Source organism: Homarus americanus, unplaced genomic scaffold, assembly GCF_018991925.1.
Source record: "Homarus americanus isolate GMGI-L3 unplaced genomic scaffold, GMGI_Hamer_2.0 scaffold56241, whole genome shotgun sequence".
NCBI lineage: Eukaryota > Metazoa > Arthropoda > Malacostraca > Decapoda > Nephropidae > Homarus > Homarus americanus.
The window spans coordinates 2,093,525-2,218,631 of record NW_024740202.1 but is presented as its reverse complement, the minus strand read 5'-3'; the positions used below and the strand labels follow the sequence as shown (position 1 = coordinate 2,218,631).

Genomic DNA, 125,107 nt, shown 5'->3' with positions numbered 1-125,107 from the left:
TTACAGACATTGTATATATGTCCATCAATCTCTGTCTCTCTCTATCTCTCTCTCTATTCTCTCTCTGTCTCTCTCTCTCTCTCTCTCTCTCTCTCTCTCTCTGCTTGTCTCAAAATCATAACAATGAGTACAGAAATCCACACAATGATGACAATTTCTATTCTACGAAAAAATATAACACAAAAGTAATTCATATGAGTGAACAAAGAGCTAAAAGAACATCCTCTCTTGACAAATTAAACAGAATCCTTTTTAGATGAGAGAACTGTGTCCTAATTAGCTGTTGGATTACTCTTTATCATAAATCCGCTTTAATATGTTAAACAAAGAAAACTGTTTTAGTCTTTATAAGGGAGACTGTTTTTAAAAGTGGCTTTGTTGAGTTCATTATCTATCTATCTATCTATCTATCTATCTATCTATCTATCTATCTATCTATCTATCTATCTATCTATCTATCTATCTATTTTGTGTGTTTGTAGTTGTTGTTGTTGTTGAGGTAGTAGTAGTTGTACTTTTTTGTTATTGTTGTTGTAATGATAACAAGAAGATAAATAGATTGATTAGAGAAATGTTGATAATAATAACAATAAAAACATTAAGAATGCATTTATTTCAGGCTCAATTTATGGTATTAGACATGAGATACCATTGACGAGGTGTAGGGGGAGGCAGTTTATGGTGCAAGACGTATGGCACCATCGAGGCGTATGGTAGAACCGTTCATCATAGGGTTGGTGATAATCTCTTGCACCATCTTGGCGTATTCGTCTGGATCACCAAGACGCTGAGGAAACGGTGTCATTTTCTCCAGGAAGCTTAACACCTTCTGGGGCAGTGCTAGCATGAGGGGCGTCCTGAACAATCCTGGTGAAGAAGTGGAAGAAGATTAATTGATGAGCTTGGTGAGGAAGAGGAAGGAGGTGGTGGATAAACTTGGTAAAAATGTGTGAGTATATTTTGGGTTAAAAGGAAATAATTATTGTAAAATCTCTCTCTCTCTCTCTCTCTCTCTCTCTCTCTCTCTCTCTCTCTCTCTCTCTCTCTCTCTCTCTCACCTGGGGCGATGGTACACACACGTATACCCAGGGGGCTCAAATCCCTGGCAATAGGTAGGGTCATGCCTATTATGGCTCCCTTACTAGCCGCGTACGCCGCTTGTCCTATCCTACCATCGAAGGCAGCAATGCTGGCAGTGTTTATAATGACCCCACGCTCACCATCCACGTTAGGCTCGTTCTCAGCGATCAAAGCAGCGGAAAGGCGGATCATATTGAAAGCTCCTCCCAAATTAACCTGCGGAAATTGACGACGTATTATTATTATTATTATTATTATTATTAGTATTGTTGTTGTTGTTGTTGTTGTTGTTGTTGTTGTTATCATTGTTATCATCAACATTAACAGAGTAAAATCACCAACATCTACCTTCTGTACCCTCATGAAGTCATCTAAGGAGTGAGAGACCTTCTTGTTGTGGTTGTAGGTCTTGACAGCCAAGCCAATCCCGGCGCAGTTGACAGCCACATGAAGACCACCAAATTTGTCCTTACAGAGTGCCAGGGCAGCTTCCACGTCCCCCGCTGAGGACACCTGTCAAGTCCAATGTCTGAGAGTTATTATATGGAGGCGGGAAGATTTGAGTCAGGGATGAAGGTAGAAAGTTGTGAGTCAGGTTAGGAGTGGAAAGTTCTGAGTCAGCTTAAGAATGGAAAGTTTTGAGTCAGAGGTGAAGGTAGAAAGTTTTGAGTCAGAGATTTGGGGTGTGGAAAGTTTTGAGTCAGCTTAAGAATGGAAAGTTTTGAGTCAGCTTATAGGTGGAAAGTATTGAATCAGCTTAAAGGTGGAAAGTTTTGAGTCAGAGATGAGGCATATGGAGAAGTTTGAATCAGCAGAGATGTAGCATACAAAAAAATATCCCCCCCCCCCCTCAAAAAATGAGAGACAGGGAGACATACAACAGAGAGACAATAAGAACAAAGAGAGGTAGTCAAGATACTTACATCAGTTGGTACAAAGATAACAGAGTCCCCTATTTCTTCTGCCACCTTAGCACCCTGTGAGGTAGGCAGGTCACAGATCACAGCCCGGCCACCTTCACGGACGATCCTCTCCACAGTGGCTCGACCCAGACCTGAAGCACCGCCAGTCACGACCGACACGAGACCCTGATGATTAGGAAATGAAAATTAATTTAGACTGGTGAAAAAGTTCTCTCAGTTTGTAGGTTAGTTCGTGAACCCTGGCAGGAGGACCAGGACAATAACAACAATAACAACAATGACAACAACGGGACGAGGACAACAACAACAAGAACAACAACATCAGCAACAACAAAAACAACAACATCAATAATTACAACAAAAACAAAGGGACCAGAACAACAACGAAAACATCAACAACAACAACAACAAAAACAAGAGTACGATATTTTAACCACTTGAGTACGATGTCTTAACCACTTGAGTACGATGTCTTAACCACTTCGATGTCTTAACCACTTGAGTACGATGTCTTAACCACTTGAGTACGATGTCTTAACCACTTGAGTACGATGTCTTAACCACTTGAGTACGATGTCTTAACCACTTGAGTACGATGTCTTAACCACTTGAGTACGATGTCTTAACCCAATGTCTTAACCACTTGAGTACGATGTCTTAACCACTTGAGTACGATGTCTTAACCACTTGAGTACGATGTCTTAACCACTTGAGTACGATATTTTAACCACTTGAGTACGATGTCTTAACCACTTGAGTACGATGTCTTAACCACTTGAGTACGATGTCTTAACCACTTGAGTACAATGTCTTAACCACTTGAGTACGATGTCTTAACCACTTGAGTACGATGTCTTAACCACTTGAGTACGATGTCTTAACCACTTGAGTACGATAAACCACTTGAGTACGATGTCTTAACCACTTGAGTACGATGTCTTAACCACTTGAGTACGATGTCTTAACCACTTGAGTACAATGTCTTAACCACTTGAGTACGATGTCTTAACCACTTGAGTACGATGTCTTAACCACTTGAGTACGATATTTTAACCACTTGAGTACGATGTCTTAACCACTTGAGTACGATGTCTTAACCACTTGAGTACGATGTTTTAGGTTAAGTTAAGTTAGGTTAGGTTTATTTGGCGTGATCGTCAGAGGAATTTCCCCACCTTGAAAGACATTGGTTAGCAAGTCTCTCTCTCTCTCTCTCTCTCTCTCTCTCTCTCTCTCTCATTTGTAACAATATCATTAACACTGACCTTCAACATCTTAGTATCTCCAATATGCTAAGTCGACTGATGGGGAATAAGAATCAATAATATCTCCAGGTTTCTCTTGATCTTATCTCTTATCACTTCTCAGTCTCAGCATGTAGATCACGTGTGTGTGGGTGTGTGTGTGTGTGTGTGTGTGTGTGTGTGTGCCAACAACTAAGATGACTATCCACTGCATAATTTATCTTAAGCAATAAATTCGTATAATATATCCATCACACAGTCAGCAATTATATCTAATATGCTATAGGAATAGCCGTGTGTGTGTCTGTTCTGGGCAGCAGAAACGGCACAATCGTTTTTCATCAAACTTGGTGGAAAAATCGCAAAAAATTCGTAGAGTGGAACAAACCTGGTCCCATGTCGATGGTTTCTTTAGGAAGGCATTAATTAACCATTTTATTTACGATGGAAAAGGATGCAAGTCTACTGACTTGGTGCACCCTAATTAACCATGCAGGTCTACTTGGCGCACCCTCATTCGCTGTAGGCTGTCAGCCTTCAGGCTTTTACACCCTTAATATACGAGTCATAAAGGCAAGTATGAACTTTTCATACTTCCCTGTTGGGCTCTGTAAACGCTTCTGCGCTTCACCTTGCACAGGATGTAAGGAGGTGCCCAATAAACTAGCCCCCTCGGGGCAAATCTGAAATCTTCAACTAATCATGGTAAGGCATTCTATCAGGTGATACATCTACGCACACCTTGGTTTTCGTTACGAAAATCGGTGTCAGTATGTCTTCGTCTGGTCACGGGGTCGCGGGTGTTTTCCTTCTTGAGCGGGAAACCATTTTTTAAGTTGTTTTGGAACAATTACACCGCTGCTATTTCATTTACAATGTCCATGGAGTATTGTTTATTTCCTTAAAGTGCCCAAAGTGTGAGGTAGACTGTCATTATTGTGAAGTACTGTACACACATTTAATATTGTACGAAAAGACGCAAAATCGGGGGGGAAAGATTAAAACTATGTGGTTTAACTGTTTCCGTGTTTAAGGACACTTGGTTGGACAAATTACCCATATTGGCATGAAAGAATTTTTTTTTATTTTGTATTGCGTTCATAGGGAAACGCTTTACTCAACGAAACGCTGAAGAAAACTTGGATGTGTCTTTTGAAACTCGTGAACTGGATTTTTTTTTGCTCTGAGGTGTACGAACATTGGACGAAAGTAAATTTGGAACATGAAAATACCATAATGGTCGTGAAGTGACAGTAGTGTGGGTAGCCTATTGGGTGATAGAAATTGTGTCGAAAGGAAAATTTATCATACCCGTTTCTGACTGGATGTGCTGATAACTCTTTACCACTAATTCAACGTTTTGGGAAAGCTGGTTGTATTATTCACACGGACCTTTGAAGGGCTGAGTAGTTTCGGTTAAGTCGTTTATACTCGTGGAACTTTGTGGTCCACAAATTGTGGATCATACGCAAACTACTGAACGGTAGTAGAAGGATATCAGAAGTTGGATGCTTCGTGTCAACGTTACCAGCACTACTGCGTCACTTCCTGCTACAAGTATCATAACTTTACCCATCTCCATCTGTTCAATAAGGTAAGGTTATTGTTTTGGTTTAGTCTGTTGTTTGCAGGTTTTACTGGACATATTTCCCCTACTTCCAAGCCCTGCCCAGTCTGTGCAATCAAAATTAAATTCGATGGTAGGCTACTGGGTGGGTAGTATATCCATAACCATTTAATATCTGCCATAATTTAAGTTCATGTGGTTTAAAATAATATTTACCGTGGTGTAGGTTATCTCATTTTCAAGTTTACTGCAGCCTCGAGGCATCTTACTCACTGTACCGCGGGAACCAAATTTTACCAGAGGAGTGCTGAATTTTAATTCTGGCGCCCTAGATACTTTGTGGTGCAATTTATAGCACCTCCGTCTGAAACAGCATTCGTAAAGGATGATAATTATCATCCTTTACGAATAATTTACGTCAGGGAAGAAATATTACAACTTATGGATCACTAACAAGACAATATATATATAAACTGAGTTACATAATTAAGGATTCCGACAAACTGAATTGGCAGCTCCATGACTCCTGGTATAGAAGCTTTGTTCATGGGGTTCGAATCCATGGTATTTCGTGGCAAAGAATGTGACGTCCTGAGTGGGCGGACCTGAGAAGCAAGATAATACTTTTACGTTTAGCCTCTTCACCAAATGATCGGCTCGTTAGCCGCTTGGGCGATCTGTCACGTCTCTGTTACGCACTGTTGGCAAGTACTGGGCATGTACCGGCTCTTGAATGTACCTGAACCTGCTCCAGTGTTGGTCAAGTCTGGTCTTGAAAGAGCTCACACTCGGTGCCGTTACAACACTTTCTGGTAGATTGTTCCAAGAGTTCACAATTCTCACCCCTAAAAAGTTTACCCTTACAGTTTTCTGGACTTAAGGCTTCTTTAACCTTGAGCTGTGACCCCTTGTGGACACTCGACTGAGTATATAGTGCCCTTTGAGATGTTTATGCACCACAATTAGGTCACCCCTTGCCCATCTGCAGTATAAGCTAGGCAGTTGCAGGCGCTCTAATCTCTCTAGATTGCTGAAATCAGTGAGGTGCCGAAGTGCAGGCACCAGTCTGGTGGCCCTCCCTTGAACTTTTCAATCAACTGGCAGTCCCTTGCATATCTCGGGGACCAGACGGGGTGACAGTACTGTATGTACAGGTATACTGTATTATTTTGAGGTTACGTGTTGACATCTGCCGGATATTGTCAATTGTACAGGGGCTGATCCAGGAATATAAAAAGGGGGGTCCAAGAAGTTTTGGGTTGGGGACCATGGCGAGCAAAGCGAGCCCACCCAGGTTGGGGGGGGGTCGCTGTTTTGGCCCCCCCCCCCCCCTCATGATTTTTTTTCTTTTTAATCTGACCAATATCGTAGACATTTTGAGGCCATTTTGAAGCCATGTGCACTTGGTATTAGGAGATATTCTGAGGTCAATAGTAATTACTTTTTACAATACAAAAATGCCTTTGCTATAGTCTATTTTTCCTTGTTGATGTTGCTATGTAAATTTCCAATGCAACATCTGGTTCTAGTGAAAATAAGCAAGCCTTCAATACTCATGGATACCATTTCACATTACTTTATCTCATTGAATGCCTGTCGTGTGGGGGTCAGAAATTATAAGAAACTCACTACAACACCCAGCGGTTATGTTTATCACCATCATCCAGTTGTTATCTTCATCTTGCCAGGAATGGCCTCATCAGCTACGTTCATCCTTCTTTATTGCATCAAGTTCTTAGCTGCTCTGAAGATGTTGACATGACCTTCCAACTCCTTGAAAAAGCAGTGACTGGCTGCAAGATCCCTGTGTGTAATGTCTGCTCCACCCCCGCCAGGATAAACCTCTGCTCTCCCTGCTCCTGCCTTTCCTAGGGCGGATCCAGGAGGGGGTCCTGGTGCTCCAGATCCCCCTTTTCATCAGATAATTACAATACTTTTTCTTTAATGCAGTATTGTACTCAGGCATTTTTGTATAGTAAAAATTAATTACTGTTGACCTCAGAATATCCCCTAATATCAAGTGCACATGTCCTCAAAATGTCCAAGTTATTGGCCATATTTCAAAAAAATTTCGGGGGGCTTACAGCTGGGTGGGCTCACTTTGCTCACCATGTTCCCCCACCTTAAACTTCTTGGGCCCCCCTTTTGATATTCCTGGATCTGCTGGTATTATCTACACGGCAACAATCAGTGCTCATCCTCTTTACGTTGGGGGCTTATTGTATCTCCTAATCCATATCAAAATAGGAATCATCTTTACAAGTATATCCGACATTATCAGCTCATTCAGGTGTTGGGATACTGTACTGATTACTGGAGATGTAACTCATGCTCGTGGAGGCACCAGCGGTCACATCTTTACATCTCGACTGGTGGCATCTTAGGTGAAGGTCACATCCATTCCTACCCTCTTCTCCAACCATGCTACCCTCAGCCTTCACTACTCACTATATCTCCCCCTATACATAACCATACCCACCTCACCATTCTTCCCAAGTATTGTACTGCCCAACCTACATATCATACATGCCAACCTTCTCCCAATGTCCGACTTGGGAGTCACCTGATGATTTCTATTCCTCCCTGTTGAACTCCACACATGCAATTTCTACAATCTTGGTCATACATCAAACGCTGCTCTGAAGCTTATGCCAGGACCCTTTGTAAATACATTCTTCAGGCAGAAGAGAACACAGTGGAGGATGGTATGTCATTCAAAAGAGGATCCAACTCCTGACCCTCTCCACCAATACCAGTCCTCCAGAGATGATCTAGTTGCCTTTTAACAATGTGCTCAAAGTGAATTTTGACATTGATTCGTACAGTATTAACCATTAAATGAGCATGGGAACCATGGGGCACCTCAACAAGGTGGTCAGGAAAAGTCTTGCAACATTCTACCAGAGCCCAGTAGAATATGCAGAGGACCTTGTTCCCACATGGTCTGAACAATCCTAAGTCCTTATCTCCAGTGTACTGTATATTCAGGAGGCCCTCTCCTGCCAGTCAAATAAACATGCTCTCAGTCTAATGGCAGCCATGCTGGAGGCTGATGTGATAGCTCCACCTTCTCCTGAAAGTCCCCAGTAACCTGTCTTTTGCTCTACAACACATGGACATGGACGTCCAGTGTACTACCTATTCCTAAATCGAATACATGTACAAGAACTGACAAATCCAAACTATTTCAACAGTGATGGAATGTATTTACCTTGCCTGCCTCATGTACCAGCTACTATATCTAATAATATTTAAATGCTTTTTCTTCATTCAGAAACTTTACAATAATCTGTAATGATAGGATACTGTAATGATACAATGTGATGAAGGCACATTGATCTCTCCCTTCTCACAAGTGATGTCATTTAAGACCTGGTTCATTTTATGCGTTTTTAGTGGCAGTTTATATTTTGTTTACATAAAAAATTTTAAACATCACACTCAAAGGTATAAATAGTTAGACATGTACTCAGGGCCAGATTTACCTACTTGTGGGCCCCAGGCCAAACTCATCAGTGAGCCCCCAAAGGTTGGCCCACTGGGCCCAGTGGGCCCTATACTTATTGTACAGGGGCCCTTATGGTTGTGAATATATATAATGAAATACTCGGTGTACACTTGAAACAAGGTTATACGCTGGCACACTGCGCGACAAATTAGTTTCAGTGGGCCCCCAGATACTGGTGGGCCCTAGGCCAATGGCCTACTTGGCCTATCGGTAAATCCGGCCCTGCATGTACTGTATAGTTCATCTGTAATAACCCTAAACCTGTAATTATCCAATATTTATCTGGTAAACATTGATAATCTCTGATATAACCAAAGTTGTTTTCTGCAGACATTTGACATCGTTGTTAGTGCAGAATTTACGAGGATCATTTCCCACAAGAATGGTAGAGCAACTGAGCACTTTTCAGTTTGGGTAAATTTCAGATAAAACTTGATCTGCATTGTCCATCTCGAAATATTGGTTATAAATGATTTACAGGGAATAGTGTTGCTTCCTAAGATTTCAAATAAACATTATACCATAAAATTAATAAAGTATATACGGTAAATATAAAAATTTCTTTGTTGCCACTGGTCAGTTAAGACAACCCAAATAATACTGTACTGTATATGTATAGATGTTGAATTATCTGTGCTGATAATTTGAGGGTTTTTATTTACTGTATCATCAAGGGGCTGCCATGAGCTCAAAGTAGTTACTTTAGAAAATGTTCAGTGATTACCTGGTGCTATTATACCATTACTTGGGTAAGAAAGACTTAGTCTCTTGTGTAAATTTCACAAATTAATTTTTATTGAGAATAAATTTTGGAAAAAGATACCAAATATGTTTTGATGTTGGATTAATCGCTGAAAGTCCGATTTAAATTACAGTACCTGTAATGTCAAAGAATATAATACTACAAATTTATCACAAAATCCCCTGCTATACTGGCCATACAACAGATGTTATTTGTCAAAAGTAACTAAAATATTAAAGAAATGCTATTTTTTATTTCAAAATTTTTGGATCATTAGTATACACAGTACATACAATATGGTTGTAATATATTATAGCTCAGACAAAAAGATGGGTGGCTTAAAATCATTCCAACACAGCAAAATTAGAATGCAAGACCAACAGATGTACTGACAATCGAGATAACTTTGTACCTTAGTTAGTTTCTTCTTATTTAGGTTACTGAAAATCAAGTACAGTACTGTACATGTATGAGAAATGTAAAATATCATCTTACACTTTTTGTGTAAAGTAATATCAGAAGCAGGTTTTAGTCTACACTATATTTATATTTACAAAACCATCTAAAAATATTCCTATTAAAAAAATACTGAACATTTGTAAGTAGTGTAGTGACATTTTGCAGTACAGTAGTTGCCCATTGCTTATTACACACATTAGTTATGCCTTCACTTAGTGTCTTACAGTTAGTGTAAATAGAGATTAAATACAGAACACATGTAGAAAAAGTTCAAGGTAATATAGAACTGTATAAGAGAGCAAATGTTGATCCTACCACCTTGAGCAGCAGTGATAATGAACTTACAGGAAAACAAAACAAAAATAGTAATTATAGCTGTGTTCAGAACTGTAGGCCTCAACACATTTCCCACTAGAGTACATAAGACTACATAGTTGTTAATTCTGCCACAGTTTGATCAGAATATCAAAACACTCATGAGATATCCCATGTTTCATACAAGTTTTGACAGCCATAATAGTAATACGTTTTTGTAATAGGTGATGATAATTAACAACCAAACCTAAAACAACTTTCACCTTCACCATAGTTAACACAGTAAACATTGTTTGATTCCACACATTCCAACTGCAGTAATATTGCAATTCAGAAATGTAATAGCTTTATATAGTATGATTTACAATTACAATTTACGCTAAGCAAAATTCCGTGCTATTTAATTCTGTTGACACTTTGTACACCCAGTACTCATAAGCATAAATGTTAAAATTCAGAATGTTCACAAGCCATACAGGTTCTTGTGTTCAAACTTGGTCTAAACTTGAGGATATGTCCATTTTATGCCACCACCATCACCTGTAGGCTAAGTATATACATCCAGTTCCAAAATATTTCATCTAAGTAGAGGAAAGTGTTAATGTATAATATACAGTATAATTTTGGTTAATATTATTTCTTGCAGTTTAAATTTCCCAGTACATAATAGAGTCAAATAATAGTTTAAATCACACAAGAGACTTGGTTATGGAGTAACAATTGGTCTGTATCCCCTGCCATGAAAAAACTGCCTATACCTGTACTAAAAATTATAAAGCTATATATAAAGTTGTTGTCTGCTTGATGCCACTCTCTCTTATCAGGTCAGTCCTTTCATTATATCGTATATAAGGATACTTTTACTGCTACTATACAATTCTGGTGTGAAAAAAGCCAAAGATCATGTAATTTAAGGCTGCATCCGTATGGCTCCGTCCACACGTATTGTCTCGCCGTTCATCATGGGATTTGTGATGATAGCTTGAACCATCATTGCATACTCATCGGGGTCACCCAGACGCTGTGGGAATGGCACAGTTTTGGCCAAGAAGTTCTGTACTTTCTCTGGCAGACTCATCAACAGCGGTGTCTTGAACAAACCTAAAAATAAAATAAATAGTAATACATAATGAAAATTGAGATGATAATGTTGAAAAAAAATAATAAAGCCATTTTTGTTGTACAGTATAGTATAGCTAAATATGTAGAAAGGTTAAAAAAAATTCAATCAGCTTTTGGCATAAACAGATGTTGTATTGAAAGTGGCAGGAAAATAAGACACCACCATTCTCTTGAACACCATCCCAGTCACTTCTCATTTGTGTTTCCTTTCTCTCTTCTTCAATCCACCACTCAATTATATTCTTAACTGACCAATTTTTCACTTGATCTACTTTCTGCCCAACACTTTATTTTACTTTCAACTCTCCTCCTCCTCCTCCTTTCTGTGTAATTCTCTCCATTTATTCATCCCACTTACTCCTCTTATGCACAGAATGTCAGTTTTAATTTTGCTCCCATTTCTTGCACATCCAAATAATAATCAGTTCATCTTTGTCTTGTATGATACACTTCTCTCGACATATACTTCTCAATACACCCATTACATCTGTACTTGTTTCCTCTCTTTTACTCTGACTCGGTTCCTCACTTCTTATTCTATCCACTATCTAGGTTTCTGAAACATCTCAATTTAAGTAAACATTCTTCCTCCTTTACTTATTGTCATCAGTTTTGCTCACATTCATTTAACTTTCTCCAAGTACACACACTTCCAAGTTCACTCAAAACATCTGTAACAACTTTTCTTGTATAGCCCATTAAGAGTTGGATCATCTGCAAATAACAGCTGACCTCTCTTCCATTTGTATCTAATATCATGAGTGACCAAACCTTAGTATCATGAGTGACCAAACCTTAGTATCATGAGTGACCAAACTTTAAGCCCAATCCACTGCTCTTACCCTCATCTCTATTACTACCCTAATTTTAGATAAATATTGAACCATCAAAGCTACATTTCAAATCCTAATACCTGTATAATCCTCCTTCTACATTGGAAATCCTAATTAAGTCCTCTTTTCACTCTCTTTTAACTCCTTGTCCTCTCTGTGCTGAATAAAATCATCGTGCATTAGTCAAAATATCAAGAGACATCCTCACAGTTAAAGGGCTATATCCACCCCATCCCAGTTTTTCCTCAGCGCACTGTACATATTTTACCCATCTCCCTTTTAGTTCTTCTTTAACCACAATATATCCCACCCCTCCTCCTCCTCCATTCTTGTATGATCATTCTTCTGTCCATCCTTCATCTATTCTTAACCCCATCCTCCACCTACTCTTATATTGCTTTCTTTCCTAATTTTATTTTCCTCACTTCTAATCTCTCTCTATTCCTCCCTTCTCTTATCATTCCCTACTTGCAATTAGTGCTCATTAGCCCTTCTCTTCTCCTAATCAAATCACCCCATCCAAAAAGGAATATATATTTCTTAACTTTGACAACAATACATTAAACAAAAAATAACCTGAACAAATGTTACTTTAAATCAATGACGCAAGAACTTGTTCACTTACCAGGTGCAATGGTACAAATTCTGATGCCCACGGGTGCCAAGTCTCGAGCAATAGGTAGAGTCATACCCACAATGCCTCCTTTGCTGGCGGAGTACGCTGCCTGGCCAATCTGACCATCGAAGGCAGCAACACTTGCAGTATTTATTATAACTCCTCGCTGTCCATCAGTATTTGGTTCATTCTCAGCAATTAAAGCACTGGCCAACCGGATGACATTGAAAGTTCCTCCCAAATTAACCTGTAAAATGTATAGCATCATCATCATCATTTTACAGTCATTTTCCACACTTGTGAGGGTTTGACATATCTAACTTTAGTGACATTCTTTTGTCTACTAAATAATGCTATTTGATGCTTTATCAAGTAATAGTATAATACAGTACAGAACAGTTCCCTATGTACAGTATGTAATATTCCATGTTTGTGTTAATCTTTTAAAGTCCAACACCAAATATATCAAAACTAAAAGTACTGTACTTGTATCTGTGTTTAAATACAAAGCTCATGGACTCATCCCAATCCTCTTTTCTTGCTTTCACTCTTCTATTTTTTTCTTGAATTTTTTTTTTAACCTCTCAATCCATCCTACACATTAGTGACAATTAAGACTTGTAAGACACTGGAACATGTTCAGGCACAACGGGGAACCAATAAATACCTAGTACAGTATTTGCCAACAGTGTGTAACAGAACTGATCGACCACCTGACCTCCTAGTAATTTACACCAAGTGACAAAGAGGATTAAGTAAAATCTTGGAGTTTTAAGTAAATGTTCTCATATAGCTACCACAGAGTGCACTTCTTCCAACTAATCAAGTTTCCCTTCATCAATAATTTGTAGTCACTTTCCTCACTTGTGAATACCATTACAAATCTTGTTTTCTAATGTAACAAAATTTCATAAACCTAACAAGAATTTTAGAGAAAGGATAAAAAATTAAATAAAACTAATAAACATACCGTCTGAACCCTCATGAAATCTTCAAATGAATGTGATAATTTCTTGTTATGATTATATGTCTTCACAGCTATGCCTATCCCAGCACAATTGACGGCCACATCGAGTCGGCCAAACTTGTCCTTGCACGCTGCTAATGCATTCTCCACATCAGAGGCAGATGAAACCTGCAAAACAATAATTACTGCAATGTACAGTACCGTAGTAAGTGGGCAAGGTCTACTCAATCTGGACCAAAATGAAGTAAAATTAAATAAAAACCAAAAACCAAGACAGGAATATGTAAGAAAAAGATAAAACCTATACAGTAAAGTCCAACTGAACAAGACAACAATTAACGAAGTCTTGAAGACAAAACAGGACATGACTATACCAAAATGAGTACAGTATGGACAACACCGATTACCAAATTGATACGAGACCATGTTGGCTTACATCCCAAACCAAGTTACACTGGAAGCCATTTCTATCCATGTTATCACCTGGTTTTGCATGAGAGTCCAAAATGGCTAACACTGTGCCAAGAATATGATGATGGAATAAAATCTCTGTATTAATAGAGTCATTGATAATTGATATGGGTGCTGTACTGTCTGCCTACACTTTTGATCAATTACTTAATGCAATAAATGGGGGTAAATCAGAGCGCTGCAAAATAAAGAAAGCAAAGTATCAAACAGTGAAATAATGAGAATATTACACTGTACAGGCAGAGTTTTTTTTTTAATGGGGATTAGCCCACCCGGGCACAGGTCACTGACCCACATCAGGGCCTGGGGGGCGAAAATGTAATAATGATAATGACTATGATAATTATTATAATAATTAAAAAAACAATAAAATACCTGTACTAAAAATAAAAATAATATACTGAAAATAATAATAATAATAACCATAAATAAATACAAAAACGAGAAAAATAAATCAAGAAATAGAAAAGATATACATTACGTATGTTGTGTTGACAAAGTAAGAGTAACAATTGAGACCCTGCAATTGTGTGTTATTGAAAACAACAAAAAAGTTCTTCACTAAGTCATCTTTTTAATATCAGTTGAGTACTCTGCAACACATTAAACAAATCTTCCTTAAGCTACACACATGCAACAATGACCACAAATATGACCACAGAAAATATTTGTTATTCTACCATTTAACCAGAAATTTTGATGTTTTACGGGAAAAGCTAATAAGAGAAATTAAGCATGCAACTTTTGAGAGCTTATCCAGTGGAATGCATATGGGAAGAGAAAACCCTCATAGGCCTGGTTTGACCACACTGCATAATGATTACTTTACACGCCAAACTAAAGAACACTACTGAAATAACTCTGGACCCCTGAGCTGTGACCACTATGTCAGTGATGTACAATTATTTATCACAGCCAATTTCTCGAAGTAAACTTTAGGTTATGTGTCCTTAAACTCTCATGAATAAGCTAAAGATACTGTACTTACATCAGTTGGTACGAAGATAACAGAGTCCCCTATTTCTTCTGCCACCTTAGCACCCTGTGAGGTAGGCAGGTCACAGATCACAGCCCGGCCACCCTCACGGACGATCCTCTCCACAGTGGCTCGACCCAGACCTGAAGCACTGCCAGTCACGACCGACACGAGACCCTGATGATAAGAATTGGCATTGGAAACAGGAAACAAATTGTTGTTAGGTTAGGTCAGGTTAGGTTAGACTAGGTTTAGATTAAGTTAGGTTAGGTTAGACTGTAGACATCTTTGTAGACTGCACACTATAGTACCATAGCACCCTAAATTCTCCCCGCCCTCCTACTGACCTGGGGATTGCATAATATATTATTAAATAAGGTGTTTGCCTCCGGGAGTATGCAGCTAATGTATCTCACAACTGAACAGTATCTACTTTCCACAGAAGAGACTAGCTGTGAGGCACCCTGCATCATACATACTACACAAGCCAAGTAACTTAAGGAGTGAAAAGAATGTCATAGACTTATATAAAGGCCAATTTTTTCCGTGTCGTCTGCCACCCTTAACAGACATCCTGTACTGTACCACCTGAATGAACATCCTATTATGACATCGACATACCATGGGGTAGGTCCCATTCATGAAATTAATCATTTTTGCTTGTTGCATTAATCTCTACGTTATTCCTCCATCAAACAACTTAAAAAAAAACACAGTTAAAGCCGGTGTTTTTAAGTGTCAGGCATAAGATATTTACCTTCAACATTTTAATGGACGGTGGATCTTGCTAAGTCAGGGCTACTCAACACAGTTATCTTGGCCGCCTCCTGTACAGTAGTTATCTTAGTTAATACTGATGGAAGTACAGAAGGTCACCATCTATAAAATAACCACCAACGTTAGAACAGTACCACGATCAAAACACTTTTTACCCAAAACTTTATTAATTTTCAAATCAAATTATATGCATATCACTCAACCCAATGAGCTTTAAATCAAATTGATATATACCTGTATATGCTTTTAGGTTGGTTTACTTGTATTGAGAAGGGGAAACAATTAGTAGCTTTGGTCGTGAAGTTTTTTAACATTTTATTGACTAGACGCCTACTGTGTATGGGAACACGACAGTCAAATACTAGGGTAATTATGGCCGTAAGCGGTTAATGAGCCGTTAATTGCCGGAGTAAAGTATGTAATTTTAGAATAAGGTTTAACGGCCGTGGTGAGTCTCCAACATAGTACACCACCTCAGCACTCACAGACAGTGGGGGATTTAGAGTAATTCTGAAGGTATGAACTTTCTTGCAAATATTCTGTAATGGATATTAGAGAATGATAAATAGCTATATTTTAAGTCCAAATTACTTTAAAACTTTATTTATCTAGAAAAGTAAGAGGCAAAAAAATGCAATAATCTATTCAAGTTCATTTCCCCCTCCCCCCTGTGTCGACAAGGACGTTTAAACCGACAGGAGAGTTATGTGAGTTATCATTAGTGAAAGTGGTCAAAGATAGTGAACTGCCAACGAAATTCTGTGTGTTGGAGACGAGAAAGTTGTAATTCTTAGTTTATTGCCCCTGTTAGTTGTGTTATCTGGCTATATTGTGGACTGATCACGTCTAAACTCAGGTCCCCCACTCCGAGGCCTCAACCCCATATGTAGGAAATAATTATACTGGAGTAATGAAAGATGATTGGTAATGCTTCAGGTATTGTAGGAATGGTGACTGTGGACTAAACTTAACTACGAGAGCTATTATTACACTACTGTGGTTTGTTTATTTTGGTTGGGTCTTTAATTCCTTACCTTAGAGGGGTCCAACTAATTACCCAAATGTAGCCGGAATGAAGTCAAATAATGGTCCTAGATGAATAAATCGGACTGGCAATCACTTCTCGACTAGTATTTGGTGTCACAAAGTAAAAAAAAATTGGAAAACGTAATTTAATTTGAGTTAATAGATCGCGTGCATGTACCGAGGGAGCGAGTAATTATCCAAATGTAGCCGCAATGAAGTCAAATAATGGTCCTACATGAATAAATCGGACTGGCAATCACTTCTCAACTAGTATTTGGTGTCATGAAGTCACAAAAAATTGGTAAACTTAATTTAATCTGAGTTAATAGATCAAGTGCATGTACCTAACCTAACCTAACACAACACAACTCAGATTAAATTAAGTTTACCAATTTTTTGTGACCTTATGACACCAAATAATAATCAAGAAGTGATTCACAGCCTGATTTACGCTTGTACGACCATCATTTGACTTCATTGCGGCTACATTTGGGTACATTTGGGAAATTACTCGCTACAACATCAATTAAGTTTTCCAATTTTTTGTGACTGTGACACCAAATACTAGTCGAGAAGTGATTAGCAGTCCGATTTATTCATGTAGGACCATTATTTGACTTCATTGCGGCTACATTTTGCTACATTTGGGTAATTAGTCGGACCGCCTTAGAGAGTATTTACCAAAGGAAAAAATAGGCAGGTACGGCATGGTGGACAGCCTACCATTAACAACACAGTCCATCACAACGGCTGCCGTACCTATATCCACTATGAAAAAAAATATGGATTCGATAAAGATAAGCTCCCATTTCTAGCTTATTTCACCTGATTGGGGGGGGGGAGGATTAGGGAAAGTTAGGTTGGAGTAGACTATTTTTATTAGGTTAGATTAGATTAGATAAAGTTAAGTTAACATTAGGGTGGTTAATCTCAAGGTGAAATAAGCTAATGTTCAGGTGATCTAAAAATACATACAGTGCACAGCATATGGACAAATAAACATGGTATAGTTGAAATGCCCTGTAGTTTGAGCTTTTCCCCATCTAGTTATTATATATCTTATTTGTGTCACTTATGTTACTTGTATATTATTTGTAATTCGAAACCCATTCCCCAAATATGTAACTGTATGTTTTCAGCCTTATGGCTGCCAAGCTCTTTCAATAAACCGTTAATTATTATTATTATTATTATTATTATTATTATTATTATTATTATTATTATTATTATTATAATATCTTAGGCTGTGATCACCATATGGTTAAAAATACTCAGAATTGTGTTAAATATACATACAGATAACAGCACCCCACAGTTGTTTACATCGTCAGTTAATTTATTTATTTTTTATTATTTATATATATATCTATCTTAGTGCCATGTTCTACCTTACCCTGTTTACTTAATAGCGACTAAAAATATTTTGTGATGGCCCTAACTATTTTTTTTTTATTGCCAGACTCGGCCTCAGCCATGTGTGAACAACAGAAGCAAGTGAAGTGCAAGATTGGCCCCTCAATCTTGAATGCTGACCTCTCAAATTTAGAGGGGGCCTGTGTTAAGGTATAGCATATGTGAACACACTACAATGTACTGTACTGAGAAATCCTCTGTAAAAGTACCAACCATAAATCTTACTTAACAGAAGTTTTAAAGAATATTATTACTCATGGTTGATTATGAAGTGAAGTTTATGTTATGGATGACATAGGATGGTAGATGTAAAGTGTATCATTATGATTATTGATAAAAATCACTTGTTATTGCTTGATGACAGATGCTGGACTGTGGAGCTGATTACCTTCATCTGGATGTGATGGACGGCCACTTTGTTCCAAACCTCACCTTTGGTCATCCTCTTGTTAAATGCTTGCGACCAAAGGTTCCAAAAGCATTTTTTGACATGCATATGATGGTGGCAGATCCAGAGCAGGTAAATTATCTTATGGGTGATTCTTAGAATATTTACCTTAGCTTGTTTACCTAATGGCCACCCACTAGGGGTGGCCATGTCAAGGGAAGGAGGCCAGGGGCCTGTGTATGATCCCTCCATTGTTCTTGATAATTTTGTCAAGGGCTGTTTTGAAGCCCAGTACTGCTCATGACTTCACAGCTTGGGCTGGTAGACCCATTCCATATATCTATCAGCCTCTGTGTGAAGAAGTACTGTACTGTATTTCCTTATGTTCATTCTACATGATAACTTGGCAAGCTTGAAGTTATGTCCACTGGTGTTAGTTGTGTATGACATCACAAGGAAAGGTCTTTCAAGTTCAGACTTTTCTGTACTGTATTCTCACATCTTTCATCAGAGGTTTTTTGGATACATCCAGGAGGAGATCTGTTTGTGTGGACAGATGCCTCAGTATTGAGATAGCATTTTCATTCTTTAGAGGAAACAGGGAAATTGGGCTTCTATCTCTGAATTTCATCCATTTACTGTGAATCATAAGGAACTTCTGGTGTTGTCTCTGATAATTAAGCTCATGTCCATATTGATGCAACTTGGAAGATTATACAGTATATGTAAACTTTCATCTATATTACAAGTAGTTTACACTCTATTGCATTGGTTGTTGTTTTTTCCTTGATTTTTTTATATTTTGTATAATTGTACTCGTGCTGCAGCTTAACTATGATATCAAGTGCTATATTACAATGGATCCCTAAAGCCCACAGTTGTTAAATTTAGCTTTACCAGATAATGCTTTCATATACACTACATAATTTTGTTTTCTTTGGATCTTACTTGACAGACCGGAGAATTGTGTGTAAGTGTAGTAGATTTGATTTGGTTTATGTGATAACATTTTGAACATTTTCAGTGGATTGAGCCAATGGCCGATGCAGGGGCTGACCAGTACACGTTTCACATCGAGGCAACAAAGGACGCTCCCACCTTGGCCCGCAAAATAAAAGAAGCGGGAATGAAGGTATGACATGTTGTAACTGTCAGTAGCATGTAGGTAAATAATTAAGATATTTTTGTGTTTACATATTTTTCCAGTATATTTTTTTTTAATGATCAACTAAGCTAATGACTGAAAATTTAACCACCTTACCAATACATTATTTACCTAGGTTATTTTAATGTGATATAGGTAACAAGACTTGGTTAAAACTCCATAACAATGATATTATTTAAATGTAAACACTACAATTGCAGGCCTTCTTATGTATATGTCACAGCACTTGATGACTGCTACCAAAAGCAATAGTCACACTTTAAAAAATAAATAAATAACGAAGTGATAACCGCAGTAACATTCTGATATGTTCTTACTGTCACCATATTATGTATACTATTCCTTGAGATAAGTGTACAGATTATATCATGTGCCTTCAAGAGAGCTCAGGCTCTCAACTGGCTTAGCCATGTTAATATTGTTATTATTATCGACTCTGTATCTGTGTTCTTCTAGCTAAATAAACTGTTTCAATATCAATATTAACTCGCGTAACAGAGTTGTTTGATTGGTTAATGCATTTTGAATTTTCTCTTAGCCTTTAGACTTCAACATTCTGGAGCCAATGAAGGCATACGTTTTAATCATTGTCTTAGTTATGAGCATTTATTTGGCGTTTGGATTTGGGTTATTGATAATTAATATGTACAGTACAGTATATACTGTACTGTATATATTAATTATTCTTGGCCTTTTAACAGTATATATGCTTGTATGTACTGTACATATGTATATTCATCAGGTTGGCATAGGAATTAAACCAGGCACCCCAGTGGAGTCAGTCATGCCATATGCTGACTTGGCAGACATGATACTGGTGATGACAGTCGAACCAGGTTTTGGAGGTCAGAAATTCATGGCTGACATGATGCCAAAAGTCAAATATCTCCGTGAAAAGTTTCCCGACATGGACATAGAAGTTGACGGAGGAGTTGGACTCTCGACTATTGATGCATGTGCCAAGGTAAATTAGTTTGAGGAAGTTTGTACATGAGGTGTTATTAGGTTAAGGCTATGGAGTACCCACTGTCTAATACTTGAAATCAGGATAATGTGTAGCATATTTTGCTCATTGTTGTTGATTTATAATGTATTAATCCACCTTGAAACTTAGTTTTGCTCTGTTTTGTCATCCTGTTATATTTTGAGGCGTTTCTCTGTCATATCTCTGGATTATTTACATTCGTAGCTTCCTTATTCCATTTACTGTTCATGTATTTTTTCTGCTTTCTCCTCCTCTCTCACTTAAGTTACCTCCCCTGTCACTTAGATTACTGGTACCTCCTCTGCTAAGACCGGTTACAGGTGATGGGGTTCTCACACAATATCTGGCATTTCAACATCATACAGCAGGCATTCCCAGAGCCTCTTGACGATGATAATTGGTTGTATTAATTTTTGTGACGGGAAGTTCTTTGTAAGGGATGTGAATACCCCGGTACTTCCCTTAGTAATATGTAAAACAACAAGAGGTTTAATTTAAGCTAACCTGTACCTTCTTTACTGTATTGAGAGAAAATCTGTAGCAATATAGACATTTCTCGATATTGTGAACGGTATGCATTCCTGAAAACCAATTGTTTAATGAACGAGCACATACAGGTATTGAGGATGTTTTAGCATGATGACAATAGGAGTACATTCCAGGAGTCAGCCAAAGTGGGAGTTATCAACCCTAATAGGCCCCAAAAAATCACAATATTAAAGCAACTCAATGCCACCATGCAGTCCATACGCTGTAAATTTATCATGAAAATGGTAAAATATGTGCTACGTAAAAATAGTCTCCTGCACGTTTCCCAGTCATTTTAAAGTTGACAGCCACTGAATTCACTAGAAAATGACAACAAACTCACTATGGTTGTCAATTGCAGTCCATAAACACCGTAGTGTAATCTTTTACAGTATAACAGGTTGTCAGTTCAAGTGGCTTAATAGCTGCGAGTGAACAAAAACATTTCCAGTGCACATGGGTTCTGGTTCAAGAAGAAAGATTTAGGCAGCAGTGCATAGGTAGCCCTTCCCTGAACCGAGGACAATGAATGTGTTTCTCAGTGTGACGGCCATTATGAGATGACAAATGAAGAGGGGAATGTACACAGAGCCTCTAGGGAGTGATAATCTTTTGAGTCCCTGTCACAGCGTTGGTTAATCCATGAAAGTCCAATTGCATAGTGAAGTAGGTTGTTAAAAAAAATTTAATTGATGAACCAAAGAATCGTAAGTCATGAGATCATATGTCAAGGGATGCCAGTATAACTAATTAATACAGTACAGTATAGTATATACTGTATCAGACTATTTAATGGCCCATCTGCTTATTATAATTGAAAATTAATTTGCCATGGCTATTGAAATACAGTAATGAATAATTTTTTTAGCGATTTATGTGTTTAATTTTTATAAATGCTTGCATGTAAAATAGCATAACTCATAGATTTCTTAAAACTAATGTTACTGTATTTTACATTTTCCAGGCTGGTGCAAACATGATCGTGTCCGGCAGTGCTGTTGTAAAGGCTGAGGACCCACAATCAGTCATTTCCCAGTTACGAGAATCTGTTGTTAGAGCCCTGTGAACTATAAGTCTCCGCTAAAGTGTCGGTCAAACAGAAACTCACACAGTACAGTGGTTGTCATTGTCATGGTGACTTCATAACTCTGTGCTATCCTATTTTCTCCTCTTTTGAGTTAATACAGTACCGGTACATCAAAATAACAACAGTAATAACGACACCAGTACCGCTATTCTGTATTTCCTAATATGACGAAAGAGATTCTCACATGGTAGGCTGTTTGTTGACTTGAAGATGAATGGATTTTGATTACTTTTCAACAGATCCAGAGCAGCAAAATTTATCTCATGTAACTGGAAGTTGGTAGAAATGAAAATCATTAATATATAGAAGTGGGACTTGATTGACCGAAGTGGAATATTAAGAAATAATATATTATAGGTAGATAGTAGACTGGTTTAGGCATTGATGTAGTTTGTTATAAATGAACATAGTGTATTCTACCAAAGCTTAAGATTATATGTACAGTTTAGCTAGTGACAGGATGCATGCATTTCTTTAGACTGGTATTATGGAAATATTTATATCCTCTATATGACACTAGTTTCTTAATACAGTATATATATCAATGAGAATTCAGAATTATTGTGGAAAAAAATTTTAACTGATGATAACAGCAACATTATTTCCCATCACCAAGTTTTGACCTGTGTTGGTGTGAGCTCATAAGGTCAGCAAGTCTAGCAGGTAAAAGAAAAAGATGTACACGACCTGTAAGATATCTGTATTGTTAGATTTGTTTTAGTATATTTTCTGAAATTTATAGCTAAGTCGGGTCCTGTTTTAATATTGGTATAATTATGATTTATGTGGAGAATTTTGGGGGGAGGCAATAGATTTATATATTTATAAAAAACATGCATATGTAGGTTTATTTCAGATATGTATATGTATATATATTAGTAATCTTTATATTGTACTGTGCATTTTGCTCAGGTAAGACATTATTTAAGTGAGTATATATTGTAATAAGTTTCAAGTAACATGTTGATTGGTCAGATGGGCTCAAACTTAAACCATCCCTAACAAAACCATCCTGATTTAGACCCCAGAAATAATAGGCCTCAATCCTTATGAAAGCTAATCCAACGGCTTAGTGCGGTTGGACTTATTAAGACTGAAGCCTACCATAGGAACATAAAGATAGTCACAAGTTGTTAAATATTTTGAATTGTATATTGTTGATAACTTTCAACTTAAGTTGACTGTATTGAGTTATTGTTTGTTCTTCCTTGCTTAGCTGAATTTGAACTGCTGTACCTTGGTTGATATTAGTCAAATTTTATTTGGATGTTTCTTCTGACAAGTTATACTAAAATTGATTTATGAAAGAGAGGTGTAGAAACTTAAATGTATTAAAATTCTCTGCAGCCACCAAGCCACTTAAATTGAAAGTTGACAGAGGTAATCATTGGGTGGGCCAATTTAGGTTATTTCTGAAGGAATTTGTGTATTAGAAATGTGTTCTTATGGTGTTTCTATGTCACAAGAATATCCCTAATATGTTCAGCATCTTGTTTATCCTTCCCCTATTGGCAGCACATCCCCAAAACCACTTGATGCCATGCTCTCTGGTCATTCACGTACACTGTTTTCTCCACCCCTTCCTTCCATCTCCTTGATTATGGACAAACCTATTTTCCAGGAAGATTTGGTTGCATATAGAAACAATGCACTATGAACTATTGAACCATAGTGCATTGGTCTTAAAACATGAAGATTTAAGAGCTTTCATCTCTCATATCTTCTGATGGTTGGATGAGTCCATGTTGTTATGTATATATTTTACCTTCTATATAAACAAAAATTTCATCAACTGTAGTCGTGAATCTCAGTATCATGCGTGGTGGCTTCTTCTTGTAGCGCTCACCAGGCTATTATGTAAGCTGTGTAATAGTGGTGTCAGATAAGTACTGTAGTTTTGTATCACCAAACTTCATTTACTGCACAAATCAATTGAAAGTGAAGGTCAACAGTAGAAAATTTTAATGGTAATGTTGTTCTGCATGATTGGAGGATTTTACATATCTGTTCATTTCATTTCAACATTCCAAAACATTCCATGGGTTTTTTTTTTTAGATGGATTTATTCTAAAGGTTTTCCAGTAAATAGTTTTATATGGTATTAGATTATTTTATTTATGCCCATTAACATGTACTATATATCTAAGGTACTTTGTACTGCAAGTTGATGACAGTACTGTTTATCTTTCGACATATTACATCTTAATTTAATTAATTTATGAGCGGAGTGTTACTGCCTCAACTGTTTCTTTGTTTTGTAAGTTGGAAAATCAGGATAGTTGCCGGTCAGATACAAGTAGCTTATGTTTACGTCAGATGACAAATATATGAATAATTTTTGGATGAAGTTACAACCTTTCCCTGTTGTTCAGCTCTTTCAGAAATATGTACTTGCTTTCTTAAATAGATGATGAGTCTTGAGTAATCACAGATTTAAATTAGCACCAAGAGAGAAATTTCCTTGGCAACAAACTAGTGAGAAATATTGTATGTTGGCAACTATTTATTTATCGTTTCATCATTTCTCATCTTTCTCGCTATTCAAGCAGTTGGTGTATCAAGTGTTAGTACAGAAGGAAACCAGAGTCTGAGAAACCTGTGATGTTTGGTAGTGAGGGTCATACTGGATAACACCCTTCTATCATGTGTTTAGGTTGAGGAAGACTTGAACCCTTGATATAGTGGTGAGAGATTCACATGTTACCACTGTACCACCAACACCTATGTGAAGTTGTGTAGTGATCGTCAAGGTTTGTACTTGATTACGTCAAGGATCTGGCTGTCCTGCCCCACTCTGCTGGTATTATTTGTCAAATATACAGTACGTGGCAGAAGTGGTAATGTTATGTGGACGTCACCGTGGTCCTTATTGGTCCGTTTTCTGAAGATCTATGGAAGAAAACGGACCAGATTTTCAAGGGATAACTCTAATAATAGCTATCGTAAAGAAAAACGAATAATTGAGCCAGTTTAATTCGTCACATGTGCTCCTTTAATAAACTTCAGTGTTGATAAATATTCTCAAACAAAACGGATTTCATAAATAAGAATTGATAACTCCCTTTTTCATTGTGGTGTCGTGTTACAAGTTGCAGTTCCTGGTGAAGACACAATTTTTGAGCCAGTTAGTGCCGTCAGCCACCTGGGTGTAGACTGTGTGCTTTGGTCACATGACGGGTCACTGGAGAACCGAGAGAGGACGCCCATCAGGACCCACGTCTCCCGCACGTTGCTGCTTACCTCCACCAGGAAGGGACCTCCTGACGAACCCTCCTCCATTGATAACCCTGACGGAGGCGACACAAGACGTACAACTTTTTATTTAACGTTAAGTCTATATTAATTAGCGTGGAGACATAGTAGATAAGTGTGTGTGTGTGTGTGTGTGAGACAACTGAACATTTGCCTTAACACCGTGTTGTTGTTATTATTATTATTATTATTATTATTATTATTATTATTATTATTATTATTGCACAAATATAGAACAAATATATATTGTATATACTTAAAAATCATCAATTTCTCTTTAGTCTTTGAAATGTATTCCGTATTCCTCTAGTGTTCACGTTGGTATCTAATTTTGGTTGGGATTATATATGAGTTGCCTGCATGTCTGTCGGCCTCGGCTGTTGGTCATGGAAAACAGGATACTGTACACATTTCCATATTTAAGTATGTGTTGACATTATCGTCACTCATACACCGCCTACTTGTCTAGTAGAACCACCCATGTGTGGCAGGTAATCCATACCCGCATCATCCTATCCAGCGTCGCGCACTAAACAAACTGACGGAGGGGAGGAGTGTACGCACCACTGACTCCATCTGTTACTTCTGCTAGTTGCCAACGTAGAATATTCTTCACTCTCCTGTGTTCAGTTATCATCAATACGTTATGTCTTGTTTCTCTTTTACATCTTACTCAGAGTGTATTTTATAACAGTTGTATAGATGTGTGTAACGTTTGATAGCTGGTATAAGGCTGTGATCCCGCCAGTAAGTTATTCTTCGTTTGCTCCTTGATGTCTTCAGATCTAAGGATCTGAAGACAGGATCTAAGCTGGGGAGTGTGTCGGATATTTCTCGTTTTCTCAAGTTATGTGTCCTTGTATGTTTCTCTTCGTGTGAGTTATTTACGCAGGGTTTTTTCTGGGTGACGGTATTATCCCATCTTGAGTTATTCTCTCCATTTTTTTTTCAGAAAGTGTGGAAGTTTTCACAGTACTGTATGACCAACACGGAAAACTTTGTCCTCTTGGAATGTTAGGGATATTTACCAAGCGGTGTGCGCTGAGTTGAGCGTCGTCTGTTATGAAGTATAAAGATGTGTACTTAGTAACTAATGAACCATAAATTAATAGGTAGACGAATAAATATGTCCAGAAATGCCCCGGCTCGTGAAAATGTGGTTAAGTTTTTGTAAGTATATTGGTATCGTTCGAGTTATTTTTAGAAGATGTCACACCCGCACCTGTGAACAAACCATCACAACACCCGACCCAACCACAATTACTAAATGTCTCGACCCTCTCCTGCAGAAGGTACTGAGGCCGAGTAGTGACGCAGGAGTGGGGTTGTACGTGAGTGGTGACGGAGGCTCTGTATACTTCACCTGCCATGGAACAGCTAACCAGATCTTGCACTAAAACGGGTAAGAAATAGAGATAGTGGGGAAGAGAGGGAGTAGAAAGAGGTAGAGTGAGTGTGAGAGAGAGAAAAAAAGAAAGGAGGGAAGGGAAAGAGACATAAATGACCCATCAATCACCACCACCTACTAACCACCCACTACACCACCTACAGGTTGTGGCCGTGTGCCTCAGCCCAACAAGAACCTGCCCGCCCATCGCCTCACCCACGGCAGCCATCACCTCCGCCCACTGCTTTACCAGATATTATACTCCGTCTTAGTCCAGTTTTACAATATTCTTTCCTTCATTAGATAAAAATCTCCCTTAAAACAAACAAACACACACACGAAACAAACTCATCAGAAAATGTCCACCACAAATTGCCAACAATGTGTAACAGAAAACCAGTACATGTCCACAATGCCAACAGTTCCTAACATAGACGTCGCCGACCTCCCAAGCGGCTAAAAGGCCGATCAGTGACGAAGAAGATAAAGTAAAATATAGTACACTAAGGTAAAAATAACTGCTAGATAGCTTACAACCATATTAACAAAATAAAAAAGTCAGTCCATAAGAACGTATGTTTTCTTTAATAGCGGTGTTAGAGAAAACGGACGTAAACAGTTTCATGAATGAGTTTAAATGCGGGGCTTAAATAACTTTGAATAAGTTTAAAGGTGTCACCGTAGTATTAAAAAAACCAACCGAGTATCACTTTAATTAAATGGCCAAAAATAACAATAATAATAATAATAATAGCGGTCATTTGCGAGGGAAACGTCATAGAAGAAAAGTGTCTTTGTATTGTTTGAACTATTGAATGCAAAGATAAAATTATCGAGATTTTGTTAATAATAATAATAATAATAATAATAATATCGTTGTTAACTATGTATTGTATAGAATAATAGTAACAATAATATATGTAATTTGCGAGGGAAACGTAACAGAAGAAAGGTGTCTTAGAATTGTTTGAACTAATGAATGCAAAGATAAAATTCTCGAGGTTCTGTTAATAATAATAATAATAATAATAATAATAATAATAATAATAATAATAATAATAATAATAATAATAACTATGTATGGGATATTTATCATGTAGTTAATTCAGGGCGGAAATTAAGCTTAACAATAAAAAAATTTAATAAAAAAATCACATAATGGAACTTTAGTCAATTTTTGCTAAATTAAATTTACGTTACGTATTTTTAGCAACAAATTGATAAGAATAAATGGATTTCTGGATTATTAGGAAGCCTTGTAAGTTGGTTTGCTTAGATTGCTGTGTTAACTGTGGTGCTGTGTTAACTGTGGTGTTGTGTTAACTGTGGTGCTGTGTTAACTGTGGTGCTGTGTTAACTGTGGTGCTGTCACTGCTGTGTTAACTGTGGTGCTGTGTTAACTGTGGTGCTGTCACTGCTGTGTTAACTGTGGTGCTGTGTTAACTGTGGTGCTGTGTTAACTGTGGTGCTGTGTTAACTGTGGTGCTGTGTTAACTGTGGTGCTGTGTTAACTGTGGTGCTGTGTTATCTGTGGTGCTGTGTTAACTGTGGTGCTGTGTTATCTGTGGTGCTGTGTGCTGTGGTAGTTTAGTAAATGTGGTGTTGTGTTAACTGTGGTGTTGTGTTAACTGTGGTGTTGTGTTAACTGTGGTACTGTGTTAACTGTGGTGTTGTGTTAACTGTGGTGGTGTATTTGTGTGCTGTGGTGTTGTGTTAACTGTGGTGTTGTGTTAACTGTGGTGGTGTATTAACTGTGGTGGTGTGTTAACTGTGGTGCTGTCACTGCTGTGTTAAATGTGGTGCTGTGTTAACTGTGGTGCTGTGTTAACTATGGTTCTGTGTTAACTGTGGTGCTGTGTTAACTGTGGTGTTGTGTTAACTGTGGTGTTGTGTTAACTGTGGTGTTGTGTTAACTGTGGTGTTGTGTTAACTGTGGTGTTGTGTTAACTGTGGTACTGTGTTAACTGTGGTGTTGTGTTAACTGTGGTGTTGTGTTAACTGTGGTGTTGTGTTAACTGTGGTACTGTGTTAACTGTGGTGTTGTGTTAACTGTGGTGTTGTGTTAACTGTGGTGGTGTGTTAACTGTGGTGGTGTGTTAACTGTAGTACTGTGTTAACTGTGGTGTTGTGTTAACTGTGGTACTGTGTTAACTGTGGTGTTGTGTTAACTGTGGTGTTGTGTTAACTGTGGTGTTGTGTTAACTGTGGTACTGTGTTAACTGTGGTGTTGTGTTAACTATGGTGTTGTGTTAACTGTGGTGTTGTGTTTACTGTGGTGTTGTGTTAACTGTGGTGGTGTATTAACTGTGGTGGTGTGTTAACTGTGGTGTTGTGTTAACTGTGGTGTTGTGTTAACTGTGGTGTTGTGTTTACTGTGGTGTTGTGTTAACTGTGGTGGTGTGTTAACTGTGGTGGTTTGTTAACTGTGGTTTGTTAGCTGTGGTGCTGTGTTAACTGTGGTGGTGTGTTAACTGTGGTAGAACCTTTCTTCCATTACGTATTAATATTAAGTAAAATAATATTGATTAGCCATTTTTCTCATTTTCTGTAAACTTAACATCTGGTTCAGGTTCAAAGAAAATGTACCAAGAAGGGGATCAAAGAAAACGTACCAAGAAGGTAAACTTTGATTTTGTTTGTTTTTTATTTGCACATGAAGCATCGGTGGAGAAGGCCTAAAATAGTGGAGACGTGTTAACCCATCCCGGTGTAAAGAAAAACCAATCGTTCAATTCTTTAATAATACATTTGCCTGCCTTGATATTGTTTTTTCCTTCTTCCAGCTGTTATGATCTTGTCTTGACTAGGTGACTGTAGGGGAATTCTATATTCATATTTTCTTCTTTCGTGTGTAAAGTTGCCTTGAGCTTGTCTTGACCAGGTGACCGTTGGCGAATTTGATTTTTTTATTTTCTTCTCTTATGCGTATGATTGCTTTGATCTTGTCTTGACCAAGTAAATAAATTTACTTTCGCAGCAAGATCAAGGTTTTGTCTTGCGTCAGGGATCTCGTGAATAACTGACTCATACGAACAAAACAACATTGGTTTTTGTAAAGTTCTCTTGATGTGAACACCAACAAGAGCGATGAGGTGACAAGAGTAATATATTCCTGGACTCATGACTGTATACTTACCAAGTTATGATGACGTCAGCTCCATAATGTTGTTTAAATTCAATAACAAAAGGAACCGCCAAATTACGGTGACTCAATGAAGGGAATTAGTTTTTTCGCGTTATGTGTTGATGTTTTGTATTGTAATGTGTTGAAGATTTTCTCTAGGGGGAATTATTTGTGTACCAGTTATGAGGTGTTGGGGCACCAAGTGTGGGGTCCCCTCCTAGTGTAGATGTGGGGTCCCATCCAAGTGTAGGTGTTGGGTCCCTTCCTAGTGTAGGTGTAGGTGTGGGGTCCCATCCTAGGTGAATGTGTAGGTGTGGGGTCCCATCCTAGTGTTGGTGTAAATCTGGGGTCCCATCCTAGTGTATGCATAAGTGTGGGGTCCCATCCTAGTGTAAGTGTGGGGTCCCATCCTAGTGTAGGTGTAGTTGTGGGGTTCCCTCCTAGTGCAGGTATAGGTGTAGGGTCCCATCCCAGTCGTAGGTGTAGATCTGGAGTCCCATCCTAGTGTATGCATAAGTGTGGGGTCCTATCCTAGTTGTAGGTGTAGGTCTGGGGTCCCCATGCTAGGTCAGCAATTGTGGGGTTCCCTCTAGTGCAGGTATAGGTGTGGGGTCCCATCCCAGTCATCAAGTGTGGGTCTGGGGTCCCATACTGGAATGGCAGTTGTGGGTTTGGGGTCCCATACTAGGTGTAGGTGGGGGTCCCTCCTTGGTGTAGGTGGGGTCCCCTCCTTGGGGTGGGGGTCCCTCCTTGGTGAAGGTGGGGTCCTCCGTGGTGTAGGTGTGTCCCTCCTTGGTAGGTGTGGGGTCCCCCTTGGTGTAGGTGTGGGGTCCCCTGAGGCAGTGTGGGGTCCCTTGGTGTGTGTGTGGGGTCCCTCCTGGTAGGTGGGGTCCCTCCTGGTGTAGGGTATGGGGGCCCCTCCTAAGTGTACACATGAAGGTGTAGGGTGTGGGGCCCTCTCCCAGGTGAATGTGTAGGTGGGGGTCCTTGGTGAAGGCAAGGCCCCTCCTAGGGTGAATGTGTAGGTGTGGGGTCCCTCTGGTGAAGGGTATGGGGTCCCTCCTAAGTGTACATGAAGGTGTAGGGGTGGGGCCCTCTCCTAGGTGAATGTGTAGGTGTGGGGTCCCTCCTGGTGAAGGGTATGGGGTCCCCCCAGGTGAATGTGTAGGTGTGGGGTCCTCCTAATGTGCTGTAGGGTGATGGGGCCCTCTCCTAGGTGAATGTGAAGGTGTGGGGTCCCTCCTTGGTGAAGGGTATGGGGTCCCCTCCTAGGTGAATGTGTAGGTGTGGGGTCCCCTCCTTGGTGAAGGGTATGGGGTCCCCTCCTAAGTGTACATGAAGGTGTAGGGTCTTCTCCTAGGTACAGGTGTATCGGTCGTTAAGGGATGGTGTTGAGTGTGGTGAGGTGACGGGGGTGGGGACAGGACTCGCCTGCTGGGGTGGTAATATTAATCTACTGCCGCGGTGGGTAGACGTAGTAGCTGAACATGTTTTCGTAGTGTTCGTAGCGGCTGGACTGTGGCTGAGGCTCACCACACTTGCGGATGTATTCTTCGCACTCCTCGAAAGTGGCTGCGCCCTTCTCGATACGCTCACCGATGCCAGACTTGTAGGAAGAGTAGCGCTGTGGGAGAGACAAGGGTATACTCAACAAGCTGTCGCCAGGCTCACGTCTCATCATCGAACAATAATTATAGAGAGTTTTCGTGTGATTGGTGAAGAGTTGTCTCAGGAAAAAAAATTCACGAGAAAGAAGAAAATTGTCTTGGAAAAGGTTCTACAGAAAAATTGCACTGGACAGACTTCTGTAGGTTGTGAAAGACGGAAACCAGGAGTGAGGCTGTTAGAGTTGTTGACGAATGGGACAGATCTTTAGTGTTGAAGAGTAACATAGAACAGTGGTGATGGCGGCACCGAGCTTCTTCATATATAATACAACACAAATAAATGCAACAGACAATCTTAGATTTTGTTCAGATATTGATATATATTTTGTGAGTGGATGGTCGTAGCCGATACAAAGGCAAGGACTCACCTGCTGCACACTGCGGGCGAAGCAGCCGTCGGCGATCATGCGGGCAGCATTCCTGAGGGCGCGGGCGAAGGTGTCCATGGCCAGGACGTGACCGTGGAACAAGTCCCGAGGCTCCACGGACTCACGACGGACACGGCCACCCAGTGTGAACCCTCCTTGCTGCAGGCCACTCTGAAAGACATATTTACTGTCACACACCACCCTAGTCTGTCTCTCCTTCCTGTCTTCTGTCTGTCGAGTGATCTAGCTATCCCGTTGCCTATCTGTCTACCGATATCTATCTTTATTTATGTTAAATCCTTCTCATTCATAGCGTTGTTATGGTCTTGGTGAGAGACAAACTCTCCCAGTTCGATGAATGGCCTAAATAATTTCCCCGGCTCATGTACCGCAGTAAGTCACCTTCACCATGGGAGTATAGTAACCTTGATTATATTTTTAAGATAATAGTGAAGAATGGTGATCACAGTGATTATATTTAGCGGTTTCAGTTGTGTACTCAACTTATTTTTGTTGTAAAGAAATACATTAACATAGATATCAGTACTTTATAATTCTGCCTTCTAAGACTAACTACCGGTGTATGCTGGAGAGCTTCATATGCTTCACCAACACGTGTCTTACCTGCTCAAGAACGCACTTCATGACGTAGGTGGCGTCGCGCTGGTTCTTGGCGCAGATGTCAGACGTTCCTTGGAACTCCGAGAAGCTGTCAGAAGCGTCCACACTACCCAGCATGTTGTACGCGGCTGCCATGCCAACGTCGTGCTCGTAGGGGCGACCCATGAGGCGGGAGAAGGCTGGCTTGATGTATAGTTTGTATTGCTTGTCCAAACCAAAGTGACGCAACATTTGCATGGTGGCCATGGCGTCACTCTCGTACTGGTGACGGCGAGGGTCAGCAGGCTTGGCCGATCAGCAGCTGGCCCTTGAAGCCAATCTTATCCTTGTACTGCGAGGCCATGCGGTACAGCTGCGCCATGTGCGATTGATCGCGGAAGAACTGACGCTGCAATACGCTTTGGTAGCCATCGCGAGGGTTGAAGAAGACGAAGTTCTCGGCGCCTAGGCGCTTGGCCGCCTCCAAACTGCGCTTGACCTGCGCACAAGCATAGGCGAAGACGTGGGCATCAGGGTTGGCCCCGGCGCCATTCATATAGCGAGGGTGGGTGAAGAGGTCAGCGCTGTAGTAGAGGGGATGGACACCAGTCTGCTTCTGAAGGTCACAAGCCAGGGTCACCATCTCTTCCAGGTAGCTGTTGGTCTCCTCGAAGCTGTCACCCTCTGGAGCCATATCACGGTCGCTCACCTGAGGAAACATCTCTCAGTCAGTCTGGGAAATACAGGCTCTAAGTCTTACCAGCCGTCCTCAGCTGCATGAAGCGGACAGAGGCAGCATATATCACAACAAATTATACGAAAGTCATCTATAATCAGTCACTGAAATTCTTGGCAATCATTATTCCTATATTTTGACGCAGCTCATCAAACAAACATCACATACCGAGTAGAACTTGACGTTGAGCTTGTGGAAGAACTCGAAGGCGGCCATCATGCGACGCTTGTAGTTCTCGAGGGTGCGGGAGCCATCCCCACTGGTGCTGGTGAGCTCGCTGACCATAGTGGCCATCAGAGCCACAGTACCTGGCGGGCAACACACGTTAACTTCACCTCGCACCTTTTGCACCAACTCTCACCACACTCATCTATAATGTCGAAAACTTGTATTTTGTTTTTATTCGTTGCCTATACCAAAACTAAGCCGTTGTCTCCATATAATAAAATGAGTGAAAAATATCTAATGAATCGTAAATTTACATAATTATACAGCATACTAACATGAGGAAATCGCCACCCTGAAAACCTAACTTTTTGATAAAATATAAGGAAACCTTCACCCGGCTCAGTATATTATATACTATGACCACATTCCCACGTGTTGAAAACACAGACCTTACAAATATTTACATCTGATCATAGAACAGGTAAGAGGTGCAGCGGCTGATTAAGATACACCACTCACCTGAGGCGTTCGGGTACATTCTTGGCCACGTTGCCCCCTTGTGTCCCGAAGGCTTAATATACAATATGCACTGTGCCTCCCCTTGTCACTCATTCATGTAAAGGGCTGTCACTCACTCTTTCGCTTGAAGCTGCCGTCACTCACTCATGTACAGACGCCGCCACTCACCTGAAGGTGTTGAAGTAGCAGACGGAGAAGCGTAGCCACTCCTCCATGGTCCGGCCATGGACGGTCTCGCCGGCGTTGTAATGCCGGAAGACGAGGGTGTCCTCCGGGCCGGCGTCTGGCCGGTACTCCACGCGGCCGATTCCTGGGAAGTATTTGTTCATCCTGACGGCGGCGGCTGACGGCGGCGGCTGACGACGGCGACGAAGACGTCCAAGGTGCTGACGGAGAGCTGTGGCTGAGCAACTGTGCTGCTTCCTCACCCTGCACTTCGCCCTCACACCACCCGCTATATACCTCGCGCCTCGTCACCAGACCGTGTCCTCGCCGGTTCCGACACCCGACACCCGACACACCCCGCCGACCACACACCCGCCCCCGACAACACTCACACCTACCACCCGTCCCCTACGATTTGTGGTGGGTGTGTGAGGAGATGAAGGGTGAAGAGGAGGGGTGAGGGAGGAGGTGAGGTGATGGTGACTAGATTTGTCTTCCCTCACCCTCACCCCTCACTACACCTCACCCCTCACCATCACCCTCACCTCACCACACCTCACCCTCACCACACCTCACCCTCACCACACCTCACCCCTCACCACACCTCACCCCTCACCACACCTCACCCTCACCACACCTCACCCTCACCACCCCCCTCACCACACCTCACCCCTCACCTCACCTCACCCTCACCACACCTCACCCCTCACCATCACCTCACCCCTCACCACACCCCCCTCACCATCACCTCACCCTCACCATCACCTCACCTCACCACCCTCACCCTCACCACACCCCACCCCCACCACACCTCACCCCTCACCACACCTCACCCCTCACCATCACCCCACCCTCACCACACCTCACCCTCACCATCACCTCACCCTCACCACACCTCACCATCACCTCACCCCTCACCATCACCTCACCCTCACCATCACCCACCCCACCATCACCTCACCCCTCACCACACCTCACCCTCACCATCACCTCACCCCTCACCACACCTCACCCCCACACACCTCACCCTCACCACACCTCACCCCTCACCACACCTCACCCTCACCACACCTCACCCCTCACCACACCTCACCCCTCACCATCACCTCACCCCTCACCACCTCACCTCACCACACCTCACCCTCACCACACCTCACCCACCATCACCCACCACCCACACCTCACCTCACCACACCACCCTCACCCACCTCACCCCACACACCTCACCCCTCACCATCACCTCACCCCTCACCATCACCTCACCCTCACCACACCTCACCCCTCACCTCACTACCACCATCAATCCTTGGTCAAGTTGCCTTACTGTTTACCACTGTTGTTTAACCTACACTCTCTGGCCACACAGTTCGACCTACCTGCACCGTATACCTACATTATATATATTCACGCTGATTTGTATACCTGTATAGGAATAATGTCTATCCGATTATTAAGCTGGATGATAATTTTATTGAATACATATTATTATTATAGAAGAAATAGTTTAGTCATTATTAACTTATAGACTCTGTACCTTAGCATCAGTTGGATGACGAGAATAAGGCAGTGTACGGCCTCCCCTCACCTGTCTGGGTAACTGAACGGCCTCAGCAAGATAACAGCTGCCCGTACGTATTCCCAATTTCTACTAGGTAAATTAGGTCGACCAATCACAGATCAATTCCACATGGGTGACGTATCTCGTGACGGCAATATAAGCTGACAAAGTTGCCAACCTAACTTAACCTGAAGCTGTAGTACTTTGGAAGGTAGGTAAAGGCGCTTTACCTGTTTATTATACCTGTTTGTGCAGGTGTTACATCATTCCCCCAACCCCGTGATGGGGTTACGACACGAACATGGTCGTGACAAGTACTGTTTTATGTGACACACACACACACACACACACACACACACACACATACACATACACAGCCAGCTTTAAACCCCCTACTGTGACCTGACATTTTCCTGAGCTAGAGAGAGAGACAGGTGTCGTGGTGTGGCGGTACTGCTTGCTGACATTTTCCTGAGCTAGAGAGAGAGATAGGTGTCGTGGTGTGGCGGTACTGCTTGCTGACATTTTCCTGAGCTAGAGAGAGAGATAGGTGTCGTGGTGTGGCGGTACTGCTTGCTGACATTTTCTTGAGCTAGAGAGAGAGATAGGGTGTCGTGGTGTGGCGGTACTGCTTGCTGACATTTTCCTGAGCTAGAGAGAGAGATAGGTGTCGTGGTGGCGGTACTGCTTGCTGACATTTTCCTGAGCTAGAGAGAGAGATAGGTGTCGTGGTGTGGCGGTACTGCTTGCTGACATTTTCTTGAGCTAGAGAGAGATAGGTGTCGTGGTGTGGTGGGCAGCGAGGTGTGTCAAGAGACCAGGTTCGCATCCAGGCCCAAGTGTTGTGTATTACATTACTGTCACGGTGTAAACCCAGCTGTCCTGCACCTAACACCCCTTCCCTCCCTCCCTCCCTCCCTCCCTCCCCCTTCTTTCCTTCCTTCCCTCCTTCCCCCCCTCCCTCCCTCCCTCACTCCCTCCCTGTTACAGCACCTTCTCTGTTCCTACCACGCCCTCTCTGTTGCTACCACGCCCCTCTCTGTTGCTACCACGCCCTCTCTGTTGCTACCACGCCCTCTCTGATGTTACCACGCCTCTCTGTTGCTACCACGCCCCTCTCTGATGTTACCACCCTCTCTGTTGCTACCACGCCCTCTGTTGCTACCACGCCTCTCTGTTGCTACCACGCCCTCTCTGATGTTACCACGCCCTCTGTTGTTACCACGCCCTCTGTTGCTACCACGCCCTCTGTTGTTACCACGCCCTCTGTTGTTACCACGCCCTCTCTGTTGTTACCACGCCCTCTCTGTTGCTACCACGCCCTCAGTTACTACCACGCCCTCTCTGTTGCTACCACGCCCTCTGTTGCTACCACGCCCTCTTCCTACCACGCCCTCTTTGTTGTTACCCGCCCTCTCAGTTACTACCACGCCTCAGTTACTACCACGCCCTCTCTGTTGCTACCACGCCCTCTCTGTTGCTACCACGCCCCTCGTGCTACCACGCCCTCTCTGTTGCTACCACGCCCCCTCTGTTCCTACCCCACCCCTCTCAGTTACTACCACGCTCTTCTGTTACTACCACGCCCTCTCTCAGTTACTACCACGCCCCTCTCAGTTACTACCACGCCCTCTCTGTTGCTACCACGCCCCTCTGTTACTACCACGCCTCTCAGTTACTACCACGCCCTCTCTGTTGCTACCACGCCCTCTGTTGCTACCACGCCCTCTCTGTTGCTACCACGCCCTCTCTGTTCCTACCACGCCCTCTCTGTTCCTACCACGCCCTGTCTGTTCCTACCACGCCCTCTGTTCCTACCCCGCCCTCTCAGTTACTACCACGCCTCTGTTGCTACCACGCCCTCTCAGTTACTACCACCCCCTCTCTGTTCCTACCACGCCCTCTCTGTTCCTACCACGCCTCTGTTCCTACCACGCCCTCTCTGTTCCTACCACGCTCTGTTGCTACCACGCCCTATCTGTTCCTACCACGCCCTCTGTTCCAACCACGCCCTCTCTTCCTACCACGCCTCTTCCTACCACGCCCTCTCTTCCTACCACGCCCTCTCTGTTGCTACCACGCCCTCTCTGTTGCTACCACGCCTCTCAGTTACTACCACGCCTTTTCTGTTGCTACCACGCCCTCTGTTCCTACCACGCCCCTCTGTTGCTACCACGCCCTCTCTGTTGCTACCACGCCCTCCCTGTTACTACCACGCCTCTGCTACCACGCCCCTCTGTTGCTACCACGCCCCTCTGTTCCTACCACGCCCTCTCTGTTCCTACCACCCTCTGTTCCTACCACCCCTCTGTTCACACGCCCCTGGACCACGCCCTCCCTGTTACTACCACGCCTCTCTCTGTTGCTACCACGCCTCTCTGTTGCTACCACGCCCCTCTGTTCTACCACGCCCTCTCTGTTCCTACCATGCCCTCTGTTCCTACCATGCCTCTCTGTTCCTACCACGCCCTCTCTGTTCCTACCACGCCCTCTGTTCCACCCCCTTACACCACCCTTCTGTTGCTACCACCCCTCTGTTCCCCCTCTCTGCTACCCCCCCCTTCACCACGCTCTGTTGCTACCACGCCCTCTGTTGCTACCACGCCCTCTCTGTTGCTACCACGCCCACTCTGTTGCTACCACGCTCTCTGTTGCTGCCACCACGGCCTCTCTGTTGCTACCACGCCCTCTCTGTTGCTACCACGCCCCTCTGTTCCCACGCCCTCTCTGTTGCTACCGCCCTCTCTGTTGCTACCACGCCTCTCTGTTGCTACCACGCCCCTCTGTTGCTACCACGCTCTCTCTGTTGCTACCACGCCCTCTGTTGCTACCACGCCGTCTCTGTTGCTACCACGCCCACTCTGTTGCTACCACGCTCTTCTCTGCTGCCACCACGCCTCTGTGTTGCTACCACGCCCTCTCTGTTGCTACCACGCCCTCTGTTGCTATCCTGCCCCCTCCTCACTACCCCGCCCTCTCACTTACTACCCCGCCCTCTACTTACCACCCCGCCCTCTCAGTTACCACGCCCTCTCTTTGCTACCACGCCCCTCTGTTGCCACCCGCCCTCTCAGTTACTACCCCGCCCTCTCAGTTACTACCACGCCCTCTCTGTTGCTACCACGCCCTCTCTGTGCTACCTGCCCCTCTCAGTTACTACCCCTGCCCTCTCAGTTACTACCACGCCCTCTGTTGCTACCACGCCCTCTGTTGCTACCATGGAGGGAAGGAAGGGATCAGGAGGGGGTGGAGGAAGGTGATGGGTGGAGGTGGATGAAGGAAGGGAAGGATGGAGGAGGGATGGGTGGAGGGAGGGATGGAAGGAAGGAAGGGATGGGTGGAGGGTGGATGGAAGGAAAGAAAGGGAAGGATGGAGGAGGATGGGTGAGGGTGATTGAAGGAAAGGAAGGAAAGGAGGGATGATGGAGGGTGATGATGGAAGGAAGAAAGGAATGGATTGAAGGAGGTGATGGAAGGAAAAGGGAAAGGATGAGAGAGGTGATGGGTGAGTGGGATGGAAGAAGGGAAGGATGGAGGATGAGGGAGGTGATGAGGAGGGATGAAAGGAATAGATGGTGATGGGTGAGTGGAATGGAAGGAAAGGAAGGATGGAGGAGGATGGGTGATATGGGATGGAAGAAGGAAGGGAAGGATGGAGAGGAGGGATGGGTGAGGGAGGGATGGAAAGGAAGGAAGGATGGAGGAGGGATGGTGGAGGGTGGGATAGAAGGAAGGAAGGATGGAGGAGGGATGGTGATGGGATGAAGGAAGGAAGGAAGGATGGAGGGAGGGGATGGGTGAGGGAGGGATGAAGGAAGGAAGGGGATGGGTGGAGGGTGGGATGAAGGAAGGAAGGGAAGGATGAGGAGGGATGGGTGGAGGGTGGGATGGAAGGAAGGAAGGAAGGATGGAGGAGGGATGGTGAGGGAGGGATGGAAGGAAAAGGGATGGGTGGAGGGCGGGATGGAAGCAAGGAAGGGAAGGATGGAGGGAGGGATGGGTGGAGGGAGGGATGGAAGGAAGGAAGGGAAGGATTGAGGGAGGAGATTGGAGGGTGGATGGAAGGAAGGAAGGAAGGATGGAGGGAGGGATGGGTGGAGGGAGGATGGAAGGAAGGAAGGGATGGGTGGAGGAGGGATGGGTGGAGGGTGGGATGGAAGGATGGGAGGGGATGGGTGGGGTGGGATGGAAGGAAGGAAGGAAGGATTGAGGGAGGGATGGGTGGAGGGTGGGATGGAAGGAAGGGGGATGGGTGGAGAGGGATGGGTGGAGGGAGGGATGGGTGGAGGGAGGGATGGAAGGAAGAGGGGATGGGTGGAGGAGGGATGGAAGGAGAGGGAAGGATTGAGGGAGGGATGGGTGGAGGATGGGTGGAGGGAGGGATGGAAGGAAGGAGGAGGGATGGTGCTGGTTGTAATGTCATCAGAGGTACAACAGGTTATGTGTCGAGCCAGTTCGACACACACACACACACACGCACACACACACACACACACACACACACACACACACACACACACACACACACACACACACACACACACGCATATGGTCTCTCTCTCACCTTTTCAAGGGCCCGTGCCTTGCGGACCTGCACTTAGAGGCGCGACTTGGGAGCCCCTCATACTAAGAACCTGCTTCACGAGGCCCATATACTTGGGGGGTCCCTCTCTTGGGGGCCTGCATCCTTGGGGCTGCTTCCTTGGGGGCCTGCGTCTTTGAGGGCCTGCATCCTTGGGGACTGCGTCTTTGAGGGGTCTGCATCGTTGGGGCCTGCGCCGCTGGGGACCCGCGTCTTCAGGGCCCTGCGCCCTTGGGGGCTTGCGTCTTTGGGGCCTGCGTCCTTGGGTCCCGTGCCATGGGGGGGTTTAGTTTAAAAATTTATTGACAATGCTTGTAGTACAGTTTGCCTATTCTAGTAATTCAGTCAGGTCTTGACACTGAGGTGGTATCACTTCTCACTGCCAGGACAGAGTTCGTACACACAAAGATGGAGGCCGTGTATGGATTAGTTTGGTCTTACCTTGCTAAAAGCTGTTGACAGGATCATAAAGGACTGCAAGAAATATGAAATATGCTTAGAGCATAGAGTCATCCACCCACCCCACCCTTCTCATCCTCTCGTCAAGGTCAAGAATACAAGGGTGGGTCAAAGTCTCTCTCTCTCTCACAATACATAATACACATACACAGGATACATACACTACTATACATGATCATAAATAAAGTAGATAGGCCGGTCACAATACCACACAGCCATGTATGTATAGATGTATAGGAGACAAGTGAGAAAATACGCGACTATATTGTATACAAACAAATGTGCTTGTCACCCCTCACCAAATCCGTCATACAAGAGGGGGGAACATTTATACACAGTGTATGGGCGTGTGTATAATGGTTGTTGTGAGTTATAAAGGGAATAAAAAGTATACGTTAGGGTGAAATAGTCCTGCCCTCATTGTCTTATTTACCTAATGGCCACCCCAGCTAGAAGTGGCCATGGCGAGGGAAGGTTAGTGGCCTGTGTAGCATCCTTCTATTGTTCTCGATTCCACAGCATGAGGTGGTGGGGTACTCCAAAGGCCTTCCACCCTATGCGTCAGGAACTATTCTCTTATATTCCTCCAGCAGGATATCTTGACGAGCTTGGAGTTATGTCCCCTCGTGTTGGTGGCGCGTGACATTACTAAAAAAAAAATAGCTTGTGTTTACGTTTTCCATCCCTGTCAAGACTCTGAATGCTTCTATTATGAGATCCTTCCTATTGTGCCTTGTCTGAAGCGTTGTTAGACGTAAGGCCCTCAATCTACAGTACTTGGATAAACTAGGATTCTAGATGATAGAGTTCAAGAATCATCTTAGTCGCTCTGTGTTGCACCTTGTCTAGAGATGTTGAGTCCTTCTGATGGTAGGGTGTCCAAGCAGAAGGAATATTTTATTATATTTGTGTTTGAGGCTACGACTTATAATACCTACACCTCAGTTGGCTAGTATCACTGTTGCTGCCACTTGTTGGCCTGCCTGCAGTGATACACTATACATAGGAATCACACACAGTCATACACCATACATAGGAGTGACACACAGTCATACACCATACATAAGAGTGACACACAGTCATACACCATACATAACAGTGACACACAGTCATACACCATACATAAGAGTGACACACAGTCATACACCATACATAAGAGTGACACACAGTCATACACCATACATAAGAGTGACACACACTCATACACCATACATAAGAGTGACACACAGTCATGCACCATACATAAGAGTGACACACAGTCATACACCATACATAAGAGTGACACACAGTCATACACCATACATAAGAGTGACGCACCATACACCATACAAAAGTGAATGAAGGTGTTATGTACACAGTGGAGGATCCGGTCGACGGTCGGCAGGGTGTGTCGGTGGGGAGGGATCGGGTGTCGGGACGAGTCGGTCTAGTGATCCCGCCTGGAGTATATAATTCGGGGAAAGCCAAGAAACTCCCGTCAGCCGTCGTCAGCTCGTGGACGACGTCAGCCACTGTCAGTCGCCGTCAACCACGCCGTCAGGATGAACAAATACTTCCCAGGAATCGGCCGCGTGGAGTACCGGCCAGACGCCGGCCCGGAGGACACCCTCGTCTTCCGGCATTACAACGCCGGCGAGACCGTCCATGGCCGGACCATGGAGGAGTGGCTACGCTTCTCCGTCTGCTACTTCAACACCTTCAGGTGAGTGGCGGCGTCTGTACATGAGTGAGTGACGGCAGCTTCAGGCGAAAGAGTGAGTGACAACAGTATCAAGTGAGTGAGTGAGTTAGTGAGTGACACACCATCAGGCACGATAGGTTTATCTGGCGCCACAGGGTGAAGGTCTGACCGCCACCTTATTGTTAAAAGTAAATTTACTGTATAACCAAACTGTATAACAACATTATGTATAGTGTGTGTGTGTGTGTGTGTGTGTGTGTGTGTGTGTGTGTGTTTAAAATATCTATCTATAACTCTCCAAGTCAGAGGGTATAGTTTAGGTTAGGTTAGGATAGCGATGGGGAAATTACTCTGAAGGTGACGTAAGCTAGGGGGCGAGTCTTCGTGTTAACCGTGAAAACTATATGTAGACCAACTATGTAGTGTACATGTAGTGGGGTGAGTGTACAGGTGCACTTGGTGATGGCAGGTACCTGGGTGCTGACGACTACTACGGGGACCGAGCCCACCAGAGGTCGTGGGAGGACGCCTCACAGTCCCTCGACAACTATAAGCGTCGCATGATGGCCGCCTTTGAGTTCTTCCATAAGCTTTGCGTCAAGTACTACTCGGTAGGTGATTTGAGGACGACCTGTAGCATTGTTAGCTCACCTATGTATTTTGTGCATCATATATATACATATTTGGGGTCACAATATTTTGGATGTCAATGTGAACTGGCAATTAGCTCAGCATCGTCAAAACGGAGATCGCCATCAAAGCCGTTTACATCTGATATGTCTTGTATATTGACTAGGTGAGTGACCGCGACATGGCCCCAGAAGGAGAGAACTTCGAGGAGACCAACAACTACCTGGAGGAGATGGTGACGTTGGCGGCTGACCTGCAAAGGCAGACGGGGCTGAAACCCCTCTACTACAGTGCTGACCTCTTCTCCCACCCTCGCTATGCTAACGGTGCCGGGGCCAACCCTGACGCCCACGTCTTCGCCTATGCTTGTGCGCAGGTCAAGCGCAGTATGGAGGCGGCCAAGCGCCTAGGCGCCGAGAACTTCGTCTTCTTCAACCCTCGCGATGGCTACCAAAGCGTATTGCAGCGACAGTTCTTGCGCGACCAATCACACATGGCGCAGCTGTACCGCATGGCCTCGCAGTACAAGGATAAGATTGGCTTCAAGGGCCAGCTGCTGATCCAGCCCAAGCCTGCTGACCCTCGCCGTCACCAGTACGAGAGTGACGCCATGGCCACCATGCAAATGTTGAACCACTTTGGTTTGGACAAGCAATACAAACTATACATCAAGCCAGCCTTCTCCCGCCTCATGGGTCGCCCCTACGAGCACGACGTGTACATGGCAGCCGCGTACAACATGCTGGGTAGTGTGGACGCTTCTGACAGCTTCCCAGAGTTCCAAGGAACGTCTGACCTCTGCGCCAAGAACATGCGCGACGCCACCTATGTCATGAAGTGCGTTCTTGAGCAGGTAAACTAACCTTGAGCTGAGTATTGGCATCATATCTGTGCATTCACTGTAACTCTTGTCTTCTTCCTTATTTATCTGAGTCACTGAGTATGACACTTTAATTTGTGGTATTCCCAGGGAGGTCTCCAGCAAGGAGGGTTCACACTGGGTGGCCGAGTCCGTCGTGAGTCCGTGGAGCCTCGCGACTTGTTCCACGGTCACGTCCTGGCCATGGACACCTTCGCCCGCGCCCTCAGGAATGCTGCCCGCATGATCACCGACGGCAGCTTCGCCCGCAGTATGCAGCAGGTGAGTCCTCTCTGTGTTACTGCCATCAGATGTAGGTGTAAGATATGTGGCCTCTCTCTCTCTCTCTCTCTCTCTCTCTCTCAATTGCGTGTTGACTGTCATAAATCCTTGAGCAGTGTGTTTTCTCTTCACTGTATTCAACTTCCACTCAGATTTCTTTGTAAATAACTTTGTCAAGGTCTTCTTCACCTTTTCTCATTATAAAGCCTAAGTTTACAAGTCTAATTTTCTTTCACCAGCGCTATAACTCTTACAAATCCGGATTCGGTGAGCATGTGGAGAAGAACACCATCACCATGGAGGAGTGTGAGGACTACGTGCGGAAAAATGGCGAACCGCAGCATCGGTCCTCCCGCTACGAACACTTCCAGAATATGTTCAGCTACTATGTCTACCCTCCGCGCCAGTAGACGCTTCAATCTACTACAATTACCTACTCCGTCTCTTTTATACCCCCTTCTTCTATATTCATTGGTTCTACCATCTAATAACTGAATTTTCACGAAGACCCAGCGGCTTGTATTGTAAAATTTCGTTGTTGATTCCTCGCTTATACAGGTATCTGCAAGTGAGTGAAATGTATGAACGTGTCTTTTTTGTTCAGAGAATATTAAGACGTCTGGTTCTCGACAAGTTGGTTGTTCGTAGTGCTCGTACCTCCGGGTTCAATAGTTCAAGGAATATGAGCTCGTTATCCCTCAAGTGGGGCCACAGGTGTAAGGCCATCATTGTCTTTGTGTCTGCGTACCACGTTTTATATCTTGATCTTCGGATTCTTAATATTATTAATTATATTTTTGTGGTGTTTATTCCGCTACTGACTGGCAATCTGGTGTTAATTCACTTAACCAGCAGCTGTGTTGGTCCCAAGACGTATGAGTTGGATACATCTTTCTTTTTCTTTTTTTCTTTTTAGAAGTTGTCGATCAAAAACCTTATATAAATGTTTTTTTTAACCATTATTTATTACAACAAGTGTCTCTTGTATCCTCTATATCAGCCCAATACCATTAACAACTAACTGATTGATTGTCTTGCTTTTTACCTGTCTGGGGGGTCGGCCATAATGGTTGTCCCTTCCTAGCCAACAGGAATAGAATTACAAAGGCATGCAATTATGTTTCTCATTCTGGATCCAAACATACCGAAGATCGAGGGGAAATCGCGTGATTTTAACCTAATTGGATAAAATCACGGCCCAGTCTTGATGTAAAAACAAAGTAAGAAACGCTGGTGTGTGTAAAGATAACTTAATGATGTAAAATATAATTAAAACGTAGGAATATAAATCTGTTGTCGAAACATTTATGAACTGGTGGATACAATCGACGTCGTCTGGTACACAGGAACATAGACAACCCATGAACGTTGGTTTTGGACAGTACGAGACGTTGTGAAGTTGTCTCAGCCCTCAGGAGCCACAGCTACGATCACAGCTTGGGAAAGTTTGTGTTTCATAAGTAAATAAACATCACAAGTAACCAAATTATAACCAATTGTATTTTGTCAATAAATATCGGGAAATAAAAGAGTTATATTTATTTACATCACAGTTCTCCTGCAAATTGACTATACAGTATATCAATTATTATTATCAACTGGCTTCTGTAACATGGAATTAGAAGTTTCCCCTTCACTTATGACTCAACATTCTTTTAAATAAAAAGTAAAGCAAAGAGTTATTGATCTGCTCTTGTAGTTTAATTAATTTTCATTCAACACAAATACTGACTACCTTGAAAACATTCCCATTGATCTGAGAACACTTCCATTAATCTGAGAACATTACCATTGATCTGAGAACATTCCCACTAATCTGAGAACATTCCCATTAATCTGAGCACATTCCCATTGATATGAGAACATTCCCACTGATCTGAGAACATTCCCATTGATCTGAGAACATTACCATTAATCTGAGAACATTCCCATTGATCTGAGAACATTCCCACTGATCTGAGAACATTCCCATTGATCTGAGAACATTACCATTAATCTGAGAACATCCCCATTGATCTGATAGCATCCCCATTGATCTGGAAAGATTCATATTGGTCTGAGAACATTTATACTGAGCTGAGAACATTCCCATTCATCTGACAACATCCCCATTGATCTGAAAACATTCCCATTGATCTTAGAGGCCCTCCCAGGGGCGGCATCACCCCCAGGGGACCACCTTGGGGGTGGGAGTGCCCCCAGGAGACCTGCCAGGGGCCGGGGCGCCCCTAAAGGCACTACCAGGGTCGACAACCCAGGGGACCTCCCAGGCGCGGCGGCGCCGTTAGGGGTTCTCCCAACGGCGGATGTACCCCTAGGGGCCTTCACAAAGGCAGTGATTCCCCCAGGGGCCCTCACAGGGGCGGTGGCGTCCTCAGGGGACCTCTCAGGATCAGCGACGCCCCCAAGACTTAATCGTGGTGTCGTACATATTGCATACGTCCAGCAATCCCTTACTTAACAGTGATTGGTGGACTAAAATAAAAATCCACCAAATTACAGCCAATGGGAGAACAGAGCAGTCAGTCAGCACAACACCCCAACTTATGTTTTCCTGTTGGATATTTGTTCTCCTTTACAGTGTTCATGGTGCTATGATACTGGAAATGCGATGGGCGGTGTATTTATTTGACGTTATATCTCCCAGAGTTCTATATAGTGCAAAAGCAACTGCCGGCATGGGACCTCCAGGGGCGATGACGCCACCAGGGGCCTTACTTAGGGTTAGTGGCGCCCCCAGGGGCTCTCCCAGGAGTGGTGGCGCCACTAGGGGACCTCCCAGGATGACGTTAAATAAATACACTGTCCATCGCATTTCCAGTATCATAGCACCATGAACACTGTAAAGGAGAACAAATATCCAACAGGAAAACATAAGTTGGGGTGTTGTGCTGACTGACTTCTCTGTTCTCCTATTGGCTGATATTCGGTGGATTAACATTTTAATCCACCAATCACAGTTAAGTAAGGAATTGCTGAATATAAACAATATGTACGGCAATACTACCAAGCAAACTATAGGACTCCTGGGAGGGGGGCACCTCTGGTAGAGACCCTGGGGGCAGTTGTTTTTGCACTATTTAGGACAATGGGAACCCATCGCATTTCCACCATGAAAACTGTAAAAGAAAATAAATATCCAACAGGAAAACATAAGTTGGGGTGTTGAGCTGACCGACTGCTCTGTTCTCCTATTGGCTGTAATTTAGTGGATTTTTATCTTAGTCCACCAATCACTGTTAAGTAAGGGATTGCTGGACGTATGCAATATGTACTACACCACGTTCAAGCCCCTGATGGCTCAGCCGCCCTTGTGAAGGCCCCTAGCGGCGGCGCCATGCCTAGGAGGGACCCTGGGGGCACCACCGCCTCTGAGAGGGCATGTAAGGGCACTGCCGCCCCTGGGAGTGCCCCAAGGGTCAATAACCGCCCTTTGAAAAGTTTTGGGTGCTGCACTGCCCCTGGGAGGGCCCTAGGGGCGCTGCAGCCCCTGGGAGGTTCCCTGGAAGCACTGCCACCCCTAAAGAGAGCCCCTGGGGATGCTGCCACCTATGGGAGGGCCCCCTGGGTGTGCCGTCACCCATGAGGGCACCACCACCTCTGATGGGGCCCTTGAGGGCGCTGCAGACCCTGGGAGGGCCCCTAGGGGAGCCATGGCCCCTGGGAGGTCCCGCCACCCCTATGGTGATTCCCTGGGCACTACCGCTCCAGGGAGAACCCCTGGCGGGCCCTCCCAGGGGCATCCCAGGGTCCCTCCCAGAAAGGCAGCGCTCCCAGGGGCCATCCTTAAGGGTGGTAATTCCCCCGGGGGACCTTCAAGGAGCAGCAGCACCCTAGGTGCCCTTCAAAAGCCGGTGGTGCCTCCAGGGACCATTCCAGGTATGGCCGCGCTCCCAAGGGGCCTCCCAGAGCCAACAGGGGCCCTCCAAGAGGCAGTGGTGACCCTAGGGGCCCCCCCAAGGTCGGCGACGCTTCCAAGGGTCCTCACAGGGGCCCTCCCAGAGGCGACGGTGCACAACGAGCTCTCCCAGTGCCACCAAGGGCCCTCCGTATGGATGGCAATTTCTCCAGGGAGCAGCAGTGCCCCTATGGGACCCTCCGGGGACGGCGACGCTCCCAGAGGCGACGGCGCCCACCGGGTCCCTCCTAGGTACAGCTGCGTCCCCAGGCGCCCTCCCACGGGCAGTGATGCCCCTTGGGTCCCTCCCAGGGGCTGTTGTTCCTCCAGGGGCGTTGGTGTACCACGGGCCCTCCCAGGGTGGCTGTGCACCCAAGCATCCTCCTTATTGGTGGCAATTCCCCCAGGGAACCTACTAGGATGGGGCGCCCCCAGGGGCCACAGCGCTTCAGGGCCTACAAGGACAGGGTCGCCCTCAGGGGCAGAGCTTCAGTGCACTCCCAGGAGCGGTGGCACTTCCAGGGTCCCTACTGGGGGCAACAGCGCCCCCAGGGGCTAACCCAGAGGAGACAGCACATCTAGGGGCCCTCCCAAAGGCGGCAATGCACCCAGGGGGCTTCCTTTGGGGTGGTAAGTACCCCACGGGACCTCCCAGAAGCGGCAGCGCCCTACGGGCCCTCCAAGCAGCGCCGGTGCCCCCAGGATCCCTTCCAGAGGTGGCCGTGCCCCAGGAAGCCCAGCCATGGGCAGCGGCGCCCCCACATGCAATCCCAGGGGCGACGGGGGCTTTCCAAGAGGCGGTGGCGACTCCAGGGGCCCTATCAAGGTCGATGGCGTCCCCAAGGGACCTCCCAGGGGCGACAACGCATTAGGGGCTCTTTCAGGGGCAGCAGTGCCTCCAGGGGCCCTCCTTAGGATTGCCAGCGCCCCCAGTGTTCCTACCAGGGGCTTCAGTGCACCTAGGGGCCTTCCCACGATCGGCGGCGCCCTCAAGGGCCTTCCCAGGGGCGGTGGTGCCCCCAGGGATGAAGGCACACCCAGAGGCCCTCCCATGGGCAGCAGCGACCCCAGGGATCCTCTATAGGGATGTCAGTGCCCCCAACGATCCTTCCAGGGGCCGCCGAGCCCCTAGGGTACCTTCCAGGGAAGGCAGCACTCCCAGGGGCAGCAGTGCCCCCTGGGTCCTTGCCAGGGGCTGTGGTGCCTCCAGGTGTCCTTCCAGGGGCCCTCCCAGAAGCGATGGAGCCCCTGGGGCTCTCTTTAGGGGCAACAGCAGCCCCAGAGGCCCTCCCAAGGACAGTGTCGGCCTCAGGGGCCCTCCCAAGGGCGATGGCGGCCCCAGGGGCCCTCCCAGGGGCGGTGGCGACCCCAGGAGACTTCTCAGGGACAGGGGCACCCCCAAGGTACCTCCCTGGTGTGGCAGCTCCCCTAGGGGCCTTCCCAAAAGCAGCGAAGCCTCCAAAGGCCCTCGCAAGGGCGGAGGAGACCCCAGGGGCCCTGTCAGGTGCGGCGGCACTCCCAGGGTCTCTCCCTGGGTCGGGGCATCCTCAAGGGCCCTCCCATGGGCGTTGACGCCCCCATGGGCCCTCCCAGGGCGACAGCGCACCCAGGGGCAGCAGTATCCCCAGGGGCCCTCCTTAAGGGTGGTAGCAGCCCCAGGTGACCTCCCAAGGGCAGCAGCACTCCTAGGGTTCCTCCCAGAGGCAGCGGTGCCCCCAGGGGCTGTTGAACCCCCAAGGCTCCTTCCAGAGGCCCTGGGTAATACTTTCTTTGGGTCAATTTAGAGTACTATATAGGATATAATTCAATATTGATTTTTCTGTTGCCCTAATGATAAGTTAAGACAAAAGCGAGACGATTTTCATCCACGAGACTTAGGGTGCAAATGACCCAAAACCGAGATATTTAATATGCCTGGGGGGTCCACAATCCCCCCCCCCCTCCCCACCCCTAGGAAGTTGGGTTGGTAGTATCAGCCATGTGTTACTAATTAAGCTATCCTTACCAACTAAACTTACCTAATCTGGTATTATTTCAGCTTCACTCCCAACTGGGGTAGAGTAATTGGAGGGGGTGATAACTCAAAAATGACTTATTTTTGACAGAAATTAGGAAAAAATTCAAATGAAGCACACTAAATACCATGGGAAAAAGCAAGATTACTGGTCAAATACCATCTGGTAGTGAAACAGCAATTTTACCCCTAACCTTACCTAACTTCCTAACAGGGCGCATATAAATATCTCAATTCTAGTTCAGGTGAGCTGGTCTATCCAGTGTTAGTACAGGAGAAACTGGGGGACAGGAAACATGTGATGTTTGGTAGGGTAACGCCTTGTCATGGTTGTCCAGGCTCACATTTTTAACATCTTGGTGAGAGATACACATGCTACCACTGTACCACCAACAGTATGGCATCTTTTAACAAAAATAAAAAAATATATAGTAAATTATGATATACAGTATACAGTAAATGACATGCATAAATTCAAAACAAATTTATTCTTACTGTAAAGCATTCTATTCAAGACATGGTAGGTTTGGTCACCACCTCTCTTTACAGGTACAGTCCCCTTCACTAGTGTATGAAGGTGATTGTACGTTGAATTTCTATTAGGTGGCAATGTAGAAATCTTTACTGTATAACATTTATGTCTGTGTAATCCCCTTCCATATATAAATGGCAAGAGGAGAATAACATTGTCAACTCACTTCAATGTGCTGTGGAAATTGGTCTTAACTATTTCATGAGAAGATAATTATGGTCATTAACCAAAAAAAACGGCTGGACATCTGGTACAAATCTCAACCGCAGAACGGCCAAAAAATGCATACTTTTTCTTTGAATTAACTGTAGTGTTTCATTTACCATATACTGTACAGGTAATAATATGCACATTTTTTCTTCTTTTCTTTTATTGGGTTATATAGATAAACTGTCTAAGTGACAAAAAACCAAAATAGTTACATTGCATATAAATGATATGGGATGACAGAAAATAAATGTGGAAAGATAATACCGCATCTTAAATGCTTCCACCAGTCCGCACAGTGACGTAAATAGCATCATCGGCCAGCAAAGGGGTTAATAAGGGCTTTTAAATTTGACATGTCAACACACTGCCTTTCACGTCAACAGGCCACAAAGATCTCTGGAGAAGTTCCTTCGTGTGCAGTATTGCTGAACATTATTCTTAATTAATATTTGTACTTCTCAGGGTATTGCATGTACTGTACTGTATTTCCTACTATTCTCACAGAGGAAACCCATAGTCTGCTATCTCAAACAGTTGTATTTTGATAACCTTTATAAACCAATACTGTACTGTACCACACAGTAAGAGACGAGGCCTAACTGTTGTTCCAATAGTCACTCCTGAACTCCAAGAGACCACGATATAAGGAATTCGAGTAATTGATTAAAAGTAATGTATATTTTTCTGTTTCAGTTATTTGTAAAAAAAAATTTATTTTACATTAAACAAATTAAGAGAAATACTGTACTAAACTTTAGACACAACAATATGTACACAAGTGAATTTTCTATACAACATTTATTTTATCATCCTCCTCCTCTGGTTCCTGGGATTCATTGGTAGGTCAAATAAATTCTCATCGCCAGACTGTCTTCTGTTAAACGCATCCCTTTCATCAAGCATGCGTGTTACATCTTCATTCTCCATAAACCAGGCGTCACGCAGACGATTTCTCACCAGGTCATGTGCCACAAGATCTCTGCCACCTAAGATTTTTGGCAACGATGTGATGTCACCAGTGTTCTGTAAAATAAATTCAAAATACCTGTAATAACATTGCTTGTATTAGGTTGTAGGCCTCTAACCCTATGTGAGGCAGGGGCTTCTCTCAGTTGAATAAAATCATCTTGCATTAACCAGACTAAAATACCTAAGCGCACTACTACCTTACAAAAGTTTAAAAGAGACACACGGAAGACCAAAGCACTTGGGAACTTTGTGTTTCTTTTTCCTTTGTGGTTATCAGCATATATAGTACTGTATTGACATATGAGTATAACCGTTTTCTCTGCCAAATTATTGCATCGAATGACATCCCAACATATGCCCAAAGCTGAACGGTGATAATGGGTGGGATGTTTCCATAGCCTAATGGAAAGTGCATGAACCAAAACAATGGCGTTAGAAGGGACAAAGGTTTTACCCGCACAAACAATTAGTGTACTGCTTTTTCGCACACACCCCATCTCAACCAATCCACTCATGGCTGAACTGCAATGTAGTAGCGCTGCCTATCAGTATCATGCCTCTGTCAGTGAGCTGCAGATGTGGGTTACTGCACCCAGATTTTTATGTGATTCAGTGTAGTTATTTGAGAGTAAAACTCTCCAATTATAACTGATAATGCTTCTACACTTTCCTCACATAATTGCAAACAAAGGGTACAGCAGTGTATAAATATTACCATAGTATTAATATAATTACAGTATTACCTGTCTATACCAAACCACTCATAAGATTCCAGCAGTACATGTGTCTCTATTCTGAACAAGTTCACTATACAGGTAAACCGAGCCCTCTACTAAGCCCCTCCTAAATTATCTCAAATATAGCACTGTAAGACAATGCTCTAATGTGACTTAAAAATAAAGAAACTATATTATGAAACTATATAATACGAAAAATGAAGAGTGGGAAGTAAATTGTGTGTAGTAGAGAAGGTATGAAAGGTGTTGTTGGCTGGACTGAGTGAAAAATTACCCCTCTGGTCTTGTGACTCCCTTAAAACGATAGTATACAATTTCATCATAATTCTCACATTTTCTAGGTTCATTTGGTGTCAGGTTAATGAAATTTTTATTGTAAATTACTCACTTTTCCCCCAATAAAAAACACACACTCACCCCAGATGAGTTATTATGACATCAAATTCCTGATGCCTTATTGACAGATAAATGGCTGAGCAGGAACTGTTTGTCTTTTATTTTTTTATTATTGGTTAATATGACAGAATACATTCTATATCACTTAAACATGATCACACAATAAATAAATAATACCATATTAGTGCTTAAGTGGTGCGAGTGTGCATACAAAAACTGGCAAGGTGAATGTTTCTGGGTGTGGCAACTTTAATGCACAATATATCAAAAAGTTATTTTGCTAATCAAGCCCCTTCTTAAGGTAACTCCTCAATTACAAACACACACACACACACACACATCCTTGACCACCAAAGGGTCAAGATGTGTCTGGCGCTGCTCTGGCAACGGCCAGGTCAACTGTTATGTTGGCACACACCCCAACTCCCTCCCTGAACCCCTCCTTCCCACCGGAATATCACCAAGTTCTCACCAGAAGTTACTATTTAATTTCGTTAAGGAATGGAACCAGTGTTGAACAGTGCTTAAGTCAGTGAGAACAACACAACAGTAACAGCTGAGTCATACCCAAGTTAACCTTCACACAGTGAGGACCCAGGTACCCAATGATAACTGCCCACGAGACCCAACAACAAGCAGCGATGTGTTAATCCGTCCATGATAGGGAGGCCTGGGACCACACCTGACTGTGCACCACTTGAGTGTGTGAGGTCCTGTGACACCAGGCCACGTGATGCCCCCATGACACCACTGTGTCGCCATGTCTATGATATACAGTACAGTACGGTACAGTACTGCATTCTGTAGTCACCCACTCTTACTCCTATTGCTCTCTCCATAGACATAAATAACCAAGAAAAGGATATGACACACCCCAAGCCCGGCACACAGCCAAAGTTATTTCTAATTATTCACTTATACCACAATTATTTTTCACACAAAACATATTTCCATTTCTAAGCTACCGCCCAAAATTTCCATAAAAATAACTAATAAACAGTGTTATACAAACCTTTCTGAACCTTTTGTAGTTTACAAGGCCACCAAGACTTTGATTTTGAAGAGTTTGAGCATTAGTTGTGTTATTTACAGAAGGTCGTTTCACAAGGGAGGCAACCTCTACAATCACCAAAGATTTCTCCATCTTGATATCGAGTTCTGCAACATCTCCATGTGTGGCCTTCTCTTGAGGGGGCACACCAGTTTGGGCAGCTGCCTCTAATTCACTTGGACTTCTCTTTATGGAACACCCTTTCTGTAATGAATTAGGAGAGTGAAAATAATACACAAAGATCACCACTAAAATACAAAAATTAGGATATTCCATAAAAATGGAAATATTACTACAGTAAGACCCCACAATTCATATCCCTCAAACTGGAAATCACTCATAACTCGTAATGTTTTTCTGTCATGAAATATATAATACAAATTTCATAATACAGTATTGAGTAAAATTTTGAAATATGAGACATTTTAAAATATTACAATATATGTATACTAGTACGTATACAGAATTACAATTTTCATAATACTGTACAGTATACTGTATTTGGTAAAATTTTGGATTATGAGAGATATTTATGAATAGTTGTATGTATGACATATACATGTACTGTATCGCCATGGGATGCGACTGCCTGCCTAAGTGTCAACAAGTATATGCTTATCGGACCTGTTGGTTAGGGTTAGTTCACGTTGGTCAGTCATGGAGAGCACTTCTACGGTGTACTGTGCAAACTTTTTCCATCATTGCCCAGTGCTTGAACCATCATGTCTGATAAGTTATCCGAGTTATCAATGATAACCATGGACCTCAAAAGGAGTTTCTAACAAGAAAGATGTGAAGTCAAGAGGTAAATACAAGACCTTAAACATTCAAGATAGGGTTTAAAATTTGATTGGGGCAGATAATGTTAAAGTTCCGTTGTTTTGGGGGTTTTCCCCCTTGGGAGCAGGTGTCCCTCATATTTTGTAAAATCTTATAATTTGTAAGGGCTAGAGTCCCAATTATTTTGAATTCTGGGGGGTTTTATTGGACAGTTAACCTTAATAACTCAAAACCAACTAGGAGAAAAAGGGTCAGAAAAATTTAAGTTTCTGAGAAATTCAAATAGTGCCAGTTAAATATACAGCAAAGCCTTGAGATAATTAAATAATTAGGGGGATACCATGGTCGCTAAAGCAAAAAGTCTGTTAAAACTGAAGTCCAATAATCCCGAAATACATTCTGATAACCAGAAAGTCCGAGAAGCCACGCCAGCCCCTCAGTTCCAATACACGGTCCGCATTGTAAACAACAACTACATTGTGCTCCACTGTGTGTTCACAGACTGCTATAATATATAAGACAGATTAAATATAAATTTAAGTGTATTGTATACTTCAGTGTAGTATGTAAATGTAACAGTGAGTGTACACATGTACTGTGAAAATGTACAAATGTGTATTTTATGGTTTGAGTGTGTTTCTAAATTTAAAGTACTTCATATGGTACAGTTGCAGAAATGTGTTCATACACCCCTTATAGTAACCCCAGTCTCCAAGTGGCCAACCTATAGCAAACCTATCCACCAATCACGTCCATCGTTACACAACCAATCCCCATTCATTCATAGTGATGCTACAGGGTGTCTACTGGCCAGACAAAACAAAATTCCCTGGCTTTTCCAGGTGTAAATTTGAAAAATTCTAGGTACAATACATTAATTCGGTATTTATTACGACAGAATAACAAAATTAGAGGTTTTCAATTATATGTATACTGTACTATTGACAAATTTAAATGTAATATAAATGATATTAAACAAAAAATTGAAGACCCTCTCACGACCGACCCCATGCCTAATGATGAACATCGGCAAAGACCTTGACACCCCCTCCTCCATATTTTTCTCCTCAGATTTGTGCAATTCACGTGGGTCAACTTGGATGTTCCAAAAAAACGGAAATCCGGCAAAAAAAAAATCACACTCTTGATCCACCTATATGACTCATGAGTCATGATTAGTATGTGGGATAATCCACTTATATTAAATTATTTAATTATAAGAACAATTCATCTCCGACAATACTTATTACAGAATTAGTAGTTATAACCTGTAATATTTGGTTATTTGATCCCTAACATGAAATATGATACATACACAAACAATTTAGTTATTGGAGTGAACTATTTGCAAGAATTTGTTCCTAAAAGTTTAATTATTTACCAATTATACAGCACATCATTAATTTATGGTGAGATTGCTGTCAAAATAACAATATTTTGAAGCTGAACCTAATTCACATAAAATTCCAGGTTTATTTGTAAAATTCCCTGGCTTTTCCAGACTAGTAGACACCATAGTCTATATTTTTAAGAAAATGTTTATGAAGGTGATTTAAAACTTACGGGCACAGCGTAATTGACTTTTTAAATAGCATTAATTATTTCAAGTCATTAATTACCACTAATTACTCAAAAATTTTAATTGTGATCCCAGATCCTTACTCAGCAGGTAAAGTAAAACCTTTGTGTGAAATTTAAACAAAATTATTTTTTTTACCCCAAGTGCCAAAAACTAAGGTACTGTATTAGGTCAGGCATATTTTTTACATAAATTGATATTTTTGGGGAAAGTGAAAACTAACGTGTTTATATTGTAAAGATAGACACGGGTTAGCACAGGGGGTAAAAGGAACACATTTTCGCAACTGTGCTGTAGGTTAATATTTGTGTCTGTTTGTACACTTAAGGTGTTTGTATGGTACCTTAGGTTAAATTAATGTCAAGGAGTCCTTCTCTCTCTCTCTCACACTGGTTCTGCGATCATCTCCCAGGCATTCCCTTCTTTTGTTGGTTATATATTTTGCCACAAGACCATGGGTTATACGTATACAGTACATACATGGGGGACCTGAATATACCCAAATTCACATTTGCGTGGGGATCCCAGGAAAGTAACCTCTCTTACTTTGAGATCCTACAAAAATTCATAAACTGGTGAATACCTGCATGACAATTTTACAACAGCAAATTTAGACAAACTTACCTTTGATATAAAGTTTCCTTGACTTGTAACAATCCTGCTATTTTGACACTGATTCTCATCTGTTTCACGTGCATTATTACTTTGGGCTACAGGTGTTTGCTCTGGCTCTATCCTGCCACTTTCCCGAGGCACTCCTGCAAGTTCGACTTTCTGTTCGAGCATCCTTCTCCTGCGTTGAGACCGAGAGGATGTTGGAAGGGCAAATAAATCAGCATCTGAAGATGGTTTTTTCACAGTCATTCTGCTTGTTTTATCTCCTACTACAGCACTCTGGAAAATACATACAGTACTGTATTTCACCTTCTTTCTTTTAAGTCACTACAATGAAATATTTTTCCAGTCAATGGCCTATTCATTTTCCCCACTTTTAAGATCATCTCACACTAGGACACATCCATAATTATTAACCAACTGTTACAAAATGTTCAGACAAAGGGCCATATTTCGATTATTTAATTACTGTAATAATATCTTGCTATTCTAATACTTTACTGTACTTTAATTTGGCCCACTACCATATCTAATGTAATGTAAAAATAACACTGCTGTCTCTTCCCAAACTAGTGTACCAATGAAATCTAATCCATGACTGTCCCCCTTTTTTCTTCAGACCATTGAGACACTGGTTAATACTTATTATGCCACCCTTCCTCTGTGTAATTTTATTTTAATTATACTTCACCATCATTAAATTCCTTCATACCAGCACTTTTCAGTTAGTCTTTACACATTAAATTTCAATTCTGAGAAAAAGTGTTCTTTGGCCTATCTTGTAGTGTATGTAAGGATGGTCTGAATATGGGTCACTTTATCAGTAATATTAACCTTCAGAAAGCAGACTGTCGTGTGAACCTCTAAGTCTATCACAGTTTAAAAAATAAATCTGAAATTTGTAGCAGATTTTCAAGTGTTATAAACTCACATGCCATATCTAGAGTGAAACAAGTTACTGTGCACAGAAAACTATAATTTTAGATTAGTTTAAGTATAAAAGGTAACATAAAAGAGAATACAGACCAGGAAAACTACAGTAAGCAGAATAATAAACAAAAGAAATTAATGGAATGGCATGGTTGTCCAGATCTGATCTTTACTCGAAGAATGTTCACCCCCAAGATATCAAATGGGGGAGGAATGTGCATATGGTACAACACTGGTCACCTGAGCTAGAGGTATGACAAAAGATTTTATTGAAAAGGACTCTGAAATGGCACTGCCTGTATTCTTGAAAGTGTGGTCAAGGAAGAAGGCAGTAACCAGGATAAATTATTTAAAAGTGATTACCTAAATAACTCCTGCTGCTTTCAGACCAACTGAGCTAAAAATAGGAAATATGGGTGATGATTATTTCTTTGACAGAGAGCAACAGCCAACAATATGAGATGGCATTAAGTCTAAATAAAAATAAATCAATTAAAGAAAGAGAGAGACAAAGAGAGAGATAGAAACATAGACACAGAGAGACCGAGACACAGACACAAAGAGAGAGATAGAGAGACAGAGACAAAGAGAGAAATAGAGAGACAAGAGAAAAATCAAAACTTTTCTTTGCCCTTATCTGTGAAAAATCCAACTCACCACTCATACACAACAAAGATATGATACAAGTCTCACCTGACCACCTGATCTTCTTCTTGTATTAGATGTTGGCAAAGCAAATGGGTCTTTATCTGCTAGTTCCCATTTAACATTGCACACAGAATCTTGATTCCTCTGATTTAAGTGGCCAACTATACTAACATTTCCACTAATTCTCTCAGTCTTTATGGGGCCATCATTCACATTTTCTATTCTTTTCTTTTTTCCTCCCTTCCAAAGGGAAGTGTCACCATCATTCACTGCATTTCTCTTCCCTGCACGACAATCTGTCACATCCATGACACAATCATCAACCTTGCCACTGGGAGGTTCTTGTTTGTCATCAGAGAAGGACTGAGTTAATACTTCATCTGGATCTAATGTCTCAACCTTCAAGCTGGGCAGAGTGAAAGGGACAAATGGGACAGATTGTCTAATAGTATAATCAACAGAGGGGTCCAGATTATTGATGGTGGTAGTTGGTTTGCTAGTAATAGCTGCCCTGGTGTCTGAGCCGTTTAGCTGACCACGTCTTGCATCAGGGGTCGAAGTTACAGGGGCAAGAGTTTCATCTTTTTCGGTACTGAAGTGATGTGGTCTAAACTCTGAAGTTGGCAATACCGAATCTGGTTGGATTTCATCACCGTTAATCTGTGGGGAAGAATGGGCATTCATGACTACATCAAATTACAAACTGAGCAGGTCATGTTTATATAGTAACTTACTGGTTTTGATAATGAGGAGCTAAGTTCAAACATAAAGCATGAGGTGTGAGTATTAACATGTGAATGACATTTGTAGTTAAATCAATGTAAATGGTGGTGGGTGACAAACACAGATATCAATATGGCTGTCCAAGATGCTAAGTGAGGTAAAAGACTTAAGTATAGTTAAGGAATATGGAGAGAAATAATAAAGATCTGAAGAAAAGAGATGAGATGCCTTGAGAGGAATAAGAACAATAAGTACTGTACTCATTTAAAGTCCCAAACATTAACCAGATATCTTGCCTTCTCTCAACTACAGCTGCTTGTATTTAGAGTTAGGGAATTTCGCATTACAGGCAACTTTCCGGGTACATGACGCTTCCATAATTCGAGGGACGCCCGTATATGACTGCTGCAGAGGATCTCAGGAGGTAAAAACAGATAGGTTTATTGACCATGGAAAACTAAGGCAAAAATCAACTTGTAGGTTTCTCTCACTGATGTTACCATTCTTGGCCATAACCACTTCAATGTTATTTTTCCATCTTATTTTCTTGTTTTCATACGCAGTCTACACAAGGGAGGCTGAACTAGGCAGTTGCGACCATCGTATACATAAACACCGCAAATTTCCCAGTGGTTTTCAAGTGTGGGCATGGCCTTCTTGAACATCTGGGCTGAATTTAGCAGGAACCAGCCAACACTCTGCCCCCCAATCACAGTATAACACATCTGCAGTATGACACTACTGTACACTTTAAGCGATAAGGTCGAATGGAAACAACTTTTTTTTTCTTTTTTTTAAGGGGGGGAATGAATTGTTAGTAATCTGTGGTAATATCTGTAATTATAAGTTAGTAAGTAAAAAGTAATTAAGTGAGTAAGAAAGTAATTAAGTAGGTAAGTGAGTAAGTAAGTAAGCAAAGTCAGGATTTTATGATTACCGACACAATTTCAGTTTATCACTATGTACAAAAACATTTATCATCTTTATAAAATAATTATCCCCTCATGTATGCCCCCACCCCCCTTTGAGCTGAATAAAATCATCTGGCATTACCCAAATGAATGATCAAAATTGGTGTCCCCGCAGTGAAGGGGTTAAGATGTTATATACCAATGAATAAGAACATACTGCACTGACCAATACAGTATTTACTCTCAGAGATAGTGAGGAACAGAGCCCTGGGCTATATACACATGTGAAGAAGGTGCCCTGTATAGGTATCTGTATATACAGTATGTGCATATATATATATGTTAAGATGGAACAACTTTAAATAATACAATTTATGGTGTAGAATTATACATGGATCAACGAACGTCTAAAAGAATTCTAAGGTTAACATTTAATGTGCTTTTGAAAGTCACAAGATTGAGTGACCATGAATTAATGTCTGGAAATCAAACTATAAAATGTGCTCAGTTATTTAACATTATTATATTTGACCTTTTTTTTTTAATAATCAGATATACTTCAACAGAAAATTATAAATTAATTAACTCCAAACAGATTTTCAAGAAGATTGTAATTTTACCTGAGATTCGATTGGCTGTGTGGGGCTTGGGGGGTCTTGATGCTTCTGGGTGAGGCTGAGTTTGCTGGTGCGTTTGGTGAGAGGTCCTCCCGTCTGTTCACTCACTGGTCGTGCCCTAAAAGTTATTTCTACATTAGGTTTCATTGGAAAAATAGTATAATTGTGTCTTTTACAAACAAACTTATGTGAATTCAGGTATTTGTCTCAATTGGTCTATCTAATGTCTTCACTATGCTTAAAATAGATTTGCACACAAAAATTCTTTCCTTTTCCTAGAAGTATTATGAAGGTTTTCTTTGTCGTCATTGACAGTTTTAGCCGTGAGTGGCTGGTCAAGCATAGTTAACATGGATGCATTAGTCGATGTTGAGGAGCCGCTGAGGACAGGGGGAAGGGTGGAGGTGGGCAGTGTAGATTTTATTTGTCTGGAAGCAGGTGATTTGCCACTCTCAGCCACAACTCGTGTCCCCGTTAAGGATATGGAATTCTCATTTGCTTGTGTCTCTGTAGCATATATCTTCAAACCCTGGCAAGAGGCACAAGAAAATACAATATCAAGATGGTGGTTACATAAGATATTATGACATACAGGTGTCAACCAACTTCACAAGAAGAGAAAGACATGAAACACTATTTGAATAAATGTTCACTTGTCCATGTTTATAGTGTACTGTACCAGCAATATAAAGACCTCAATGTCACTTATTCTCCCTCTTATCACTATAATGATCTCTCAAATTATAATGAATAGCTACAGTGGCATTATATAGTCTGCATTGACTGAGAAAAAGACAGACACCTTAACAGTGCACCAACTAACCTCAGTAAATTGTGACGTGGATGAGGTTGTGCTTTGTAGGATGCTAGATACCTTGAAGGCTGGATTGCAATGACCTGTTGCAGTTACATACAGAATTGCTAAACCAATGTCTGACTCAGGTACAACACGCAACCCATTATCTTCTACCAATTCTGTAAAGGTTAGTTGAGATAAGCAGTACATCAATTCAGGGAAATTAATAAATCTTGAAAGATTTGACAAAGAATGCATGCATGGCATCAGAAAGGATGAAACAAAGTAACAAAGTGGTGTAAAGATTAATGAATGTAGACGTAGTGACTATAACTGAATACCAACAAGTGCTCTGTGATGTTCCCCAAATGGAAACAGTAGACTTTTATACCTTGTGTGATCTTGACATATTATCAGTAACTTAATACTCAACACATCACATTAAAATAAACAGCGGTGTAATGTCTCGTCTAAATTCCTCCATTGCTCAAGATGCTTTCCTCCCCATCTTACATTATTAGTCATCTCTTAAAAAATAAAAGGAATAAAGTTACTCTGCTATAAACTGCCATCTTCATACATACAGTACTACAACTTGTACATGCACATGATACAGTAAAGCCTCGAATAACAACGATAAAGTGTCCTCCAATATTGCAGTATAAGGCGAGTCATAGTATCGTGAATCATTAATTACCATTAAAATAAAGCTATAATGAGATGCGTTCCAAAGTCGGACCTTTTCATATCTTTTGTGTGGCTTTTTACCCTCCTTTCCCCCAAAACATTAAAATCAATGAAAAATGTAAACTATATTCTTTAAATAATGTTTATGAATTCACCTTATACAATATAAATCAATAATAATTTGGTCACACAAGAGGAAAGGGGACGCCATTGTTGTTGTCAGTGTTTACATCCATAATGTCAGTTATCCATCTGAAACTGAAGAAAATAAGACCCTGGTTGTTGCTGTAGTAATATGTAATAATGTAAAAAAATATGTATGTTTTAATTAATGTTTTTTAATGTACCGTACAATACAAGTAACCACCGATCTTAAAGAAAAAAGTGAGAGCCTGATAGTGGAATGCCAATGTATATGTGCGCACTCAAGGATACAGCGTCATTTATCTTATTATGAATATGTACAAAAGATTCATTATTATTTATTATTGAATATCTATTTGATTGAATTGATGTTTATATATGCAAAATGAACAATACAATTCATTAATAATACCTAGAATATTAAAACACACAAAAGGAGACGAGACGGCATTGTTTTCGTTAGTGTTTACACCTGTGACGATGGTTCTACTCAAGAAATTGAAGACAATAAGACCCTGGTTGTAGCTGTAATAAAATCCATGTAAAAAATTTTATACAGGGTATGTATGTTTAAAGTAACGTTATTGAATGTTAATAAATGGAACAATAGAAGTAGCTAACCACAAATGGTTAAAGAAAAATCGAGAAGAATTGAGAAGGCCAACGTATGTAAGTGGGTACATGTGAAATCATCGTCATTTCTCTACATAAGAATATGAAAGCAACACTTATTACTGTTCATATATGGTTTAAAAAATACTTACAAATGTAAAACAAAAATTCTAATCACCAATGGTGGTAAAGTCAAAAACATAAGGACAGCCTATGAATGTTGTGTGAGTTTTTACTCAGATGACGAAGTCATCAGGTTCAACTCTGGCTGAAGCTGTAGCTTTCCATAAAGATGTCATAGTTGTTGGTGAAACTTTTACTGAAACTGAAGTTGTTGTTGAAGATGCTTATGATGCTGAATTTGGTGGTGTAGCTGACGTCGGTGCAGCAAAGAATGACGAAAATGATTCAGGGACTTTCAAACCTTCCATATCAAGAAAGGTTAAAGAAACTAAACTTGCATTCCCTAGAAAGACAAAGAGTGCGGGGAGATATGATAGAAGTATTTAAGTGGGTGAAAGGAATCAATAAAGGGGATATAGATAAAGTTCTTATAATACCCGAGCAGGATAGGACTCGGAGCAACGGATTTAAGTTGGATAAGTTTAGGTTTAGGAGGGAGATAGGAAGAAACTGGTTCACAAATAGGGTGGTGGACGAGTGGAACAAACTTAGCAACTTTGTAGTAAGTGCTGGAACGCTGGAGAGTTTCAAAAGGAGGCTAGATAGATTCATGGATGATAGAGAGTGGTAGTAACTCTCGACAAGAGCTGCCATGCACAGGCCAACTGGCCTATTGCAGACTCCTTATTTTCTTATGTTCTTATGTTATATAATTTAGACATTTTTAATTGTATCTTTAATATACCACTTTAATAAGAGAAGGAAGCCATGGCTTGTTATTCCCACCATAGTTTCATTCGAGTTTGCCCTTCATCACTCACAGGTGTAGTGTTAGTACAGGAAGAAACCAGATGACCAGGAGAAACCCTCGCATGTTTACCTGGGTCACACTGGATTACACCCTGGATGCAGTGGTGAGAGGCAAGTGTGCTACCACTGTACAGTAACACTGGTGAGAGCCTGTGATCATCAACAAGTATATCTCTCGAGTTCCTAACATTTTCTCAAAATAGTGAGTACAGTATAAAAAATTAAGATACTACAATAATCATCCCAGCGTAGTATGAGTAACAAATGTCTCCAAGGTATTGTATGTAGAGAATGTATAAGAGTACATGCATACCTGTACTGGTGTTATTCATTTAGTAAAATAAGGTAAGCCTTGTTACCCTTACTTACTACGTGCAGTGGTGTAGGTAGTAATGTTCTGAGAGCTTCCTGGGGTTTTCATAGGTGGCTCCACCAAGACATAACTACTAGAGGTCACCATTTTGTAATTTACTTCATTTAACTCTTCTGCACTGCCACCTGCAACAACAAATTAACCCCAATGACGTGATTAATTATACCGTAAATTAGGTATATAATATATATTTAGTCAATACAGAAAATCAGACAATTTATACAATGGATGGCTATTGCTCAGCTGATATATATAAACATATAGTCACTGGAAACAAAGAAAGCATCTTGGTATTCAAGTTACATCTTCAATAATTTGTCAAATATGTAAGTATTAAAAATATCTACTACATGTCAATATCTAGAGCAGTCTTAAAAAAATATGAATATACCCACCTGAAAGAACTATGACTTGTCTCATTCTTTCAAGCTGTCTTGTAGAATAAAATAGAAATGTACGCCCTCTCAACAATGACTTCCTCTCATTATTAGGAGCTAAAGAAACCTTTGCACTTCTGATGCTCCTCTCCTGAAAAAGAACCAACACAGTACAGGCATGTTATACAGTAAGAGATGCACTGAATTGGAAGGGGATGGACACCAAGGAGGAAGAGATATACAAGAATGAGTAAAAGCAAGGCACCAAATGCTATAAGGAATGGAATGTGCTGTCTCCAAGAAAGGTGTTGGCAGCAACTCAATAGCGTACAATGAGTGTGGAAAGTGGATGCAGAAAATGTGCTGTGGAGCAAATGGCAGACGATGGGGTTTTGCTGACTTTAAGTTTTCTCTATGTGCAGTTAATCATGTGCCCACAGCAAGACTGGAGAAACTCAATATTGGGGATATGTCCCTGGACTATGTCAATGAGTTCTGTTACATAGGTGACATTATCAGTGCCAGTGGGGGTGCTGAAGCCTGCTCATTTGCAAGAGTCAGAAAAGGGTGAAAGTTTAGGGAGCTGCTGCCTTTATTGACGGAAAGAGAACCTTCCCTCCGAGTGAAAGGAAGAATGTACGTGGCTGTGAGAAGTGTGATGTTCTATGGCAGTTAAAGATGATGATATAAGGTGACTGAAATGAAAAGATAGTGAAGTGGATATGTACCAGTAATGTGACACTGAGGCCCTGTTCAGAGCTGAGAGGGTGGCTGGGTATGAAGAGCATTGGCAAAGTCCTGTGTAGAGACAGGCTGAGATGGTTTGGGTAATGTGGAGAGAACGAATGAGACCATTTGGATCAAGAGGTGCATGAGACTAAATGTGGATAGAGGGAGGGCCAGGGGTAGGCCAAGAATGACATGGGGAGAGGCTGTATGAAATTACATTAGTTATGAACCTAATAAGAGAGACTGATATAGACCATGCAGCATGGAGAGCTGCCATTGGGTAACCGAGGCTAACCCATGCAAATGAGGAAAATGGCAGCTAAACGATGATGATGATGACGGGCAATGCTAGTTTGTATGAAGTGACAAGAATACACAGGGATATCTTGAGGCCTTTCTGCTGATGAAAAACACTAACCATATATACATGTTACAGCAGACACAGATAACAAACATTATTACAAGCTGTTTCATGCAAAACCATTCTCATTTCGCACTTCTACATATACCGCTACAGTAGCTCCTCGATATAAAAGTCCCAAGAATAGGACTCGGAAGCAAATTGCAATATTGCTCTATGATTTTCAAAAGGAAATATAGGATGCAGGACTGCAGCCAAACAAAATCCTTCAAGACATCACTTTTTCTCACATTAACATTTATACCATCATTTCAGAACACTTTTTAACAAATTTTACAGTAGCTCATATTGAATCTGAACAATTGCTTCCAGGACTACAATTGTTTAGACTCAAGGTGACTGATGGAACAAATGAAATTAAGAGCATCATGACTTGTGAGTGAACTGTGTAGGTGCTGGCCAGTCCTTACTAGTCCTGCCATCTACCAGGAGCAGAGGAAACTTTCGGTTTTTGTTAGCCGATCAGTCTTCAGGTGATATTAAACCTTATAAAAAGTTATTCAATTAAAATTTTAAAAGAGTTTAATGCTTCCCTAAGAGACAAAACAATAAAAACATATTTCACGATCTTCTTACAATGAACATCACAGCCTCAAGTTAAAGAACCCACAAATATAAAAAAACTGCCAGAGCTAACTTCTTTGGAATAAGGATTGGGAACTATTGTACAAATCTGCCAGAAAATGTTGTGATAGCACCAAGTGTGAGCTCCTTAAGACCAGACTTGACCAACACTGGCACATGTTCAGGTACATTCTAGATCAGGGGTATCAAACTCAATAGCTATAGCATGCCACATTTAATATTAATACAGTACTGAATCTGCTGTTCTATGTACTGTATTTTTATAGGAAATATAGGATACAGAACTGCAGCCTAAAAATATACATCAATTAATTCTTTAAGATATCTATTTCACCCAAACAGACCCACCACAAGAACACCTCAATACAAGGACAACTCTACACCATGCCAAGAATCTATACAGCTTACTCACACACCTTAATGACAGGATATGTGAAATATGAGAACAGAAACTTTAAACAGAACACACATAAACAATAGGAAGTTTCCATGTGCAGAAGAGACAGAGGAAGTGTTAGTTTTGATGTGAAATGTGTTTGGCACTTTGAAAAGGGTAAACAAGCTGTGGATATCACTTATGTATAATAATTGTTCTGACATTTTCACCTGTTTCTGTCTGATTTTTTATCCCTTATTTTTGTTTTCAAAACCTTCATTTGAAGTAAACCTCAACATTTCCATAAGTTTTACACCATTTTTGACATTTACATATGTGTATTTTGTTTGATTTTTATAGTTTTATTACCGATCTGAGCTAACACCACATAATATCACACTTGACCGCACTTAAATTTAAAAAATTAGAGTAATTTAGGGTGTCACACTGAATCAAAATTGTTGTATCAATTTGAGTTAAATCAGAGATCTAATGTACCTTACACTTACATTACTATACTTCTAAGACAACACAAACCTGTAGTGGAGGCTGAAAATCACCAGGATTTGGATGAGGAGCTTTTTTCACCACAGCCTCCAGCCACTCGGTAAAAAACTCAGGTGTTACTATGTGACCTCCGGCAGCTAGACAACACACAACCTGTAATAAACTATTGGACTTAAAATTAGGTAATGATTACATTTCTTATATCAATAATATCATCAAGGCTACCTGTCATGCTAACTGTTTTTCTGGTGATTATCAGATACCTCAACCTATTTTGACACATCATCTAAAATTCAATTTATTTTAATGCTACATTTCTATGACATTAACTTCATTTGATTCTGACACACTGATTCATCCAAATATTTTTATACTGGTCATCTTGACACATTTATTATACTCTAACACTGATCATCTGATACATTAGTGCTGAACATCAAGTAATCACTAAAAACTACTGATAACTTACAGAGATCTTTTGTGTCAGTTATTTTGAGAGACCCTTTGTGTTAGATACATGTAGGTCATGTAGTGAGTTGGTGTGAGGGGCAGCAATGCTTTGTGAACAGAGTGGATTTTAGGTAAATTGGAAATTGTGTTCATAGTTTAGGAAAGGATATGACCACAGCAAAGTCAATCAAGATGTAGTTTCTCTTCTCTAGGAAATGTGGTTTTTGGTGTGAGGATAGATGATACATAGAGGTGCATTCAGTTTGTCTCTAGATCAGGGGTCGGCAACCTTTATACACTAGTCGGCCACTTAATGGTGCAAGTAATCAGCGATCGGCCGCAGGTACTCAGACAACATAAGTCAGCACTGCATTCCACAGAACTGAATGCAAAATCAGAAATGCAGGACTATATTATTTATTGTCAGAATTTTTTTTAAAACAACACTGATATTCAAGACAAAACATAGTTTTCACTTTCAGCATATACATACAGTATTCTGCACTGATATAATAACACTAGTCACAAGCGAAGTTAAATATTCTGTAAAGAAATTAGTGAACATAATGTTTAGCAATACAAAATATGAAAATATGAACTGCTTTCAAGCAGCACAAAATATAAACATCACTCAGCTCCAGAAGAAGGAGGTTGCTAAGTGGAATAATGTTTAGAAAATGGGGGTATAATTGTGCTATGTTATGTTTCTTGAGTCTTTGTGGGGTAGTCCAATATAAAGTTGCAGGGAAGATTGAGGTGTTGTATGCAGTTGACAAACTTTGTGTCCCTGATGTCAAGATGTTCTTGTAGGGGAGAATATATTTATTCACACGTTGGCGGCTAATATTTGTGGTTTTATTGTTCTGGGAGTTTTGTTTTTATCATTTTAGTATTTATGGATGTTGGAAGCTAATGTTGATGAGACCCAGCTTGTGTTAGAATAGTTTATAACTTAAATACTATTGGGAAATATGATTAAGCCCTAAAATAGGCAAAAAATATATATATATATATATTTTTTTTTAATTTTTGGTGTTATGAATTTGTAGGGAATAGTTTATGGAGTGTGGAAATGCAAGACAAAGTCCTATATGGGCCACCTACGTAGTGGACCGTCAGAGATGGATGACATCACTCTTTCTCATAACCCCCAAAATAACAAAAATATTAGAAAAAAATATTAGGTAATTTTTGGACTTATCCTTTAATATAAAATGGTGCATGTAAAATGGTTTCTAGAGTTTGTAAGTATAATAAAAATTCCTGTACATGCCAGCAGCAGTGGACCAGTTCACCCCAGTATCACCCCAATGGTAAAAAATATGACGTGTAGATGGATGGAAAACACAAAAATAACATAAAAATGTATAGTATAATTCTGGTGAAAGAGGAGACGAGATGGAGAGATGTGAGAAGAGGTCAGGGGAGATGGGGGGACAAGTGGCAGGTAGTGAGGAGGGGTCAGGGGAGGCAGGAGGTGGAGCAATGTCTACACAGCATTCCAGTCAAGAAATTACTGAGGGAGAATGTGGGAGAGAGGTACCCCAGGAAGACAGTGGAGAGGCCTAAAGTTACCACAAATCATCTATTCCCAGCAAAATAAAGGTGCACAATTTGAAAGCAAAACCTGGACACGCCATACATCGACCGATGGGGTCAGTACTTCAGGGGTTAAGAGTGTGACGTGCCTTGACTGTGAGTGTGACGGCATTCATGACCAGGTATGAACATGCATCTTTCCATTCACCGATCAAGTGACCTCCCAGCTTAAGCAGAGCTTCAGCTAATGCTGGTTTGCTTTCTGGACGAAGAGTTGATGTCGTCACTACCAGAGGCCGATACACTAACCTAGAATACAAAAAGTTTGTTACAGTCAAACACTGAAAAAGTTGTACAGCACGAACCTAACTTAACTATTAACAAAAATTACTTATCATAAATGGACATAAATATCTGAGTAACACATTCATTGTGGAAAATTAAACACATGTACAGTGTTGACCTTCATTTGGCCAACATTCCATCGACCAGCAACTCCCAATTAATGGCTTGTTATGGAAAAAGCATTACCCAGCAAACCTACCTATCAATGTTAATAACACTTTCCTAGATATGTTAATAAGAAGAAAGATCTAGGCATTGTGATAGATCACTCACAGAAGGCAACAGTGAGAAAAGCAATTCAAGATTTCGGAATTATAACGCGTACCTTCCAATACAAAGATAAGAAAATGGTCCTTCAACTGTACAAATCTCACATATGGAATGTCCCAGTCTGGATTATTGTACCTGTATACAAGCATGGAAACCCTACTTCCAGAAAGACCAAACATTCCTAAAAATGATGCAACACAGTGACTAAGATGATACCGGAACTATGTCACCTCGATTGACGACAAGCAGCAAGAGCCTCTCACCCAAAGCCAGCCACACCTCTTCACTCGTATCAGCTGAACCGTAGTGCTGTGTGGACACTCGCTCTGCTTCTCCATAACTTTCAACCCAGTGCAACAATTGCCAGTTCCCTCATCACCTCAAGATGCCTAAGTGTCCCTCAAGTGTTACTTCTATCCCTCAAAGCACCGAGAAGTCATGCAATACTTTCTCCATGCGGGTAGAGTACAAGATGTTTGGCATGATGTGACAGGTCAACCTGGTGTTCAGGTAATCTGGTAGTGAGTCTGGCTGCATGAAATAAATAACTTAAAGGAATCGTCTGATGTGTTTTTGGGGGCTCCAATCCTGTCCACTATATTTCCAACTGCATCGCGAATTGCTATTTCATGACAATTCTAACTCTCATGATATAACGAAAATCTACTGTACACGACAAAAAAAATTGATTAATGGGTATTTATTAGTCTACATAATTAGTCAATAGCCTTACCTCCACGAGCTATTAAACATGCCGAATCTGACCGTGTCACCATTTACAAGCTCAGTTGTCGCCCTATCTGGTAGCTTTTCATCTCTCTGGATACCGTCATTCACAAAGCTGCCATACTTGGCTCCCAAATCGTTTAGCATAACCTTAGGCAAGGCCTGCATGTTTTTCTAAAAGATAAAATACATGAAAATTATGCTAACATAATCCTTATAAATCTTCTTTTTATAGTTAACTTACATACTGTATGTTAGTAGAATATAATAAATCACTCAGTGACAGGGCATTTAATTAAAGATGAACTGTGTAAACTTTACCTATACAGTACATGAAGTTATCTGGTAAATCTAACACTTACAAGAACCTTAAACAACAGAGGGGTTATTCAATGAGTAATACTGTACTCAGCCCTGGGAAAACCGGTGTTATATCAGTACAGTACTGTAGTTTATGGAAAAGAGGAATACAGTATTAACTCATAGCATTGTTATTCTATGACAGTTATACTACAGTAGCTCAGAATTCACTATTTTTTTAAGAGATGTGAAGGAATGATCCTGAAAATCCATACCTTTGGTTCTGTTGATTTAGAACCAAGTGTCAAGAAAGATTAATCCTATTCCATTTCAAATTTTCCTGTACCACCTTGGAAGCAAATGGCCCCCCTCAGGACAGTTTGTCTCCACCTGTTTCTCCTCTGCATAGTGTGAGGAAGAAACAGTGGAGGTTGTATGGAATCTTTTCAGAGAACTTGACATAATACAAATCAGAAAGGATATGGAGAAAAAAAATCCAACCTGCAAGGTGAGGAGGAAATGAATCACGAGTCTTCACTGTGTTTCACCAGATCAGCAAATATTACAGGTATACACTAATGAACCCTGAGAGCTGAAGAAGAAGCAAAGAAATGAGTGTGACCAAGAAGATCCATCAAAATGTTGACATCAAACACAACAACTGCCATCCACTACTGTATTGGCTATTAACATCCAGAAAAGTTATCGATGTTTGTGAACAAGAAAAGTGGATGGGGAGAGTATTGTATTAATCCACAGGCTTGTAAGAACTCCTCACTTTTCATCATTCACTCTCCTACTTACCCCACACATTGTTCTCCAGCCCATCATTCTAATCTGCCCCTTCCTCTTGTATCAAGTGTCCATACTTCACATATACGTATATAATTATGTCACCTCAACACTTCCCCTGTACTGTAAATCCCTCTTTGCCTACTACAACTATTCAAATTACAACTACTAATACAATCAGCTATACTGTACTACTTGTACAATATTGTACTCAAGTTAACTGAGGTAATACAGAGTACTAATATTATTTTTACTAATAATGTAATATGATGCCAGTACCATAAGCTTTTCAGACAATAAAACTAAAGCCAGTGCTACTAAAGTTGTTACAGTACTAGCTGCTCCATTATTAACATCATTATTAATACTGTCCCAACCAGTGCTAACTATTAACAACAACAATTGGGGTGCACCGAATAAGGCATCTGCCAAGATATTGGTATACAATTAGTAACCAGTACAGTGCAGTACTGTATTGAGCCAGACACAGTGTTGACTATAGGAAACTGAATCACATTTTAATTATAAAACCTATCAAACGAAAATATTCTCTAGATTTACACAAATTTCTATCCTTATGGTGAATGAACAGCACCATTTAACCTTGCTGCAGCAACATGAGACCATTTTTCTGAATACATATTCCAATATTCTGAGTACAGGTGTTCCTCTACTTAAGAACGTTCAACTTACAAACTTTCAGAGATACAAACATCATCACTGAGGGGGGTTACCTGCCAGAACAGGTGTTTAATATGGATGAGAATGGATTATTTTGAAGAAAATTACAGATAGAACAAACATTACCTAGGAGGAGAAGTGTGAGCCAGGTTTTAAGGCTGTATTAAAGGGTATAGCTGTACTAAATATCCATAATCCTTTCATTTTTTAAATATGTTTGGTATCTACAAGAGTAAAGTTGGACTTACAAACAAACCTCAGGAACTTAACTCGTTCGTATGTAGAGGAGCACCTGTACAAGCCATCCCCGACTTACGACAGAGATACGTTCCTGGACTGATCATAAGCCGATTTGTTGGTAAGTCAGAACAGTGTTAATTCCATAATTTAGGTTGGGTTAAAGAACAGCATTGCCCATACAAAAATATTATTACATCCCATTCATAACAAATAATGTAAATAAAGTGATGTTAAACAATAAAGAATAATGAAAACAATGTAAAAATGGGATTTTATTAAAAAAAAAAGAATTATAAATGTATTGGGATCCTGTTTGTAGGTATGGATGATCTTAAGTTGGACGGCCGTAACTCGTGGCCTGCCTGCTGTACAGTACATAAGTTTCTCTTGGACGATCACATGTGCATTAGAGTAATCATCTCAGATTGGTATTGTTCAGTTTGTGTTGATCCTCCGGACTTGTGGTTCTCATTTGGCATTTAATAAAGTTTACATAAAACACTTGAGATTTAAAATAATAAATAAAATTATATAAGTACAATAGCGTACTAATAAGTGTTACAAGACTTATGTAACATTTTGATGATTGAATTTTACCGACCAGAATGAAAATAAACAAAGGAGGATAACTCTACACTACTGTATAATTATCTAATATAAACAGTAAACAATGCAATATAAAGTTATTTACTTCAATGTTAATTTAGTATAACTGTTTACATTATGTTAGGTTTAGTCATTTTTTGTATTAAATATACATAATGTTCAACAGTCAATATGAAAAATCTTGTATTTTAATGTAAAACAGAGCTAACAGTTTGCTGCTATGTCCCACCACAGGCATATTAAGAGAGGAAAGGCACAGTATACAGTGTCTCCGTTTTGGCCTGAATATTTGAGCCAGTTGGGTATTTATAAACAATTAGTATAGTACAGGTAGTGATGTGGCTACTCTACTACTGTAGTACTGGCTGAGGCTCCCACAAAATATCAATCATGTATTGCCTCCCTAATGAGGAACTGAATCTAGGTGCAATGACCTACTAACTCAGAACAATAAACATCTTGCCACGATGTCCAAATAAAATGACAACAGATATCTGTGCTTCTTGGTCAGTACACATCACAGCATTTAATTGGAAATGGGATAAGATGAAAATTAAACAGATACAAACAATTAATAGAAATCATCAACTTACCAAGTTGGTGGGTGGATGCATTATAAAGATGGAGGCATGTTGGCGGCTGATGGAAATGTCCCCCTGGAGATAAATGTGACCTTCCTTCCGGCTCACCAACAGTGTTGACCCACAATGTAGGTAGTGAACTTTATCTGAAATAATAAATACAGTACAAGTATTTGATGTTATTGGGTTACAGGGTATATCAATACTGTACTGTAGAATTAACTCTTCTATAAAAACTGATGATAATGTACAGTAATATACTGCGCCTGTAATTAAGCTGCTACTGGTTCTATGACATTTCACCTTTAAAACAATGTACAGTACACTACAGTACTGTACTACATTGTACATTAATAATTTTATCACATGTCTTACACAAAGTTCAAATCTGAAATTAAGCATTGGTCATAATAAAAAAAATAATGCTTTTACTTTCACGGTCTGGTGTCGTAGCCTCATATGTTATTTTCCTTATACTCTACCTAATTTAACCTAATCACCATAGAGTGATTACCGTATACAGTAAGCCCTCGATAACTCGGCATTTGATAACTCAGAATTTCACATAATTCGGCATGGACATGGTCTCGGAATGTATTCAGGAAATGCCGAGATGTATAAAATTATCTGGGAAAATCTCGGCATATCCGGCCCACCTGCATCACCTGCCATGCCTCTGTGTCACTGTCACCTACCATACCTCTGCGTTACCTACCATGCCTCTCTCTCACCTACCATGCCTCTCACCTACCATGCCTCTCACCTACCATGCCTCTCTGTCACCTACCATACCTCTGTTACCTACCATACCTCTGTGTTACCTACCATGCCTCTCTGTCACCTACCATACCTCTGTGTCACCTACCATGCCTCTCTCTCACCTACCATACCTCTGTGTCACCTACCATGCATCTGTGTCACCTACTATGATGCTTCATTCTTCGCCTGTAGTGCTGATAAGTGTTACTTTTTTTACATTTAGTAATTACATGTACACATATATGGGTCGATAATTTGTTATTGTTGTACAGTATTTCTGTGGGGGGGGGGGAGTGCCTCAATAAGTCGGAATTTGGGATAACTTGGTAAGGCCAGAGCCTCATATGTGCCGAGTTATTGAGGGTTTACTGTAGTCTCAAACCCAAAGTACTGTAATGAACCTACCGTACAATGTTGTGAAAATGGCACTCAATACTATAACCAGCTTATGGTGAAAAAAACATTTCTGGCACTGTACAATGGATCTAGTCATTCATATTTTTTTCTTTCTGTTATATACATAAATATTGAGCACAGTAACAGATGAATAAATGCTCTAATCACTTTATACAGCATTGATTAGACCTCATTTGGAGTATGCTAATCAAATATGGTCCCCATATAAGATCAAAGATATAGAGATCTTGGAAAATGTCCAAAGGAGAGCAACTAAATTGGCTCCATCTTAGAAGGGCTTAACCTACCAGGAGAGGCTAAAAACGGCTGAAGCTACCGATGTTTGCATATAGACGTTCCCGAGGGGTTATGATAGAAGTAATTAAAGTTATGAGTAGATTATATGATCAGCAAATTTGTAAAGATATATTTAAAATCCAATAAGAATCAACAAAGAGAAGAAACAGAAAGAAAATATACAAATAGAGATCAGGATTAAATCTGAGAAAATATACTTTTTGCAACAACTGTACCTCACTTTGCAAGCTAACGTAATCTTTTTTGGTATTATTGAGTTTAAACATTCCCACTTCCTACCACTAATCTTTTATCATATTCTAATAAGACATCTAGTTATAAGATCATTTTCATCTATTACATTACTGCCGGAAATGTATATTAACGGAGAAGCAAATCCAAAATTTTCTCTATTTTCTTCCATTAATCTTCCTCCATTATCACCTGTCTCTCCTCCAACACTGTGTGTCTCCTTCATAAGCCATCATGCACATGCATTCCCATACACGTCACACGACCAATCAAAAGCGTTTTTTTTTCCACCAATTAAAATGATTTTGGGTTTAATTCGTAGTATTTTTGGACCAATCAAAATCGATTTTTATTTTGGGTCTCTCATATTTCAAAATTCAAGTTCAGTTCCGACCATGGAAGTCTGCGATGAGTGTCACTTAAATTATATGGAACTGATTGCGAGTTTTTGGGAAAAAACGAAGAAACTGTAGCATTTTTTCGATCGCATGGTGTTCTCCCGACCTCAGTAAAGTGTCATAAGTGCAAGACTGAATGTAAATATCGCAAAGACCAGCATATGTGGGCCACATATGTTGGCGTTGTGTAAGAATCTCAGAATCCAACGACGAACAAGAACCTGGTCTCCAGGCCAACTAAGGTAAGAAATAGGTGATTCCATCATATGGTGAGAGTCAGTTCGGTCAGGTTAGGTTAGGTTTTTCTAGTGTGTTTTGGTGTATTTTTTATTCGCTTAGCGATTAATTTTTTGCGAAAAAGTCTCACGAAAAAAATTCGAAAAACCCGGCCAATTTCCGACGAAAATGAAGGTCACATTCGGTTGAGACACAAACACTAGAACAATACAGTTTTAACTTTCTAACAGATGGGGAGGTGGAAGTGCAAATTGACCCTTTTTTTTAATCTGGTTTTGTTGGTTGACTTAAACTGTCATACTTGGAGTCCAGGAACAATACTTCAAGAGGCTCCACAGCACCTGCCAGGACCATCACTAACTCCTGTGTATATACTTTATTACCTTGTGTTAACTTACTTCACACTTTCACAACATACTATAAGACAGTGACAACAACTTAACACTTACTAGGGAGAGCTGCATTTCCTTCCAACGTCCACATGTTGGGATTTACTTCACAAACACTGGACCGTGATGAAGGTCTTTAACAGCCATAACAAGGCGGTCATATATCGGGGTTATGGTTCAGAGTAATACTTCTTTTAATACAGAAATATTAACTCATTAGTGATATTATAACTATTCCACCTTTTAAAATTGGATTAAACTTCGATATTTTATGTTATTTTTAATTTTGTTTGTGAACTCTGCTTAAAACTTTTGGGAATTTGATTTCGTGTAAGTCGTACATAACATTAATCATGACTACTCTAAAGACCCCTCAAGCAATTAGGGGATGAGGTCAAGAGAGTAGTTCACTTATATCTAATTAATAATCTTTTTTTTTTAACCTCTTCGACACTTATAGCTCACTAGCCTGCTGTCAGACAATTGGTCACATGTTGCACACTGTTGGGGAGTACAGTACTTCCATGTTATATATGGGAGCGTGTCACAGAGATGTTAACAATGGCTTCATCAATTTGAGAACCAAGCATAACAAGTGTAGTGTCATTTGTATTGTATGATTACTTGATCACTGTTGGATTGAAGTAATAATTATTTTAAACGGCGGGTCACGGTGCCAGCTTTAGTCAGGTTGATCGGCCACACTTTTTTAGATGTAAAATTGTCAATGTTTATCTCCTTGTTTGGTGTTCAAAAACAAACTAATCGCTGCCCTCAGTTCTCACACTCTTTTTTTTTATACTTTTTCCAAACTAGACCATCTTACATTCATTTGAAATAAAGCATTTGGGCGCTGGGATTCGTATTCCTCAAGCAGGGTTACAAATTGCATGTGGTTGAATCCCAGTCTTCATGGAATGATGTTGACCACTTTTGCAACAGGACATTGTTTAGATGCAGAACACTTACACAGGACCTCTTGATGGATGATGAAATGTAGAAAAGCAATATTATGTTTAGAATTTGTTTCTTTGGCTTGATCTTTAATTTCTGGCAGCAACCCAGTTTATGCTGCCCTGTTTACTGAAACTTCTGTAAGAGTGCGAGCTTAAAATGGTTGGTGATACCCCAAGTAAAAATGATTAAGAAAGCTGTCTTTGACATCACAACTCTCATCGAGTGCCAGTGAGAACTATTCAAAATGATATATTATATTTGTTAACTGCAAAAAATGGGTTCTTATGGACATTCTCAACGTCTCAATAGTTCACTTTTACAAATTAATTTTCCCAAAGTGGTTCTTCTCCTTTGGACTTAAAACAGAAGCAGTCAACCATGTGATCAATAATCAACATCCTTCAGAGAACGATTTCTTGTTTCTGGGAATTTCCTGTCATTACATTGTAATACAAATTGTTTTGAGAAAAATGCTCTTCTCTTTTTTGCACTTGGAGTTCCATCTCATTAGCCTTGTAGTGGATTCCTCCCCTACAAACGCCGTTTGTCGCTGACTAACCGACCCTCGAATTCCCCAGTGTATGCCTCTGGTCTAGGTCAGCAACCAGCGCCGCCTTACATGACTGAGGTCAACTATTAAGCCACGCCTAGCGTATGGACTAGTGCTTTTTCTGTATGACCCCCTGCTCCAACAGCTGGTTGATATGGTCCCTAACCATTTGGATTTGAGTGGGGGGGAACCCGTCTGAAGGGCTGCCTAATGGGAGTTTCATCTACGAGACGGATGGTATGCTTGATTATTCCAGCGCATCCTAACTTTACCTTGCTGTCCAGAAAAACATCGCGGTACTTCCGCAACACACTCCAAAGTCTCTCTTGTGTGCTACAGTCAACATATTGGGGACCAAAATCCTACACTAGAAGTTCTCCTTGTGATTTTATCTCTCTTGTGTGCTACAGTCAACATATTGGGGACCAAAATCCTACACTAGAAGTTCTCCTTGTGATTTTATCAATATATATATATATATATATATATATATATATATATATATATATATATATATATATATATATATATATATATATATATATATATATATATATATATATATATATATATATACTGACTGGAAGATATATTGATACACCTAGAACAAACCACACTTCCGTATTTTAAAGGAAAGGATACAGTGACTCGCTCACGTATATTTAACAAATTCATTTATTTATTTATTCGTTAACATGTAATACAGTTTTGTCCTACAGAGACAAAACAGGTGTCAACCTGCAACTTATCTGTGGCAAGTTACACTACTGGCCGGTGTCCCATGTTGAAGTACCGTGATTTTCATCCATGCAAACATAAGGATTAGTAGAAACACTTATTTAATCAATTGCCTGAAGGAACGAAAATTAACCTGTTAGTGATCTTATTTAACAAATTTTCCGATAACAAGAACTTAAATAGTACTATTGTATCTTATAAAGACAATCAATAGGGTTAAATTTTAATACTAGATTTCAAAAACTCATTATTTTCTAATATATAAGATGTTTATGTTGTTGTTAATGTGATTGTTGTGATTATTAAACTTATTTACATCAGTTTTATCGTGTCAGGTGTAGTTTAAAATTATTATAGATGGACTAGAGAAATTATTCACTAGTATTTAATTATATTATATTAAAATATTCAATTAATTAGATACCAAAAATGTCTTGATATATATTTTATATTCAAATACCATTCCTAAACGGTTCATTTTCCTTGTTTACTAAAATCGCATGTAAAGTGCATCTCCTCCCATAATGCAACAAAATAAACACATGTAAAGGGTCTGTACCAGGCTTCCTTTACGATATGAACAGTTCCTTAAATATGTATGATAACCTACAAGGCCATTTTACCTGATGGGAAGTATCTCAAATTTAATTAAAGTCTACAAACTCTACAAGAACGTTAATTAACACTTTAGATTTTCCTATAAAAAAAACAAAGTATCAAATATCTATACTGAGCATCATAAATACCTCAACGGGTTCCAGTGCATTGGAGGAGGAGTGCCGTCATTTACACACGTTCTGGCTGTAAAATTGGGACCCTGGCAAACATTAGGTATACATTTTGCTTATAGGGTGAGGTGTGGATATAGCACTCGTCTCCTAGCCTAGGGGTAGTTGGTTCGATCCTGGTGCATTATCTCTCCACCCAGCTGTAAATGGGTACCTGACTTCAAGGCTGGGAAGTGATATCTGTTGCCTGCAGTGTCGACCATGCTGCCTCCCTGCATATCAAAGACTTTGCCGTCAATATGCTGTATTCACACTGTCCCTAATGAGCCGTCGTGACTATGACACTTATTTTAACTTCCACTGTGCTATAAGGAGTCCCAGGATGCAGATAAGACTATTATACAACACTAAGTGGTATGGTGACTGCTGTTAACACAACCTCTCAATATCATTATTAATTCCAGTTATACAAAGAAGTTCAATAATTTTTGGGGGGTGATTTTGACACAAACATGAGATACAGTACACTGGGCACATTATAGCACATTAATGGTGTAGTTAAAACAGATGTGAGTGAAACTTGGACAGAATTTTAGTAGATGTAAACATATTTTATATGTTTATATTCTCTGCACACATTTATACATTGCTAAGTCTTCATAAAAAAGAAACTAAAAAATATTCGTACAATAAATACAAGTAATAATTTACATAAATACACATTGTATGCTACATAAAACATACTGGCCTGTAACAATAAAATATGTTGAGATAACAATACAGTGACTATACTGTACTGATAACAGATGATAACTAGCTAGTCTCCACACGGCTACTGCTCTCCTAAATACTGTATAACTTACAAACAAATGAATCATTTATGTCTTCCATTTCGAAGATAATGAGGACAGACAGTGTTAATACATCATTAGGATGACTGTGTACGTGCAAAGTTAATATCCATTATAAATGTAATCATAAATATTTATATCATCAACCATCAATATATAAAGTAAGACTCACGCGGTGATAGTGAAGTATCAGTGTGGTGGATGACGCTGGAAAACACCAAATAATATCCTGCCAATAAGTCCAGGATGACTTTTCACAATGTTGGATGCTAGAGTAGGAGATTTCTCTCAACCGTTGACTTAACATAGTAAAGTCATTTTGTATTTACTACATTGAATCAGGGGTGCTTGAGGACATTCTTGCTGTTTATCCCAAATTTGCTGCTGGCCCACACTGATTAGTCTTCAATTAGAATATGACTCCAATGTATGTGAACCACTGACCTACAGTATATATACTGCTAATGAATATGATGTGTTTCTTTCTTTGTGTACGAACCTCTGTCCTGCGTGGCAGTGAACAGTGACATTACCCACATGAATCTGACCTATATATAGTGTCAATGAATATGATGCATTTCTTTGTGTACGAACCTCTGTCCTGCATGGCAGTGAACAGTGACATTACCCACATGAATCTGACCTCTATACATATATAGCTGTTAATGAATATGATGTATTTCTTTGTGTATGAACCTCTGTCCTGCGTGGCAGTGAGAAGTGATACCACCCTCAGTGTCAAGACCTGACTGAATTACTCAGAATAGGCAAACTGTACTACAAGCTTTGCCAATAAATTTGTTAAACTAAACTAAAAATCTTTCATTTGTGTCAAAAATTTCATAGCAATCAGTTAATAATTATGGATACATTATAAGGTGGGTTAACCTTCACTGATGACCTGTGATCTTGACAGTTGCCCAATATAAAAAAACAAGTGTATGATGCTTACTTTAGGTCGACAGTGTATGAAACAGTATGATATCCTGGTAATGATTAGATCGAAATTGTAGACGTCAGAGAGACGCATCCAGATAAGTCGAACTGCCCGGTAATATACTGTCCAGTACTTTACTTGACAAATCATCTATTTCACTAAGTAATAAAGTGAACTTTGTATAAAAGAAACAGTTTGAGTAATTAAATAACTTACGATTAGAAAATTACAACACATCCTTTCCACTACCACGATGTTTACTATCTAACATAAATAAATAATAAAATTAACAGTCAAACATAACAATTCATAAATATTTGTGGAGATCACGGGATGAATGTTGGGGGCGTGAGGGCGAGCAGGGATGTGTGGATGAGCAAATGTTTAGCTGATGTAAATGAAGTAAGTCACTGCACACGAGGATACCTCTGCCAGACGACGATGCTGCCACACAACAACGCTGCCAGATAGCATTACTGGCAACATTGCCAGACAACAACGTTCTCAGCGAATAATGCCGCCAGCCAACAACGCCACCAGACAACAACGCTGCCAGCCAACAACGCTAACAGACGCCGCTGCCTCATACGTTAACAAGGATCTAGAGGACGGTGTGGACAGCGTACGGGAGGAGGTCGAAGGGCGAGGTCTTGCACTTGTTGTACCGCTCTTGACACTTCCCGTTCAGTTTGCCGTGGAGTTCAGCCTCAACGAAGCTGTCGTATTCTTTTTCCTCTCCGCTGACTGGGCGACCTGCCAGCGACGCTCTGTATGGAACAAGAAACTTTTAACATTAACCAAGCTATGCTTCCAACCACGTCCCCGTACACCCCAGCCACGTCCCCGTACACCCCAGCCACGTCCCCGTACACCCCAGCCACGTCCCCGTACACCCCAGCCACGTCCCCACACCCCAACCACGTCCCCACACCCCAGCCACGTCCCCTGTACACCCCAGCCACGTCCCCTGTACACCCCAGCCACGTCCCTGTACACCCCAGCCACGTCCCTGTACACCCCAACCACGTCCCCTGCACACCCCAGCCACGTCCCCATACACCCCAACCACTTCCCGGTACACCCCAGCCACGTCCCTGTACACCCCAGCCACGTCCCCTGCACACCCCAGCCACGTCCCTGCACACCCCAACCACGTCCCCTGCACACCCCAGCCACGTCCCCTGTACACCCCAGCCACGTCCCCTGTACACCCCAACCACGTCCCCCACCCCACGTCCCCATACACCCCAACCACTTCCCCGGTACACCCCAGCCACGTCCCCTGCACACCCCAGCCACGTGCACACCCCAGCCACGTCCCTGCACACCCCAACCACGTCCCCGTACACCCCAGCCACGTCCCCATACACCCCAACCACTTCCCCACACCCCAGCCACGTCCCCTGCACACCCCAGCCACGTCCCTGCACACCCCAGCCACGTCCCCTGCACACCCCAGCCACGTCCCCTGTACACCCCAGCCACGTCCCCTGCACACCCCAGCCACGTCCCCATACACCCCAACCACTTCCTGGTACACCCCAGCCACGTCCCCTGCACACCCCAGCCACGTCCCTGTACACCCCAGCCACGTCCCGGTACACCCCAGCCACGCCACGTCCCTGTACACCCCAGCCACGTCCCCTGCACACCCCAGCCACGTCCACACCCCAGCCACGTCCCTGCACACCCCAGCCACGTCCCTGCACACCCCAACCCACGTCCCCGCACACCCCAGCCACGTCCCCGTACACCCCAACCACTTCCCGGTACACCCCAGCCACGTCCCGGTACACCCCAGCCACGTCCCGGTACACCCCAACCACGTCCCGGTACACCCCGGCCAGTACTCACGTGAGAAGGGTGTTGAGCATCTCCCCTAGTAGTCCCTGGTCGAAGGGAGCCTCGGCCACGTCACAGATGGTTCTCAACAGACAGCTCCGACCATCCTCACCAGCCCTGTGGGGGAGGACAACACATACTAGTATCAGAGGCTCCAAAGTTGTATGTTCCTCGTAAGGGAAGCTGTAAGAAATATTCCAATTAGTTGACGTAAGCTAAGACATATTACTCAACTCTAAAAATTGCATCAAAACTACACTGACTTTAACTTTAACCTTAACCCTTTGATGACGATGATTTAACCCTTTGAGGACGATGATTTAACCCTTTGAGGACGATGATTTAACCCTTTAAGAACAATGATTTAACCCTTTGAGGACGATGATTTAACCCTTTGAGGACGATGATTTAACCCTTTGAAAACAATGATTTAACCCTTTGAGAACAATGATTTAACCCTTTGAGGACGATGATTTAACCCTTTGAGAACAATGGTTTAACCCTTTGAGGACGATGATCTAACCCCCCAAGATTCAACGGATTAAATAGATATGTTCACTTAACACAATTTAAACATACATAAGGTAGAGAATCTTTTCCAAAACATAATCTACATTAATTATCTTGATGACGAGTTTTAAAACAAGACTAATATCATTCTATTCATCAACTATGTCCTAGCTTAAACGGGTTAGTTAAAAGGCATGTCGCATCATCAGTCTGCTGGGTAAACTCAATATGTGTGTGTGTATAAAAGTAAAAGACAATGGTTGAGTTCCTACGTGATAATCTACAACTCATTATCCACCAGTAAAAATATATTCATCTTGTAGACAGGAAAGGTTTGACTTTTATCGGGGTATCTGACAAGAGTTAAATATCACTATTGACATGTGGACATCAACAGGTAGTGGAGGAAGATGAGTCATTAGCTGCATAACACTTCTCATATACCATAAAAACTCCTCTCTTGAATTCCAGTGTCCAGTTGATGTCACGTAAATCAACATTGGTTTCCTATTACGATAATGTTCATATTCTGTGAACATCATCAACACAGCTGACAACATGAGGAGAACACACAGCTGACAACATGAGGAGAACACACAGCTGACAACATGAGGAGAACACACAGCTGACAACATGGACGTGAACATAACACTACTTACTTGTCGAACAGAGCCTCCAAATAGGTATAAACAGATGCTCTCTCCTGACGGGCCGCACGTTTGGTTCGGGAGTGCCATTCTTGTTGGCTTACCTCCTCGGGTTGGTACCACTGAGGCGCCCCCTGTTGCTCCTCCACAAACTCAATGTTGTTATAGTCGAGAGTGTCGGAACGCCTGCCTTCTTTGCCCCCTACAATGAGAGCAGCTGGGAAGGGGATCTTGATAGGTAAGGCGAATTGGAGCTTGGCTTTATAGAAGGTAAATGTGTCGAAGGGGAAGCTAATCGACCATTTTACCTGTGGAAAAAAGACCATATTTTACTGCCTGTTGGTGACTAAACTACATTACGACTGTCCTATTCCTTCTATATACACCATAAAAACAGCAGTAGTTGGGATGTAGATAGACTACACTCTACTTACTTTTCCTATTAGCACTACAACACAGATTAAGTCAACCTTCAAAATCACTACACAATGCTTGGGTCACCTTGCTTGTCCTTAACCAATTCCCACTCACACCACCAAAACATAACCTAAAGCCATGCTCCCACTCAGCCCACTCATATCCCCGTACACCTCTGACGTCACTTCTCAACATCACGGAAACTAATAAAAAAATAATATAATGTTTAATTCTCTTGATGGTCGACCAGAAGCCAGCCATCACAAATCTCTCTAAACACCACTGTAAGCTTACCTGTGCACCTGGGGCTCACCTGTTCATTAAGCACCATAATGTTACCTGGGGAAAGAGGGTTAGGTAACTCAGACCAGGTTAGGGTAGGTAATCTTCAGGTGAATTAGCTGGGGGTGTCTAATCTTCAGGTGATCCCTAATTCCTGTCGCATCACACACACATAAACCACATACAACAATTTTACTTATTTACTTTATCCTAAAAACACCAATACACTTATGTACATATAAAAACATGAACATACACACACATACATGTACATTACAATAACATACAAACACACATCAGCTCACAGACACACAAACAAACAACAAGGAAATTAGACGCTACTCAGGCTGCTTCTGGTGAGACGACTGGACAAGCATTGGGCAGACCCTAAAATGACCCGCACTTAGGCTGCATTTACACCAAGCCAATCAAGTCAAGTCAAGTCAATCAAGTCATTTGACTTGACTTGACTTGACTCATTGCCGTTCACACCGACTGAGTCAACCTGAGTCAATCAGGACTCAGTACCCAGACTGATTTCGAGGAGGATGGACTCATATTTTCTCACTGAATTAGCTGTTTTGTTGTGGATTCGGCGTCGTAAACGCAAGAGGAGGACCCGAATCTGGATGCATGAACTCAACACCAAAAGACCCAATTTTGGAAGCTTCAGTCATTTATTCCCAAACTTGGTGAACCATACCAAGACAAATTCTACAATTTCTTTAGGATGACAGTTGAAAACTTCATAAAGCTGGTAGACTTGACTGGGTCTTTACATCACGATCCCGGTGGCTACGATCAGTGGCATCATATATAGAAGGACGCTCTCGAACTAAATTTATCAGGACGTCAACCTGCATGATGTACACACCACTGCGGACTCGGCGTGACTGATGAAGAAAATGGGCCCAACCCCTTCTGTGACTTGACGTGACACGATACGACGTGACTTGACTTGACTTGACTCATCTGGTGGGAATGGTTTCTGAGAATATACATTGGAGTAAATGTGCATTAGAGTGGCGATTCACGATGAGTCATGACTTGACGTGACTTGACTTGACTTGACTGGCTTGGTGTAAATGCAGCCTTAAAATAATCGTTAATGAAATCCACTTCAAGCTGTGTTTTACCATTTACTTCGCAAGGTAAAATTATAAACACAAGAAAAAAACAAAACAAACATAAAAATAAACAAAACTAATACAAACACACTACCCTGGACAGCTTAGGTAACGCGAGGATCAAGCAGCAGCAGCAGTAGCATGATAGTCACAGCTCTACCACAAAACCTGCATCTCTCTCTCTCTCTTTCTCTCTCACTTTACATAACTAAATCTAGTTTTTTCTTATTATTTTCTACCCGTGAACGGTGGTTATAAACAAAACGATGACAGAAACGCATGAAACAATTTTATAATGGAAGAGGAAATTTGTTTACGTCACTGTAGTAAACAGGACAACTGCCTCCTTGTTCATGTGAAAGTTATCAGTATTGTAGAGTTGCTGTGAGCTGTCCGTTATGTGGGCATCAGCATGTAAGATGGTGGCCTTTCGTGCAGTCCCGTTATGGTGAATATCTAATGTAAGAGCGGTCATTGGCGGCAGTATAAATACGTCTAATTATCTAGGAAGTAGGCTATATAAGATCTTATTATCTAATAAATAGACAAAAGGTCCATATTTGGTATATATAAAATCACTTTGTGCATCCCCTCGACCTGCTATATTAAGGTCATTTCTATAAAGTAGTCGATGAAACACGAATTACTGACCCCCCCCCCACGGAATGCTGCCTAATTATTGATATTATTCCACCCCGGACGGTTATCGCCTTGACACTGCCCTCTGACGACAGGTTTAGGAACTAGTTTATTTTGTTTACGATGGATCTTTTAGCTGTCTCCTATGGAACACTGGGGAATGAACTAATAACTTTTGTTCAAATTTGTTGATGTAAGAAGGTTCAGTTAGAGAGAAGCCTCGTAACAGTTCAATTACGTACGTATAAAAGTTTATTTACCATGGTGTTCAAGGACAGTTCAATAACCCACAGTATTGAGCTCACGTACAAGTCTTTACGTTTATATTGCCCTCGCCCACAAGAGGGCACAGGTCACCACACAACTCTATCGTTAATTTGATCTTCTTGTTATTTTGATGTTTTGTCATACTCGTTGGCCTCTTACACCTCTCCGTATGTGTGTATGTATGTATGGAGTAAAACTTGTCCTGGGTAACTGATGTACGCCACAAGAAAATTTACCCTCGGACAAAATCTTACAGTACTCGGCATCACGTCATGTACAGCTTAAAATAATATCTGAGATGCTAGTTGAGTGACGATAATATCTCAGTGGGAATTGGTGGTTTTATATATCTTTATGGTAGAGTACACCTTAAGATAAGATACTCTGGCTATATGAGACGATGGGTAATGATAGATACCATGTGTAAAGTTGAGGGTAGTTAAAATAGGGAGGTGATAAGTCAACACAGTCCCATAAATATTTAGAGTGGTGGGCCATGGTCGCCATCCCTCAGACACCTTAAAACAAGTTATCAGTTATAGAGTAACAGTATCACACCAGTTTACGTTCTCAGGGATTGTTACCAGCACTCAGTTTACACCGCTAAACTTCCTGATGATGTGTAGAGTAAAATATGTTAAGTCATGCACTGCAAAGAAACGACTGTCGTTTACCTCAACGTTGGATCCTGGGGGAAGACCGATGGCGCGCTTCTTGCGTGAGTGAGCGTGACTGCCATCTGAAGTAAGTTCCTTCAACCAGCTCATACCAGTATTGGTGTTAAAGGAGAAGCCATTTTCTTCTTGCACCGCCTCCGTCATGTACAGGAGACAAGCTAAGGCTGTCATCAATATCACGTGTGGCCTCATCACACTTATAGTGTTCTTCGAAGTCTTTACGGATACGTTGTCCTTGAGACTCTTGGGCAGTGTGGTCGCTGTAGGTGTTGACAGCGCTGGGGAAGACAGAGAACTGTTAACGGTACAAACACAAGCTGAACAGTACACCGGTTGCCTCGTCACCACAGTGTGGAGATTTAAGTCTGTCGGTGGTCCAGTTCTGTCCAAATTGTTACCTCAAGCTCCGCCTACCGCCGCCCCAACGCTCCGCCCTCCCAGCAACACACTCCACCCATATATTACTTGACTCCTCCCACTTTTCCCGCCAAAACAAACGAGCCTTCTCCCGCCAAAACAAACGAGCCTTCTCCCGCCAGATCAACTTTGCCGGCTGGTTTTTTGTTGTAGTGTTTACAGGTGGTCGTTGAAATCTAAGCGTGACCTTCAGTAGTTTATCTTCTCAGTTTCGCTTTTACTTGAGATGCCAATGGGGAACTACGATTTTTAACTTGGTTGTTGTGGGGGAGTTGAAATAATCATGAAATCGACATAATGATCAGATTAATTAAATTGAAGAGGGATACTTTTCTAGTTTTATACTTTGTTTACACTGGATGGTCATGTTTCCAAGGTCTGTGGAGCTATAGTTACACCATTATCTTGTTACCAATGTCCCTCCCTGTCTCTCTTAATACATAAAACCAATTTTAAGGCCATTTTCATTTATCCTACTATTAAACTGACGTCACTCACCCAACACTTACACCCAAGGGATGAACTCACAGGAAAACCAAAAAGACAGTGAAATGCTGGGAGGCCGCTAGAGTACATTAGCCAACAGGACACGGTGATGAAAACAAGAGATAGGAGGTAATGAGCCAAAGTTATACCTAAGTACAGTATTCCAGTTAAAAGACGATGGCTATCCCTGTTAGACGATGACTGTCACAAGACGATGACTGTCACAAGACGATGACTGTCACAGGACGATGTCACAAAACGGTAACTGTCACAAGAGTATTTGCAGGAAGACGGTAACTGTCACAAGTGTGTTTGCAGGAAGACGGTAACTGTCACAAGATTGTTTGCAGGAAGACGGTAACTGTCACAATGTACTCGTAAACATAATCACCAACTTTAAACACATAATAAAAAGCCAAGTATTTGAGAACGAAGCCGCTGCTGTTGACGTCTTCAGGGCTGACGGTGCTCTCCCTTCAGTCAAGTGTCCAAGGTGTGACTCAGACTGTCTGTATTGCGAATAGCGGTACACTTAGTACTGCAGTAAGAGACAGACACTTACCAAGGGGAAGAGATCTTGTATGGGTGTACAGTGTCCAAACACCATACTGCACCACTTCCTTATTCAAGTGGCATCACTGTATCCTCCTGCGTCTCTTAGTTAAGAAAAGTGTTTTATACATCGGAGGGGAGCTCCCCCCCCCCTCCCCCAGGAGGTTAGGTTAGGTTAGGTCAAGTTAGGTTTCTCTGGTTAGGAGGTTTGATTAGGTTTCGTTTCGTCAGTTTTTTGCGTGTTTTTACCCCACAATTTCCCTCTCTTTAAAGCCCTACACCACTTTGCCTGCAGTGGATCATATCTCCATAACGGCTCATTTGCGACGGAAATTAAGGTTAATTTCTTATAAAACACGATGAGATACACTATAAAAACCTATTTTCCATTGTAATATCCGTGCATGACAACTTCAAAATATTTACCAGGTATTCGCTGGCAGCTTTCTTATGTCATCGTTTTTTTAACCCCCAAATTCTATTACTTTTGACAACCATTAGTCAATTTTGACGATATTTGCATCAAATTTAACACAAGGTCTTTGTCGCATCAAGTCCACCAAGTTTGGTAAACAATCGCTAAACCATTCTCGAGTTATTCTGGGGACTTAGACACGCAAACAGGACTTAAAACAATGCCGTGCTTCGTAGTCGCGGGCTGGGTACTAATACTGTAATGCCATAGAGTGTGAGGGCGGGCCAGCGAACTGCCCTGGTGACCAATTTCTCTGATAACGGATACATCCTCTATAGCGGCGGGCAGACGCCAATACCCTCAGCATAACAACAAACTCACCCGGGATTCACAAACATTCTTACAGTGAATATCTCTGTGATCTTGTTACGGATTAGACTACCTGGTTGATTTATACATTAAAACAGAAAATTATCAATGAAATTATTAAAAGACTCTGCATTAGGTACAGTACACACAGTTAGACAGCAGAAAGTTGGCAGTGAACACCTGGAGAGTCTGCTGGAAATGAGTGTCGTCGTCATCAGGTAACCCGGCATGAATGACCAAGCGAGGGCCGTGTTAGCTGTGCCTCAATTTATAAGTCGAACTTGAAGGGAGGATGACCTGTGCGACACGATCTTGTGACAAACGACCACCACACCCACCACGTATGGTCGTGTCTGGTCACAGGAGCCCAGTTTGGAGTGGGTTACATACTGTACCTGATGAGGCCTGACCCACAATACAAAATTCCCAATAGAACTAGTGGCCATAGGCAGGATAAATAGGCCTCGACCCCATTCCTCCGTCGCCCTTCCTAAAAGTAATGACAGATAGACACGTAATCACTATTCTCTCATGGTATAATAATAATAATAATAATAATAATAATAATAATAATAATAACTGGTCTGTTGTTTCATAGAACACTAACTGAAATATATAGTTAATGTTAATGATAAATAAAGAGGAGATCATTAGGTGTTATTAACGTGAGGTGGCTCTATAGTTAACACAGACCACCTGAAGATTAGGCCCCCGAGCTTAATTCAATTGATATTTAAATACCCTTTTGCTACCTCGGGGTGTTAGGTTAGGTTAGGTTAGGTTAGGTTAGGTTAGGTTAGGTTAGTCTAGTTAATGATCATGCAGTTGAAATAAGCTTGGGTGACTAATCTTTACGTTTCCTGTTTCCTTGTCTTAAAACATTAGTGAGTTTCAACACCTGAGTGTGGATTACAGGTTATTAACTACAATTGTTACCAGATTTTATCCCACTTGTAGATGGTGACGTCGCGTTTTAAAGTGTGTAAAAGTAATTGTTTGCGTCATACATTTAGTGGAGCGAGAACGACATATAAAGTAACTTCCACCCGCCATTAACAGTGTTTTATAAGCGCTGCTAGATAAACAGCTACACTGTCAGGGTAAGACCAGTCTCACTCTCACCACAAACAACTAACATTACAGTAAATACCATCCAGGTGGTGTGGAGACGGATGACAGGAAGTATACTGATTATTATCCATAATTGTGGCGGGCGTGTCTTGTGGTCCACTTGAGCCAATAAAACTCTCTTTTGGCCATTTGTCAATACATTTACACAACTTTCCTGGGGAAGGTGTTGGTGACTCACACTAGTGTGCTGGGGAAGGTGTTGGTGACTCACACTAGTGTGCTGGGGAAGGTGTTGGTGGCCGGGAGCTTCACTCTGCTGCGGCCTGCACGGGTCCCCCTCTGTGTGGCGTGAGGTAGTGATGGTCCGTGTAGGATATCCTCACCACTCAGTCCCCCCCCCGGCAACTGTAGACGAACCTTATCTTATAAATTAGAGCCAGTTTATTTTTCTTATATATTTAATAATATTTCGTGTATTTTAAAGTGAACCAGTTACATGCGGCCTTACATGCAGGTATAGGCGTAACATCCCTGGCAGGATCCTTGGTGACTATCTCGTACATCTGTCCCAACTGGTGAAGTGATGAGCTAGGCGTCTCCACTGTCACATCACATTCTTTACCGTCATTCTCTCCCCCATAAATCAAGACAGGAGAGTTAATATACACTCAATAAAATTAAACCCCGTTCCCGAGAGCCTAGAAGCCTAAGATAACACATTAACGAGGCAGCCTGAGAGGATGGGATAAATGAAGGGTCACTATCTAAGGTGTGTCTGTGTGTGGTGGGTAATGTTTATCGAGGCGTCTCATCTGTATACAACAACATCGTCTCCTCTTATACAGTATTCACGTGAATTTCTGGAATTTTCACCTCCACCCCCCACGCGTCATCTGGCGTTGCTGTCTAACGGAACAATAGCGGAGGATAAATAACTGGTTCAAGTTATTCCTCCACAATCACGGAAATGTCCCTCTCTCTCTCTCTCTCCCTCTCTCTCCCTCTCTCTCTCTCTCTACTATTACATCAAAGAGAAATCAAAGTCATTCAGGTGAAAGAGTGTTTCTAGAGCAAGGTCTCTGACGGTGATTCTTCCTGTTCCTGCTTCTGCTCCTGTTCCTGTTCCTGCTTCTGTTCCTGTTCCTGCTTCTGTTCCTGTTCCTGCTTCTGTTCCTGCTTCTGTTCCTGTTCCTGCTTCTGTTCCTGCTTCAATTCCTGTTCCCGTTTCTGTTCCTGTTCCTGTTTGCCCTGTTCCTGCTTCTGTTCCTGTTCCTTGCTTGTTCCTGTTCCTGCTTCTTGTTCCTGTTCCTGCTTCTTGTTCCTGTTCCTGTTCCTGTTCCTGCTCCTGTTCCTGTTCCTGTTCCTGCTTCTGTTCCTGTTCCTGCTTCTGTTCCTGTTCCTGCTTCTGTTCCTGTTCCTGTTCCTGCTTCTGTTCCTGTTTCTGCTCCTCCCAGTTTATTGTTGTCATTATACGTCATGCGGCTCATCTCTCCGTGTCTGGGCGGCCGGTATGCATAACAACACAAATGCCACAGCCAGTTATTCAGTACAAGTCAAGCGAGAGCCAGCAGTTAAAAAACATCTAAATGTAGATCTTGTCCATAATTGGTGAGAGGGGAGGGTGAGAGGGTAGGGTGAGAGGGGAGGATGAGAGGGGAGGGTGAGAGGGTAGAGTGAGAGGGGAGGGTGAGAGGGTAGGGTGAGAGGGGAGGATGAGAGGGGAGGGTGAGAGGGTAGAGTGAGAGGGGAGGGTGAGAGGGTAGGGTGAGAGGGGAGGATGAGAGGGCTGCACTTCCCAATTTGTGTAGTGTTTCGGGTTGAAGAAAGACAGAAATATTGACAATCGTATGACCCGAGACAATATTTGTTCTCATGCTGTATGTAAATCTTGTCTTATTGATTCTCTGGACTGAATAAGAATTGTTGATACACTTTATAATGTAACTCTGAGGCGGATGTTGTGTTACTGCCCTCAATAAATCTTAACCTAACCTAACATGCCCTAACCTAGCCCTAACACAGCATAACTTAAGCTAGGATAAGCTAACCTAACGTATCACAGGCTAACTTAACCTAACACAGGCAAACTTAACCTAACACAGGCTAACTTAACCTAAGACAGGCTAACTTAACGTATCACAGGCAAACTTAACCTAACACAGCCTAACTTAACGTAACACAGCCTGACTTAACCAAACACGCTAACTTAACCTAACACAGCCTAATTTAACTTAACACAGGCTAACTTAACCTAAAACAGCCTAACTTAACCTAACAGCCTAATTTAACGTAACACAGCCTAACTTAACCTAACCAAATATACACCAGACAAAATTAATAGAATAATAACTATGTACAGCACACACACACACACACACACACACACACACACACACACACACACACACACACACACACACACACAAAGTAAATATTTTTAGAAGGAAAAAGAGCTCAAGGAAGGAAGGAAGGAAGGAAGGAAGGAAGGAAGAAGGTGCTGCCTAAGAAATGATTTACGGAAAGGTCGTGCACTATTGTCTTAAACGAAACTGTAGAAGATGAAATTGAAATCTTAAAAATGTGTTGTTGTGGAGGAAGAGACGATAACCACACACACATCTGTTACAGTAGTGATAGACTAACTGAATAACAGACCGAGTGATGCTTCAAGTGCGTAGTCCTCCACGGTAACCAAGATTTCGAGAGGGAAAACTCAGCTAAATACATCATCTTCAAATTACTAATTATTTTACTTTTATCCTCTTCGCCGCTGATCGGCTTGTTAGCCGCTTGGGCGATCGGTCACGACTCTTTTCCTTTATATTCTTCACCAAAAGGTCGGCTCGCTAGCCGCCCGGGCGATCGGTCACGTCTCTGTCACGCACTGTTGGCAAATACTGGGCATGCACTGGCTCCTGAATGTACCTGAACCCGCTCCAGTGTTGGTCAAGTCTTGAAGAAAATTTTTAACCAACAGAATATTAAGGAATCCGAGACCAGATTTCTCTTAATGCGAGGTGGGGGGATGCTGGTCACACATGGTAATAGAAGGATGTGAAACTCAGTCATGTGATCCTCTCTGTAGACGAGACGCGATCAGTTACCAAGTATCACCAGGAAACACAACTCTCTCACCTGTACGCTAAAGTATTAAGACGCGACTAACCCTTGCATACAAACGTTATTGCCTTGCCCTCGATAGAAAAGGGGATATTTAGTGTATGTGAGGAGAATGGAGAAAGTATTGACGTGTTGAGTTAAACTGGGATAATAACGAGTGTTGCTTGTGTTGCTGATGACCTACATTATCATTGGTAACTGTTACTGCCACATCTTTCCTGTCCTCTCCATCCTTACCTGTCCACTTACCAGAATCCCAAAGGTTCTTAGGTAATATTTTTTTATTCTCTTTCCAGACTGATTTAGAAGGATGAGTGAGATCAGGTCATGATGGGTCACTGGTAATCAAACACAACTCATTAAGGAAGTTATAATTTCAACTTAATTTTGTCCACATCTTTCCGTCTACCTTAAATCAGTAAAAAATACGACATATATATTTTTTCACATTACTTTTATGAACAAAACTTTGAAAATCCAAGCTCAGGTTACCATAGAAATAAGATAATCAAAGGTTGAATACAATGTAATAGTTTCAAGTATGTGAGTGACATAACACACACACACACACCCGGCCCAGCCACCCTACTGGCGAACATCTCTTACATAACTACAAACACTAAACCCTCCACTCGTATCTTCCTCTCCCTCACCAACAGACGCATAGTACAATGATAATACTCTATGCTTAAGGTTTGTTTAATACCCTCATGTGTTTGACCTTCATTGTCCAGTGTTGGGACCCGGAAGAAATCTGCAATGTTTGGTAAGGGTCACACTGGATAACACCCTTCTCACTCCTTGACCCGAGATGGGGACTGAACCCTGGACATGGTCGTGAAAGATACCTGTGTTACACCTCTACCTACAGTAATTATCCAGCGATTATTATAATTTTGTTGTCAAAATTGAAATATTTCTAGTCCTTTGAACACGATAATGATACTACTACTACTACTACTACTACTACTACTACTACTACTAATAATAATAATAATAATAATAATAATAATAATAATAATAATAATAATAATAATAATAATAATAATAATAATAATAATAATAATAATAATAATAATAATAATAATAATAATAATAATAATAATAATAATAATAATAATAACTTACTTAATTTTAACACGAAACTCATACACGATTTGACACAAATGAAAAACAAGAATCCTACTTAAGAGATATGAATGAATTACTTATATTTACATTCATAAAAGACTCTCTCTCTCTCTCTCTCTCTCTCTCTCTCTCTCTCTCTCTCTCTCTCTCTCTCTCTCTCTTTCTCGTAATCTGTGTATTTACAGTTTCTCGTTCGTTCGTATGTAATTATTTCCTATTATTGTTAGGCATGTATCCCCTTCTTTACAATCATGTACGCCTGATAGAGAGAGAGATAGACAGATAGAGAAAGGGAGACAGAGAGAAAGAGAGAGCGAGATACAGGGGATGAAGCAGGGAATGTAGGTGGGCAGTAGCGGTTACGGGCAAGAGGGCAGGGTAGGGTAAGGGAAGAAGGTAGGGTAGGGCAGCAAGATAGGGCAGGGGGGGTAAGACAAGACGGTAAGGAAGGTAGGGTATAGGCAGGGTAGGGTGTGGGTAGACTAAGATAGGGTAGGGGAGGGTAGGGGAGGGTAAGGTAAGGTAAGGTAAGGTAAGGTAAGGTAAGGTAAGGTAAGGTAAGGCTGATTAGACATAAACAGGGATATGTCAGGTAGATATCAGACGTACATAATGGAGCCGGATTATGACTTAGTGTGTGGTGGTCAAGTCTCCAGGTGGAAGTTTTATCTGATGTGAGAGAGAGAGACAGAGTTTTGTATTATTGTATTTTAAATAACTTGTAGATGCCTAGTTTTCTAATCTTACATCAAATGCAAAAATAATGAATAGCAAGAAACTGTTAGATGTTTATTACACACACACACACACACACACACACACACACACACACACACACACACACACACACACACACACACACACTCCCTTAACCAAGACAATTTTATCACCAAGATCACACAGGTATTGCATTACGTGAATTGTATGGTGAATGAGGCTAGGTGATGGTGACTAAGAACGAGCCCCGATGGTGACTATGAACGAGCCCCTGATCCCTGGCTACCCTTGGCTTGGGATTCCTTGATACTCAAAGGTTAGTTAATTGCTGATAAAAAAAGCCATTTAACTTTTTTTCTTCATTCAAATACAATACATAAATTACACTTCGACTCTAGAATAGATTTTCAAAGGTAAATTTTGTTTCTTAATTGATATTAGATAAAGGTATACATAGTTATGATAATTTGGGTATTAACTTTCATACTAACAATACAAACACATACACACACACAATACTAAACATTCTGAACGTATTGGGGAAATACATATTTATCGTATGTAAATTTCTCCCATAGGTTACACGATTATATAACTACTTTACTCTCTCTCTCTCTCTCTCTCTCTCTCTCTCTCTCTCTCTCGTACAAATTAACTGCCTTTAAATTACTTATTTCCACCAACAATGGAAAATAAAACAGCTCTCTTATTTCTTACGCATGTGTGAGGATAGTGAGGATAGTAGGGTAGTGAGGATAGTAGGGTAGTGAGGATAGTGGGTAGTGAGGTAGACTGGTAGGAGGTACAAGAGATCCGAAAGGAGGAGGGAGGAGGTGTGTGTGTGTGTGTTTAATAACCCAAACAGGTAGTATTTGGCAACAATCACCTTGACCTGCCTCCCCGACCGTCCTGTCTCCTGCCGTCCTGTCCCCCCACCGTCATGTCTCCCCACCGTCCTGTTCCCCCACCGTCATGTCTCCCCCACGTCCTGTTCCCCCCCGTCCTGTCTCCCCACCGTCCTGTCCCCACCGTCTGTCCCCCCACCGTCTGTCCCCCACCGTCCTGTCTCCCCCACTATCCTGTCTCCCCCCCCGTCCTGTCTCCCCCACCGTCCTGCCCTGTCCCCCCACGTCCTGTCTCCCCCACCGTCCTGTCTCCCCACCGTCCTGTCTCCCCCACCGTCCTGTCTCCCCCACCGTCCTGTCTCCCCACCGTCCTGTCCGTCCTGTCTCCCCCACCGTCTCCCCACCGTGTCTCCCCCACCGTCCTGTCCCCCCACCGTCCTGTCTCCCCACCGTCCTGTCTCCCCACCGTCCTGTCTCCCCCACCGTCCTGTCTCCCCCCCACCGTCCTGGTCCTGTCTCCCCACCGTCCTGTCTCCCCCCACCGTCCTGTCCTGTCTCCCCCCCGTCCTGTCTCCCCCACCGTCCTGTCTCCCCCACCGTCCTGTCTCCCCACCGTCCTGTCTCCCCACCGTCCTGTCTCCCCCACCGTCCTGTCTCCCCACCGTCCTGTCTCCCCCACCGTCCTGTCTCCCCCACCGTCCTGTCTCCCCACCGTCATGTCTCCCCCCCCTGTCTCCCCACTGTCCTGTCTCCCCACCGTCATGTCTCCCCACCGCCCTGTCTCTGTCCTGTCTCCCCACCGCCCTATCCCCCCCCCACCGTCCTGTCTCCCCACCGTCCTGTCTCCCCACTCCTGTCTCCCCCCACCGCCCCTGTCCCCCCACCGTCCTGTCTCCCCACCGTCCCCCCACAGTCCTGTCTACTCACCGTCCCCTCCTCCCCACCGTCCTGTCTCCCCCACCGTCCTGTCTCCCCACCGTCATGTCTCCCCATGTCTGTCTCCCCCACCGTTCTGTCTCCCCCACCGTCATGTCTCCACCACCGTCCTGTCTCCCCACCGTCCTGTCTCCCCCACCGTCATGTCTCCCACCGCCCTGTCCCCCACCGTCCTGTCTACCCCACCGTCCTGTCTCCCCACCGTCCTGTCCTCCCACCGTCCTGTCTCCCCACCGTCCTGTCTCCCCCACCGCCCTGTCCCCCACCCTGTCTGTCCTGTCTCCTGTCTCCCCCCCCGTCACCGTCTGTCTCCCCACCGTCCTGGTACCGTCCTGTCTCCCCACCGTCCTGTCCTGCCCCCCACCGTCCTGTCCCCCACCGTCCTGTCTCCCCACCGTGCTGTCTCCCCCACCGTCCTGCCCCCCACCGTCCTGTCCCCCACCGTCCTGTCCCCCGTCCTGTCTCCCCACCGTCCTGTCCCCTGTCACCGTCCTCCCCACCGTCCTGTCTCCCCACCGCCTGTCCCCACCGTCCTGTCTCCCCACAGGTCCTGTCTCCCCCACCGGCTCCTGTCCCCTACCGTCCCACGTCCTGTCCCCACCGTCCTGTCCCCCACCGTCCTGTCTCCCACCGTCCTGTCTCCCCGTCCTGTCTCCCCACCACCGTCCTGTCTCCCCTCCCCACCGTCCTGTCCCCCCCTGTCTCCCCCACCGTCCTGTCCCCCCCCTCCCCACCGTCCTGTCCCCACCGTCCTGTCCCCCACCCTGTCTCCCCACCGCCCTGTCCCCCCGTCCTGTCTACCCCACCGTCCTGTCTCCCCACCGTCCTGTCCCCCACCGTCCTGCCCCCCACCGCCATCCTGTCTCCCCACCGTCTGCTGTCCCCCCCCACCGTCCCCCCCCACCGCTGTCTCCCCCACTGTCTGTCCTGTCCCCCACCGTCCTGTCTCCCCCACCGTCCTGTCTCCCCCACCGTCCTGTCTCCCACCGTCCTGCCCCCCACCGTCCTGTCTCCCCACCGTCCTGTCCCCCCACCGTCCTGTCTCCCCCACCGTCCTGTCCCCTCACCGTCCTGTCTACCCACCGTCCTGTCTCTCCCCACCGTCCTGTCTCCCCCCACCGTCCTGTCCCCCTCCTGTCATGAGTCCTGTCTCCCCCCACCGTCCTGTCTCCCCCCCACCGTCCTGTCTCCCCACCGTCTGTCTCCCCCACCGTCCTGTCCCCTCCCCCCCCCACCGTCCTGTCTCCCCACCGTCCCCCCACCGTCCTGTCTCCCCCACCGTCCTGTCATGTCTCCCCACCGTCCTGTCTCCCCACCGTCTCACCATCCTGCCCTGCGCCACGTTATGTTAGGTTGTATAAGTTTTCTGTCTATTTATTCTTCTCGTCTCTGTCTCTCTCTCTCTCTCTCTCTCTCTCTCTCTCTCTCTCTCTCGATAGGATTTTGCTTTGGGGTGTGGAGAAACAGAGAGCATGTATTAGCTATAAACAACAACTCGCTCCTATAAGCACACACACACACACACACACACACACACACACACACACACACACACACACACACACACACACACACACACACACACACACGTCTTTATATACGCGTCTACAGAATCTGAAGCCAAGACGCTTTCTATACTACTGAGGAGAATAAACACGTTATGGGGAAATTTGTTCATAATAACATCTGCCTGAGCTGTTACTTCTGGCATAACACACACACACACACACACACACACACACACACACACACACACACACACACACACACACACACACACACACACACACAACACACACAAAACACACACACATACACACACACATACACACACACACACGTTCGCAGTACAAGATTTAGGTCGATAGAACATGGAAGTTGTTATACATTCAGTCCTTGTCCTCTCTGATGACCCAGGGAGGAGGAAGAAGAGGAGGAGGAGGAGAGGGAGGAGGAGGAGGAAGACAGGGAGGAGGAGGAGGAAGAGAGGGAGGAGGAGGAGGAAGAATGGGTGAGGGCATAAAATAAGAGAACATATGGGCACGGGGGTGGAGGAGACTGCAGTGGGAGTGGGTAAACAAAGTGAAAGACTACAGGGAAATAGTGTTAGGAATGATGACAAAACTAAATTAGACAGGGAGTTTAAAACTAAACACGGTAAGGGGAGGACTCAGAACACGACTAACTTAAATGTATACTACACGAACAGTAGAAGTATGAGAAACAAAATGGATGATATTAGGGCCTTGGTATGTACCGAAAAAATCGATATAATTGCATTCACTGAAACATGGATCAACCTAGACACACGTGAGTTACCAGTCGAATACCAAATTGCGGGTTACAAACTGTTCCATACCGATAGGCAGACCAGGAAAGGAGGCGGAGTAGCAATCTATGTTAGGGATAATCTGAAGTGTGAAATAAATAAGGAAATAAAAACTGAGAGGAATACAGAAACAATTTGGATAGAATTAAGCGACGGTCGGGAAAAATTAATCACAGGAGTAATATATAGACCCCCCAATCTTGATAGCGTCAATGAGCGACTTATCTGGGATGAAATGCGCAGGGCTTCCATACACAACAAAGTCTGTATAGTAGGCGACTTTAACCTTGGCCAAATAGATTGGACTGACTTATAATTTTCTCCGATCCAGGACTGTTTCCTAAGTCAACATATAACCGAACCCACACGGGGTAATAATATACTGGACTTAGTTCTGTCGAACAGAGAAAACCTAATTAGCAATGTCGAGGTAGGGAACGAACTTGCAAACAGCGATCACAAAGAAATTCGATTCCAGTTAGATTTTCAGGGCAGACGTAAGGAAAATTCCACTAAAGTACCAGATTTCAGAAGGGCAAACTTTGACAGTTTAAAGAGGCAGCTGAGAGAGGGGGTGTCGCTTGGGTGAACCTGACAGATGACACCGACCTGATAACGAGATCTGAGATTGCCGAGTTCCACGACAATTTAAATAGTGAGTTACTTAATGCACAAAGGCAGAACATACCATACAAAAAACTCAGATCAGACAACAATGACCCTAAATGGATAAATAATTATTTAAAGAACATCATTGGCCAAAGGAAGGCTATAGGTAGAAGGATAAATCGTGGCGAAATTCACCTACCCCAAAGAGAGTAATAATGAAGGATAGCAAGGGAGGCGAAGACAAACCCCAAAGGATTCTACCAAATGTATCAAACTAAACGTGAAAAGATTGGACCAATACGGTCAGACTCCGGAGAGCTCACTGATAACGACGGAGAAATGAGCAATAATTTGAATAAATATTTTTCAACAGTTTTCACCACCGAAAATTTAAACATGATACCCGAGGCACCGACTCTATTCAGAGATAGTGAAGAAAACAAATTAAGTGAGATAGTAGTGACTAGTAACGATGTTAGTAAGCAAATAGACAAACTAAAGCCTAATAAGTCACCTGGTCCCGATGAGATATTTGCCAGAGTATTAAAGGAATGTAAGGAAGAGCTTAGTATGCCCTTAGCAAAGTTGTTTAACATGTCCTTAAAAACAGGTGTAGTACCAGAATCCTGGAGGATAGCAAATGTAATACCGATTTTCAAGAAGGGGGATAGATCACTATCCTCTAACTACCGCCCAATCAGTCTTACATCAATAGTAGGCAAATTACTGGAAGCAATCATTTCAAACTCTATTCGAAATCACCTGGAGAAGCACCAATTGATCAATGATTCCCAGCATGGCTTCACAAGCGGACGTTCTTGCCTAACGAATCGATTAACATTCTTTTCATCAGTTTTCGAATCGGTGGACGAGGGGCACAATTATGATGTGGTATATCTCGACTTTAGCAAAGCCTTCGACAGAGTCCCCACGAAAGACTAATTAGAAAGGTAGAAGCTCATGGCATCAAAGGTAACATCCTTAAATGGATTAGGGCGTGGTTACAGGACAGGAAACAGCGAGTGAGCATTAACGGCACTAAGTCCCATTGGAGCAACGTCACAAGTGGAGTTCCCCAAGGCTCAGTACTTGGACCATTATTATTTATTATATACATAAACGACATAGATATCGGCATAGACAGCAACATAAGTAAATTTGCTGATGACACTAAAATAGGACGTGTTATCAAATCTGACGAGGACTCGGCAAAACTACAGGAAGATCTAAACAAATTTTTCGAATGGTCTGAAAAATGGCAGATGAAATTCAACGTCGACAAATGTAAAGTACTCAGTATAGGAGATGTAAACAGGGAAACCAGATACCAGATGAACAACGATGCCATAGAGAAATCCGACTGCGAGAGAGATTTAGGAGTAATGATAAGTAGGAACCTTAAGCCAAGTAAACAATGTGTTTTTGCTCGTAACAAGGCTAATAAAGTACTTGGGTTCATACAAAGGAGTGTTAGTTACAAGACTAGCGAGGTCATCCTAAAACTGTATCTTGCTCTTGTGAGACCACACCTGGATTACGCAGTTCAGTTCTGGTCACCGTATTACAGAATGGATATAGAATCCTTGGAAAGAATTCAGAGGAGAATGACAAGACTAATCCCGGGCATTAGGAACCTTGAGTATAGAGACAGGTTAAAGCATCTTAATTTGCACTCCCTTGAGAGACGTAGAGCGAGGGCGACCTGATAGAGGTGTATAAGTGGAAGGCAGGGCTAAACAAAGGGGACATTACAAAGGTACTCAAACTATCCAACCAGGAGCGAACTCGTAACAATGGTTTTAAATTAGATAAATTTAGATTTAGGCGTGAAATAGGTAAACACTGGTTTGGAAACAGAGTAGTGGATGAATGGAACAAGTTACCAAATATCATCATTAACTCGAATACGCTGAACTGCTTCAAACATAGGTTGGATGCTTATATGAGCAATAAGGGTTGGGTGTAAACGGGACTGCCCAGTATGGGCCAATAGGCCCGCTGCAGTTTCTTCCATTCTTATGTTCTTATGTTCTTATGAGCATTCGTTTCTCTCAACCTTATTTCTTCTCCTGTCCAAATGTGTGATGGCGCAGAGATGGGGGGGGGTTTGGGAGAGGGGGGGGAAGGGAAGGGGGACAGGAGATAGAACGAGGTGACAAGTAAAGATTGATAGGTGGAGGGAGAGAGCATGCATCGCCATATCTTGGAATAGGTTAGGATAAGTTAGGTTAGGTTAGGTTAGGTGCGTGGTCATGCCCGGGTGTGTCTTGGCTAGGTTTTGCTTGGTCAAGTCACCCACTAACTCAAGTAATTAGTGGACGTGGTCAGGTCCCTTGGGTCCTGACCCAGGGTGTGTCAACCTGGTATATTGGGGTACCACGAGGTCTGTACTGTACTCGCTGTTATATGTGTTGTAATACTCTGGGCTGTAAGCTGTGGTCTGATAAACAATCATTACAGTAAGGTTAGGTTAGGTACTGTCATATTTCCAAGACAAAGGTGTTTGATGGGTTGAGGAAGGCTGAAACATTGGGAAAAGATAAAAGCAAAAAACAGATGCACTGATTTAAGGAACGAGGAGGCAAGGCATCATCAGGTCCTGTGATGTGTATGTGTGTGTGTGTGTGTGTGTGTGTGTGTGTGTGTGTGTGTGTGTGTGTGTGTGTGTGTGTGTGTGTTAGTTGCCAAAAACACCTTACACTAGATGTTTAATTAATGTCTGTGTCGTTGTCATGTACGTCGTGTAGATTGGTCCATCTCAACAACAAGACACCTAGATACCTGATTTACCTTTATTACCAGCACCCATCTTTAGCACCCATCAGTAGCACCCATCACAGCACCCATCACAGCACCCATTTTTACACCTCCAGTACCTCCCCTCACATCACCTTTAGAGAGAGAGACAGAGGGAGGGAGGTGAGGTGAGGTGAGGTGTCTACGGGATTGGTTTGACAGGGAAGTGAGGTAAATGATCACGGGTGTATGAATGAATCTCATGAATAGAGTTCCTGTTACACCAGCTGACGAGGATTACTATATACACACGCACCAGCACTACCGAATTAGCTATCGTAGTCTTATTTTGGGCTAAGATATAGAAAAGAATATCAACTACGTCTTTTAGAAGTATGATAGTGTGAGAGGATATATTTATAGCCTGGTACAGTGACCTTGACACTCACTTGCACCTTGATCATAATATTTAGTAAGTAGTTATAACTCTCTTATAATACTGCATTATACAACACGTGGCCTTAGTGTCAGTCAGGTCTTGGGGCCGAATAAAAGCTAGCGGCATGAAGCCAAGTGCAGTAATGGTTATAACAATATATGACTGTAATGGCCCGTGTCTGTCACTGTCAAGCACCAACAGTAAGTAATATTAGTGGTGAGTGGGTGAATGAAGTTTGTTCCTCAGAAGTGTAAGTGTTGTCAACTGGAGAGCAGTCATGTCTTATATAAACAGTTATTGTGACGTCACTGTTGTAAGCACGGAAGTTATCCATTCTTACATCATGTGGTAAGTGACCAGTGGGGTGGCTGGACTGTCACCGAAACTTCTACTTATAGTGTGGCTTTTGTACTTATAAATAGGCTTAAATATGTGCGCTACATATAGGACTATGTTATATAAGCAAGTCTGGAGTGAAGAGGTATTTCTATATCCAAGGTTTCTACTTATGGTGTGTTTGTACATAGGTATTACTATGTGTACACTTATATAATAGTAAGTGGAGGAGGAGGATGGGCTGTGTATGTAAGCAACTGGTGGTCCCCCGAGGAGACCTGTAGTGTGTTGCCTTGACTACTGTATATGTCTGTCACTACCGATCTCTCTCTCTCTCTCTCGCGTATCATGGTAGAGATAGGTCACACTCGAGCTACGGCGGGTTAATAGGGACGCGCGCTTAACCGGGTCGACAAGTTAGTATACCGATATAGCTTAATGCGAGTTTATGGGAAGGTCCTACACACAATCGGCACAGCTTAAATACAACCCCACGTTTTTAAAGAGACACTCCAGAGTATACAACTACTAAACGACTGTTGTGACGTGACGTAAGCCTTCGTTTGTTTTTTCCACTAAATGGAAATATAAGGCTCGCACCTCCCCCCACCCAGATGGTTCACTCCAGCAGCAGGGTCACCAAGAGTCAGATGGTTACTCCACCACCTGGGGAGTTTTTCATTGAAGAACATGAGTGAAAAGCGTCTGAAGGAATGAAAGAAAAGGTTTGGTATTATTGTATCCAGAGAAAGCATATGAGAAAGTAAATAGAAAAGTATCGAAAGTATTTGAGGTAAATGAGAAACTGTTGATAGATGGTTTGGTATGTGTTGTAGTTTGGTATGTGTTAGTGAAAGCAGGTCTGGATCAAGGAAGCATAATGTCGCCATAGTGTTTAATATTGCCATGTGGTGATACGAGATGAAAGCAGAGAGACATGTTAGTGTTAATGGTGAATAATACGACGGGGTGTAGACGAGATAGGAGACAGCTACTGTTTACAGATGCTGCTACACCACTGGGCCCTCCAGGAAAGAAAAAAAAAAGAGTTACTAATAATTGCGAATGACCTTGAGAGAAAATAGATGATGGATTTAGATAAAAGTGATGGAGGTAAATAGAGAATAAATGATACCTTGAATAGAGACAAAATACAGGTATCATGTTTCAAATACGTGGGAGGGAATGTAATGGTGAATGGTAAACAGGATGAAGCTACGAACCACAGAGCAGGAGAAGGGAGAATGTAAATAGATGAGGAACCATATCAAATGAAGCTAAGATGAGGAGGTACTGCATAGGGGGAATAATTGAGTGTGTGGAACAATGACCCAAGCTGCAAGAGGAAGGAACACAGGAAAAGTAATAGATATAAAATATTTGAGCGTAATGTGTGTGGACAGTGGGTGGTAGAGATGAAAGAAGACGCGTGGGTGTTGGAAGAACCTGCGGGCAGAGAAGAGATCAGTGTGTGTGTGTGTGTGTGTGACAGGACAACATGACATCAAATGATTTTTAGGGAAAGACGTGCTACTGAAGGGTGCTATTGAAGGGAGCTACTGAAGGGAGCTACTGAAGGGTGCTACTGAAGAGAGCTACTGAAGGGTGTTACTGAAGAGAGCTACTGAAGGGAGCTACTGAAGGGTGCTACTGAAGGGAGCTACTGAAGGGAATTACTAAAGGGAACTACTGAAGGGTGCTAATGAAGGGTACTACTGGCTTGTGAAAAGTAACAAATGTAACATATGTAGGTCTTATTGTATACAGCGAATATCGACTACAGAACGACTCACATTCTACATCAATAAGAATAACAAACTGATAACGAAAGACGGGAGAATACTTATCTTTATCATACATCAAATAACAGGAGCTACTCACTTCATCAACAGATAAACAGATAAAGATCAACAGGAGATAGATTAACAGATGTACAGAATCTTAATATCTTAAAAGGTATTATTCTCTATTAACTCTGAGATCATCTATAACTAGAGAGAGAGAGAGAGAGAGAGAGAGAGAGAGAGAGAGAGAGAGAGAGAGAGAGAGAGAATAAATATGTAGTCTTCAAATATTTCTCATTCCTAGACGACATTTACGAGTACATTTCTCATTCAGTGATAAACATATCCTCATCTTACCTTACCCTTATTCTCTATCACTATTCCTTGCTACCTTGCTGCTACCTACCTCACCTAGAAGTTTCATTCCCTCTCTCTCTCACCTTTCCTTGCCACCTTCGTCCTATATACTGTACCTCACCTAGAAGTCTCTCTCTCTCTCTCTCTCTCTCTCGCTCTCTCTCTCTCTCTCTCTCTCTCTCTCTCTCTCTCTAGAAGTGTAAGTAATAAGAGTGCAGAGGTCTTATTGCAACTATATCTTGGGCTAGTCAGGCCGCACCTCGATTATGCGGTTCAGTTCTGGTGCCCTTATTATAGAATGGATATCAATTCACTAGAATCAGTGCAGCGAAGAATGACGAAAATGATTCCGGGACTTAGAAACCTTCCATATCAAGATAGGTTAAAGAAACTAAACTTGCATTCACTAGAAAGACGAAGAGTGCGGGGAGATATGATAGAAGTATTCAAGTGGGTGAAATGAATCAATAAAGGGGATATAGATAAAGTTCTTATAATATCCGAGCAAGATAGGTCTCGTAGCAACTGATTTAGGTTGGATAAGTTTAGGTTTAGGAGGGAGATAGGAAGGAACTGGTTCACAAATAGGGTGGTGGACGAGTGGAACAAGATTAGCAACTTTGTAGTAAGAGCTGGAACGCTGGAAAGTTTTAAAATGAGGCTAGATAGATTCATGGATGATAGAGAGTGGTAGTAACTCTCGACAGGAGCTGCCATGCACAGGCCAACCGGCCTATTGCAGATTCCTTATTTTCTTATGTTCTTATGTTCTTATATGCGAAAGTTGGTGTGTGTGTGTGTGTGTGTGTGTGTGTAGTATAGGACGACAGGTAGGAGGACAGGTATAGGAGGCTAGGTAGGAGGACAAGTAGGAGGACAGTGTAGTAACATTCATGCACTGAGCAACATATTTTTGTGTGTTTCTCTTGAAGATGCTCCTATATGTACAGTAAAGCCTAGTTAATGGTGATTCCCTGGTGTTATGAGAGAGCTAGCTAGATAGATAGATAGGCAGAGACAGACAGATAGACAGGTAAATAAACACAACCTACTTCCTCCACCTAATACAACCTACACCAGCCTCCTTCGCCCCTTGCCCTCCCCACACTACGACACAGGACAAGTCAGAAGGTCCACCGCTTTACCACACGGTATGGTAGCACATCCTCTACCCCTCCCTCCTTCTCTCCCTCTACCCTCACCTTTATCTTCCCTACCACCCTTGCCCCCCCCCTCCCCTCCCCATCACCCCCCTCTACTCCGTCTCTCAGGTAGGAGTGGAAGAGGAAGGGTTAGGTAGACCCGTGGTGAATGACAATGACCATTTTCCTTACGTCGACCCCATCAAAGCACCGTCCCCTATCGTTCTCTACGTCCTTCTGGCGCCCATTGCAACGCATTTATTAATAACCTCAACTCTTGGGCGTCTCCTGGAGGCCATGACGGAGGTTGTGTGGAGGCAGGAGGCCGCATGGGAAGTATAAAGGCCATGGATTAACCCAATGAGGTCACATAACACAGGATGGGTCAATGAACCATCTCTCTCTCTCTCTCTCTCTCTCTCTCTCTCAACAGTAGGCCACTTATCCATGCCTGTTGCTTCTCTACTAACCCTTGTTGTTGTTGTTAGTAGGATGAGAGGAAGTGAAAGAAGGTCAGAGGGGGTAATGTAGGATTAGAGCAGATAATATAGTGCTAGAGGAGGAAGGATAAAGACAAAAGGGGATTTTAATTAACTCAGGTTTATTCTTATCTCCAGCACACCCCCGACACTACCATCTCTCTCTCTCTCTCTCTCTCTCTCTCTCTCTCTCTCTCATATTTACTTCACTCCTCGACCACCTCCTCCGATTTGCTTTATTATTCCCTCCACTCCTTCCCGTTCCTCTTCACTTCTTCTCTTTTATTGTAGCCTTCCCTCATTCCTCTTATCTATCCTCCTCCTCTCGTAATTACCCCATGTCATTACCTCCTCCCCCCCCACAACCTCCCTAGAAAGGCCATGGTCAGGTGGTGTGTGTGTGTGTGTGTGTGTGTGTGTGTGTGTGTGTGTGGTGCTGTAATAAGATATATCTTTTTCTAATTCTTGATGACTTTATATCACACACACACAACCTTGACCACCTCCGGGTCAAGACGCAACTGGCGCTGTTCTAGCAGCAGCCACGTCAACTGTTATGTTGGCCCATACCAACTCCCTCCCCTGAACCCTCCTCCCCACCGGAATATAAAGAACATAAGAACATAAGAAAATAAGGAGTCTGCAATAGGCCGGTTGACCTGTGCATGGCAGCTCCTGTCGAGAGTTACTACCACTCTCTATCATCCATGAATCTATCAAGCCTCCTTTTAAAACTTTCCAGCGTTCCAGCACTTACTGCAAAGTTGCTAATCTTGTTCCACTCGTCCACCACCCTATTTGTGAACCAGTTCCTTCCTATCTCCCTCCTAAACCTAAACTTATCCAACCTAAATCCGTTGTTCCGAGTCCTATCCTGCTCGCATTTTATAAGAACTTTATCTATATCCCCTTTATTGATTCCTTTCACCCACTTAAATACTTCTATCATATCTCCCCACACTCTTCGTCTTTCTAGGGAATGCAAGTTTAGTTTCTTTAACCTATCCTGATATGGAAGGTTTCTAAGTCCCGGAATCATTTTCGCCATTCTTCGCTGCACCGACTCCAGTGAATTGATATCCATTCTATAATAAGGGCACCAGAACAGAACGAGGTGACTTCCACGTCAGCACAGGGCTTAATGGTCGGTCAAACGCGATATGAATAATTAGGATTCGTATCACCCTGTACTCATATCTTCCTGTACTCGTATCCTCCTGTATTCATGATTCGCATTCTGTACTCAAGACTAATATCCTTCTGTATTTAAAGACTTGTATCCTCCTGTACTCAAGATTCGTATTCTGTACTCAAGACTCCTCATGTACTCAAGACTCCTCCTGTACTCAACACTCGTATCCAGGGTGGAGAGTAGTTTCCGGGTGATTTCAATGCCAGAAAGTACCTATCAAACTGGCTGACTACATAACAGACTAACAAACAGAATCCCTAACAGACTAACAAACAGAATCCCTAACAGACTAACAAACAGAATACCCAACAGACTAACAAACAGAATCCCTAACAGACTACCAAACAGAATCCCTAACAGAATCCCTAACAGACTAACAAACAGAATACCTAACAGACTAGCAAACAGAATCCCTAACAGACTAACAAACAGAATCCCTAACAGACTAACAAACAGAATACCCAACAGACTAACAAACAGAATCCCTAACAGACTAGCAAACAGAATCCCTAACAGACTAACAAACAGAATCCCTAACAGACTAACAAACAGAATCCCTAACTGACTAACAAACAGAATACCCAACAGACTAACAAACAGAATCCCTAACAGACTAACAAACAGAATACCTAACAGACTAACAAACAGAATACCTAACAGACTAACAAACAGAATCCCTAACAGACTAACAAACAGAATCCCTAACAGACTAACAAACAGAATACCTAACAGACTAACAAACAGAATCCCTAACAGACTAACAAACAGAATACCTAACAGACTAACAAACAGAATACCTAACAGACTAACAAACAGAATCCCTAACAGACTAACAAACAGAATCCCTAACAGACTAACAAACAGAATACCCAACAGACTAACAAACAGAACTAACAGACTAACAAACAGAATACCTAACAGACTAACAAACAGAATACCTAACAGACTAACAAACAGAATCCTAACAGACTAACAAACAGAATCCTAACAGACTAACAAATAGTATACCTAACAGACTAACAAACAGAATCCCTAACAGACTAACAAACAGAATACCTAACAGACTAACAAACAGAATCCCTAACAGACTAACAAACAGAATCCCTAACAGACTAACAAACAGAATCCCTAACAGACTAACAAACAGAATCCCTAACAGACTAACAAACAGAATACCTAACAGACTGGCAAACAGAATCCCTAACAGACTAACAAACAGAATCCCTAACAGACTAACAAATATAATACCTAACAGACTAGCAAACAGAATCCCTAACAGACTAGCAAACAGAATCCCTAACAGACTAACAAACAGAATCCCTAACAGACTAACAAACAGAATCCCTAACAGACTAGCAAACAGAATCCCTAACAGACTAGCAAACAGAATCCCTAACAGACTAACAAACAGAATCCCTAACAGACTAACAAACAGAATTCCTCACAAATTACCTAACAGACTAACAGAATCCCGAACAGACAAACATAATTCCTAACAGAAAAACATAATTCCTAACAGACTAACTAACAGAATCCCTAACAGACAAACAGATTACCTGACAGACTAACAGAATCCCGAACAGACAAACAGAATTCCTAACAGAAAAACATAATCTCTAACAGAGTAATAAACGTAACAGACTCCCTACATTAACAAACTGACTGACCACCATAACAGGAGACACGACACACGGTAGACAGCCCTATATACACAGCGCTGTCCTGCATATTAGATGGCAGTCATGAGGAAAGTTTCTATATACCAGCGGCCATATGATGATGATGATGATGGTGGTGGTGATGATGATGATGGTGGTGGTGGTGATGATGATGATGGTGGTGGTGATGATGGTGATGATGATGGTGATGATGACGATGATGATGATGATGATGATGGTGATGATGATGGTGATGATGATGGTGATGATGATGATGATGATAATGATGGCTCTTGTAATGAATTCTGTCTCTAGTTACATATTTAACCTAACCTAATTTAACTTTGCGCTAACCTAAATTAATCTAGCGTAGCCTAAATTATTCTAGAGTAACCTAACCTAACCTAGTCTAACTTAACCTAACCCAACCTTATTTAACTTTGTCCTATTCTAGCTTAATCTAGCCTATCTTAGCCTAACTTAACCTAGCATAACCTAACATAACCTAGCTTGACCTGGCCTAACTTAACCTGACCTAACTTAACGTAGCCTAACCTAGCTTGAAATGGCATAAGTTAACCTAGCTTGACCTGGCCTAATTAAAGTTAACCTAACTTAACTTAACCAAGCTTAATTTAACCTACCTTAACCTAACCTAACCTCATAGCCCCAAATAGTTTATAGTTGTTTAATCTTTAGGCGAAATAACCTGGGTTGGTGATTGTTCAGGTGATCCCTATATTACGACACCAACCTCACTGTAATACTGGGTTCCTTATCATCACTACTTACTGTACCCGAGAAAAAAAAGTTGTAGTAACTGAAACTAACATAAGCAGATGACAGACCAAGACGAAGATTATAATAGTGACGACACAAGACAAGACAGGGTAAAAAAATGTTACATGACATAAATTCTGGTACTGAAAGCGTCAATAATTAATTCATCGGTTTACATTTACATTACAGTGTTTGCTTCTCACACACGGAATATCAAGCATCACCTACATCAAGCTAACTTTCTTTAATTAATCCTCTAGACACAGCAGCCAGGATGATCATAACAATGAGGATGTTTCTCTTAAGCTGGGATATGTGCCCGTTATCCCTTGGCTCCGCCCCCATACCAACCATGCTCCGCCTTCCCTCAATAGACGCCGCCCTCTCCTGTTATGCTCCGCCCACTGCTCCGCCCACTACTCATACAAATAAAATCCAGGTCACTAGGACTCACGTGAGCCGCTATGACGTCAAGCAGCAATAAGGTGCCTGATGTTGTTATTTCATGGAATTTTCCCACTGTTTCTGTAATTTATATTCTATTAGAAAGTTAAAATTTATCTAATACATCTATAATATACAGGAGTATTCAATCAAAAACATCAACCTGTAAATGTAAAAGAGGGTGTTGTTCAGTGTTATACCGGCGTCGCGCTGCCAGACGTCAGAACAAAAGCTTTGGCTCCTAGCTGTGCGAGTGTATCATTGAAAGACTGCGACTCACGAGGGAGGTGGTCAGCCGGGATGCATTCTATGATAGGTAAGCTTTGACTACTTTTTTTTTGTATGTACAATCGGCTAATCGATAGAGGACAACAGTGTGTAGCAATAAAGGGTTTGATGCGCTAGGGTTAAAATGTGTTTCTAACATTACTGTGTCTTGATTAACTAATAGGGGTGAATATCAACTGTTTCTCTTGTCATTTATTTATATTATAAATTGTTCTCAGTGTTTGCTAAGGTGTTATAGTGATATATACAGTAGGTAGTAGGCAGCTATCAAACAGGGAGGTACTACCAACCGGGAAGATATTGGAAACATAATGTGTTGTCTAATGGTAGACCCTGCTGCCATATGGCATCACCAAGTCCCAGTTTGCTGGTCTGACATTCCGCCTCATTTACACACAATTGCAGGGCCGTTTCTCACTTTCGATTTGTTTCATTTGTTTCCATCTCTGTATTTATTTTTGTTTGTTTTTGTTATTGTTTTGCCCCAGGCCCCGACGTGGGTGAGTGACCTGTGTCTCGGTGGACTAATCCCCGTAAAAATACATGGTCCTACCTTGGTAACACTGAGGCGGTGTATGGCTATGTTTACTGTACTATCGTGGACAAAAGTTCGCTCCCTGTAGTGAAACTGAGACCCGGGAATGAGTCTCCCAACTGACTTACCTTGATTGTTATCTGGTGCGGGTCGATACTGCTTCAGTTTGGGAAGGAGCAAACTTTAGTCCACGATAGTACACCACAAACTGAGGTACACAGCAGTACAGTACCAAGCACCCGCAAACACAACACGCCACCATACCTGGATATGTGTAATAGTCCCGCTATTACATATTGAGGGCTAGTGGGACTACATATTGAGAGCTAGTGGCACTATATATGGAGGGCTAGTGGCACTCTTACTCAGGATTAGTGGCACTACTACTCTTACTCAGGATTAGTGGCACTACTACTCTTACTCAGGATTAGTGGCACTACTACTCTTACTCAGGATTAGTGGCACTACTACTCTTACTCAGGATTAGTGGCACTACTACTCTTACTCAGGATTAGTGGTACTACTACTCTTACTCAGGATCAGTGGCACTACTACTCTTACTCAGGATTAGTGGCACTACTACTCTTACTCAGGATTAGTGGCACTACTACTCTTACTCAGGATTAGTGGCACTACTACTCTTACTCAGGATTACTACTCTTACTCAGGATTAGTGGCACTACTACTCTTACTCAGGATTAGTGGCACTACTACTCTTACTCAGGATTAGTGGCAGGATTAGTGGCTCTTACTCGGGATTAGTGGCACTACTACTTACTCAGGATTAGTGGCACTACTACTCTTACTCAGGAATAGTGGCACTACTACTCTTACTCAGGATTAGTGGCACTACTACTCTTACTCAGGATTAGTGGTACTACTACTCTTACTCAGGATTAGTGGTACTACTACTCTTACTCAGGAATAGTGGCACTACTACTCTTACTCAGGATTAGTGGCACTACTACTCTTACTCGGGATTAGTGGCACTATTACTCTTACTCAGGATTAGTGGCACTACTACTCTTACTCAGGATTAGTGGCACTATTACTCTTACTCAGGATTAGTGGCACTACTACGTATTTTGGGCTTTATAATTTTGACGTGTGCGTGGTTGAGTGTCTGTATTTGTGTGTACGGGTTAAGCACGTGTGTAATTACGAGAGAGCATGTTTTCTTGTGTGTACTGGTGTACGTGTTTGTGACTGCATGTGTACTTTTGTTTGTGTCTGTATCGAAATATGGTCAACGCTGAACACATGTACACTATTTGTATAGGTATGTAAACAATCAAGTCCTTTTAACCTTACTTCCCTGCCATAGGTAAGTCACCCTTTGATCTGTACTGACATCCCCCTCGCCCATAGGATATCCATACACGTTTAATAACCTGGATACGACTTGGCAGATAGAAATAACATTAGGTTTTACTTTATTTTTTTTACTGGGATTAGCCCACCCGGGCACAGGTCACTGACCCACATCGGGGCCTGGGGCCGAAAATGTAATAATAATAATAATTCATAGTAAATAAAAATTTTAATAAAAAGTAAAATAAAATATTAATAATAATAATAACACTGATAATAATAATAAATACACTGTACAAGAAAGAAAGAATCAATACTGTAGTGAGAAAAGCTGTATGTATGTTGTGTTGTCATGTAAGAGAAACAATTGAGACCCTGCAATTGTGTGTAAAAGAGGCAGAAAGAGATCAACAACCTGAGACTTGGTCACATATGGCAGCAGGGTCTACCATAGACAACACATTATGCTTCCAATATCTCCCCAGGCGGTAGTACCTCCCTGTTTGATAGATGCCTACTACCTACTCCTGGGTTAGGTTAGGTTGGGTTCATGTCAGTAATAACAAGACACTGTTTAATTAATGGTCAATTTGGAGAAGAAAAACGTTCAGCTATATTGATTATGTTATTTTGATTGTAATAAAAATATGATAATGAGAAAGACGAACAGACAATAGATAGGAGATAAAGATATATACACAGACAAAGAGAAACACAAGTAACGGAATAGATAGACACAAAGAGACGAAACGGATCAGACAAGAAAAAACTGACAATATGACAAAGAGGCAGGCGTACAACGTGAAGAGAACGATGGGGAGGAGAGACAGGGAGGAACCCATGTATAGTGTCCCTCGACCACCACAGGTAATACAGTTAGACGGCCAGGGGGTACCAGAGGAAGAGGAAGAAGAGCTTATTGTGAGATAAAAAAATAACAGCGAGAGAGAGAGAGAGAGAGATCAGGACTCAGTCTAACGCCACTTGCTCACCACAGGTATCACGTTGTTGGTGTGTGTGGCAGGGGGCATCACCCTGGCGGAGGTGCACTCTGTCTCCGACAATGACCTCCTCTCAGCTATCACCTGGGCCACCCTCGATCTCCACAACCTACCCCAACCTGGGCTCCTGACCTCCCTCGAGCGCCTGAACATGACCTCCGTCGACCTAGACGAAAGTCTTGGCTCTTTGGCCTCCCTAGAGGGCCTTGATTTGAATTGGAATGACCTCGAGGCTAGGAATGTGACCCCACGTCACTCCCGACGCAAGAGAAACTTAGAAATGATCTTCCATGAACCTGGAGATATTGAGGTAAATATATATTTATATGACTATTTAATTCAATATTTACCTTTAAATGTTTGCAGTATGTAATATCTACAAATAATGTTTTCATTACACTTTATAATATCCCTTATGTATGTTTATATTATTCTATTAATTTAGTCCATATACAGTATCACTAATACTTTATGAAAAGGAATATTATTTAATATTTTTATTAATTTAAACATGGTATTAATCAACAATATTTTCATATGACTTTTGCTATAATTATAATTCTTATACAAACAGATGTATTTTTTTAATCATTTGATTTTTTATACATCATATTATCCATTAATTTTACACCTGACATAATAACACCCGTTGTCCGGCCACTAAAACCTTCGCTAATGACAAAAGTTTACGCTTACTTTAAAAATTATGTTTGGTACAAAGAGGAGGTTGACTTGTGGGAATCAGTATTTTAACCCATGTAATAGCTAATATTTATGGCCATTAATAAATAAATAAATACTAGGCCAGCTCTAACTCGAGTCGTTAAAGACTTTCTACTAAAGATGTTGCAGCCAGAGTTCTGATCATTTTATCCAGGACCATCACACGTCTTGTAGTGTTGTGTGTTATGGAACGTATCTTAACATACCCCATGTCCACTTCAGCAGTTTTACACGTCTCAACACACTCCACTATATCTACTTCAGTAGTCGCAACACACACTACCATGTCCACTTCAGCAGTTATACACGTCACAACACACTCCACTATATCTACTTCAGGAGTCGCAACACACTCTACCATGTCCACTTCATCATGTAGTCGTGAAGAACAGCTCTAACCCACTCTTTATTAAACAGGTGGAGCTCAAGTTTATCATTCCAATGTTCAACGTATATGAATCCACCAACCTCAACTTAGAGTTGCCATTCGTGTTCTCGATGGAATTGCCAGAGGAGAAAAATAACCCTTTCATCGTAGGGAAGAAGAACGACAGGAGGTGGGACGATACGGTGGGCACCATGATGGCCGACCTGGAAACCCTTGTGTCTATGTGAGTATCCATGTCGCCCTCTGTAGTACCGTGACCTCTCTGTCGGCACCCGCAAGGTCATTCAGCGAGCTCATTTAAGCCTATACCCTAATCTTCTGAGTCCCTTTGATCTACTGGGATATTGCCTACAGTATGTAAACTCCTCTTTTTCACGTGGGCACCTTGAAGTCACTCCTAATTTCTCCTCTATGCAATCTAACTTCAGCCTATTTTGGACATTAATCCCAGCATATTCTCAACACAGACCCATTGCAAGACCTATGTGTGACATGGTCCAGTGAACATGTGTAGGAAGGTGTCTTGTTCATGTTTGTGTTACAATCTGAACACGCCGAGAAGAATACCTAACAAAAGTACTGTACTGAAATGACTCCTCGTATGTTTAGGTTGGGTGTAGACGGCGGCGGCTGTGTGAGGAAGGCACTGTGTGAGCTGGCTGCCATGCCCCCCATCACGCCACAGGGCCTCACCGGGGAGATGATGCAGCTTCTAGTCAGGTGGGTTCCCTTATTTATTTATTTTATTTTTTTGGTGAAGAAGTTCCAATACGTCAATAAATATTTTTATAAACACAATTAACATCATCAACACGTAGTAATCATTTTTAGTCAGCTTTATAGTGATTTCAAGTTCGGTTATCACGACTCACTTGTTTCGTTGCAGATACATGATGAACCAGGTCGAGGGGGAAGTAAATGCGATAAACCTGGAGGAAAGAGTGACTGAGAAAGAAAGAGAGAACAACAAGAAAGAAAAACTAGAAGAGATAAGTGTATCAGAGAAGCCGAATGGAGAAGAGGAGAAAGAGGACAGCCAGACAAAGAAACAAAAGGAGAAACACAAAGATGATGAGATAAGAGAGAGGAAGTGGAAGCAGAGTAAGGACTATGTGGATGCCACTATTCACGGCAAGAAGAATGGCGACTGTTGGAGCGCTTATCCAGAGTGTCCCCTCTCCCTCATGCACCTGCTGTCCTCTTATTAACACCTCTTCCTCCTCCTCCTCCTCCTCCCTCTTCCTGAACATCTCTTCCTCGACACCTCCCGGCACATAACTACCAAGACATTCTCTGCAACATAAGACGTTCTCTACAACACAAGACTTTCTCTACAACATAAGACGTTCTCTACAACACAAGACGTTTTCTACAACACAAGACGTTTTCTACAACACAAGACGTTCTCTACAACACAAGACGTTCTCTACAACACAAGACGTTTTCTACAACACCCACGACGTTCTCTACGACTCAAGACTTTCTCTACAACATAAGACGTTCTCTACAACACAAGGACGTTCTCTACGACTCAAGACATTCTATACAATGCAAGACGTTCTCTACAACACAAGATGTTCCCTATAACTCAAGACGTTCTCGATAACTCAAGATGTTCTCTACAACACAAAACATTATCTACGACTCAAGACGTTCTCTACAACACAAGATGTTCCCTATAACTCAAGACGTTCTCGATAACTCAAGACGTTCTCTACAACACAAGACGTTCTCTACAACACAAGACGTTCTCTACAACACAAGATGTTCCCTATAACTCAAGACGTTCTCGATAACTCAAGACGTTCTCTACAACACAAAACATTATCTACGACTCAAGACGTTCTCTACAACACAAGACGTTCTCTGCAACACAAGACGATCTCTACAACACTCAAGACGTTTTCTACAACACTCAAAAAGTTCTCTACAACACTCAAGACGCTCTCTACAACACCCAAGACGCTCTCTACAACACACAAGACGTTCTCTACAACACAATACGTTCTCTATAACAACACAAGACGTTCTCTACAACACTCAAGACGTTCTCAACAACACTCATGACGTTCTCTACAACACCCAAGACGTTCTCTACAACACCCAAGACATTCTCTACAAAAAATCAAGACGTTCTCTACAAAAAATCAAGACGTTCTCTACAACACTCATGACATTCTCTACTACACAGGACGTTCTCTACAACACTCAAGACATTCTCTACAGCACAAGACGTTATCTACAACACAAGATGTTCTCTACAACAACCAAGACGTTCTCTACAACAGCCAAGATGTTCTCTACAACAGCCAAGACGTTCTCTACAGCACAAGATGTTCTCTACAACAGCCAAGACGTTCTCTACCACTTTCAAAATTTCTGAACAGCAGCCTTCATTCTTGAGAAACTAATGCATGCTGATGAATGCACCTTAATAATCCTGATGATGAAGCCGCTAAAACTAAGATAAAAAAATATTTCTTCATCGAGACATTTCAACAGTCAAGGTAACACAACGTGATCTTCAATGTGCAACTGAAAGGACGAACAACTCATGGGGTCAAAGGTCAGGTCACAACGGAGATTTTGCATTGGTATATTCAAACTCTCACAATATATTTCATCAGTCAGATGGGGACTTACTATAAATATATATTTTTTCCTTTATAAATGGTTGATAATTAGTGTGGTGTGGTAAGTTGTATGAACTAACCTAGAATACACGCTTATTGACCTTCGTTGTTCATCCCTTAACTACGGGGACCCCACTTTTAGTATTTTATTCGACTACCGCCAAACAATTTTATTCACCTCAGTGGGGACCCCATACACAAGGGCTTAAGGCACACAGTAATCCAGTCATACTTTTGATCACCTGGGTCACGGTACATCTCTTGAAGGTTGACTCTTCCTCTCTAACGATCTGACACGTTGCATTAAAGACCTATTACATACTTATGTGTCCTTTGTTTGTGCACTTAGCCTCCTCTGCTTGTGTCCATATAACTCAGGATTACTTTGGTTGTGGGCAAGTCTGCTTTACTGAATGTGTCTTAATATCTGTGTATGTTTTTGTGTGTGATTGAGAGTGTTGCATGCATGTCACTATGTATCTATGTTTTTGTGTGCTTTTAAGGGAAAATAACACCTATAGTAGTATGGAAACAACACAAAATCAAGTGCTGCTGTGTTTTCTCTTATACATATTCAGGGAAACTAAAAACAAACAATTAAATTTAGTGAAATACAATGATAAGGGTTTCTCAGGGTGCAGAAGATACTGTACTGTACTTCTAAACAGGATTTAACACTTCAGAAAAGATCTAGTATACTTATTTATTAGTTACTTTACAAAACCCTTATTTATTATGCAATTAACCTGTAAGTGTTAATGGTTTTAGTCTTGCAAGCAAGTGGTTCAAAAACAGTGTAAAACTGTCATGTATACAATAAAAAACTCCACAGAGTATTTTGTTTTAATCTTTTGACATTATTGGTCACACCAGCACTGCATGATGGGGGCCTCTGACACCCCCACCTCCTAACACAGGACACCAGAAGCAGAAATGACCTGATAATGTCAACACACAATTGGAAAGCCTAGAAATGTATCTTCTGGAGAACTTTCTTAAAACCATCAATTAAGGAGACAAGAAAAAGAAGGATGGCATACTTTAAAAAAATCCATTTAAGAACAACATTCAGGAGCTCTGGAACCCTTAGGAACTTTCCCAGGATCATATCTGAACAATTTAATACTGTATCATTAATGACGTCTTCAAGAAATTCATAAACAAATTTCCAAGCAAAAGACAACAGCGGATGACCAAACAAAAATAGTTTACAAAGCTCGATTACAAAGGAGTTACAATGACATTATAATTACTGTAGTGTGTAACTTTAGCACACCAGTCACTCCTCCATTCTGTCACTAGGAGCTGCACAAAGCTCAAGGACCAATCATTGGGTACTATCATGGGTCTTAGTTGCTTGTTTTTTGCTAGCAATACCCCCATGCAATTTTTTGAGCTAAGAAGCTGTATCTTGGACACAAGAGTCACCAAAAGCTTCCACCAAATTGTTTTTCCTGAAAAACCTTTAATAAATTGATTTTTCATAAATTGGATCATATTTTCCATATACTGGTACACCCATTATAAAAGCTGAGATACATTCCTACACACAAAAAAAAGCTTCCCCAAACGTCTTCAAGTGCCAAAATAAAAACTTTTGGTGTACACATTAATTATAAACCATTATTATACATAAGTGAAATAAAATCAGTGCAGTACTGCAGTAATAAATTTATACCTGTACAGTACTTACAAGAAACTGAATTAGATTTACCTTACCTTATTTACCTAATGGCCACCCACTGTGTAGGATCCCTCCAATGTTCTTGATAGTCTTGTCTAGGGATACTGTGAAGCCCAGTACTACTGTTTTCGATTCCACAGCTTGGACTGGTCAACTAAGCCAACATCTATAATAAATATATTACTGTAGTAATACATTTATTTCCATTTTATAATTGAAGATACTGTACTATGTTCTCTACGAAAAGAAATTCCCACACTCAATCCTTGGCGAGCTATTGCATTATCCTAAATTCCAGCCGCTTTGTTTACATGGCGTAAATGCTGCCATCAGTCACTACACTCAATCTTTTGTGCTTTGCTATTAATATCCACACCTCCAAACATTTGTTCACTTGCAAATTCCACACTTTCTCTTATAACTCTACACCTTTATTGTACATAGTTGGCATATGAAATTTAAGAATATAATAACTTTCTTTTACTGAATTTTTTTTCCCCATACAGTATTACATGAAAATTCATGAGAAGAAATTGGACAATCGGGCAACTGGAGACTTGTCTATTTGTCCCCCGGGTATAAAGGAAATGCTTTGGGTAACTATGACAGGTGTAATGAAACAGACACACCCTAAGGATACTGTACACTTCTAATGGGTCACTCTACCCTGCCCCTAGCCAATTAATTATTGTTGCAAGTGTACATATAAAGGCAAACATACTGTACTTCCACTATGATAACAACGTAAAGATATAAATGTGTGTGGGAATGGTAGTGAGTGTGTGTGTGTGTGTGCAAGATACATTTTGGTGCTGGCACAATTGTCACTCACAATTGAATGAACACTGTGCAATACTGTATATAATTCAGTTTCTTTTGGAACAGGACATTTACAGGGAAATTAATAATAAGAGTGAAAAATAGGTTATGGCCAAACAGCAAATGATACCTAGAACTTCATTATTATTACCTGTACTATTATTATTATCAATAATAATTATAATAATAAAAAGAATATTAGATGAGAAGTAAAGTAACTATAGGGCTTAAAAACTACTACTCAGCAATGGCCACCCTAGAAATTCCTAGTTTCTAGACAATAACAACGGTTAACTTTAGAAACCACTGTGGCAAATATTAATGGTAATAATGGGAGATTAAAGAGGAGTGCAGTCATTCAGGTAGATGTGTTTACAATTGTTAAGAGGAAATTAAACACTCTTGTAATCTTTATCAATTTTTCAGTCTATGGTTTAAAAGCTTTTTCTCAAAATATACACATTCAAATATCTTCTTCCTATTCCGGATATCATTACAGTAGAGAGCATTTTTCTTCAGATTCGCTGTCTAGTACATATATCTTTCACCCATATTGATGGAACCATCAACAATATTGTACAGTATAGTCTGGATTTACACAGTTTTTGTTTACGCGTTTGGTCATTTACTCGGTGCCTTGCCAGAATGAAATGTTTTAATTACGCGGTAAATTTCATCATTTGCGCGGCGAGCGGCTGGAGAGGTCCAGACGCGCCGCGCCATTTTTTACTCACTCGGTCCATTCTTGACCATACACGGGAAGCGGCGCGGTGAGGGGTGCGCATTAGGTCGCTCTTACGTTATCGCTGACGTCATATGACGTATCGTACTGTGATTGGGCCACGCATCCTTACCACCCACGCATTCCCTCCGCCGCTAGCTGTGATTGGTCTAATGTAACATTACGTGCCCTGCCACCAGAAGTCGCTGGCCTAGCCGGGCCAGTCCGCGTATACAGTTCTCTCTTGTGCCCGCTATTCCCCTCACAATGGCTTCTGCTGGACCCCCACCACCCCAGATAAACCTTGAATTACCTGGACCAGGCCATGATTATGTGAAGGAAATCATCAAGTTGGGGGAGAAAATTAAGCTCATCCTTGACAACGACCCAGACAAGCATCGGTATGAAGTGTCTAATAACCATCTGTCAAAAGTTATGGAGCCGTATATCCAGATCTATCTCGACAACATCAATGCTAGTCGTCAACGTAGTATTAAGGACTTCTTCACCCGCAACCCACCACAACCACAGCCAGCCCAAGTCAGTGATAGTGAGGATATGGACTTTGAGGGGTTTGTCTGGGAGGCCCTGCAAACCTCTGCGAGTAGTGAAAGAGATTCACCGGACGGCAACTAATCTGCCCTCTGCCTCGGAACCAGCCGCCATCCACGTGTGACGACCCATCGCTTCTACTAAGGTAAGTTTTAAACACCTTTAAATTTGTAGTTTTTTATTTAGATATTATGTGTGTAGCAATACCATCATAAAATTATCATGTTATTTTTACTACAAGGTAAGTATTGTGTCGGAAAAAGTGGAGTTTGGGAGTCGGCCCAGTCTCTATTTCAATTAATCCCATATGTTCTGTTATTTCGTTTCCGCGTTTCTCGTTTTACGTGGACCTCCATGGGTTCAATTGATCGCGTAAATGCAGACTATACTGTATTGCCAAGCTGGTGGCACAAAATGGACATTATGACAAGGTGCACTACAGGTATATCAAAATTGCAAACTTGGAGAATACAGAAAGGATTTTTTTGTTTTCAGACAACAGGTGAATAGATAGGGTAAACTATGAATTATCCATATAAAACCTTCTTTAACATGATACAATATGTGATGATAATTGACAGCATTATAATAAAATAAAACACTTACGTCATGTGCCAAGTATGTAGTAGCATAAAGCAAATCTTATCAATAAAAAAGAAAGATAAAATAAAACAATTTTTTTTCATTATTTAATACTGTACCTAAAGCTTCAGAAGACAGGAGAATAGTTTGAAAGTTACACGTATTGGTGAAATATCTTCAGAGGACAAATAAATCTCGTGTGCCTGAGTTTCTGAAGAGTTCCGATCTAAACAAAATTACTGGAAGGTAATTCTAGTGCATACAGATTCCCAGATGAACTGTTGTGTCATTCAAGTGAGACTCAGGCAGAGAGTGAAACAACAGATGACAATTTACCAACCTATGTAGTAAAGTGACACAGGAGAGTGAATTTGTTTTTTTATCTACACTTCTATTGCTAACATACACGTCTGTTATCAAACATTCCCCTATCCACTAGGATATTTCTGATGATTGCCCACATAAAAATACAAAACACACTATTTACTATGATAACTGGTATTAAAGTGTATTTTGGCATGCAACACTCAACACAAGCAACTACAATATAATATTTATTTAGACGGTATAGTTGATTAACCCTATAGAAATGTGCCACCATACCTTTGTTACTCAAGACATCAAATTATAAATAACAAGTTATGAAGTTGTATGGTATATCATATTTTATTCCAGAATAACTGTTTGTGGGAAAAGATTTGAACCAAATTTATCAATGGTAAAGCATTACTCCACTTACATAAATGTTAAAGTTCAATACCAGAGTTATTCATGATTACATTATGCTCAATATTAAATTTAATCTGGATCTTAAGGCAAAGGAATCACTGAATGTTCAATAAGTGTGAGTGACCAACATCAAGGCTACTAAAGTACCACTAGGCGGTCCTCACTAACAAAAGTATTGGTACACATTCACATCATAGTATGTACTGTACTCTTACAACAGCATTTTATAGCAGAAGGTATATAGACTATAGATACTTTTTGTAACACTAAAAACATATTGAATATATTAAGTCTTCCATATTAATGACAGTGTGAATGAATAATACAAGTGACAATATTCTGAATGTAATTCAACATTTACTAGCTTATGTAGTACCAAGTACACTTTAGCTGTTATACATTCAACAAAAGTTGTTTTAAGCAACTTTGTTGCCTGTAGAAAAAAATGACATGGATCAAAGAATCTCATCCCACTCTACAATAATTTCCTTCAATGTGACCATTAATTCTGGATTATAAAAAGTTTGATGAAATTATTAATTCTCAGAAGCTAAATGACAGCAAAAATTTGTTGAGGTAGTTGAAGATGGGTTACATGGCATATACCCCCGACCTCAGGTTGGCTCTTGCTTTCATCAATATACTCTGAACTACTGTACTCAGTAGTATGTCACTTCTCTTGTGTCTCAATAATTAAGTAAATTTAATAAATGCAACAAACTGAAAAATTATCATATAAAACAAGGCTACCAGAATGTGTTTCAGCTGTATATAGCAAACATGACTGAGTTTCAAGTCCTGGATATCATGCAAGACAGTTTCCACTATTTTATTAAGAAAAGTATCATAAATGGGCTTTGATCAAGTTTCATTCAGGGATTTCTCATTTAACATTAACATATAAAGGCAAGAGTTTGTGATTACCATGCTGAAACAACAAACTCGCTTTATGTACAGTATAAATGTTACTGTTTAAAGAAGTATGTTTGAG

General features: G+C 41.8%; 10 protein-coding genes across 13 annotated transcripts; 5 read left to right on the top strand and 5 right to left on the bottom strand.

Annotated features, from left to right (window-relative positions):
• Nucleotides 1-594: 594 nt before the first annotated feature.
• Nucleotides 595-3,354, bottom strand: LOC121875227 (3-hydroxyacyl-CoA dehydrogenase type-2-like). The gene is made up of 5 exons (XM_042379685.1): nucleotides 3,269-3,354; nucleotides 2,004-2,168; nucleotides 1,429-1,593; nucleotides 1,059-1,296; nucleotides 595-867 (listed from the first exon to the last, which is right to left on the bottom strand). The coding sequence occupies exons 1-5, from the start codon at nucleotides 3,275-3,277 to the stop codon at nucleotides 677-679; spliced, it is 768 nt and encodes a 255-aa protein (XP_042235619.1). The 5' UTR covers nucleotides 3,278-3,354; the 3' UTR covers nucleotides 595-676.
• Nucleotides 3,355-9,302: 5,948 nt separating this feature from the next.
• Nucleotides 9,303-15,733, bottom strand: LOC121875315 (3-hydroxyacyl-CoA dehydrogenase type-2-like). Its single transcript, XM_042379808.1, has 5 exons — nucleotides 15,581-15,733; nucleotides 14,836-15,000; nucleotides 13,380-13,544; nucleotides 12,419-12,656; nucleotides 9,303-10,939 (listed from the first exon to the last, which is right to left on the bottom strand). The coding sequence occupies exons 1-5, from the start codon at nucleotides 15,587-15,589 to the stop codon at nucleotides 10,749-10,751; spliced, it is 768 nt and encodes a 255-aa protein (XP_042235742.1). The 5' UTR covers nucleotides 15,590-15,733; the 3' UTR covers nucleotides 9,303-10,748.
• A 233-nt stretch (nucleotides 15,734-15,966) lies between these two features.
• Nucleotides 15,967-24,293, top strand: LOC121875314 (ribulose-phosphate 3-epimerase-like). Of its 4 annotated transcripts, none has more exons than XM_042379803.1 (6): nucleotides 15,967-16,116; nucleotides 18,086-18,189; nucleotides 18,404-18,559; nucleotides 19,452-19,559; nucleotides 20,335-20,556; nucleotides 22,070-24,293. In XM_042379803.1, exons 2-6 carry the CDS (start codon nucleotides 18,100-18,102, stop codon nucleotides 22,169-22,171), a joined length of 678 nt encoding a protein of 225 aa, XP_042235737.1. In that variant the 5' UTR covers nucleotides 15,967-16,116; nucleotides 18,086-18,099; the 3' UTR covers nucleotides 22,172-24,293. The 4 variants fall into 4 exon arrangements, with proteins under 4 accessions (XP_042235737.1, XP_042235738.1, XP_042235741.1 ...); XM_042379804.1 differs by lacking the exon at nucleotides 15,967-16,116 and adding an exon at nucleotides 16,208-16,307; XM_042379807.1 differs by lacking the exon at nucleotides 15,967-16,116 and adding an exon at nucleotides 16,360-16,380.
• A 6,858-nt stretch (nucleotides 24,294-31,151) lies between these two features.
• LOC121875313 (xylose isomerase-like) lies at nucleotides 31,152-34,453 on the bottom strand. Its single transcript, XM_042379802.1, is given in 7 exon segments — nucleotides 31,152-31,579; nucleotides 31,991-32,161; nucleotides 32,615-32,903; nucleotides 32,905-33,299; nucleotides 33,495-33,582; nucleotides 33,584-33,634; nucleotides 34,182-34,453. Coding segments are annotated over 7 exon segments (1,326 nt in total). The 5' UTR covers nucleotides 34,343-34,453; the 3' UTR covers nucleotides 31,152-31,408.
• A 7,790-nt stretch (nucleotides 34,454-42,243) lies between these two features.
• Nucleotides 42,244-45,758, top strand: LOC121875312 (xylose isomerase-like). Its single transcript, XM_042379801.1, has 5 exons — nucleotides 42,244-42,479; nucleotides 42,928-43,069; nucleotides 43,255-43,941; nucleotides 44,059-44,229; nucleotides 44,469-45,758. The coding sequence occupies exons 1-5, from the start codon at nucleotides 42,319-42,321 to the stop codon at nucleotides 44,637-44,639; spliced, it is 1,332 nt and encodes a 443-aa protein (XP_042235735.1). The 5' UTR covers nucleotides 42,244-42,318; the 3' UTR covers nucleotides 44,640-45,758.
• Nucleotides 45,759-47,768: 2,010 nt separating this feature from the next.
• On the top strand, nucleotides 47,769-48,709 carry LOC121875240 (U1 small nuclear ribonucleoprotein C-2-like). Its single transcript, XM_042379700.1, has 2 exons — nucleotides 47,769-48,379; nucleotides 48,535-48,709. Exons 1-2 carry the CDS (start codon nucleotides 47,769-47,771, stop codon nucleotides 48,707-48,709), a joined length of 786 nt encoding a protein of 261 aa, XP_042235634.1.
• A 504-nt stretch (nucleotides 48,710-49,213) lies between these two features.
• Nucleotides 49,214-49,911, top strand: LOC121875239 (basic proline-rich protein-like). The gene is made up of 2 exons (XM_042379698.1): nucleotides 49,214-49,428; nucleotides 49,551-49,911. Exons 1-2 carry the CDS (start codon nucleotides 49,214-49,216, stop codon nucleotides 49,909-49,911), a joined length of 576 nt encoding a protein of 191 aa, XP_042235632.1.
• Nucleotides 49,912-51,560: 1,649 nt separating this feature from the next.
• LOC121875310 (nibrin-like) lies at nucleotides 51,561-76,790 on the bottom strand. Its single transcript, XM_042379800.1, has 14 exons — nucleotides 76,698-76,790; nucleotides 73,922-74,055; nucleotides 70,717-70,883; nucleotides 69,518-69,677; nucleotides 67,410-67,532; nucleotides 64,780-64,912; nucleotides 64,381-64,509; nucleotides 61,663-61,814; nucleotides 61,109-61,368; nucleotides 60,843-60,957; nucleotides 58,634-59,248; nucleotides 57,020-57,289; nucleotides 53,998-54,240; nucleotides 51,561-51,906 (listed from the first exon to the last, which is right to left on the bottom strand). The coding sequence occupies exons 1-14, from the start codon at nucleotides 76,729-76,731 to the stop codon at nucleotides 51,682-51,684; spliced, it is 2,760 nt and encodes a 919-aa protein (XP_042235734.1). The 5' UTR covers nucleotides 76,732-76,790; the 3' UTR covers nucleotides 51,561-51,681.
• Nucleotides 76,791-81,598: 4,808 nt separating this feature from the next.
• Nucleotides 81,599-88,171, bottom strand: LOC121875385. The gene is made up of 4 exons (XM_042379936.1): nucleotides 87,804-88,171; nucleotides 84,410-84,705; nucleotides 83,253-83,357; nucleotides 81,599-82,165 (listed from the first exon to the last, which is right to left on the bottom strand). Exons 1-4 carry the CDS (start codon nucleotides 87,996-87,998, stop codon nucleotides 82,000-82,002), a joined length of 762 nt encoding a protein of 253 aa, XP_042235870.1. The 5' UTR covers nucleotides 87,999-88,171; the 3' UTR covers nucleotides 81,599-81,999.
• A 24,169-nt stretch (nucleotides 88,172-112,340) lies between these two features.
• LOC121875309 lies at nucleotides 112,341-119,863 on the top strand. Its single transcript, XM_042379799.1, has 5 exons — nucleotides 112,341-112,466; nucleotides 115,282-115,595; nucleotides 116,426-116,619; nucleotides 117,006-117,116; nucleotides 117,283-119,863. The coding sequence occupies exons 1-5, from the start codon at nucleotides 112,451-112,453 to the stop codon at nucleotides 117,602-117,604; spliced, it is 957 nt and encodes a 318-aa protein (XP_042235733.1). The 5' UTR covers nucleotides 112,341-112,450; the 3' UTR covers nucleotides 117,605-119,863.
• The last annotated feature ends 5,244 nt before the right edge of the window (nucleotides 119,864-125,107 follow it).

Excerpts from the sequence above, each read along its gene's own strand:
- LOC121875314 (XM_042379803.1), top strand. The coding sequence starts at position 18,100 with ATGTGTGAACAACAGAAGCAAGTGAAGTGCAAGATTGGCCCCTCAATC. Across the intron at positions 18,190-18,403 it reads TAGAGGGGGCCTGTGTTAAG|ATGCTGGACTGTGGAGCTGA; the intron begins GTATAGCATATG and ends GCTTGATGACAG. Across the intron at positions 20,557-22,069 it reads CTATTGATGCATGTGCCAAG|GCTGGTGCAAACATGATCGT; the intron begins GTAAATTAGTTT and ends TACATTTTCCAG.
- LOC121875309 (XM_042379799.1), top strand. Across the intron at positions 115,596-116,425 it reads ATGAACCTGGAGATATTGAG|GTGGAGCTCAAGTTTATCAT; the intron begins GTAAATATATAT and ends TTTATTAAACAG. Across the intron at positions 117,117-117,282 it reads ATGATGCAGCTTCTAGTCAG|ATACATGATGAACCAGGTCG; the intron begins GTGGGTTCCCTT and ends GTTTCGTTGCAG.
- LOC121875227 (XM_042379685.1), bottom strand. Across the intron at positions 1,297-1,428 it reads ACTTCATGAGGGTACAGAAG|GTTAATTTGGGAGGAGCTTT; the intron begins GTAGATGTTGGT and ends CAATTTCCGCAG. Across the intron at positions 868-1,058 it reads TGTGTGTACCATCGCCCCAG|GATTGTTCAGGACGCCCCTC; the intron begins GTGAGAGAGAGA and ends CTTCTTCACCAG.
- LOC121875385 (XM_042379936.1), bottom strand. The coding sequence starts at position 87,998 with ATGAGGCCACACGTGATATTGATGACAGCCTTAGCTTGTCTCCTGTAC. Across the intron at positions 83,358-84,409 it reads TTGGAGGCTCTGTTCGACAA|GGCTGGTGAGGATGGTCGGA; the intron begins GTAAGTAGTGTT and ends CCTCCCCCACAG. Across the intron at positions 82,166-83,252 it reads ATGCTCAACACCCTTCTCAC|AGCGTCGCTGGCAGGTCGCC; the intron begins GTGAGTACTGGC and ends TGTTCCATACAG.
- LOC121875315 (XM_042379808.1), bottom strand. Across the intron at positions 12,657-13,379 it reads ATTTCATGAGGGTTCAGACG|GTTAATTTGGGAGGAACTTT; the intron begins GTATGTTTATTA and ends TACATTTTACAG. Across the intron at positions 10,940-12,418 it reads AATTTGTACCATTGCACCTG|GTTTGTTCAAGACACCGCTG; the intron begins GTAAGTGAACAA and ends TTTTATTTTTAG.
- LOC121875240 (XM_042379700.1), top strand. The coding sequence starts at position 47,769 with ATGCTGCCACCTATGGGAGGGCCCCCTGGGTGTGCCGTCACCCATGAG. Across the intron at positions 48,380-48,534 it reads GCCCACCGGGTCCCTCCTAG|GGAACCTACTAGGATGGGGC; the intron begins GTACAGCTGCGT and ends CAATTCCCCCAG.
- LOC121875239 (XM_042379698.1), top strand. The coding sequence starts at position 49,214 with ATGTCAGTGCCCCCAACGATCCTTCCAGGGGCCGCCGAGCCCCTAGGG. Across the intron at positions 49,429-49,550 it reads GAGGCCCTCCCAAGGACAGT|CTCCCCTAGGGGCCTTCCCA; the intron begins GTCGGCCTCAGG and ends CTGGTGTGGCAG.
- LOC121875312 (XM_042379801.1), top strand. The coding sequence starts at position 42,319 with ATGAACAAATACTTCCCAGGAATCGGCCGCGTGGAGTACCGGCCAGAC. Across the intron at positions 42,480-42,927 it reads TGCTACTTCAACACCTTCAG|GTACCTGGGTGCTGACGACT; the intron begins GTGAGTGGCGGC and ends TGGTGATGGCAG. Across the intron at positions 44,230-44,468 it reads TCGCCCGCAGTATGCAGCAG|CGCTATAACTCTTACAAATC; the intron begins GTGAGTCCTCTC and ends TTCTTTCACCAG.
- LOC121875310 (XM_042379800.1), bottom strand. The coding sequence starts at position 76,731 with ATGTGGACGTTGGAAGGAAATGCAGCTCTCCCTA. Across the intron at positions 64,913-67,409 it reads ATTTTCAGCCTCCACTACAG|GAGAGGAGCATCAGAAGTGC; the intron begins GTTTGTGTTGTC and ends GTTCTTTTTCAG. Across the intron at positions 59,249-60,842 it reads CACAGCCAATCGAATCTCAG|ATTAACGGTGATGAAATCCA; the intron begins GTAAAATTACAA and ends TCTTCCCCACAG.